General features: G+C 42.4%; 1 protein-coding gene across 3 annotated transcripts; it reads left to right on the top strand.

Moving 5' to 3' along the window:
• Positions 1-52291: 52291 nt before the first annotated feature.
• bnc1 (basonuclin zinc finger protein 1) lies at positions 52292-117298 on the top strand. Of its 3 annotated transcripts, none has more exons than XM_067971601.1 (5): positions 52292-52402; positions 91750-91852; positions 96184-96419; positions 106163-108099; positions 115607-117298. In XM_067971601.1, the coding sequence occupies exons 1-5, from the start codon at positions 52394-52396 to the stop codon at positions 116271-116273; spliced, it is 2952 nt and encodes a 983-aa protein (XP_067827702.1). In that variant the 5' UTR covers positions 52292-52393; the 3' UTR covers positions 116274-117298. The 3 variants fall into 3 exon arrangements, with proteins under 3 accessions (XP_067827702.1, XP_067827704.1, XP_067827703.1); XM_067971603.1 differs by having other exon boundaries at positions 106163-107765; positions 115607-115736; XM_067971602.1 differs by having other exon boundaries at positions 106163-107942; positions 115607-115736.
• The last annotated feature ends 2437 nt before the right edge of the window (positions 117299-119735 follow it).

Below are 119735 nucleotides of genomic sequence, written 5' to 3'. Positions count from 1 at the left end.
ATTGCCCATCCCTAATTGCCTTTGAGAAGGTGGTCATGAGCCACCATCTTGAACCGCTGCAGTCCGTGTGGTGAAGGTTCTCCCACAGTGCTGTTAGGAAGGGAGTTCCAGGATTTTGACTCAGCGACGATGAAGGAACAGCGATATATTTCCAAGTCAGGATGGTGTGTGACTTGGAGGGGAACGTGCAGGTGGTGTTGTTCCCATGTGCCTGCTGCCCTTGTCCTTCTAGATGGTAGAGGTCGTGAGTTTGAGAGGTGCTGTCGAAGAAGCCTTGGTGAGTTGCTGCAATGCATCCTGTAGATGGTACACACTGCAGCTATGTGCGTCGGTGGTGAAGGGAGTGAATGTTTAGGGTGGCGGATGGGGTACCAATCAAGCGGGCTGCTTTGTCCTGGATGGTGTCGCGCTTCTTGAGTGTTGTTGGAGCTGCACTCATCCAGGCAAGTGGGGGGTATTCCATCACACTCCTCACTTGTGCCTTGTAGATGGTGGAAAAGCTCTGGGGAGTCAGGATGTTGATGGTGGGGGATTCGGCGATGGTAATGCCATTGAATGTCAAGGGGTGGTGGTTAGACTCTCTCTTGTTGGAGATGGTCATTACCTGCCACTTGTCTGCGGCGAAAGTTACTTGCCACTTATCAGCCCAAGCCTGGATGTTGTCCAGGTCTTGCTGCATGCGGGCTCGGACTGCTTCATTATCTGAGGGGTTGCGAATGGAACGCAATCATCAGTGAACATGCCCAAATCTGACCTTATGATAGAGGGAAGGTCATTGATGAAGCAGCTGAAGATGGTTGGGCCAAAGAAATGCCCTGAGGAACTCCTGCAGCAATGTCCTGGGGCTGAGATGATTGACCTCCAACAACCACTACCATCTTCCTTTGTGCTAGGTATGACTCCAGCCACTGGAGAGTTTTCCCCCTGATTCCCATTGACTTCAATTTTACTAGGGCTCCTTGGTGCCACACTCGATCAAATACTGCCTTGATGTCAAGGGCAGTCACTCTCACCTCACCTCTGGAATTCAGCTCTTTTATCGATGTTTGGACCAAGGCTGTAATGAGGTCTGGAGTCGAGTGGTCCTGGCGGAACCCAAACTGAACATCGGTGAGCAGGTTATTGGTGAGTAAGTGCCATTTGATAGCACTGTCGACGACACCTTCCATCACTTTGCTGATGATTGAGAGTAGACTGATGGGGCGGTAATTGGCCGGATTGGATTTGTCCAGCTTTTTGTGGACACGACATACCTGGGCAATTTTCCACATTGTCGGGTAGATGCCAGTGTTGTAGCTGTTCTGGAACAGTTTTGACTAGAGGCGCGGCTGGTTCTGGAGCACAAGTCTTCAGCACTACAGCTGGGATGTTGTCGGGGCCCATAGCCTCTGCTGTATCCAGTGCACTCAGCTGTTTCTTAATATCACATGGAGTGAATCGAATTGGCTGAAGACTGACATCTGTGATAGTGGGGATACCGGGAGGAGGCCAAGATGGATCATCCACTCGGCACTTCTGGCTAAAGATGGTTGCAAATGCTTCAGCCCCTTAACTTTTGCACTCATGTGCTGGTCTCCGCCATCATTGAGAATGGGGATGTTTGCAGAGCCTCCTCCTCCCGTTAGTTGTTTAATTGTCCACCACCATTCACGACTGGATGTGGCAGGACTGCAGAGCTTTGATCTGATCCGTTGGTTGTGGAATCACTTAGCTCTGTTTATAGCATGTTGCTTCTGTTGTTTAGCATGCATGTAGTCCTGTGTTGTAGCTTCACCAGGTTGGCACCTCAATTTTAGGTATGCCTGGTACTGCTCCTGGCATGCTCTTCTACACTCCTCATTGAACCAGGGTTGGTCCCTGGTAGAGTGAGGAATATGCTGGACCATGAGGTTATAGATTGTGCTGGAATACAATTCTGCTGCTGCTGATAGCCCACAGCGCCTCATGGATGCCCAGTTTTGAGCTGCTAGATCTGTTCTGAATCCATCCCATTTAGCACAGTGGTAGTGCCACACAACACGTTGGATGGTGTCCTCAGTGTGAAGACAGGACTTTGTCTCCACAAGGACTGTGCGGTGGCCACTCCTTCCAATACTATCATGGATAGATGCATCTGCGATAGGTAGATTGGTGAGGTCGAGGTCAAGTAGGTTTTTCTCTCGTGTTGGTTCGCTCACCACCTGCTGCAGGCCCAGTCTGGCAGCAATGTCCTTCAGGACTCGGCCAGCTCGCTCAGCATTGGTGCTACCGACCCACTGTTGGTGATGGACATTGAAGTCCCCCACCCAGAGTACAATCTGTACCCTTGCCATCCTCAGCGCTTCCTCCAAGTGGTGCTCAACATGGAGGAGGACTGATTCATCAGCTGAGGGAGGGCAGTAGGTGGTAATCAGCAGGAGGTTTCCTTGCCCATGTTTGACCTGATGCCATGAGATTTCATGGGGTCCAGATTCAATGTTGAGGACTCCCAGGGCCACTCCCTTCTGACTGTACGTCACTGTACCGCCACCTCTGGTGGGTCTGTCCTGCCGGTGGGCCAGGACATACCCAGGGATGGTAATGGAAGAGTCTGGGACGATGGCTGGAAGGTATGATTCTGTGAGTGTGGCTATGTCAGGCTGTTGCTTGACTAGTCTATGGGACAGCTCTCCCAGTTTTGGCGCAAGTCCCCAGATGTTAGTGAGGAGAACTTTGCAGGGTCAGCTGGGCCTGGTTTGCCCTTGTCGTGTCCGGTGCCTAGTGGTCCAATGCCGGGTGGTCCGTCGGTTTTATTCTTATTATGACTTTTTGTTGATTTAGGTGATGGTGCTGTTGAAAGTTAGGAGGAGGTGATTGGGATTTTTCTTGTTGGAAATGGTAATTACCTGGTAATTATGTGGCACAAATATTACCTGCCACTTTGCAGCCTGAGCCTGGATGTTGTCCAGGTCCTGCTGTAGACTGGCATGGGCTGCTTCATTATTGGAATACTTATGAATAGAAGTGAACACTGTGGAATCGTCAGCAAACAGCCCCACTGCTGATCTTATGACAGAGTGAAGGTCATTGTTGAAGCAGCTGAATATAGTTGGGCTGAAGATGCTTCCCTGAGGAACTCTTGTCGCGATGCCCTGGGGCAGCGAAGATTGGCCTCCGACAACTATGACCATCTTCTGTTGTGTCAGTGTTATAAATTCAGGTCTGCCATAGATACCTTTTGACAGTTCAGTGGTGGTTGGTCCCGTAAGTCATCTGAGTGCCTTACTTGTATGGGAGTTGACTCATACTATATCTATATCTACTTGTACACTAGGGAAATAAACAAAAACTTCACCTTGTAATGTGGACTCGATATTCAACAATAACTTGCATTTATATAGTGCCTTTAACATAGTAAAACATCTCAAAGCATTTCACAAGAACGTTATCAAACAAAATTTGACACCGAGCCACATAAGGAGATAGGAGGACAGGTGACCAAAAGCTTGGTCAAAGAGGTAGGTTTTAAGCAGCATCTTAAAGGAGGAGAGAGAGGTGGAGAGGTAGAAAGGTTTAGGGAGAGAATTCCAGAGTTTAGGGCCTACACGGTTGAAAGCACAGCCACCAATGGTGGGGCGATGAAAATCGAGGACGTGTAAGAGGCCAGAATTGGAGGAGCGCAGAGATCTCGGAGGGATGTAGGGCTGGAGGAGGTTACAGAGATAGGGTGAGGTGAGGCCATGGAGTGATTCATGTCTTTTGCTTATGTGCTTCGTCAATTTCTCTAAAGGCAGACCGAATGAACACTTGGTGAGCCTGGGTTGATACTAATTGTTAAGTTACTTTATTTCACACCACATCTGTTATGATCAGATTCACTTGTTTCAATCAATGTCACTTGTCTTTGCATAATAATACTAAATGATGAACATGCTGCATTTTCCATATCAGTATCTTAACTTAAAATAACTTCTCTGTATTCTGTCCTTTAGCCCAAAGCAGAATCTCCTCTCCCTGCAGTATCCTGACTTTTCTTCTGTCAACCTGACTCCAATGTCAGCTTTTAGTCAAACTGATCACCCCACCTATGAGTGGAATCCACCAACCTAATATGTCAGTGACCCCCACTGAGTTCAAATGAATAGAGATGCTATGCAGCAATGTGTCTGAGCAATCACTAAAATGTCCAACTATCTTTCATTGCCTACAGAGCACTGGTTCAGACATCCTGTCTGAGCGCTAATCTAAATCTTCCAGCCCTGCTATCCTCTGAAATTAACCCCTTGAGATCTAAGTTTAGCTCAACAGAAGCATTTTTAACATATATTAACGCCCCCTGTGGTGGCATAGTTAGAAATCCAGAAATGTGGTAATCAGGTATGACTCAAACCACTTTAGAGTTTTCCCTTTGACCCTCATTGACCTCAGTTTTGTTAGGGCCCCTAGATACCATTCTCTTTCGAATGCTGCCTTGATGTCAAAGGCAGCTACTTTTGGCCTCTTCTCCAGTGTTCAGCTCTTGCATCCATATCTGGATCAGGTCTGGCAGAACCCGAACTAAGCATTGGTGAGCAGATTATCGGTGAGGAGATGTCGCGTGATGGCAATATTGATGATTCCTTCCGTCACTTCACTGATGCTTGGGAAGAGGTTGATAGAGTAGTAATTGGCCAAGTTAGATTCATCTTTTTTTTGTCAAAAAGACATTGGGCCGGATTTTCCTGTGAGCAGCGAACATACGACACCCACTGCTCATTAGACTTGCACTTGCCCGTAGTCTTTTGCATGGCAAGTTTCTCTCCTCGGGCGCTCAACCAACGCGACCCCCACTCCCGGGCATCTGGGACCTGTGTGAATGGGGCAAGCAACTGTGTATCCCCATTACCAATCAGATTGAAGAATCGTTAATGAGCCACGCAGAGTCAGAACCAGGAAGTGCAAGTTAGAATAATGAATTCAATGTCAAATCAGGAACAGAAAGCAAAATAAAGAGAGGGTAAGAAATATTGAATTAAGAGACAGAGATAAAAGAGACAGAAAGAAAAAGTTAAAAAAAAAAGTTTTAAATTTTTTTTTTAAATGTCCAACAACAATTAAAATCTGAAGGAATAAGACTCCACACTTGTAAAAGTTTTCAGTGCCAGAGAGGTTGTTTGGCAGTCATTAAGACTCACCATGCCGTTAAAAGGTGCTCAGACTTGAAATGACTTGACGTACCTTTTTTTGGCGAGATTAGTTCGTTTCCATCAGGTCAGTGCAGGAACTTCATTTGAACAGGGAGCCAGCCAGCGAGATGTTGTTCTTGCGAAGCTGATGGAGGAGCAGGGCATCTGGTAGGGCAACTTGTGGATTTCTGCGTTTAACTGCGCGTGTCCGGTCGCTGGAAGTTGTTCTACTGTTTACACTGAAATAATGGTGAGCCCTGTTAGCCTCACCATTATTTTCACAGAAAAATCCGGCCCAATGTCTAGTAAGTACCAATGTCATGGTTGCACTAGAATAGCTTGGATAGGGGAGTGGCTAGCTCTGGTGAACAGGTCTTCAGCACTACAGCCAGGATGTTGTCTGAAGCCCATAGTCTCTTCTGTATCCAGTGCACTCAGCTGCATCTTAATGTCATGTGGAGTGAACCAAATTGGCTGGACACTGGCATCAATGATGGTGGGGATCTCGAGAGCAAGCAAAAGAGACATTTCCACCCAGCACTTTTGGTAGAAGATGCTTGCAAAGATTTGAGCCTTGTCTTTTGCATTCACGTGCTATGCTGCACTGTGGGCAAGGATGGGGATGTTCATAGGGCCTCCTCCTCCCATTAGTTGCCTAGTTGCCTGGTTGTCCGCCACCATTCTCGACTGGATGTGGCAGGGCAAGTGAGCTTTGTTGTGATCCACTGATTGTGGGACCACTTAGCTCTATCTATAGCCTGCTGCTTTTGGTGTTTAGCATGCAAGTGTCCCTGTATAGTAGCTTCAACAGGTTGGTATCTCATTCAAATGTGTACCTGTTGCTGCTCCTGTCATGCCCTTCTACAATTCCCATTGAACCAGATTGGTCTGTTGCTTGATGGTGATGAAAAAGTGAGAGATGTGCTGGGCCATGAATTCATAGATTGCAGTAGTATACGTTTCTGCTGCTAATGGCCCACAGCTCTTCGTGGATGCCTATTTTGGGTGGCTGGATCTGTCCCACTCAGGACACTACACAACGGAGGATGCCCTCACTGTAGAGACAAAATTTTTTCTTCATAAGGACTGTGCATGACCCCTTCATCTAGTGCTATCATGGACAGACGTGTCTGCAGCAGGTAAGTTGGTGAGTCAAGTAGGTTACTCCTTCATGTTGGTTCTCTCACCACCTGAGAAGTCCAGTTTGGCAGTTACGTCCTTCAAAAGTCTGCCAGTGGTGGTACAATCGAGCCACTCTTTGGTGGATGTTGAAGGCCCCACTTAAAGAACACCTAGACTAAGTAGAAGAGCATAGTTACAAAGGAGCTACAGAGTTAATTCATTTCATGGACTTGTCTGGCACTAGTTGATTTAAATGTAACAAATATGTACCCAATGGTTTTTATGCAGAATTATACAGGTTTGGAGTGTCATCCATATATGAGTTGTTTTCTGTTTAGTGAAGCTGACCACAGTGTGCATTTTCAATGCTGTTGATTATCTTTTTGCCTCAGCTGAAACTCCACTGTTTTGTTTCATGAGTTATAAAATGCAACCCTGGTTTAGGATCCTGGGACATATCTACAAACCTGTGCACAAAACCCTACACCTGAGCCATTAACATCTAACATAAAGTGTAACAGCCAAAAATGATCAGATTTTTTTTTCTTAAGGACTGGACAAAGTTTATAGAGAGGCAGTGACCTAAACTGAAGCAGGCCACTCTCCTTTGAAACTCTGCTAACTTCAAACAGTATTGTGCATTGCATACAGTTAACTCCCGACAGCATTGTGTATTGCTTACACAGTTAACTACAGACAACATTGTGTATTGCTTCTGACAAAAGGTCTTCAACCTCAAACGTTAACTCTGTTTCTTTCTCTACAGATGCTGCCTCACTTGCTGGGCTTCTCCATCATTTTCTGTTTTTATTACTGTGTATTGCTTACACAGTTAACTCCAGACAGCACTGTGTATTGCTTATACCATTAACTCCAGACAGCATTCATTGTGTATTGCTAACACAGTTAACTCCAAGCAGAATTGTGCATTGCTTACACAGAACCTTAAGACCACAACAAAGGAATTTCTCTATAACAGTGTTTCATTTTAAATTCACAATTGTCCGATCTAAGAATTCACTTTAAAAAATGTGTGGAAATGTTTAGTGATATAATGCAGTTTGGAGCTCTGCTCACAATACCCTTGGGACAAATTGACCCATTGCAAAATAGTCACCAAACGATGATGTGCTAGATTTATTTCCCTCTGTAAAATCACTTATTGGAGGGCGAAGGCTTCACTACAGATAACTGTTTTAAAAATGAAATCCTTTGGGGTCGATGGTGGAAGGACAGGTTTTAAGAATGTTATCACATGGCCGCATCAGTTGTATTCGAAAAAAATCCAACCTTTATGCATTTTGAACTGAGCGTGCAATCTATGCTGCCTTCGTTTCTGTTTGTGATATAAAAATATGTAACAAATCTGACAGCATTAGTTTGTGTGCTTTTAACCACATTGCCCAGTCTCATTATTATGAACTGGTGAGGTCTGACAAAGTACTCATTTTTAAATCCAGATTTGATTTCCTTAACATGCCGCCCGCCCTTCAATGTTTTGCGGGGATGAAGGGAACAAATGTCATAGTGAGAGGCTTGTCTTTGTTCTCATCCTTGTTTTCAAATCCCTCCATGGCCTCGCACCTCCCTATCTCTGTAACTCCTCCAGCCCTACAACCCTCCAAGACCTCTGCGCTCCTCCAATTCTGGCCTCTTGCACACCCCTGATTTTCATCGCTCTACCATTGGCGGCCGTGCCTTCAGCTGTCTGGGCCCTAAGCTCTTGAATTCCCTCCCTAAACCTCTCCACCTCTTTACCTCTCTCTCCACCTTTAAAACACTCCTTAAAACCTACCTCTTTGACCAAGCTTTTGGTCACCTGTCCTAATATCTTCTTGTGTGTCTCAGTATCAAATTTTGTCTGATTACGCTCCTGACTAGTGCGTTGGCACATCTTACTACTGTAAAGGCGCTATATAAATGCAAGTTGTTGTTGTTACCAAATTTAACTATAGTTTTTTATCGTATGCAGTTTTATTTACCTTATACGACATGTCGGTGTTGCAGAATAATTGGTGTTCATGTTCCCTTTAACAAAATAACATCATTGTCGCACCAGGCTACTTTACCAGTGTTTACTTATATTAAAATAAAACAGACTTTAAATACCCAGCAGTCATGAAAATTCATATATTTCCTGGGATGTGTCACATTAATTTTTATATGCCATGTACAAAAATAAAATAGAAGTAACACTTCACATTTTGCTTTTTTTCCTGCTTGGAACAAAATAACAACTGAATAAGTGAATATTGAATTTTGAAGGAAACACAAATGTTTGTTTTTGTATAGGGAATTTTTAAAAAGTTGAGATTTTGAAGCGTGCCACATAAAATCTGTACAGGGGTCCTGGGATCTGAGGTCTGCATGAGGTACAGATTGACCATGCTACGTTTGTTGTATTTTACAGACTTAATTTGGAGCGGATGGCTTGCCTTAAGCTATCTTATTAGCAACATATAACTGTAATATGCAGAAACCTGAGTACTAGTAATTTTATATCTCCAGTTTGGTAGGGTTGGTCGTATTAATAGCCAAATACTAAAGTACATACTTTATAGCAAGTTCTAAATGCAAGACTTGTCTGAAACCTGATGTCATACTCCTTGATCAGTTTGACTGCTGACTGATTATAAGCTTGGCTTTTGTACCCCTCTACTACAGAGTGTGTAGCCTTCCTGCATCGTTGTAACAGCCAGGTGTGTACACAAAGATTTGCCTTAGACAGACTAGATCAGGCTATAATGAGGTCATTATACATCAGCTTTCTTGGAACTATTTAAAAAGGCTTCGGAGGGAGGGAGGGAGTGCATAGGGGAAATGTCTTTAAGGCAGAAAAATATATTTGGAAAATCAAAGACAGCATTTTAACTTTAAACTTTTCGAGCACTATTTTGTCGTGGAAAGAAGCAATTGTACAGCGAGTAACACACGGTGAATGCAAACACATTTTTTGCACAGTTCAGTAATGAATGACAGTGTTATGGTTTGTTTGTCAGAATGGAATGGATGGCTGGGGTCCCCCAGCTGCTGTATAGTTTAACCAGCCTTGACTTGCATTGTGGTGACACGCATCTGCTGACTCGAAGGATCGGCGTGTTAAGCTTCAGGCTGACTGGTGGGCCATGCTTAAAAGACTTTTGGCATGTGCTGGTGCCTGCATTTTTCACCCTTGACTGAAAGCATATGCTCTACACAATTGAGACAGTGTTAGTGTGTCGGTCCTCCGCAGTTTCCTACACATCTGGCAGTGCTTGGCCCTGCTTCCAGGTGAATCATTTCTCCTGGGAGGGTGACTTGTAGCTCTGTGGCATCTGCAGGGAATGGCGTGAGTGGCAGGAAGTGTCTGAGTCCCTCTGAGGGCGATTTTTGTCTACACATGCTTTTCCAATTTCATCAGACATTTGCAGTACATTCTAAGTGACACGGTTTAATCAGCCATAAGCCAGCTAGAGGGCGATTGATAGAAATCGCCTCTGACCCTTAAAGCTTCATGTCATGGGCACAAAAAGGCAATTAGGAGTCCAGATCAAGTTTTGCTTCAGCAGCTTAAAACTGCGGCAAGGAGTAGATATTAACTGGCAAAAGTTGGCCAAATAATTAAAGAATCAAGCAATTTGTTTTCTATCTTGCTCTTAGTCAACGATTTCATGAAAAGCAAATATGCACTTTGTGAATTGCTGCAGAAGGCTTAAAGTGATTAAGTAACTCGACACAAAGTTGAATAGGTACAAATGGTAATGGTTCCTTACAGCAAAGGTCTACAGCTTCAAAGAACCACACCATTAGCCTGTATGAGGCGATTTTAATCCCGATGTTAGCTTCTATACAAATATATGAAAGTTGATTTGCGTAGAATTTAGAGCCAAAAATGTCAATCTTTACTCAGTGAATTAGGTGCCGATAGACTGTCTACTTTTTCGGGGGAGGAAGCTGCACTTTGCAGCGAAAGTTAGCGATAATAAATGACAGCAGAAGGTGTTCATGAATAGCTTCTTCTATGAAGCTTTATTTTTAATTGACTTTGGTTACAGCTGTGAATAGTTCTGTGCTTGTTGGCACCAGTACTGACAGTTATAGGTCATTTTAACTAGGACTTGGAGTAAATATCGTGTGGTTTCACTGTAGGTCTCGCGTCTGCATTTACACTTGTGCAGGTCTTGGACCTTAGAACTCACTCCCAGCCAAGCAGCAGTGTCATGTCAGCACATAGCCATCAGCTCGTGCCTGGAGATGGGGGATGAAGTTGAAGGGATCTAGATGGTGCACATCCAGGCCAGGTGGATAAAGCTCTGCATCCTGAGTATTTGGGGTTCCAGGTGAAATTCATTTAATTTTGCTGATCTTAACCCAGCTCCCGATGCACACATGGTTACCGCACAAAAATCTCCCAATAATTTGCCAATCTCATCCGGGAGATGTTCTTAACCAGACAAAGCAGGCCCTTGCAGATAGGAGCAGAACGCAGAGATCATACTTGGTCACTGGAATGTATTCGCTAGGCCACTGTTAAATCTGTTGGCCTTAGTCTCACAACTCAGCATTCGTTTTGAGCTCTTAAGCAATGGTGTAGCCACTCCCATCCTTGAAGGGATAAGAACCCTCTAATTATATATCTCAACTTGGTTTTACTTTCCTCTAATTTGCAAATTAAAAGTTAAGCATAAGAGAACTTTTCTGCTTCCTGATGACTTCGCCCCAACACGTGCTCAAAGTGATGTCTTTGTTTGGCACCCATTTATGTTTAAATATAAGTTGAATATGATGCCTTATTGGCCAGTTGTTATAATGGAATGCCAAATCATGCCAAATTTCACTGAACAGAATTGGTGTCACATCACTGATGTCCAATACTTCAGTTCTTCTGAGATCCACTGCTGTAATCCAGGAGTAGTGTGTGGAAATACTGGCCTCGATTTTAACTCTTTCCTCCCCCCACCTTGGTGGAAACCAGGGTGGGGGGGACAATTAAAATGAGGACAGCGACTTGGTCCCTCTGATCCCTCTGCCTTCCCGCCGTGTCTTGATGTTAACCTGCTCTTCTGAGCAGGCGAGCGGGACACTCGCAGGAAGGAAGCAGGCTCCTTTCTTGAATATGTAGATCGGGGCCCGATCTCGTCATCGCACCCCGATTTTAGTTGAAGGCCTGAATGGGGGAGCAGTGACAGCGGCTAGACCAGACACGGAGCAAATATCATGTGGTTCCAATGTGGGTCTGGTGCCAGGCCCAAGCGGGTAAGTTTTAATATTTAATTTTAGGTTTCCTTGTGAGCCAGGAGGATCAGGAATGGCTCCTCCAGGCCTCATAGAGAAGCCTTGGGCCTCCCTTTCCCAGGGCTGTTTCCCCACCCCACCCCCTTACAAATCAACTGACTGCGGCCTCCTGACCCCAAATTCACGCTTCTGCCCACCAGCTATGTTGAGGATCTGACTGGTTTCGGGCAGGGCTCCACATCCCCAGACTGCCCGGGTTTGGTGCCCGCTTTTGGGCTCAGGTGCACCATAAGCACCTCCCTCCCATTAAAATCAGGACCACTGAGTCTGAAATATGACATTGGTGTAGTTTTGAATCCTAGATTTCAGATAGGTTGCCAAATAGGTCATCTGCATTTCACTTTGGAGTTGATTTGACCACTTACATACAATGTAACGAGGGAATGAGATGCCCAGAAACCAGCATATTAAATCAAAAATTGACTCCATTGTCATTTACACCATGTCAACTTAATTGGAAAACTAAAGGGATTTTAAAGAAATTAAGTATTTCTGAAGTGCCTTAGGACATTTTATTACGATAAGGCGCTATATAAATGCATGCTGTTGAATTCATCTAAGTAACTTCATTGCCTACATTTCAAAGTAATTCATTGTCTGTATCTGTGAAAATCATGGTTTGAGAGAGATGTTTTTATTCCAATATATCACTGGTGTTAAGGGCTACCATAAATGCTCCTCCATTTGGTCTTGCAGGAGGTGCAGTTAATCCTGCCGGTCTTCCTTTACCCATTCAAATGGCTCACTGTCTCCTCCAAGACTGAAAATAGTGGGTTCAAGCCCTACTTCTGGACTTCGGCACATAATCTAGGCTGGCACTTTAGTCTAGCACTGAGGGAGCGCTGCACTGCTGCCTGAGATGTTAAACTAAGACCTCGTTTGCCTGTACAGACTGAAATAAAGATCTCGTGTCACTTTTTCGAAGAACAGGGAGTTCTCCCGATGTTCTGACTGACATTCACCACTCAACTAACACCACCAAAATAGACTAACTGGTCATTTTCTCATTGCTGTTTGTGGGACTTTGCTGTGTCCAAATTGGGTTCACCAATGTAACATCATTGCCTTTATTCCAAAGTAATGTTTGGGATGTGTGGAGGGCACGAAAAGCCCTATTTAAATGCAAGTTTCCTACACCTGGAGCGTTTTGCTGTTGCATTGTTTAATTTAAAGCCAAACAAGAAGCAGCAAAGTTACTTGAATGTCAGTTTAGACTAGAATTTGAATTCCCAGTATTTTGGATTGGGACTTTAATGCTGTACTGCTGGAAGAATTGGGCAGTCTGAACATAAAAACACATAATTGCTTTAAAATACCTTAAGTTTTTCAATTAAATTGTTTTGTTATACATAAAAACTTGGACAAGAAGGTTTGCTACATGTGGGAGTCCATTAATAGTGAACATATATTTCTAGTGGAGTTCATTTAGTGGTGACAGCTGGTGACTTTGAGGAGCTGTAGATCATATGATTTTAACATATATTACAAAACGGTTGTATTTTTTCCGAGTGGCAAAGGAATATATTTTTCAGGTGTAATATTGCACATGTGTGTCGTAAGGAAAGGGAGAATAATTTTAACAATTAACATTTATTGTTAAACTGCATATGGTCCTCCATGATGATCTGATTACCTATTAAATTGCTTTAAAAGTCGATTAATTCTTCACCTATCTTAAAAAATCGTGACATTACAGAACGTTAACCTGCACAGACCCTGGCTGCTTTTGTTAATAGTTTAATAAACATGCATTTATGATGTAATTGTTCTTTGACAGACTGCCTGTGTATTGGTTACCGCCCCAAAGGGAGAGAGATTGTCTCCTCCTGAATTTACAGCCGCGTTTGCGCTTAAAAAAAAGTGAAAATTTTAGGCTAAAAAAAATTCAAACGATCTGATAATCTGAATGAAATGACTGTGAATTAAGAGTAGACTGTATAGCCTTCATTTAAATCTGAACATAATACATCTTTAGAGTCGGGATAAATGAAATTACACAGTCAAAATCAAAACGGAGATGCATATCGTACCGGGGATTCAATGATGTGTGAAATTGACGTGCCACTGAAATTTACAACGGGTCCTCGCTTCGTGAATGGACTAATAAAGCTGTTGACAAAATGAAACTGAATAATTCATTATATCACTAAAGACAGAGCTCTTTAACTTCTAGAATGTGTGTCTGTTTTTTTTAAAAATGAACCAGTAACAATGTAATGTTTGTTTAATGTTTGGCTACTTTGAGCAGCTACCTTTTTTGTTGCCTCCGTGTGAAAGTATTCTGCTGCAAACAAAGGGTTAAGCACTTTGAAAAATCCGGTAGCTGTCTAAAAGGAGTGTTGAGCAAGAGGTTTCAGACAAGGCTCCCCATGTTTCTATGATCCACTTCTTCCCCCCTTTCCCGTACCTTTTTAGATAAACATCAGTGTATAAATCTGAATGGCACACTGTATCCAGATGCATACATTTAACCTTTTAAGCACTTGATAAATATTTTATGACTTTGAAAATGCAAACATGTTTTCTCATTCCAAACTCCCTAATAGTGAATATTAGGGGGATGCACTTAACAATTCTCAATAAACCACTTCAATGTTAATTGTAGTGCAGAAACTTTACCGTAGTCCTCAGTTAAAATTAATTCTCAGTATTTCAACGTGTTTAACTACGTGCATATTTTAAGTTTTTTGGAAGGGTTTTTTTTGCAGTAATGAGCGTAATAAAACCGGAGAAGTTAGTACTACAGTGCTATTAGAATCCCTTCTTTTCGCCCCCTTCATTAGGACGCTGTTGATGGGAGCTGTCACTTGGCAGCTGAAAAGCCCATAGCTCACAGACAATCCACCTGGTTTGGCAGAAGCCTGAGCTGGGCTCCCAGCGCACAGAGCTTGCTCCAGCCCTTTGATGTAAGAATGGAGGCTTGACAAACCCTGTGACAGGTTTGTCCAGGGGGCTTATAGAGTAACATCAGAGAACATGAAAGTGGGTTACGATAATTAATCATCAATCACAAAAAATAAACTTGATCCATTGCCCACATCAGCTTATGTGCAAGTAATAATTTTAGATCAGTGCAAAAATTATTGCTGTTGTACATGGTAAGGACTTAACGAGTGATGTATTCTATATTTTGTTAGAATGTAAGAGTGTTTTGAGATTTTTTTTTCGTCTCAAAGGTTTCCTTGCATCTCTGATGGATGGGATAATCAAAAAAATGGCATGTTTGAAAAATGTTTCAATAGCTACAAGTTGAAAGACACTGGATTAGACAAGGGAAAGACAACCAAATAGCAAGCAGCTCTCTAACTGTTCTCTTTACAGATTTTTTTTTTATTATTCCCTCTTTCTGTTAAACCGATGGCTGAAATTCTAACGTGCGGTACAAGTAACGATTCCTGTCACTATCCTGCACTTAATTTAGCTGCAAATAGCTGCATGCAATAAAAAATTAATAGGAGTTGCAAATAAAACATGTGACCTGCCATTAAGAGAATCTACACCCCAGTAGTAAGTCATTACTATCAGTATTTTACTCACTCTGCTTTCTGTTTAATTGCCAAGAATGCCTCTCGCCTGTTTCTTATTTCCCTGTGATGAGAGCATTTTAAGGTCGCTTATTTTGGTCACTTGACTTGCCAGGATTCCCCTCTTCCAAGAATTGTAAGTAAAGTATTTGATCGGGCTCTTTTTTTTTATTCCTGTAAAGCCCATGACACTATGGCATCCATTTGTGCATGCATTTCACTGCATGGTGTGTCTCATTATGTAAGTTCAGATACGAGTATGTGTGTACAGACTTTGAATTATCTGAGCTCTCTGTAGAGTGCTCCTAGTTCCTTGTAAAAACATTCCTTGTGACCTCTCTGTAGTATTTAAATAAGCAGAACATAAACGGGTGGATTTTATACAGAATTTGAATCTGCAGCCAAATTCCAGGGCAGAATTCTTATGCAAAAAAAATTGTGCCTCACATGACCTAAATAAGTGAGTCGATAGAAAAACACAAAACTTTTGAGAAACATTCACAATAATTGAATGAAAATAAGTTGAATATAGTGAAATAAATAAATCTACTAAAAAAAATAGTTTTCCTCTTTTGAAAGAAAGCTCCAGACTTCAATGAAACTTGTATCTGATGCCGAGAACACACTCGTGTTTGATTCTCAGCATCAATGGATATTTATCATTTCAACCTGGCAGTATCAAAGTGGGTGTCGTTCTTAATTGGTAGCAGTCGTTAACTTTAAAAAGATTAACGTGTTGTCATCAGGGACTGAAGCCTGCTCTTAGTTTGAATTATGACCAGGAATTTCCTAGTAGCTGGTCCCGCTCCGCCACTATAACTTCGCCGGAATTGCGGCGGAAATCACGTTTACGCTTGTAAAGGGGTTTCCACCTGGTTAAGTTACTGCGAAGAGGGAGCAGCTCCGAGGAAATTCGCGACCTATGCTAATTTGAATTGAAATCTTGAAAAAAATAATGTGTCGTTTTAAGCCAGCTTGATTCAAACTACTGGATAATATGATTTTTTAAAGCAAATACTGATTTAACAGGAGTGGACTAATATTGTCCTTATTTGTTGAAAGAGGTGTTAAATGCCCTTTTTCGTTGTCGTTTATGACCCACTAACAAAATGGCAGGAACCTGCTGTTTTGAAACAAATGATTTTGTTGAATGTAATTTAATTACTGGCAATGAAAACCCAGCCAACAATGACTCTTGTAGTAATGCTCCTTTAGCACTTCTCAAGCAGTTAATGAGCCATTTAACTGTAATAAATGGAATCATTCAGTAGTCCAACTGTGGAGTGTGTAATTTTTTTTGCGAAATATCTGAGCAGCAAATTCAAAAAGCTTGGTTTTCCTTTGAAGTACCCTATGTGCTGGTGAACTGTGTTTTGTACAAATGGCAATGTGTTTTGGGTGCCCCTCAAATGTGCTATGGAGGCAGCATAGGTGGCAATATTCATGAAGAACGCACACACCTTGATCTCCAAGCCTGCTCACTACCCAGTATTCAGGGAATGCTGCATCACCAGAGACTTGCCAGCCTTCGCATGAGATATTGAACCAAGACTTGTCTGTCTGTGCAGGGGATTCAGGTAGACATCAAAGATGCCGTGACGTTATTTGAAGAAGGGCAGAGAAGTCTCCAAAGCCAATATGACTCAAACAGCTATCGCCACAAAAAGCTAGATTAACTGGTCATTCATCCTGTTGCTTTTGTACTTACCACAAATACGCCGCAAAATGGTTATCACATTGGCCTACTGCGCTTCAAATCAATCACTGTGTTTCAGAGTAATTTATAATTTGTGAAGCACTTTGATACATATGTGGAAGACGAGATAAGGCCCTGTAAAAATCCAAGTTTTCAAGCTGAGTTCCTGGCAGGAGGGCAGAATAAAGAGCATAAAGGTAAAGCAAAGTAAAATGGTAAAGTAGCAGTACAATGCATAAATGAACAGCTGTAAAAGACAAATGCAAAGAAACAATGTATTGCTACAGAGAAATGTTTATAAGAATGCAGCGAGAAGTGAGACTAGCAAAGTTACGCAAAAAGCTTTAAATATGCCAAGATTGCAAGAAGGGAATTCTGAGCGCCAAATCCTCCTGTGTCAGTCCACACTGCTCTTACATTTAAAAGGATAGTATCCGACTAAAAACAAGGACATATAAGGTAGCCAAACTTAGTGGGAGGATAGAAGATTGGGAATTCTTCAAAAGACAGCAAAAAGTAACTAAAGGATTGATTAAGAAAGGGAAGTTAGATTATGAAAAGAAATTAGCAAAAAATATAAAAACAGATAGCAAGAGTTTCTATAGTTATATAAAAAGAAAAAGGGTGGCTAAGGCAAACATAGGTCCCTTAGAGGATGAGACCGGGAAATTAATGGTGGGAAACATGGAGATGGCAAAAATGCTGAACAAATATTTTGTTTCAGTCTTTACAGTAGAGGACACTAAGAATATCCCAACACTGGACAAACAGGGGACTCTCGGGGGGGAGGAGCTAAATACGATTAAAATCACTCAGGAGATGGTACTCAGTAAAATAATGGGACTCAAGGCGGATAAATCCCCTGGACCTGATGGCTTCCATCCTAGGGTCTTGAGGGAAGTGGCAGTAGGGATTGTGGATGCTTTGGTGATAGTTTTCCAAAATTCCCTGGACTCAGGAGAGATCCCGGCAGATTGGAAAACTGCTAATGTAACACCGTTATTTAAAAAGGGTAGTAGGCAGAAGGCTGGAAATTATAGGCCAGTTAGCTTAACATCTGTGGTGGGTAAAATTTTGGAGTCTATTATTAAGGAGACAGTAACGGAACATTTAGATAAGCATAATTTAATAGGACAAAGTCAGCATGGCTTTATGAAGGGGAAGTCATGTCTGACAAATTTGCTTGAGTTCTTCGAGGATATAACGTATAGGGTGGATAAAGGGGAACCAGTGGACGTAGTGTATTTAGACTTCCAGAAGGCATTCGACAAGGTGCCACATAAAAGATTATTACTTAAGATAAAAAATCACGGGATTGGGGGTAATATTCTGGCATGGGTGGAGGATTGGTTATCGAACAGGAAGCAGAGAGTTGGGATAAATGGTTCATTTTCGGACTGGCAACCAGTAACCAGTGGTGTTCCACAGGGGTCGGTGCTGGGTCCCCAACTCTTTACAATCTATATTAACGATTTGGAGGAGGGGACCGAGTGCAACATATCAAAATTTGCAGATGATACAAAGATGGGAGGGAAAGTAGAGAGTGAGGAGGACATAAAAAACCTGCAAGGGGATATAGACAGGCTGGGTGAGTGGGCGGAGATTTGGCAGATGCAATATAATATTGGAAAATGTGAGGTTATGCACTTTGGCAGGAAAAATCAGAGAGCAAGTTATTTTCTTAATGGCGAGAGACTGGAAAGTACTGCAGTACAAAGGGATCTGGGGGTCCTAGTGCAAGAAAATCAAAAAGTTGGTATGCAGGTGCAGCAGGTGATCAAGAAAGCCAACGGAATGTTGGCTTTTATTGCTAGGGGGATAGAATATAAAAACAAGGAGGTATTGCTGCAGTTATATAAGGTATTGGTGAGACCGCACCTGGAATACTGCATACAGTTTTGGTCTCCATACTTAAGAAAAGACATACTTGCTCTCGAGGCAGTACAAAGAAGGTTCACTCGGTTAATCCCGGGGATGAGGGGGCGGACATATGAGGAGAGGTTGAGTAGATTGGGACTCTACTCATTGGAGTTCAGAAGAATGAGAGGCGATCTTATTGAAACATATAAGATTGTGAAGGGTCTTGATCGGGTGGATGCGGTAAGGATGTTCCCAAAGATGGGTGAAACTAGAACTGGGGGGCATAATCTTAGAATAAGGGGCTGCTCTTTCAAAACTGAGATGAGGAGAAACTTCTTCACTCAGAGGGTGGTAGGTCTGTGGAATTTGCTGCCCCAGGAAGCTGTGGAAGCTACATCATTAGATAGATTTAAAACAGAAATAGACAGTTTCCTAGAAGTAAAGGGAATTAGGGGTTATGGGGAGCGGGCAGGAAATTGGACATGAAGCTGAGTTCGGATCGGTCAATGCCCTGTGGGTGGCGGAGAGGGCCCAGGGGCTATGTGGCCGGGTCCTGCTCCGACTTCTTGTGTTCTTTAGATTTGTGGTTGGGATCAGATCAGCCATGATCTTATTGAATGGCGGAGCAGGCTCGAGGGGCCGATTGGCCTACTCCTGCTCCAATTTCTTATGTTCTTATGTTCTTTCACATTACTTAAGGGACCAGAGTTGAACATGTAGTGGATTTTGTGATCAGATGCCCTCAATGAATAATAAGAGATATCTGGGGAAGGGGCTGTGAAGAGCTTGGAACTGCAAATATTGGGGAGTTGAGAAAACAGGTCATTACTCACAAAGATGGGGATCTGTGAGTGACCAGCAGGATAAGAAGATATGTGGCATAATAGCACACTGTGACAATCTCAGTAATTTAGGCCACGGACTTAATAGGAGCAGTTATTCTGAATCCTTCTGTAACATAAAAGCATCTTCTCTAAGATTTAGTTTTTATATTGGCTTTTTTAATTGTGCCAGGGTACATATGGGATTAAAAACCAGCTTCACTCACACAAATCATGTTCGGGCTTTACTCAAAACAATGTTGCAACTATTGTTCAGTTCGTCTCGGAGCAGTTTATTTGAGGGAGGAGCCAAGCTATATAATTCAAGTACAAACATGCTGAGTGATTTCTCCAGTTCTGTGTCTAATTGGCAGTTTTTTGAATTGAACAGACAGTTATTTAAATTCGTGAAGCTCCAGTTATTGTTTGAGGGATTTTTCAGTCTGTCTCTTCTCAAATCGATGAGTTTTATCTCGAGCCTTCGAAGATGTACTTTGCATGAAGAGAGGCAGCTGATTCCTGTAGTTAAGGGAAGAAGAATCAGTACATTACAAATATAGCCATAGTTTAAGTATGAAGTTGCAAGCTATTCATTCTATTTATGAGGAGCTAGTAAAGCATAACTATTAATGGAAATATGTTTATTTTTTGCTTTTTCTTAAGATAAGGATGATCCTGTGGAGGCTCGGGATAGGCCCAGTAGCTAAAGTTATCTAAAGAAGGGCTTCCCTGTTAGTTATCCTGGGTGCACTATAATGGTTTACTTGGGTATCAGAGCAGTAGAAAATGCCCAAGGAGTTTTATCCATGACAGGAGTCTAAAATACAGAAGTCAAAAATTTTTAGGGAAATATAGATAAAAGAACTGGAAAACATAATAGAAGATTTTACTGCCTTCTCCTGCTACTATGAAGGATGTGGGTTTAAAACTCCAAAAAGCAATCATTATTGGCTCCAGTTTACTTGGAGAATGATTACAGACAACAATGAAGAATGCGTTCAAAAATTTCATGGATGCGCTGTGTTCTGTGCTGACACAGATCAGTGGGCATCACAAGAGCATGCCATACATTTGCATTTGTGGAGCAGCCAGTTGCCATTAATGCCAATGGCAGTTCTGTGCCATCACTTAGCCATGCATGTGTAATAGTAGACTCTGTCTCTGAAAGCAGAGAGTCGTAGTGACTTCAGTACAACTCCTCGCACAGATGCAAGTACATCAGGATTAGTCGCATATGCAGGAAGTGGATCCTTTGTATAGCGTGCAGTTGGACAGTTGACTTTGCAGCCCCTCCATCGATGGTATTTCTTTGAGCGAGTGTGTAGTCAGGAACACATCTAATAAGGCCTGTCAGCACGCTACGTGTAGAAGTTCATGGTAAACGTACCTATTAAACACATTAAACACATGTACCACATGCATTGAAACACAAAATAACATTTATAATTCATTTATCTTTCAGTCTATGTTAGGGTCTAAAACTAATAGAACATCTGCAGTTTTCTGCACATATGCAGGTAAAGCAGATAATTAATATTTTCTATTTACAAGGACAGAATTACTGTCCGTTAGAATCATTGAATGGTTACAGCACAGAAGGAGGCCATTTGGCCCGTTAAGCCCATGCCGACTCTTTGCAAGAGCAATCCAGCAAGTCCCACTCCCCTGCCCTTTCCCTGTAGCCCTGCAAATTTTTTCCCTTCAAGTATTTATCCAATTCCCTTTTGAAAACCACGATTGAATCTGCCTCCACCAACCCCTCAAGCAGTGCATTCCAGATCAAAACCACTCGCTGTGTAAAAAAGTTTTTCTTCATGTCGCCTTTGGTTCTTTTGCCAATCACTGTAAATCTATGTCCTCTGGTTCTTGACCCTTCTGCCAATGGGAACAGTTTTTCTCCATCTACTCTGTCTAGACCCTTCATGATTTTAAATACCTCTATCAAATCTCCTCTCAACCTTCTCTGCTCTAAGGAGAACAACCTCAGCTTCTCCAGTCTATCCACGTGACTGAAGTCCTTCATCCCTGGAACCATTCTAGTAAATCTTTTCTGCACCCTCTCTAAGGCCTTCACATCCTTTCTAAAGTGCAGTGCCCAGAATTGAACACAATACTCCAGTTGTGGCCGAACCAATGTTTTATAAAGGTTCATCATAACTTCCTTGCTTTTGTACTCTATGCCTCTGTTTATAAAGCCCAATATCCCGTATGCTTTTTTAACTGCTTTCTCAACCTGCCCTGCCACTTTCAACGATTTGTGTACATATATCCCCAGGTCTCTCTGTTCCTGCACCCCCTTTAGAATTGTACCATTTAGTTTATATTGCCTCTCCTCATTCTTCCTACCAAAATGTATCACTTTGCACTTCTCTGCATTAAATTTCATCTGTCACGTGTCCGCCCATTCCACCAGCCTGTCTGTGTCCTCTTGAAGTCTATCACTAACCTCCTCACTGTTCACTATACTTCCAAGTTTTGTGTCATCTGCAAATTTGGAAATTGTGCCCTGTACACCCAAGTCCAAGTCATTAATATATATCAAGAAAAGCAGTACCGACCCCTGGGGAACACCACTGTATCCCTCCCTCCAGACCAAAAAACAACCGTTCACCACTACTCTCTGTTTCCTGTCACTTAGTCAGTTTTGTATCCATGCTGCCATTGCCCCTTTTATTCCACGTAGAGCTCACTGGAAGAATTGAGCAACACATTCTTCACACACTTGTCTCCTACTTGGAATAAATTTTTTGTTGGTGTTTCATTAGTGTTCCATAGTTTGCATAATGTTCATCATCTATGTTAATAGTCTATTCCTCTTAGTTCAAAATTGCTTAATTCAAATTATCTGATAATTCAATTTTTTTAAGCACTAAAACCCCAGTTTGCTGTGTAATTTACATTGGTCAATTTAAATTATTGGAATATTCAGATTTTTTAGTGCAAAAAATGGCTTTGAATTATCAGGAGTGGATTATATTTACATTGAATTATCAGGAGTAAACTGTATTTACTTCTGTCATTGTTGGGGAAATGCTTCAAAATCATACATTTTTGTTAAGTTTGCTAATGCTACGTCTGACCTGGGGAATGTGTTTTCCTATTTTCTCCCACCCTGTGTAATGCTGCATGTGTTTTTTCTGCTTTTTTTTCTCTCTCACCTTTTAGTTAATTTTCATAAATCCATTTTTGGATAGGAATAATCCAGAGATCTCCCTGAATTACACCCTCTGTTCACATATGCTACTTTTTCGCGAAAGTAATGAACAGAAGATAGTGTAACCTTGGATGGCACGATGTTGGCTGTTTAAATTTTGTGAGGGACTAGGAGTTTGGTTCATTTTCTCTTCCACCCCAGTTGAGTGCATGGTAGTTGTTAACTTGTACAAAACAGTCCAATCTTTTTAACCATTAATTGGGGGAGGGGGAGGAGAAACAATGTTGTGACCTTTCTAATTTCCTCTTTATTTTACTCAACAGGATCTGGTGGTAAAGAATAACCAGGAGGTAGGTATCAGAGGAATGCTCAGTGTATTGCAGTTTTGATCTTAAATAAGCCGACGAGTGTCAGCTTTGTTCAATGGCCGCACTCTCCCCTTCAAAACTGAAGGTCATGGGTTCAAGCCCATACCAGGACGTGAGTACATAAGGAGTGCTACACTGTCGGATGTGCCATCTATCGGATGAGATGTTAAACAGGTGGATGTAAAGGATCCACTGGCACTTTTTCAGGAGTTCTGTTTGTCTGGTCAACATCCATCCCTCAACCAACACCACCAAAACAGATTACCTAGTCATTGCTGTTTGTGGGACCTTGCTGTGCACAAATTGGCTGCTGTGTTTGCTTACAAATCACTTCAAAAATAATTAATTGGCTGTGAAGTGCTTTGGGATGTCCTGAAAGGCGCTGTAAAAATGCAATTTCTATTTCTTTATTTCAGTACGAGTAAATAGTAAATAATGATGAAAAATTAGGCAGAAACTTGCAATATTAGTTCTCTATCTTTCGAAGCTAAGGGCTTGAGATTACGGTGTGAGAATATTAGGGAATAAATGTTTAAAGCATTCATGCACAATTCCTTTGCTTGCAAATGTTAGCACAGGTGTTAGCCTGTTTTATTTTAAATGCCTCCATTGAAGTAGTGGACAAAAGAATCGCATACAGATGCGTTAAGCTTTGGTAAGATAATATTTGCACAGCACAGTTTCAAGACCTAAGGTCCCACGTGCCATAACCTAAAAATGACACTGTGCGAATATCGGCGTACAAAACCCTAACATTCATACGAAATGCCTTTGTTCGCTATTTTTAAGGAAGCGCTAATCTGCTTAAAGTAAAATGGCAGACAGGCAAAATAATTTTGTAAGATCATAAGAGCTCGAATGATAATATTGGACAGGGTTATTTCTAGGCTAATGTCATTCTTTTTTTTAAAAAAAATCATTTGCATAGATATTTACCTGCTTTTAACACCAGAGTACTGGAAGACTATATAGTAGATATCCATGTCAGCTGGAGTTACAGTATTATGTGCATGCAATTTTAACACAAATTGGAAACTGCAGGGGGAATTTTAATGCCCCACTCCACGATGGGGAGGGTTTAAATTGGTAAATATGTGAAACACGACCAACCTGCCACAAACGCACCAACTTCCAGTTTAACCATGGCAGGTTTGGGGGAAAGTCCAAGTAATCCACTATGGAGAGGCGGGTCAGTGATTTTAATATTTAAATGAAGCTCCAGTCCTCAGATTTTGGGAGACATTTAAATTTAATGGCTGCGGGCTGGGTTTTCCAGGAGGAGCAGGACTGCTTCCTCCCGGCTCCTCAAGCAAATATTCTGCCTCTTCCCAACTGCCCCCTGCCCCCCTGCAATCGGCCGACTGTCAGCTTCTCAATCTGGCTGGCTGCCAAGCAGGAAACAGAGTGAAAGAATACTAAACGGGTTCTGCCATTAAATCCGGCAGGACCTCCGCATTTCCGGGTTTCCTGGCTGCAGATACGTGCCCTACCCATAAATATCAGGGCCTATGAGTTTAATGCAGGGGTGTCCAGATGATGGCCATGGGTCATATGCAGCTTGCAACCCCTGGTAATCTTGCTCATGAGCCGAGACGACTTCCATTTCCTTTTATTTATGGTTCGATAGTTTGTCCTGTTTTGAATTTGGTGGGAGTCGAGGAACATTCTTGGTGCTGCTACCTCATTTGTGGATAGTTACTTTACCTGAATACCCAGATCTGTTAGTATCGACTAGATATATAGGTAGATTAATGGCAGCATTGCTTTTAAGGATCCATGATAAGCACCAAAATGGCCCACAAAAGCTTGGACATTCCAGGTTCAACATGAATATATCACGTGTGCATTGCTGCTTTTAAATCGCACTGTTGTTACGATCTAGAATTTAGTGCCTGAAAGAGTGGTTGAAGCAGATTTAGTCGTAACTTTCAAAAGGGAATTGGATAGATACTTGAAAAGGAAAAATTTGCAGGGCTATGGGGAAAGAGCAGGGGAGTGGAACTAATTGGATAGCTCTTTCAAAGAGCCAGCACAGGCACGAAAGGCCAAATGGCCTCCTTCTGTGCTCTATAATAAGATTCCAAATGGGCTATAGTTCAATGAAAAAATTTCTGTTCTCAATGTATGAAATTAAATTGATTCCAATTTCTTGCTCCTATTTTCTCCCCTTTCCCCTTAATTTTACCTAAATTATTTCCTGTCTCTTATTACATTCACTCGTGCCATAATTCTCTGACTGACATTAAGAACAGGTGACCCGATTCCATCCCTCCACATGTGCCACTTTTCAACCGATTGCATCTCGTAATTTTTAGCTTGACCACTTCACTCTCCAATTTTCCTCCTCTCCCTCTGGGGAAATGCCTTGCTTCAGTTCACCTATCCCCAGCTGAGACTGGGTGCTGGTTGATTCGAGCAATTGTGGTATGCAAAGTGCCACTGTCTCAATCCTCTACTGTCTGATGAGCAATTTAAGAGTATTATGTTTGAAAGTATAGGAGAAAAATGCTTGCAGGCAGCCTCCCTTCAATAATACATAGCTCGACGCGTTAGCATTCCTTTTAAGATGACAGCAGACGACTGTAAGGTGATATTGATGAGCTATTTTTCCCCGGGGTGAAACATGCAGCCTCTGAAGAGAATTGTGACCAACACAGACAGGAACTGAGACAGACTTTGTTCTTTAGCTGTGTCATATTGGCAGGACTGCTCTCGAATAAAACCTCCTACTAACTGTCACATACAATCGGCCACATTCCTGAGCAATGACACACAATTTAATGCCTAACGGAATAGATCAGAAATGCCCATATTTAGTTTTTTTTCTTTATACTGCAATGAAAATACATTTAATTTTGTTCTGCAGTCGATCTGTACTGGCTAGATTTCTGTTGCCAATAGCAGCCCGTACTTGTAGCAGCATTGTATAATAGGTCCGTATTTCATCAACTAATTGTTTCTGCCAACAACTTTTCTTTTTAATATCAGAGACAGATTGTTCTGCATTACCATCATGTTTAAGTTGCTCACCTTACCCATGAGATCTTTGGGTTTGAATCTTAGTAAATATACACACTGACTATTTAGGACATTTGAGGACACTTGAGTTCTACTTGTTCTCAGTCGGCTTGCTGTTTTGGCTTGTGAATTTATATCTATGTTTCTTCTATCTGTCAATCACCACAAGCGATGAGGTTCAGCAGCCATTAAAAGAGAATAAAATAAGTTGATAAACATAAACAAACAAAATAGTGGTATAAATTATGCATGGTTAGCAACCTACTTTGTTTCAAAGTTGTACCTGATATATTTTGTGTTTATATTCATGGTCTAGGATATAAATAATTTTTTAAACTAAGAGCAGATCAGGAAATAGGAATAACAGTGAGTTAACTTTTATGGCTAAGGTGATGCAATGCGTGAATATCAGATGGTGACGCCCTGCCTAGGCTGCGCTTTGCGTTTCCCGGCCACTAGCTAAGGGCTGGTTGGCAGGAGAGACTGGTTCGGGTGGACCTTGGGTTATAAATACATTGAAATACAGCAAAAATTACACACGCAAGAAAATGGATGTCAAACTCAAAGGTAAGCCTAAAATGGCCTCCCATTACATTTAGAAACCTAACGCTAACTGTTATAGATTTAGGTGCTTTCAATGGAACTTTGGAAAGAGTGTGCTCAGTCCGTCATAGAAGATGTGAGGGTAGATTTTTCTTTGTCTCCGGCAGGCCCAGTACAGCTGAGTTACATTGGGCCTGTGGGGAAGCAGCTACCTGCGATTTTCCTGCTTTGGGTCTTTTTGCATGGATCGGGTGCACTCCAGGGACAGGCCTGCCCCTTGGCTGGGCCTTGGGCCTAAAAAGTTGGTGAGGAAATTTGAGACTTCTGCAGCTATGGCCCTGGCCAGAAACGCTGGGCTTTTTGGAGAGCTGCAGCAAGAAAGCCCAGAGGTCTTAAGGTTGTCCACAGTAGTGTGTTTGGTGGTGGTGGTGGGGGGTGGATATAAGGAAGATTTGTTACTTGCCTGCAAAATCCATGACCAGTCCATAGGAGTCCTGCAGAAAGCCATTGCTGCTGCTTTCCTCAGGCACCCCTAAACCCAAAGATCATAACTCCATCAAAATGAGGCAGGAGGCCACTTATTATAATAGAAAAGCTGGGCCGGCGAATACTATAGGCATAGGCCCAGTTTCATCACCAGGGAAAGCCACAGGAAAGTCTGGAGCAACATGGGATTGCTGGGGGAGGGCCGGAGACCTGATGTAAGGTGTCTTTGCACCTTTTTCCTCTTCATTGTGCCGGGGGAATGCTGACTTCCTTGGCGTAGTTTGCTCTGTGATGCCTTAAAGTAGCAAAAACAAAACGGTTTTGATGCAAGGGCTGTCTTTAATTGGTTAGTTCAGCTCTCCTTCCTTCCTTCGGTATGGTAGCTAGCAGAACGTTTGTTTAGTGTACAGTTTGTATATCCAGGTGGGTGAAGGGACTGTTATACAGTGAATATGTTCTCTTGCGCCAGTACGTGCAAAAAAAAATCAATGTAACTCATTTAATTGTTTTCAATGCTGGTGAGTGTGAGGCCATCCATTTTGGACCAAAAAAGGATAGATCCAAGTATTTTTTAAATGGTGAAAAGCTGGGAACATTGGAGGTCCAAAGAGATTTAGATCACTAGAATGTCGTGATCAGGTGCAAAAAATAATCAAAAAGGCTAATGGAATGTTAGCCTTTATAACTAGAGGGCTAGAATATAAAGGGGAGGAAGTTTTGCTACAGCGATTCAAAGCCCTGGTTAGACCATATCTGGTGTACTGTGTACAGTTCTGGGCATCGCACCTTAGAAAGGATATATTGGCCTTGGAAGGAGTTCAGTGCAGATTTACCAGAATGTTACCAGGGCTCTAAGGGTTAGATTATGAGGAGCGATTACATAAACTAGGCTTGTATTCCCTGGAATATGGAAGATTAAGGGGTGATTTGATTGAGGTTTTTAGGATTTTGAAAGGAATTGTTGGCTAGATAGTGAGAAACTTTTTCTGCTGGTGTGGGAATCTAAGACAAGGGGACATAACCTTAAAAATAGAGCTAGGCTATTCAGGAGGGAAATTAGGAAACACTTCTTCACGCAAAGGGTGCCAGAAGTGTGGCGCACTCTCCAACAAAAAGCAGTAGATGCTAACTCAATTAATAATTTTAAATCTGAGATCGATAGATTCTTGCTAGTCAAGCATATTAAGGGAGATGGAGCCAAGGCGAGTGGATGGAGTTAGGATACAGATCAGCCATGATCTCATTAAGTGGCGGAACAGGCTAGAGGGGCTGAATGGCATACACCTATTCCTATGTTCCTATGAATAGTGGTACAAATCCTGTGGAAATATTATAAAGCACGTAAAGGTTAAGGTTTTTCTCTGTATATGTTTGCCCTTCAGTGACTGCAAACTTTACTTTTAAAATGAACCCATTATATCTGTTCAATCCTGGAAAAAGAGGAGAATACAATTTGTAAGTTATACACATTTGACTAATATAAAATTCTTTCCTCATTCCTTCATTGGCTTTCCTAAGTGCAGGATGTAGAAGTTGTATTTCTGCAGAGTACAATATGGATGCATGCATCATTGTGAATAGCAGGCCGGGACAATGGTAGAGCCTATAAGGACCTTGTAGTGATTTATTAAAAATGAGCCAATACTGACTTATACTCATTGACAAGTTTTAGAAAATGATGCATTCCATCCAAAAACTGTATTGGTCACTAACCACCCAGCATGTCAATGCAGGAGACTAGACTAGGATGTGTCCGCACTTCTCATGTCGAACACTTATTGTTGTTTCAATTGTTATTGGAGGAATTAATGGTGGACATTCCAGCGTAAATATTAAAATCAGTTTTTTTTCTGTAATTAGTTGTTGATAAATATGGAGGGAGTTAATTGTAATAATGCAAATTACTTTTTAAGGTGCTTTTTAATTTTAACTGAACTGAAAGCATACATATGGAATCGTAGCGTACATATGGAATGATAGCAGCACTGTGGGAGAACCTTCACCACGGACTGCAGCGGTTCAAGAAGGCGGCTCACCACCACCTTCTCAAGGGCAATTAAGGATGGGCAATAAATGCCGGCCTCGTCAGCAAAGCCCACATCCCATGAACGAATTTTTAAAAAAGCTAACTGTATGGAATGATAAGAAGCATACATGTCCTAGCAAAAGTTGCACTGTGAACAAACACTAATGATTAGTTCTATGATTCCCATTCAGCCCTTGACAGACCAGTGTAACATACTGAGATGTCGTACTTCATTTTTATTCCTTCTGAAGTTGGAGTGTCATCTCTCGGTGAAAGATTCCAGAACCATCTCCACCTCTAGGGCTGTTAAGCCAGTCCTAGTGTCCTGACCTCTAACCTGAGCTGGTTGGCTTGCCAGGGTATATGTCAGTGCTGTTTATGCTGCAGGAGACTGATGACATCCAGGTGGTTTCCTTTCAGTACTGTGTTATTGACCAGCTATGTCTGACCTCTGATCTAACTGTGTAGTGCCTTGGTACTGCTCCTCACAGTTATGTGTGCACTCATTATTTGACTCTCAAACATGCCAGCAGTGATTCTCCAAAGGGTTTTTTTTCCATTTAGGAAACAAAACGGGTGTTCTCCACCCTACATTTCTTTTCTAAAATTTATATTTTGCAATAAATTGTTGAATACATTAGGAACAAATATTATGAAGATCTGATAAAGATTATCCCCCTTATAGTCGTCTTTAAAAAAACGTAAACCTTTTGAAATTGTATGTTTTTCATTTTGACGGGAAGGTGCTTTTGTAGTGCTTGGATTGTGCATACTTTTTAAACAGGAAATTACACTTTTAAGATTTCGAATAGGTCAGAAAGATAAACAAGACAAGAGGTTAAGTCTGAAAAAGACTTTTGCCCCAGCTCTACGAGGGAATCGAAGAAAAATGTGTTCACTCTTTTAACATGTAAGCTGTCAATTCCTATTAAAAGATGTAAATTTTGACAGATTGATAGTTCAAATATTACAACAGAAATAACACCCATTATGAATTTGTTGTATCAGAAAGGAGCTGTGGTACAGACATAAAGTCAGTTTTTAAAAATAAAACATAGGGACATCAGTGTCTGATGCCCGCCTCCCACATTTAATGTCAAGACACTAAACAATCCAATCCAACAAATTACAAGTTGAGACAGGAAAACTGGCAATTGGTTAATAATTAACAGTTCAGTTATGAACATTTTTTTTTAAAATGTAATGTTTTGTTAAGGAGAAAATTGTGCATTTTTTTTCACACTATTGGGGGTGGGGGCAGCACAGTCATGCAGAGATCATCCCCAATCCCTTCAGGGGTCTTTTTGCTTTGCTTGGGTCCCCTTTTCGGTACAGCTGGAGACCAGTGGTGGTGTGTGCTCTAGGGGGTGTTGTGGGGTTTATAGGAGGAGACCTGATGGATAGGGTCCCAAGAAGAGGGTCCAGACTCTCTTGATATTTGCCCAGTTCTAGGTGGAGTCCGTACATCATGCGTCACGAGCACCTGTCCCACGGGTGTCTAATCCACCTGCCTGTGTTGAGGGGAGTAGGGTTTTGCCATCTCCGTCATCCTGACAAAACATAGCTCAGTACCAGTGTTGTTGATGTCAATCACTTTCAATGGAAGGCGAATGGGACCTTCTTGATCTATATGGTTGAGTACTGGAGCCATACAGAGCATTTATCCAGTGAGCAATCGGTAGACTCCACACCTACATGTAAGTAGTTACTGCTGTTAGAAATTTTGGTTTCTAAGATCGTTATTGAAATAAATTGGTCGCTAATGGCTGTTTACTCCTTCATTGCAATGGAAGGTGGTTCCAAACCATCAATCTCCACCCCCAGATGTGTTTTAGGCAGCGTTCGCTTCATTGTTTTATGCTGGGAAGCAGTACGTCACAATAGTAACCTATTTCCTTCCTTCCCACCGATTGTTTTTTACATTTTAGTTTTATACTCTGGTATGGAACATCTGATCTTTTAATGGTCAGGGTAGTGGCATCAGTGTAAAATGGCCATGCATGTGCCAACATGGACTGCTAATCAATATTCATCCTTTTTGACTTCAAAATGCTCAGGAGTTCTCCATTAGGCTGAATTTATTCTGGCATTTTTGTCTCGTCGCAAAGTAGTTTGAGGTGCATATCCTAGCAGAAATTGCAGACTGTCAAGCACACTCAAGGTCCAGGAGGCTGTCTCACACCAGCTTGAGATCTCAAAGTGTGCAGTTTAACTGCAGCCTCAGAGATCATTACAATGTATAAGTCCCTAACCAGGCATAACATTGGAAAAAAGGGATCATTGCCTTCACCTCCTTGCTCTGTAGTGAGGCCCTTTTTTTCAGTTTCGCACAATGAGACATTCATTCCTGCTGACCTTCCACCGAATCGTCCCTCCTGCATTAGGTGATTGGTGACCTTCCACCGAACCGCCCCTCCCCCTGTATTGGGTAATTGGTGACCTTCCACCGAACCGCCCCTCCCCCTGTATTGGGTAATTGGTGACCTTCCACACAGAACCGCCCCTCCCCCTGTATTGGGTAATTGGTGACCTTCCACAGAACCGCCCCTCCCCCTGTATTGGGTAATTGGTGACTTTCCACCGAACCGCCCCTCCCCCTGTATTGGGTAATTGGTGACCTTCCACCGAACCGCCCCTCCCCCTGTATTGGGTAATTGGTGACCTTCCACACAGAACCGCCCCTCCCCCTGTATTGGGTAATTGGTGACTTTCCACCGAACCGCCCCTCCCCCTGTATTGGGTAATTGGTGACCTTCCACAGAACCGCCCCTCCCCCTGTATTGGGTAATTGGTGACTTTCCACCGAACCGCCCCTCCCCCTGTATTGGGTAATTGGTGACCTTCCACAGAACCGCCCCTCCCCCTGTATTGGGTAATTGGTGAGCTGCCACACAGAACCGCCCCTCCCCCTGTATTGGGTAATTGACCTTCCACAGTACCGCCCCTCCCCCTGTATTGGGTAATTGACCTTCCACAGAACCGCCCCTCCCCCAGTGTTGGGTAATTGGTGACTTTCCACAGAACCGCCCCCTCCTGTTGTATTGGACAGTTATTACTTTCCAGAGTGAAGAACCAAATTGCCAGTACAAGTAACACACTTAAAACAATCTTTTTAAAGGGAGATTGGAATCTGTGTATGTCTGATCTCAGTATAGAGTTCCACAAATCTCTGCACCATAGGCTAACTGGTAACAATTTTTCACATATAAATTACTCAACTCCTTGTGGCCTTACTGCCTTGTGGATACAGTGTACACTTATTGCAGTCATTTAATTCAAATTATATGATTCATTTTTTAGCATTAAATTCCCACTTGGTTGTGTTATACACATAGTTTAATTCAAAATTTTAGTGCAGAATATGACTTTGAATTATGAGGAGTAGACTATTGAAATATCACAAAACTCATATCTGCTCCGAAGTCAAGTCAGTCGGACAGATCCTTTAACCATCGAGCAGACCAAAGTTGCTTGATTTTTATCTGCTCCAATCACCACCAACTGGATTTTGTAGCTGCATTATGTGCTTGATTAAGGTTTGAGTATCAGATTATTTTGGGGCACATGGTTTGAAAAACCTATTTCCAAAGCACTTTAAATAGATGTCTTTAACCAAAAGGGACAAACAGAGCAATGATTTGAATTACATGGCGCCATGAAAATATTGACCCAGAATTTGCTGGGAAAATATCTGCCAGTTTAATGTGTTAAGTGTGTAAATAACCCAGCCATATGTGGCAAGGAAGAGATATCCCCTGAGCGGCGAATCGTCACATATTGCTGGATGATTTGCACTGCTCCGCCGTTAGCCTCGCAAAATCGGCCGCTCGCCCTCACCCTCCCCGTGTGTTTCAAGAAATTGTTGCATTTGCGCAGTTAAAGCAAATTAAACTCGCCGCAGAAAGTTAGGGCTGGTACTTAATGACATAAGGATCCTCTTAACATTGAGATTTATGTTCCTGCAATGCCACTCAACCTCTCCAGCTCAGAAAGGGAGCAATTGAAACTGTGGACTCTCATTCCTACAGGTAGCAAATTGTTCCTGGAGGTTTTTATTCTTTTACTTTCTGCCTCTCTTATTTTTCTCTCTCTTTTAATCCAATCTTTCTTTCCCACTCTTTCTCTTTCTATATCTAATTTGACTTTAATTTCCTTCTGTTGTTCCTCGGTTTCTTTCTCTATCCTTATATCTCATTGGTTAAGGAGATACAATGTTGGACCCTTTGTTCACCAAGGTCCCAGATGCCCCGATGACCTCTATGCTGCTCTAGTTGGAATTATCAACTCGCATTTCCAGCAATTTGCGGTGCAAAAAAATCTTTGGGCTGAAGGGTGAGAGATGCAGGCTGCGAGATGCCCCACTCCAGCAAAATCTGGGCCTTTATGTACCGATGTTGCAATGAAAATTATGCATATCTGTTCAGCTTTCTCCTTCATGAGACATAACAACAGTGTTGTTTTGCAAATTACATGAATTTTGATTTCAAGTGAAAATAATTGTTCCTTTTTGTCATTTCCATTACCTGTTTGTCGTGAAATTGCTGTGCTGACTTGCATTTCGAAAAATTTGAACACACTTTCTAAGTCTTAATTTCTAATCCAGTATATTTTTTGCAGAAGATTTTCTCTGGAGCCACATGTGAGCTCTTCAAGATTATTTGCTTTTTTGGTCAAATTTTGGGTAGTTATTTGAAAGAAAAAAATCCTTATTTAGATTGTACATTAAAATATTAGATCATGAGTGTTGAAGAGATTTGGCTGTACAATGTGCCAGATTTGGTGAGAAATTGAGCTTGGATAGTTTGTCAGATTGGAGCTTAATGCTTAAGTTATAACTTAAAAAAGAAAGTGCTGTTCATGGGCCAACAGGTGCACATTGAGGTATTGAAATAAAGATTTTGATCTACAGTCACTGAGCTCCCAAACTCTCCTGCACTGTGCTTGGAGGGGCTAATTATTTCCCTGAAGGAAGGAGGGAGAAAAAAATCAAACAGGAAGTCTGCACTGGGCTGCACTCGCGCACCCTTAGTGGCACCATTGAAAGCAGTTGCCTTTTATGACACTGGAGGATCAAGGCTTGTGTGGGTCAAAGGGGCTTATGTCCATCTAAAAAGGCACGCGCCCTCTCAAAATTGAAAATTCCGACAGAAAATAATGTCATACTTACTAGATCCTCCTTTAGAAAACAGTTCAAACTGCATCCAAAGGCTTAAATTTGAAGCGTCTAAGTACAGCGTATTTCGACTTGTTCTTTATAAAACTAGCAATTTAACGTTTTTGTTCATTCACATGGGACTAGGTGCAGCTGAAAGTAGATGTAGAACAACCAGGCTCAATAATCCAAAATTACTTGGGACTTGAGCACATTGAATGATCCAGCTTTAAGGGAAATGCTTAAATCCCAAAATGAAAATGCTTCAGCAAAAAGATTTGAAGAGCAGTTCATCCTCTGAAATGCAGAGATATTCCTCGACTGCTATGAATAAAGGATTATATCTAATCTGCACCTCAGACTATTGCATTTAAGGTCCTCACAAGAATTTGTAATCATTCGGCAGATGGTTGTGTTTGGCATTCCCACTTCTACCAAGTGCTGGCGATAGGAATGAGATGTTGATGCCTTTTTATAGCCTTCTGTACCGATATTGGAATATTTACTAGAAAATGGCTACAGGAATTGAGTTATAAGATCGCTTGTTGATTATCGTGGCAGGTCACCAGCAGTCTCAGGGTAGCAATGTTAAGTTGCTTCTTGATGAATATCATATCTGAAAGCAAGAGATTAATGTGCCCAGGCCTAATTATTAAGAGGCTATCTCTCCAGACATGGAACGGTATGTCAGATGCATCTGTTGTATCTCCAAGTGCTGGACTGATGTGACAGAACTATTAGAGAGATGGCTTTTTGACTCCAGGAAAAGGTATGCTTTTCAAAACTATGTGCCCTCACTTACAATCCGACCTAATGAACTGTGATGTTACAGGATGGGTGTTCACAGATGTTATGAATCTGTGGCTTATATCTAAAAAGGCTTAAAAAAAAGCAAACTCACCAAACTTGTAGTTCTAAAATTGCTTCTTATTTTCAAATAAGATTATATGTTTCATTCTGTTGGAGATTTTGTTGTTTTACACAGTATTATCATGGGGTTTAGTTTTTATATTCAGTTTGATTGTGATTGAGTGTGCTTTTTTTGATTCGAGCTTTTAATAATGTTCTTAATCAACTCTCTCCCTCCATTGAAATAAGTATGTGGATGGAAAGAGTAAAAGCAGTAGTTTTGGACAATGAACTCCCAGCCTTCATACTTGGTCTTGGTATGTGAAGCCATCATTATGTCCAGCAAGCCTGACTATGTTGTGGTAAAGGCCAATGTATTTTATGCCGCGCAATTCTTAAAGAATCAATTGTTTAACTATGCAATCGGCCTATACAAATGTACCCTAGTGGACAAGAAATAAAGTATACTGTTTCTTGGAAAAATAAGTTTTTCAATAATTTTAAACACGACAATTGTGTTTTTAAAAATTAATGTCTGAACCTGCCTCCATGTCTCATAATTCACTCCACAGCTGTAAGTAAACTGGTGCAAATGTGTCCATTATTATGTGTGTTATCAGATTGTACTAAAAGCATTATAATTTACTAATGTACTAATCAATATCGTAATTCTGTTAGTAATAAGGTAAAAGCATCATGAGCTGGTATTTCCGTACCAATGGGTCAGATCAGTCATCAACTTGCCCTATGATCTGGGGGAGCACTGGTCAGAAAATAGATCGAAACGCTGATCTCTCAAAGATAAAGCATTTTTCTTTCCCTTCTTTTTGCTAAAAAATTCAATCTTTAGATTTGTTTGCAATTTAAATTTTCCAAATCAAAGTGCTACTTTTGTCATCTACAACGTTTACACATCCAGATTGACGGAGGTCATTTAAGGTTCCACGAGACACTCAGACTATTTCAAAGTACAGAGACAGTTGCACGTGAGTTGGGTAACACACAAAGGCAGAGGTGGCATCAATATTTCATTGGTGGCCAAAGGGCAAATGGGAGTGTATAAGGCAGAGTTACAGTGTGCTGTTCACTGGATGCAAGCAGCGGGAGACAGCTTGGAGTATTTAAAGCTGTCTGGATCGATAGTGGGGAGCTAGTGAGTCTATTTGGGGTCAATTTTCGGATGGCCTAGCGGGTGCGTTCATGGCGGGGGGGTTCCTAAAATTGGGGAATCCCGGAGCGGGTCCGGAGCCCAGCTCCAACCCGCCCACTTCCGGGTTCCCCAATGACTCGAATCAGTGCGCATGCAGCCCCCGCATTTGGGACTCCCACCGGCAATTAAAGCCGGTGGGATGACAGTTTAGATAGTTAGGGATGTACTTCATTGGGAAGAGATTTTAGCAGGGATGTGATTTTTGGACTCTCCTCAGCGTGTTTCCCATGCTGTGGGAAACACTCCCTGTTGTTGCAGATGTGTTTCAGTCAGCAGCCATTGGGAGATTGCTGCGGATTCCCTGACAGTTGGGGGGAATACCTCATTCATTGCAGCAGGGCACTCTGTCACCTCAGACAAAGTTTTGCCTGCCACACCGTTATCTCCACACTCAAAATTATTACATCATACCCTGAACTCTGTTGTCCAAACAAATTTACCTACTTTTGCGGACCCCCTCACACTCACACCGTCAGAGTGGGGGTGGGGGGGCGGTTCCATAGCTGCATTCATCACTCCATTGGAGGACGAGCAACATCACCAGCCTCGCCAGGCACGCAGTCCACCTCCGCCACGTGGAGCCTCACAACACAGTGCTGTGCAACAGGCACCTGCAGAAAGTAGTCGTGCAACTACACATCCACCCACTGTAGGGTGACGCAATGGGTGGCATCAAGGGTGTTCATGGAGAACCTCATGAAAGGGCCTCATTGCACAAGCCAGTCAAGAATGGCCAAGACGTGGCAGTAGTGGTGACTATATAATATGTAATGTGAGTTGATCAGAAATCAAATAAAAGTAAAAACCATGACAAACCCTCAAACACCCTTGTGCATCCCCTTCATGCTCACAACACGTTTGCCTTACGCTTCCTACTACACATATGTGATGCATGCCCTGTGGCTGCAGCACAGGTAGTGGCAGGAGGGGTGAGACTGACCGTGAAAGAGATGCATGAGAGGGTGAGTGTGAGACAGAGCCATGAGGTTGTATGAGGATTGGGTTGAGTGGTAGTGGTGGGATGAATACTGGGGAGGTGAGGAAGTGCAGGTAAGATGAGGATAAGGGTTCAATGGGTGTGAGGCGTGACGTGATAGATTAGTGTTGGCAGTGCAGAAGGAGAAGTGGGGTGGGGGTGGTGATGTGGCAGACGGAGTGTAGGGGAATGAGTAAGTGTACTCACTTCGGCTGACCTGGTTAAGTCATTGAAGCACCTCCTGCACTGTATGCAGGTGCGTGATATGTTGGTGGTGCTGGTGACCACCATTGCCACCTTGAGCCAGGCCTTCGTGGTGGCAGAGGCAGGCCGCTTGCTCCCGCCCGCCGGATGGAAGATCTCCCTCCTCCTCTCCCCATCCCCATGGAGTGAGGCATCATTTAACCTGGGAGCAGCCTTCCCCCTGGCCTGCTCCATGCTGTAATTTTGCCTATTTTCTGCAGCATCAGTCAATGGAGCACTGCCGCTTTAAATAGGGCTCCTCCAGCTGACAGCCTATGATGCGGGTGCGCAGTCCGCCCACTGCGCAGCTTTCCAGTGCGAAACCCGGAAGCCAAGGTAAGTGGCTTCAATTAACTTACGATCGCGTGGGGAACCCACCGATTTCACAGGGCGGGTTACCCACGCGCCCAGTCGACCCCTCCCCCACCACTGCCAACCCGCCACCCTCCTAATATCGGGCCCCATGTCTCTGTCGGTGTCCGTAAATTTCAACCTTCCTAACTCAGGGTTGGAAGGGGGTTGTGAGGCCGGGATGGTTACTTTTATTGTTGGCTGCTGGCGAGGCTGCATTTATTGCCCATCCCTAGTTGCGTTGAGAAGGTGTTGGTAGGCCATCTTCTTGAACCGCTGGAGTCCTTGTGCTGATGGTGCTGCCATGATGGTGTTGGATGGAGTGAGTGCACTGGAAGGCAGTCCACACATTTGAGTGATTTTTTTTTTTCCCCCTCTGATCCAGGTGGAGCTCAGTTTGGCACATGTCTCACTGTATGGTCATGGTGTGGGGTCGGGGTTGTCCAGCTGTGCTGTAGTTGGGGAATGCCAGCACAATCTGAAGTGCAAAAGCTCAACAACAGATCCTATCTGCAAGAACAATGGGCAGCTGAGTGTGCAGTTAAGGCAGTAGCATTGACAGAGATGGCTGTTATCCTATTCAATATCACACCTGGTTAAAATACCACAGAGTACAAAGTATATGAGTATCATGGGGAAGACCTCATAACATACAGGGTAGCCACATTCAGTGCACGTTAAATTATTTTACTCCACCATTTTCCCCTCTGTTGTGTGTACCTTTTTAATGAGGCATGGCAACAGCAGCAAGTTTAGGTAATGGCAATGATTCTGGTGTAACAAATGTCAGATTAGGTAGTGCTTCAATCATTAGGTATATCTATGTGTAATGATTTTAATGGGTGGAAGATTGGTGTAATGGGTCAGTATGTGTGATTTGGTATCAGAAAGACAAGCGAATGACGTTTCTCTCCTTGCTGTGTTTGGCAACCATTTCAGTTAAGTGAATTTACTGGATTCTTCTCCAATCTCCAGTTCATCCCATTCCTCTCTCCATGTATGATGGAAGGTGCAAAAGGGCAAAATGCCATGTTGCTATCCTCTTATTGGGATAGCTGAATTATGCAGCTCATTAATGACCACGCTGAGCTTGACTTGAAATTACAGAGTAGTTAAGATTAATTGATTCTGCCACTCAGTAATGACCTGAATTGCTGTTTCTATAACACTTAGACGCTGCTTAAACCCATGTTGAAAACTGGGAACCTCTATCCACACCAGACAGTTTCATTGCATGTAGAATTGCTTTTCTAGGTGAGAATAGGCCATCATCAAAATTACCAGCACTTGGAAACTTGCCCTCTCTGAATTTATCAAGCCCTTAGGCTTTGGTTTCCATTGAATTACATTAGTTGGAGGAGATTGTCCTGTTCTTGCTCCCGGATGTATTGGATCGCTTGAATGCAGCAGATAGAGCAAAGTTTTTTTTTATTCGTTCATGGGATGTGGGTGATGCTGGTAAGACCAGCATTTATTGCCCATCCCTAATTGCCCTTGAGAAGGTGGTGGTGAGGTGCCTTCTTGAACCGCTGCAGTTCGTGTGGTGAAGGTTCTCCCACAGTGCTGTTAGGTAGGGAGTTCCAGAATTTTGACACGGCGACGATGAAGGAACGGTGATATATTTCCAAGTCGGGATGGTGTGTGACTTGGAGGGGAACATGCAGGTGGTGTTGTTCCCATGTGCCTGCTGCTCTTGTCCTTCTAGATGGTAGAGGTCGTGGGTTTGGGAGGTGCTGTCGAAGAAGCCTTGGTGAGTTGCTGCATTGCATGCTATAGTTGGTACACACTGCAGCTACGGTGTGCCGGTGATGAAGGGAGTGAATGTTTAGGGCGGTGGATGGGGTGCCAATCAAGCAGGCTGCTTTTTTCTGGATGGTGTCGACCTTTTTGAGTGTTGTTGGAGCTGCACTCATCCAGGCAAGTGGAGAGTATTCCAACACACTCCTGACTTGTGCCTTGTAGATGGTGGAAAGGCTTTGGGGAGTCAGGAGGTGAGTAACTCGCTGCAGAATACCCAGCCTCTGACCTGCTCTTGTAGCCACTGTATTTATGTGGCTGGTCCAGTTAAGTTTCTGGTCAGTGGTGACCTCCAGGATGTTGATGGTAGGGGATTCGGGGGTGATGGTAATGCCATTGAATGTCAAGGGGATGCAGTTAGACTCTCTCTGTGGTGGTCATTGCCTGGCACTTGCTGGCGCGAATGTTACTTGACACTTATCAGTCCAAGCCTGGATGTTGTCCAGGTCTTGCTGCATGCGGGCACGGACTGCTTCATTATCTGAGGGGTTGCAAATGGAACTGAACACTGTGCAGTCATCAGCGAATGTCCCCATTTCTGACTTTATGATGGAGGGAAGGTCATTGATGAAGCAGCTGAAGATGTTTGGGCCTAGGACACTGCCCTGAGGAACTCCTGCAGCTTTGTCCTGTGGCTGAGATGATTGGCCTCCAACAACTTCCTTTGTGCTAGGTGTGACTCCAGCCACTGGAGAGTTTTCCCCCTGATTCCCATTGACTTCAATTTTACGAGGGCTCCTTGGTGCCACACTCGGTCAAATGCCGCCTTGATGTCAAGAGCAGTCACTCTCACCTCACCTCCGGAATTCAGCTCTTTTGTCCATGTTTGGACCAAGGCTGTAATGAGGTCTGGAGCTGAGTGGTCCTGGCGGAACCCAAACTGAGCATCGGTGAACAGGTTATTGGTGAGTAAATGCCGCTTGATAGCACTGTCAACTACGCATTCCATCACTTTGCTGGTGATTGAGAGTAGACTGATGGGGCGGTAATTGGCTGGATTGGATTTGTCCTGCTTTTTGTGGACAGGACATACCTGGGCAATTTTCTACATTGTTGGGTAGATGCCAGTGTTGTAGCTGTACTGTAACAGTTTGGCTAGAGGCGCGGCTAGTTCTGGAGCACAAGTCTTCAACACTACAGCCGGGATGTTGTCGGGGCCCATAGCCTTTGCTGTATCCAGTGCACTCAGCCGTTTCTTGATATCATGTGGAGTGAATCGAATTGGCTGAAGAGTGACTTCTATAATGGTGGGGATATAGGGAGGAGGCTGAGATGGATTATCCACTCGGCTCTTCTGGCTAAAGATGGTTGCAAACGCTTGAGCCTTGTCGTTTGCACGCACATGCTGGACTCTGCCATCATTGAGGATGGGGATGTTTACAGAGCCGCCTCCTCCCGTTAGTTGTTTAATTGTCCGCCACCATTCACGACTGGATGTGGCAGGACTGCAGAGCTTTGATCTGATCCGTTGGTTGTGGGATCGCTTAGCTCTGTCTATAGCATGTTGCTTCTGCTGTTTAGCATGCATGTAGTCCTGAGTTGTAGTTTCACCAGGTTGGCACCTCATTTTTAGGTATGCCTGGTGCTGCTCCTGGCATGCTCTTCTACACTCCTCGTTGAACCAGGGTTGATCCCCTGGCTTGTTGGTCATGGCAGAGTGAGGAATATGCCGGGCCATGAGGTTACAGATTATGCTGGAATTCAATTCTGCTGCTGCTGATGGCCCACAGCGCCTCATGGATGCCCAGGTTTGAGCTGCTAGGTCTGTTCTGAATCTATCCCATTTAGCACGGTGATAGTGCCACACAACACGTTGAATGGTGTCCTCAGTGTGAAGAAGGGACTTCGTCTCCACAAGGACTGTGCAGTGGTCATTCCTTCCAATACTGTCATGGACAGTTGCATCTGCGACAAGTAGATTGGTGAGGACGAGGTCAAGTATGTTTTTCCCTCATGTTGGTGCGCCTGCCGCAGGCCCAGTCTCGCAGCTATGTCCTTCAGGACTCGGCGAGCTTGGTCAGTAGTGGTGATGGACATTGAAGTTCCCCACCCAGAGTACATTGTGTGCCCTTGCTGCCCTCAGTGCTTCCTCCAAGTGGTGCTCAACATGGAGGAGGACTGATTCATTAGCTGAGGGAGGGCGGTAAGTGGTAATCAGCAGAAGGTTTCCTTGCCCATGTTTGACCTGATGCCATGAGATTTCATGGGGTCCGGAGTCAATGTTGAGAACTCCCAGAGCCACTCCCTCCTGACTGTATATCACTGTACCGCCACCTCTGGTGGGCCTGTCCTGCCGGTGGGATAGGGCATACCCAGAGATGGTAATGGAAGAGTCTGGGACATTGGCTGAAAGGTATGATTCTGTGAGTATGGCTATGTCAGGCTGTTGCTTGACTAGTCTGTGGGACAGCTCTCCCAATTTTGGCACAAGTCCCCAGATGTTAGTGAGGAGGACTTTGCAGGGTCGACTGGGCTTGGTTTGCCTTTGTTGTGTCCGGTGCCTAGTGGTCCGATGCCGGGTGGTCCGTCCGGTTTTACTCTTCTTGTGACTTTCTGTGGTGAGATTGTACAACTGAGTGGCTTGCTAGACCATTTCAGAGGGTGATTAAGAATCAACCACATTGCTGTGGGTCTTGAGTCACATATAGGCCAGACTGGGTAAGGACGCTGAGGTTTCCTTCCCTAAAGGACATTAGTGAACCAGATGGGTTTTTATGACAATCCAGTAATTTCATGGCCACCATTACTGCTTCTAGTTTTTTTTATTCCAGATTTTATTTAATTCATAGAATCATAGAATCATAGAAGTTACAACATGGAAACAGGCCCTTTGGCCCAACATGTCCATGTCGCCCAGTTTATACCACTAAGCTAGTCCCAATTGCCTGCACTTGGCCCATATCCCTCTATACCCATCTTACCCATGTAACTGTCCAAATGCTTTTTAAAAGACAAAATTGTACCCGCCTCTACTACTGCCTCTGGCAGCTCGTTCCAGACACTCACCACCCTTTGAGTGAAAAAATTGCCCCTTTGGACCCTTTTGTATCTCTCCCCTCTCACCTTAAATCTATGCCCCCTCATTATAGACTCCCCTACCTTTGGGAAAAGATTTTGACTATCGACCTTATCTATGCCCCTCATTATTTTATAGACTTCTATAAGATCACCCCTTAACCTCCGACTCTCCAGGGAAAAAAGTCCCAGTCTGTCTAACCTCTCCCTGTAAGTCAAACCATCAAGTCCCGGTAGCATCCTAGTAAATCTTTTCTGCACTCTTTCTAGTTTAATAATATCCTTTCTATAATAGGGTGACCAGAACTGTACACAGTACTCCAAGTGTGGCCTCACCAATGCCTTGTACAACTTCAACAAGACATCCCAACTCCTGCATTCAATGTTCTGACCAATGAAACCAAGCATGCTGAATGCCTTCTTCACCACCCTATCCACCTGTGACTCCACTTTCAAGGAGCTATGAATCTGTACTCCCAGATCTCTTTGTTATTTAAATTCCCCAGCTGCCATGGTGGGATTTGAACATATGACTCCAGATTATTAGTCCAGGCCTCTAATCCAGTAACATAACGAATATGCTATTTTACCCTATGGAGCCGGGTGCAGAGGATCCCGTGGCACTAAGGGACCAGCCCAATTCTCTGTTCATTTGGATTAACGAACTGAGCCAGGCGGGCTCCCTTATGGGCGTGTGATCTTCTCCATTCCACTTTCCTCTGTGCATTGCACACAGGCAGGAAAATAGGAACATCTACCTTACGTCAATGGTGACAGGATCGCTGAGACTGCAAAAAACAGGATGAACAATCATTAAGTTCTTATTACAACCCATCTGTAACATGCATTTACAATGTGCAGTAAAAGTTAAAATAGTGGGATTTATTTATCTTGTGATCCTTGGGCTGGTGTTTGTGTACCTTTATTTTGAAAAAAGAATGCCTCCTTTTGTTGTACGAGTGGGATTCTGTAGGTAAAGTTGGATGTGCTGTATGAGTATCTAATCCCTTCTCCCCCACCTCCCCTCCCTTTTACGCACTACAGCCATGCACCCTTGACCCCAGCTTTTCAGATGTTTTGTTTCACAGTAGGAGGAATGACTGGGAATGCACTGTGCTCAGTGGCCTGTCCTCCTGTTCTGTTTCATTTTCTGTGCTTTTATGGAGAAATAAAAATCTACATTGGGAACGAGGTATGATGGAACATCCTTGCCCACATTGATTGAGCTCCAGTCTAAATATTTTCTTTTCTGATTGGCACCTCGAAGGGCACTGTAGATGTTCTGTTCTTTGTCAGGAAGGAGCAAGTGTCAAATTTGGACCCGAGGTATCAATAACTAACCAATTTCATCTTCCTTCTCTTTCTCCACCCCCCCTCCCCCCACCCACCGCCTGATTCTGAACTTCTTTGGGAATGTGGACCTGTTTTTGTATTTGCACGTGGCGCAAATATAACTTGAGCTTTGCATCTGAGTGGAAGTTGGCCCCATGGTTTCTGACGTTTTTGACAAGGAATAACAAACATCGCACCAGCTTTCTGAATCAAATGTTTTTTTCTGTTCCATAATATAAGCTCTGATGAAATCCTTTTGTTTCGTGTTAGGGGCTTGTTATTATTATTATAGCGCAGTTTATTATTGCAGCATAGTTTATGATTTCCTGTGTTGTACCACATCAGGTGAGTTAGCTGTCCCTCTTGCGTGCAGATCGCTCATTTTACTTGTACAATATAATATGCCCCAGAACCTCGCACGCCAAAAAAACAGAACATGATCAGAATTATTAAACTTAAACACGGTGCACCTTGGAGTTTTTCTTTTTTAAGGCTTGTTCTGCTGTACTCATTACCCTTGACTGTAGTACATGCCCCTTGAGGTGCTGTCAAAATGAAAGGCATTGATTTTTTTTTTTGCAGACAACTTCATGACCAAATGAACTAGCTGCTGTATCTTAGATGCACTTCTTTGAATCAGCATGTTCAGCTCATGTTCTGTTCCTTGCCTTTTAAAAACACAGCAAAAGCAACTCAGTCAATATCGCTTGTGGCCTGGATTATAGTGACCTCCAAAACCCGAGGTACTCTGCTAGTTACAGATACCATGTGGTATCTCGGTCTGTGTTTCAGCAGATTCCCATCCCACTGATAATAGTGTTGCTGATTTCTTCCTTGTATTGCTATCCTTTGGCTCAACTAGAAATTGATCTGTTGCCCAGCATGCAGTTAATTATATTGACTTTATCACAGCTGGGCTTTTCTAGAGCCTGTAGGTGCAGTGTGGAGAGTCTTGCAGCCGAACCTCACTCTGTTTTAACTCTCTTACTACCAAACTAGAATAGATCTAAACAAACCCAGCATATAACTGCAAACCATGGCACATTATTTAGCAGTGTGTTTTTGAATGGAAATGTATTACAAATAAATTTTAAATATGTAGAGAGTGGAATCAACAGGAATAAATTTTGAATGGAAATGTATTACAAATAAATTTTAAATATGTAGAGAGTGGAATCAACAGGAATAAATTCTCTTATATGGTTTCACTAATGGAGCAGGCCTGTTTATAAACTATGAATACTAATTCAGTACAGTTCTGTTCGGATAATATTGCCAGAATATTTCCTTTTTTGTGTTACGTCAGAGCTGGGCTTTTTGTGAGGTTTTTTTTGTCCCCGAGAAGAGTGAAGATATTTGCATTGGTTTGTTTACTGTCTTAATGCACTAAAAAAAAGTAAACTTGGCAGATCTGCAGCCCCTAGAAGTCCACACGAAGAATGGGTTTTCTAATAAATGCAAGGCATTAGGAAGCACTTAGCCTGCAGCTACCGGCTTGAGTTTGGGTTTCAGCCAGGCAGCAGGCCCTGTCACACTGACTGGCTGGAAGTTCAGTTCTGCTCAGAGCTCCTGTCCCAGTGGTTAAGGTTTAAATCGTTGGACAGCGCAGGCAGCAGCAACTCGCACCAAGTGGCATTTGACTGTGGGATCAATGCAGCCAAGTCTAATTCTGTCCACACCAGCCGTCCACACTTCCAACAGGGATCGCTAGATAGCAGTCAGGAACAGCAACCCTGGACAATTCATCCTGCCTTAAACCCAGGGGCAGTCAGGCCAACTGAAGCCCTCTAGAGTTACCTCTTGAGTTATCAGCCATTACTCAGTGGTAGCACTCTCGCCTCTGAGTCAGAAGGTCGTGGGTTCAAATCCCACTCCAGAGACTTGAGTGCAAAGTCTAGGCTGACACTCCAGTGCAGTACTGAGGGAGTGCTGCACTGTCGGAGGTGCCGTCTTTCCGATGAGATGTTAAATAGAGGCCCCGTCTGCCCTCTCAGGAGGATGTAAAAGATGCCATGGCACTATTTCGAAGAAGAGCAGGGGAGTTCTCCCTGGTGTCCTGGCCAATATTTATCCCTCAACTAGCATCACTAAAACACAGATTATTTGGTCATTATCACATTGCTGTTTGTGGGACCTTGCTGTCTGCAAATTGGCCGCCACGTTTCCTACATTCTAACAGCACCTACACTTCAAAAGTACTGAATTGGCTGTTGGGACGTCCTTAGGCCATAAAAGGGGAGAGGGATAAATCTGGTGCCTACAGGCCGGTCAGTCTAATGTCAGTGGTGGGAAAACTACTAGAGACCATTGTCAAGGACAAAATTAATTCTCACTTGGAGAAGCATGAGTTAATAAAGGACAGCCAGCACGGATTTGTTAAAGGCAAATTGTGTCTGACTAACCTGATTGAGTTTTTTGATGAAGTAACAGAGAAGGTTGACTAAGGTAGCGCAGTTGATGTTTTGTATATATGGACTTTCAAAAGGCATTTGATAATGTACCACATGACAAACTTATTAGGAAAATTAGAAGCACATGGGATTAAAGAAACGATGGTAATTTGGGTATGTAATTGGCTACGGGATAGGCAGAGAGTAGAGGTGAACTGGAGAGAAGTATGCACTGGGGTTCCCCCCCAGGGTTGGTATTGGGACCATTGCTCTTGATGTTATACATAAATGACCTGGACTTGAGTATAGGGAGTACAATTTCAAAGTTTGAGGATGATACAAAACTTGGCAACATGGTAAACAGTGAGGAGGATAATAGCAGACTTCAGGAGGACAGAGACAGACTGGTAAAATGGGCAGACACATGACCGATGCAATTTAATGCGGATAAGTGTGAAGTGATGTACTTTGGGAGGAACACCATGGAGAGGCAGTATAATCTAAATAGTACTATTTTGAGGTGGGTGCAAGAGCCAAGGGACCTGGGGGTGCATATTCACAAATCAATGAAGGTGGCAGGGTGAGTTGATAAAGCAATTAAGAAAGTGTATGGGATAATTGGCTTTGTAAATTGGAAACAATTTTACAACACCAAGTTATAGTCCAGCAATTTTATTTTAAATTCACAAGCTTTCGGAGATTTTCTCCTTCCTCAGGCAAATGTTTCAAGATCTCCTTGAAGCCTACGCATTTATACATATTGAACAATAATACATGGTGTTTACAGACTGCCCCTGCAACTGCCCGTTGCCAAGGCAATCACCGTGTTCAGACAGAGAGGTGTTACCTGCAGAACCTCCGAATACACATTCAACAAAAAAACAAACAGGGAAAAAAAACAGAGAAAAAAAAAAACAACAAAAAACACACATTTGGGGCATTGAATGCAAAAACAAGGCAATCATGCTAAACCTTTGCAAATCACAGGTTAGGTCCCAGCTGGAGTATTGTGCACAATTCTGGGCACCACACTTTAGAAAGGATGTCAAGGCCTTGGAGCGGGTACGGAGGAGGTTTACCAGGATGATACCAGGGATGAGGGACTTCAGTTATGTGAAGAGATTGGAGAAGCTGGGATAGTTTCCTCCAACTCCCGTGTTTGAATGCCTCCAATAATGTTTCTGCCCTGCCGCAGAACTGAAACTGCCCTTATCAAAGTCACAAATTACATTCTATGTGAATGTGACCGTGGTAAACTATCCCTCCTCATCCTTCTCGACCTGTCTGCAGCCTTTGACATGGTTGACCACACCATCCTCCTCCAATGCCTCTGCCGTCCAGCTGGGTGGGACTGCGCTCGCCTGGTTCCATTCCTATCTATCCAGTCATAGCCAGAGAATCACTTGGAATGGCTTCTCTTCCCCCTCCTGCACCATTACCTTTGGAGTTCCTGAGGATCTATCCTTGGCCTCCTCCTATTTCTCATCTACATGCTGCCCTTGGCGACATAATCCAAAAGCACAATGTCAGGTTACGCATGTACGCTGATAACACCCAGCTCTACCTCACCACCAACTCCCTCAACCCCTTCACTGTCTCCAGTTTGTCACACTGCTCATTCAATATCCAGTACTGGATGAGCAAAAATGTTCTCCAACTAAGTATTGGGAAGACCGAAGCCATTGTCTTCAGTTCCCGCCACAAACTTTGTTCCCTTGCCATTGACTCATTCCCTCTCCCTGGCCACAGTCTGAGGCTGAATCAGACTGTTTGCAACCTTGGCATCCTATTTGATCCTGAGATGAGCTTCCAACCACATATCCACCCCATCACCAAGACTGCCTACTTCCACCTCCATAACCGCCCATCTCCACCTCTGCCTCAACTCAACTGCTGCTGAAACCATCAACCATAACTTTGTTACCTCTAAATTTGATTTTCTAATGCACTTCTGGCCGGCCTCCCATCTTGCACCCTCCGTAAAATTGAACTCATCCAAAACTCGGCAGCCTGTTTCCTAACTCACGCCAAGTCCTGTTCACCCATCACCCCTGTGCTCGCTGACCTACATTGGCTCCCTGTCCAGCAACGCCTCGATTTCAAAATTCTCATCCTTGTTTTCAAATCCTTCCATGATCTCTCCCCTCCTGTTCTCTGTGACCTCCTCCAGCTCTACAACCCGCAAAGATCTCTGCGCCCCTCCATTTCTGGTCTTTTGTGCATCCCCCATTTTAATCGCTCCACCATTGGCAGCGCGCCTTCAGCTGCTTAAGCCCTGCACTCTGCAATTCCCTCCCTAAACCTCTCTGCCTCTCTTACCTCTCTCTCCTCCTTTAAGACACTTTAAGAAGCCTACCTCTTTAACAGGTCACCTGTCCTAATATTTCCTTATGTGACTCGATGTCAAATTTTGCTTGATAATGTTCCCGTGAAATGCCTTGGGATATTTTATTACATTAAAGTTGATATGTAACTGAAAGTTTTTGTTGCTAAAATGGAGCTGTATTTTACCTGACCCTTTAAGGGCTGCTGCTTCTTGTGGCAGAATAGTCTGAATATATACATCCAGCAGCCAGTTAGAGATTATTTGCTTCAGGATGTGCCTGTAGGATGGCAGCTGCTTGTAAATCCCTGACTTCTGCACTTGAGAGGCCAGGTTATCAAAATCAGAAAAGCAAACGGGAAATTACTGGCTTTCCCTTTTTTTATATATACGTCTGATGCTTGAAGTGTGGCAAACATGCAGTTGATGCAGAGATATTTGAATCATCGACAGCTACAGGTGAGGTGCCTGAAGATTGGAGGGTAGCAAATGTTGTGCCTTTGTTTAAGAAGGGCGGCAGGGAAAAGCCTGGGAACTACAGACCGGTGAGCCTGACATCTGTAGTGGGTAAGTTGTTAGAGGGTTTTCTGAGAGACAGGATCTACAGGCATTTGGAAAGGCAGGGACTGATTAGGAACAGTCAGCATGGTTTTGTGAGAGGAAAACCATGTCTCACGAATTTGATTGAGTTTTTTGAAGGGGTAACCAAGAAGGTAGATGAGGGCTGCGCAGTAGACGTGGTCTACATGGACTTTAGCAAAGCCTTTGACAAGGTACCGCATGGTAGGTTGTTACATAAGGTTAAATCTCACGGGATCCAAGGTGAGGTAGCCAATTGGATACAAAATTGGATTGACGACAGAAGACAGAGGGTGGTTGTAGAGGGTTGTTTTTCAAACTGGAGGCCTGTGACCAGCGTTGTACCTCAGGGATCGGTGCTGGGTCCGCTGTTATTTGTTATTTATATTAATGATGTGGATGAGAATTTAGGAGGCATGGTTAGTAAGTTTGCAGATGACACCAAGATTGGTGGCATTGTGGACAGTGAAGGTGGTTATCTAGGATTGCAACGGGATCTTGATAAATTGGGCCAGTGGGCCGATGAATGGCAGATGGAGTTTAATTTAGATAAATGTGAGGTGATGCATTTTGGTAGATCGAATCGGGCCAGGACCTACTCTGTTAATGGTAGGGCGTTGGGGAGAGTTATAGAACAAAGAGATCTAGGAGTACAGGTTCATAGCTCCTTGAAAGTGGAGTCACAGGTGGATAGGGTGGTGGAGAAGGCATTCAGCATGCTTGGTTTCATTGGTCAGAACATTGAATACAGGAGTTGGGATGTCTTGTTGAAGTTGTACAAGACATTAGTAAGGCCACACTTGGAATACTGTGTACAGTTCTGGTCACCCTATTATAGAAAGGATATTATTAAACTAGAAAGAGTGCAGAAACGATTTACTAGGATGCTACCGGGACTTGATGGTTTGACTTATAGGGAGAGGTTAGACAGACTGGGGCTTTTTTCCCTGGAGAGTAGGAGGTTTAGGGGTGATCTTATAGAAGTCTATAAAATAATGAGGGGCATAGATAAGGTAGTCAAAATCTTTTCCCAAAGGTAGGGGAGTCTATAACAAGGGGGCATAGATTTAAGGTGAGAGGGGAGAGATACAAAAGGGTCCAGAGGGGCAATTTTTTCACTCAAAGGGTGGTGAGTGTCTGGAACGAGCTGCCAGAGGCAGTAGTGGAGGCGGGTACAATTTTGTCTTTTAAAAAGCATTTGGACAGTTACATGGGTAAGATGGGTATAGAGGGATATGGGCCAAGTGCAGGCAATTGGGACTAGCTTAGTGGTATAAACTGGGCGACATGGACATGTTGGGCCGAAGGGCCTGTTTCCATGTTGTAAACTTCTATGATTCTATGATGCAAAACTAATAGATATTGATTTAGTTGTCAGCCATGTCTCCGTGGTGGCACTCTCGCCTCTGCGTCAGAAGGTTGCGGGTTCAAGTCTCACTCCAGATACTTGAGCACATAGTCTATGCTGACACTTCAGTGCAGTACTGAGGGAGGGAGGGAGGTGACGTCTTTTCGATGAGGCGTTAAACTGAGGCCCTGTCTGCCCCCCCAGGTGGATGTAAAAGATCCCATGACACTATTTCGAAGAAGAGCAGGGGAGTTCTCCCCGGTGTCCCGGCCAATATTTATCCCTCAACCAACACCACTAAAATACAGATTATCTGGTCATTATCACATTGCTGTTTGTGGGACCTTGCTGTGCGCAAATTGGCTGCCACGTTTCCTACATTCCAACAGTGACTACACTTCAAAAGTACTTCATTGGTTGTGAAGCGTTTTGGGACATCCTGAGGCCGTGATAGGCGCTATATAAATGCAAGTCCTTTCCTTTCTTTCTTCCTTCGTGATCCAGTTGAATTTTTAAAAAAGTTGTTTCGAGCGATGGCTGTCCACCCACCGAGAACAGCCAGAGTGAGGTGACTGCTAGGCAGCTCCTAACGACTGCCTTTAAATACAGGAGGTTAATTCACCAGACAATAGAAAAGTGCTGCCATTCTGAAACTTCAAATGAAGGGTGAGTAAGCATTACTGCCTTGCCATTGCCGTTTCACCCGTTCTGCTAAGAGATTAGATCTATAAAGGACGGCAGTCTGCAAACAAAACATGTAGGGTAGTCTCCTGCTTAGTGTGTGCTCTCTTCACTGTTTGCACATGATCTTCTCAAAACAGAGTTACGCTAACACACCCCATAGTAAGTGACTGCTTTGCTATTCGATACATTAGACTTAACCTGTATGTATTTGCATGGTGCTCTCAGATCTTTTCTGGCACTTACAAATAGGTCAGATAGGCTGCAGTTGTTTAGGTCGGTGTTAAGCAGGCTTTCTGTGTGGAACTACCATTGCATGTACATGCAATTGGTTTGACAATGCTTGTTAAAGCATTCACCTGCACTACACATGGCCTGTAAATATTTTACGATCAGCATTAAGTGTATCATAGGAACTCATCAGTCTGTGGGATACATTGCTTTTATTCCTGGCACATAATTGCATGATAAATGAGGTTCTGCATACAGTCGTCTTGCCAGTTTTTCCTCTTGCATTCCTATAATAAAAAAAGTCCAAAGACTGAAACTTATCACGATGCCTTTCTTCTGAAATATTAAACTAATAAATGAAAAATGCAACATTTACAAAGTTCTTTTAAAATAGGCAGTGTGGATGTAAACCAGAGAGAGTCGGTATCTGTTACAGTGAGCTGTTTTTTTTTCCCTGAAAAAGAAAGCAGAAAATAGCTGCATTGATATGTCATTCTAGCAGACAGGGCTGAGGTACAATCTGTTCTGACTGCATTTGGTGGGATGTCGAAGCAGCCAAGAGCCTCTGCCATTCTTTTTGATCAAATCTCTGTGAAAGATAAGTGTCATGCCCTATGACTCAAGGGGCATGCTCAGAACACACCAGGCCGGGGTAGTGAGGTGAGAGTTTGCTTTGGAGGTGAGCAGGCGATTCAGCCTCCGAACTCCAGAGAACACCAAGTGGGAGGATCTCATTCCACTCCCCTGTGCAGTGTCAGAGCACAACCAGAACTGAGCTTCAGACACCATAAAGACACGTTGCTGGCTACTTGTACAGGCAGGCAGGACTGATGCAAATCTTTTTAAATCGGCGAGGAATGGCAAACTGCATGGTAGCTGTGGAGATTGATCATTGCTGACAATGTCCGACGTAAGTAATTTGCTTTGACTCTCACGGTAAACTGCCTGTACAGCATCAGTGAGCAATGAAAGTTTATGCCTGAAGTGCTCTTTATCTTTCGAAAGAACTTCATGTAAATTTGATCCAGTTGATTCTTATATAAGACAACTTGTTACAGAATCTTTGTTTCTTGATGTTGTTGATTCTTTAACATTAGCTAACTAGATATAATTACCTGATGTGTGTGTGTGTGTGGAGAAATAGCTTATAAGGGAACAATACTTCAATTGAAATGCAGTGAAAAAATGTCATCGATAATAACTGACCTATTCTGAAATGCATTCAGTTGCGATATCTCGGTTACTAGTTTGTACTCAATCAAGGCGTTCTTTAGGCTGTAACCATCTGTCTTCCCGATGAAGCCGAGTTAACTATGTGTCCTGTCTTTATTTTTTTGCAAAGTGTGCAGGAGACCCTTCGGGCAAGATGTGTTTCTTTGTGTGTGTGTGTGTGTGTGTTTTTCTCGCAGTTTGCCGGAGCAGTCGGCTTCATTAGTTTCATGATAGCGCATCAGAATGTGCTTGGTGCTGTTAACTCCTTAAGCTTGTCCTGCAGCATAGCGCGCTGTTCTGGTTTGGATGAGCTTGTAAGGATTTGTCAGCCAGATGTGACAAGATCATCAAGAGGCTGGGAAGAGGGGATCTGATATTAATCAGCACATAGCTCCCAGCTAAACTTTCTGATGTGCTGTGTAGTAACATGTTTTTCTCATTTAGTACTCTTCTTTGTGACCACAGCACTGCCACAGTGTGATTGCCTGTTACTGAGTGTTTGCTTTTAAAGGTCTATAGTGGCAGGAGCAAGCCAACTATCCGAGATGCAGGTGACAACTTGCTGTTTTGCACATTGCCTCTTCTGCAGTGAGTTTATAAGAAGCACAATGGCTCGATAGTATAAAGTTATTTCAGTTTTCTATTATACGCTTTGAACATTGTTTCCCTGCATATGATAGTTTTCACCTTTTTAATTTTTTTGCTAGCGACCCTGGGCTAAGGTTCCACGTCAGAATCCTAACCAAAAACTCTACATTCCCAGTAAAATGCACTAGATTAAGTAGACCTTAGGTCCACACTTAGCTGCCATTACACACCTCAATTATTGGATTCTGAGAGATTAACTCCCTTTTAGCTTGCAGGTGAAGTTTTAGTTAAGTTGAAAAGCTGTTAATTGCTTTTTTTGGTAAAAATTTGCCAGGCTGAGCTAGAAGAGTTAAAGCTTTTTTATGCACAACTATGAATCGCCATCTGTTCAGTCAAAACAGATGCATCTGTTCTACCTGCAGGTCTAATTTAGTTTAATATGCATAGTTTTACGGCCTACTTAAATAAATGGCTATGCCAAAATGTGCTATTACTGATGTGAATTTATTTCTGAAAGTTTGGAAGTAAGAAGCCCTGTGGCTGCATGTTATTAGATGATATTGTCCATTTTATGCCCAGGCATTTTTGCAAAAAAATATGGTGAGAGTTGTTCTCACTTAATCCCTTTCGATACGTTGTACAATGTATTTCTGCAGGCTTCCATAGCGGTTACTGGTATCTCACGACTGCAAGCTTGTCAATTAGCATGATAGAAAATTATGAAGCTGGAGCAGTCGATTTGAATACAACTGTGCATAGGCTGCACGAAAGTGGATTGAATAGCAAGAGATTACAAGCATGGGAATTTCTAGCACATTAAATCTCAAGATAGACCTGCAAACCAAATAGCAAAAAGTAGTCAGTACCACCTGGATACAGTTTTACATAGACAGATAACTTGCTTAAAGTCCCAAAATATTGATGCCAGGTTCAATATTAAATGGAAATGAGATCCGGATTTTTGTTTTGTTCAAATCCTAATCTAAAAATGCGTCCTGATAATATACGTAATAATAAAAGGGTGCACAAATCAGATGTTTCCTGAGATGAATTTGATTTCTCCCCCCCCCCCCCTCTGATTTATCATATGTGCCAAAATGTATTAACCACTAAATGTCTAAATATCAAAGACTAACACACAAGCTGATGATTGAGGTGGGCCATGGACTGCAGTTTGAACCATGATCAAAGTTACTTTAAACAGACTGTGGGGTTTACCAAAGAATAAAATATTTTGTGTAGTTTTAATAAATATTTGTGAATGAAAAGCAATAGTGAGGTTTACACAGTTGCATTTAAAATTGAAATTCCGACACACAAAATTGTAAAATAAAGAAATCTTGAGTAAATATATTAAAAACTCATAAAAAGCATGCTGCATATTATTTGGAGCCGGTTGTGTTTTTCTGTACCATTTGCAATTTGAACAATATTTGTAAAGATGTGAGAAACCATTTAGACACTGAGACAGTCGCAGGTAGGCACAGTGTCTTGAGGTGGGGAGGCATATACTATGATTTTTAGTCATTTTAAAATCTAAGATTCTGGGTCAGTACTTTCAGTCCTCCTCCCTGAATGACCATCTACATTTTAATTTCTGTATTTTTTTTAGCCAATGCAATAAAAAAAATGAGAAGTAAAGTTATTTTATATTCGTAGAGCTATAGAAACATAGTTCATATGGCCAAACATGTATCCCAAACTTATGGGTACTGTATTTATTATGGTTAGAGACAGAATTTTCTTTTTAAGATTAACTTGCAGTTTGGACATGACTCCCAATCATTGTTTCAAAATGTACATTTACAGGTATCTTTGCCCTGTCCGTTTGACTGCTCCTGTTCCTGTTACACACAATGGTCTTTCTGTGTGAAATAGTCTTACTGACTGTTCTTGCCTGTGACCTACAGTAACTTGGCAGTGTTCCCCCAGCCGCTACTTACTGTGGTTTAAAACATCTTGCAAGATAAAATTTGATGTATATGTTTGAGGGAAGGTTACGTTTCTTTGTTTTACAAATTGCTGCTTTAACTTTTATTATCCGGGGGACCTTGCTTCAGTATAATCAGCTGCAATAGTTGTCAAATGTATCCACGTGAAATCTTCTGTTTTGCATCTGGGGCCAAGACTTTTGAGAGTGGCCCAATAATTGGATTACATTTTACATGGAAGAATATGACCTAGATAGGATTGTATTTAAATAGTGTACAGGTCTTTCACCCTCAGAAATGTACTGTGGTCTACAGAAATGCAAGTAGTAGTTGTAGTGGCTGTGGACATTTTTCAGGGTGCCTTGGGAGGAATGTTCCCTTCCTTCCTAACTCTACATGTACCCTTACTGGTTCCAACAGACCTTTTCTTTGTGACTTTGTACTTAAGGTGATGGCTGTTTGCGAATGGAACAGCTTTGACTGCAGTGTTAGCATCAAGTGTAGACATAGCAGGGTCAGATGCAGGGTGAAGCTCCTGTCTGCTCCATGAATGTGCCTGAACCACAGCACTCAGAAGTTCACTCCTTACTGTGCCCGTGCGACATTTTTTCCATTTTGTTCACCAGCTGCTCTGTGGCCTCTAATTCAGTGTCACTTTTAGGGCTGTGATCTACAATGACCGAGATCACCCAAGCTCACTTTACATAGGATCTCGTAGCCTTCTAGACCCAGGACATTGGCGCAATCAGTCTGGACTGGGGTTTAAGCTAGAACACAGCGGTGTAAGGCACGTATCTAGCCCACTGCACTGCTTTTTAATATACAAAAAGGGCCATTATAGCGTGATTTGCCCACATTGGAAGCAGACGTGGAATATATGCAGTCTCTGATTTTACAGAACTCATTACATGTGGATTAAGTAATGTCAAGTTTGTGGCTTATGCTTTTTGTATGATTTTTCCCAAACTGTGGGATTAAAGCTTCAGTGTTTATGAAGTTTACCTTAAACACTTTGTTTTCTGCCATTGTACAAATCTTTATAGCAATGCATATTTCGAGGCTATGGCAATATGAAGTAAAGGGTTTAATCAGCAATTCAGCAAAGACGTTTATCGTTAATGTAAATGAGTGATCGATCTCAGTAGTGACATACAAGAAAAGCAAGCTTGGACCAAGCTTTGATGAAGTCCTCAAATCCAGTTCTTCCTCCCCTCCCAATGCTACTTTTCTTTAATGTGAGGTCATTGCTGCACTACCTGACATTTGAGGCTGGCATCAAAATCGTCCACAATTCGTGCAAAACTACTGATGTTTTTAAGCCCTGTGTGCCCAGAATTATAATAGGTTCATAGCCCAATTTCTTTAACTTGAAAATCTACTTGAAAATCTATTGCACAAAATAAAATGCCCATTCTAGGCTCACTAATCTTCCTTGTTTGTGCTGTGAGGTAACAATGGCTACAAGTGAATGGCTGCACTCTTAGGCAATGGATGTCAAGTCGCTAAAGAATCCTTTGAGTAGTTTGCCAGCCAAGGAAAAGGTTTATTCAAGTTGTTATCATGTGTTTACAAAGCTAGATTTTAAAAAAATACACCACTGACTGACCGACTTGACTGTATTGCGTTCTGTTCAGCAGTCACTGAATTTGTATATCTGCAAATGTCTGTTTCACATCCCAGCACTGATGTTTTGTTAATTTTATTTGTGCAGGCAAGTTCTAGGTTTATTTACAAAACCATAAATGCCTAAGTAGATCAACCAGAATTAATAAATTATTAGCTAATTTCACTAAAAACTGTTGGTATTATAAGCTGTAATCTGAATTTTTGATTTTAGAGCATATTTAAATGCCAAATTGAATAAATGTTTACTATGTATGCAGTTGAAACCCATTACATGCACTTAAGTTTTTCTCATGAGAACTATCTTGTTCTGAAAGCACATAAATACATTAATCAATGTTATGGGATGTGACGCTTTAATTGGTGTAAAATGTGTTTGTAATATTGGCTGGGATGTGGCTGCACTTCCAATAATGTTATGCATCTCCAGGTTTTAACTGTGTAGGATAAATATTTTGAAGTTTCCTTTGCATTGGCTCTGTAGATATATCAGGGGGTGGGTGGATTCTCCCTTTTGCTGTGGCATTCCTCAGACACAGTGAAAAGGTTACATCAGGTCTCGTCCCCACTGCGCTGCCATGCATTCCCTGGGGCTCACTTATTTTGAAGTCGGTGGGTCTGTCCCTGTAGTAGGCACAGGCCCAGCGTGACAAAGTTAACGAGGCGGGAATGGGCATTCCAGGGTCTCCCGCCTCATTTTTGCTGCTTGTTGGTCGCGCCTGCACGAGGGCAACCTGAAGAATTCCGGTACAAGAGCCTGTGTCTGGACACCTGCAGACCGGGGCTAGGCTGACAAGCGTAGGGACATTAAAAACATTGAGTTTTTTTTCAATTTCTTTTGAACACTTTCATTTATTGGAGATATGGGAAAATGTTGTTTGGGCGAGGCAGGTGGTCATGTGATAAAACCTCCATGAATACATCCAATCAGAGTGGATAACCTTATGCAAGGCCCAGCCAGGAGGGGGGTCTGCATTGGGAACTTGCCAGAGCTAGAAAATCGCATGATTCTCCATTATGTGCAGGCGCCTACGGAGGGAAAACGGCTCCATTGTGTTAAATCTCACTTCCACCCTAGGATCAAGTGTAGGCTTGTGTTTAAATCCAGTTAGTTTGTATCTAGCTGGGTGTCTGACACGTGGAAACCTATTAATCTCTAAGCCACACTACTGTGAAATCAACGGCAAGTAGAGTTTCTGTTTGCCTGATACAAAGTGCACACACACTGCTGTAGGGACACACCCCATTTACCTTATACCAGAGAATTTTAGGAATGGCTTGGCAAGAGCCAAGGCACAGTAACTCCCAAGTGTGTCATGCATCTTGCCAGCACAGAACATTGCGCTTCCCACTGTTTCTGTCTAGCCAGAATCACCGTACACATTAGAAAATTGGTTTGTGAAGTTATCTGCAGCTGAGCGTGAAGAATCCCAACCCCCCTCCAGTGACAGGGTTACCCCTCCAAGATCCCATCAACGAGTTAGGCTGGCTGGCCAAGCATCAAGAGTGGCCTGGAGTACCTCAGAGCTGCCTGGCTCAGGTATGTGATTACTGAGGCTGGGCAGAAGATGGATTCGATACAAATCCCCCCCATTGTCAGGCGTAACATCATGGAGTCAACTCAACCCTAAAGAGGCCCCACTTACTGCTACCGTTTAGGCTTTTATCCGTACGAATGGCTTGACCGTTTCTGTAGCAGACTACATCTCTTACGAACTGAAACATGAGACTTTTGCTCTCTTCCATACTGAGCTAGAGCAGCCTAGGTCTAGCAACTAAGATCAATGAAGTAATCTACTAGATTACTTCATTGAGAAAACATGGGATCCCCACAATGTCTCCTGTCAACTGTAATGGCAAATATTCACAATGCCAGACCACTATGTACAGGTCAAACAACCAAGACTGACTTACAAATAATAACAAGTCACAGAAACAAAAGCATAGGCAAGATACTTTGCAGTATAATCAGTGATTTACATTACATATAACTGTTGGCTGTTTAAAAGAGTTGACTAAGTTTGCCGAGCCCCCTCTTGCGAAGTCTTCGTGTTATGTAGGTAGACGCTGTTTTTGGAGCTCTACTCACCCTCCATAAATGTAACCGTAACAATGAACAGAAACTCATGAGCATTAAAACATTCTTGGGTTATATGGATGGTGATGGAGTGGAGGTTGGGTCTTGTTTGAAATCATAAAACACTCTAGATTTTTAATATTTCTTTATGGGACTTTGTGTCTGGCTTGTATATTGATTACTTTTAAATTGTTTACAATATGACCAGGAGCAACCAATCCAGATGATATACAGACATTATCCGAACTAGGGCTCTCACATTCTATGGCTCATTGTTGTGTAAATTGGGCATCTTTGAGTTCCTTTTCTTCCCTGATGTCTTTAGTTACATTTAAGGAAATCATCCATGGCCACAGACTAGATATGGACGTGGAAGCTTCCTCACTTTATTGTTCACAAGTTGCTACCACATTCAGCGCAGCTGCAATGTCCATTTGAGCAGGCAATTAGTAAGATTGAGGGCTAACAGGTATCCATTAGGTGGTAATCCATATTATTTCCAATGTGTACCTCACAATCACCCGGTTGCCCGCTGTCCCAGATTACTTCACGCATATGATCATCTTTTGGGTCACAGGGAGTGTGGGCTTATCTGTGGAAATATGGCTTTGCATTGCATCTGAGGAAATATATCTGGAGTGTGCCTGAATCCAAATGAGGATACTTTCTCCTTTTGAAATTTGAGCAATTTCTTTGAAGAAAACCAGCAACCAAAATGTTAACAGTCTTAACAGCTTAGAAAACAAATGAGTTAATGGCTCGTAACAGTCGCGTTTCCTTTTCTGCATAACAGTCCTATTATAACAACTAATAATAATTGGAAGTTACATTTTCGTCTGCTCTGTCACACGAAAAGGAATGGAAGTAACAGGTCCCTTAGATCAAAGTACGTTCTCCAGCTGTGAGTCAGACCAAGTGTCTGAGTAACCATTTCAGTTTCCAATGAAGTGTTTAGAGTCCATTTTAGAACTGGGGAACTGCCAGTTTTAAGTGTGTGTGAGATACATACACTGTGTGTGTGCATATATCTTTATACTATACATACACTGTGTGCGCGCGCATATATCTTTATACTATACATACACTGTGTGTGTGCATATATCTTTATACTATACATACACTGTGTGTGTGCATATATCTTTATACTATACATACACTGTGTGTGTGCATATATCCATATAATATACATACATTGTGTGAGTCCATATATAATATACATACATGTACGATATCCATATACACATAGATGATATACATGCCCAACAGGGCAAGAATTTTGTTTTCATTAAACGTGCCTCTCCCCTCAAGGAGGGTAGTCACTAGTTGGTTAATGCCTTTAGTAAGAAGAATAGATTAATCATTGCAACAGATTGTTGATACTGCTGAATGCTATGTTCAGTACCAAGGTGTAAAACAGTAAAATTATTTGATTTGTTTTATATTGAACATTTTCTAAATCAAACTCCTATTGTCCCTTCCACACTTACAGTTTGGTTTGCCAGTATAGCTTTTTGATTGAAATTCACGTAAAGCACTTTTTAAATTCCACTAGGTTATTAGGAATGGTCTTTTGTTTTGGAAACAAATTGTTGGGATTATTACTTATGGGTGTGGGCGAGTATTGTTTGGAATGCTTCAGAAGTGTGTCTTTGATGGTGAAAACTTTATACTGTAAATACTTAAGTGTACCATAAATGAAGACTTCTCATGTGCCGACACTTATTAATATGAGCAATTTAGGTAATCCATCATTCTAAAGGTTTTAAAGTCTCACTTTAAATAGCCACAAGGAATTTTTATTCATACTCCATACTATTGCCTTTTAATAGACTCAACTGTGTCTTGTAAGTGGTTTGGAAAAAATCAGCAACCAATCCTTCAAGTGCTTAATGGCCTTTAAAATATGTATGTTTCCTAGCTGATGACTACTGGTGCATTTTTTCCCCCTTAAATCGCTGATGCTGAAAACATTGAAATAAAATTACAGAATTAACTGGAACTGTAGATCATTTCTCGAATTCTGAATACAGCAAAAATTTCACTATTTGGAGTTCAGAAAGCAGTAAAGTGGTGAAATTTTCAATAATGGTGATGCTCAAATTATTCATTATGAGCAACAACAACTACTTGCATTTATATAGCACCTTTAAAATTGATAAAACGCCCCAAGGCACTCATAGAATATGCAGGCATTCCATGCTAAAATGCAGTTTATAAAATGATTACTTTTAAAATGCTTAAATTATGATCTTGCACTGTATTATCAAAAATGGGACTTTTTTTTTTAAAAAGCAGCGTTTTTCTCCATATTAAGAAAAACTGGCATTTAATTTCCATCAGATCAACGAAGGGAAAAGTCTTCATTCTTTTATGTTTTCCCCCTTAGATAACTGCAGCTAGTTCCATTGTTCCACAGCTGGTGTGTAAAAACCCTGGATTTTCATCCCCCAATGTGCAAAACATCAAGCCCATCCCAGAGTCCAGTCATCAGGATCTAATCCCATATCCAGACCCTCCAATTTTATCCAGCAGCATATTTTTAATAAAATATTCTCAACAGTCCACTAACACAGTTGTGACCTTTTTAACCCTCTCCTCCCTTTCTCCTAGGTGTGCAAAGAAAAACATAGTTTGGGATCAGGGACAAACTGTAATCAGCTGAACAAAAGCAAAAATAGCTGACCTATTTGATTAAAATTTACCCGAAAAGAGACAATAAGTAAAATAATATCAAACGTCAAATTGGCAGTGAGGAAGGAAGTGAGTAGGAACTGAATAGTGAAAGAAAATAAATAGACGGCAGAGAAAAATACCAGTCTGGCCTGCGTCCTATCTTCCACAGCAACCAGTCCCGCAGAACCTGAGTGCTCACTGGCAGACTGCTCTTTCCCACTTATTGGATGTGGTCCTGTCATCTAAAGCAACACAGGACGTCAAAAGGTTTCACATGGGATTCTGTTTTTCTGGCCTATGTGACAATGAATCGCCACCACACCTTATATACTCCTTGCTCAATATTTTAGCAGTGGGTCTTTGTCATGGACATTCCAGATCCTCTGCTTGTGAAATTCTTTCCTTCCTTCCTTATACAACTGTAAATGAAAGCAAGTATCACCTTGAAAATGAAAACAGAAAATGCAATGAGTAATAATCCTAAACCAATGCCATTTTTTCATAAAATAGGTGCACATTTAGAATCATAGAATCATAGAAGTTTACAACATGGAAACAGGCCCTTCGGCCCAACATGTCCATGTCGCCCAGTTTATACCACTAAGCTAGTCCCAATTGCCTGCACTTGGCCCATATCCCTCTATACCCATCTTACCCATGTAACTGTCATTTCTAATTATGATATATTTATTAACCTGACAGGTTATCTGTTAATCTTGTAGGACTATAGTTGAATCATCACTTAGTAGAAGTGGTCAAAACTTATTTGTAGTCTGATACAAGCTTATGTTTGAGTCACCGCATCTTAACTGCATGCATTTAGAAAAGAAAACTTGTACAAGATTTGTTTTGAAAGTACAATCAGAAGTTGGAACCACAGTTCTCAGTATGAGTTGCTATTCTTTGTTTCACACAGTGGTGCTTTAGGTTGTCATGATTGAAATTGGCTTGAGAAATACAGTAGACATTAAAAATGTTACCACATGTTCTCAGTTGATTTCTACACTGCTGCACTAATTTTCTTTCTGGAGACTTCCACACCAGAATAGAATCAACAATGACGTATTGGTCTTCCAGATTTGGAAAGGGTTTTAAGAAGAATCTCTGGGGAGAGAGGCTGGGCTGGACTGGACTTCTCAGAGCTGGGGTTCCCTTCAATCACTGATCCTTGTGTTCACACTTCTGCATTTGATTTTCTGCAGACTTCTTGCAGCAACCCCATGGAGCTACACAAAGTACAAACTTTGCCACAAGTTCGCGTTAACTGCTTGGCATGCCCATACTTCAATATATAGCTTATTAGGAATAGGTTTGATCAAAATAGCCTTGTACAGTATTTACAACACTTTTGGGAAAATCATTAAATATTAAAGCTGCACATACCTAAATATGGTTGACAGTTCTTTAAATGCTGCATGGTTTTCTGTTTATTTTGTGAGGAATCCTAATTAATGGCCACAATATAATAAGTGCTCGCTGCAGATTGTCAATCCACAGTATCCTAACTTTCTGGCCTCTGTGTTATGTACCCTCCTCGTGAATACTCCCATCCTTAACAGATCCTTCTATTGTGTTGTAGGAGTATTTTTCTATCATCCAGAGCACATTGGAAGCTATCAGTTCATTCCAGTAAATGCACCATTAATTCTGCTGTTATTGCAGATTAAAACTCACTGCTCTGAATTTGCAGGATAACTGACTTCCCAGAAAACAACTTGTAGTTTCAATGACGTTTTGCAGAGTCTCTGTGTATCTGCAGATTGTCCCGTTTCCTGTTCCTAAAAGAGTCTTGTGTTCCCAAACTTCCAGGAACGGTTGTGCAATACAGCTCATTTTCCTGGCTAACGAAGAGTCTGTAAACCACAGTTCTTGTATAAAAATGAAGAAAAGTCCCATTTAAGTGAAGTTATGGGATAAATTTTAAACCCCCAAGAACAGGTGGATTGGGGGCGTGTGGGAGGTTAAATTAACAGCTTTTTGGGGTGAGACCGTATACAGGCTCCAACTCGCCCACTTCTGGGTTTAACCCAGGCAGGTTTGTATGCATGTGGACAACTGACACCAGGAAGTCCCACCCCCACTTAAAGCCGGCTGGCCTATACTTAAAAGGGCAATGTAACTGATTGAGATACTTGAGGTACTTAATATTTTGTGTGTTGGAAAATTAAAATGAATTTAACCTTACCTGTTCGGGTTTCCCGTTGCTTCCAATTCATGTCAGGTGAAAGGAAAGGAGATGAGTGTCTTTATTGCACTGCTTGTGGGCCCAGAGGAGCAGGAGTGCTTCATCCAGGCTCAACAAGCTCACCTGGCCGACAGGACCCCCGCCATTTGCTGCCTACGCCCCAGATGGTGGGACCCCCCCTCCATGGAGGGCCCATACCCACCTTCGGTTCTCCACCCGACCTCCAGTAACCTCTGATCTCCTCCCCGGCCCCCCCGACCCATGATCCCTCCCTCTGATTCCTGGTTGCAGCCTGCTACCGCAGGCCTTCCTGCCGGACAGCAAGCCATCCTGTCAATCAGGCTGGCTGCTGGACACGAGACTTAGAAGTAAAATTATTTTTTTTTATTCGTTCATGGGATGTGGGTGTCGCTGGCAAGGCCAGCATTCATTGCCCATCTCTAATTTCCCTTGAGAAGGTGGTGTTGAACCGCTGCCTTGAACCGCTGCAGTCCGTGTGGTGACGGTTCTTCCACAGTGCTGTTAGGACGGGAGTTCCAGGATCTTGACCCAGCGACGATGAAGGAACGGCGATATATTTCCAAGTCAGGATGGTGTATGACTTGGAGGGGAACGTGCAGGTGGTGTTGTTCCCATGTGCCTGCTGCCCTTGTCCTTCTAGGTGGTAGAGGTCGCGGGTTTGGGAGGTGCTGTCGAAGAAGCCTTGGCGAGTTGCTGCAATGCATCCTGTGGATGGTACACACTGCAGCCACTGTGCGCCGGTGGTGAAGGGAGTGAATGTTTAGGGTGGTGGATAGGGTGCCAATCAAGCGGGCTGCTTTGTCCTGAATGGTGTCGAGCTTCTTGAGTGTTGTTGGAGCTGCACTCATTCAGGCAAGTGGAGAGAATTCCATCACACTCCTGACTTGTGCCTTGTAGATGGTGGAAAGGCTTTGGGGAGACAGGAGGTGAGTCACTCGCCACAGAATACCCAGCCTCTGACCTGCTCTTGTAGCCACAGTATTTATATGGCTGGTTCAGTTAAGTTTCTGGTCAATGGTGACCCCCAGGATGTTGATGGTGGTAATGACGTTGAATGTCAAGGGAAGGTGGTTGGACTCTCTCTTGTTGGAGATGGTCATTGCCTGGTGCTTGTTTGGCACGAATGTTACTTGCCACTTATCAGCCCAAGCCTGGATGTTGTCCAGGTCTTGCTGCATGCGGGCATGGACTGCTTCATTATCTGAGGGGATGCAAATGGAACTGAACATTCTGCAATCATCAGCGAACATCCCCATTTCTGACCTTATGAAGGAAGGAAGGTCATTGATAAAGCAGCTGAAGATGGTTGGGGCTAGGGCACTGCCCTGAGGAACTCCTGCAGCAATGTCCTGGGGCTGAGATGATTGGCCTCCAACAACCACAACCATCTTCCTTTGTGCTAGATATGACTCCAACCATTGGAGAGTTTTCCCCCTGATTCCCATTGACTTCAATTTTACTAGGGCTCCTTGATGCCTCACTTGTCAAATGCTGCCTTGATGTCAAGGGCTGTCACTCCCACCTCTGGAATTCAGCTCTTTTGTCCATGTTTGGATGAAGGCTGTAATGAGGTCTGGAGCCCAGTGGTCCTGGTGGAACCCAAACTGAGCATCAGTGAGCAGGTTATTGGTGAGTAAGTGCTGCTTCATAGCACTGTTGACGACACCTTCCATCACTTTGCTGATGATTGAGAGTAGACTGATGGGGCGGTAATTGGCTGGATTGGATTTGTCCTGCTTTTTGTGGACAGGACATACCTGGTCAATTTTCCACATTGTTGGGTAGATGCCAGTGTTGTAGCTGTACTGGAACCGCTTGGCTAGAGGCGTGGCTTGTTCTGGAACACAAATCTTCAGCACTACAGCCGGGATGTTGTCGGGGCCCATAGCCTTTGTTGTATTCAGTGCACTCAGCCGTTTCTTGATATCACGTGGAGTGAATCGAATTGGCTGAAGACTGGCATCTGTGACGGTGGGGATATCGGAAGGAGGCCGAGATGGATTATCCACTTGACACTTCTGGCTGAAGATGGTTGCAAACTTTTCAGCCTTGTCTTTTGCACTCATGTGCCGGACTCTGCCATCATTGAGGATGGGGATGTTTACAGAGCCTCTGCCTCCCATTAGTTGTTTAATTGTCCACCACCATTCATGACTGGATGTGGCAGGACTGCAGAGCTTCGAACTGATCCGTTGGTTGTGGAATCGCTTAGCTCTGTCTATAGCATATTGCTTCTGATGTTTAACTGCATGTAGTCCTGTATTGTAGCTTCACCAGTTTGGCACCTCATTTTTAGTTACGCCTGGTGCTGCTCCTGGCATGCTCTTCTACACTCCTCATTGAACCAAGGTTGATCCCCTGGCTTATTGGTAATGGTAGAGTGAGGAATATGCCAGGCCATGAGGTTACAAATTGTCCTGGAATATAATTCTGCTGCTGCTGATGGCCCACAGTGCCTCATGGATGCCCAGTTTTGAGCTGTTAGATCTGATCTGAATCTATCCCAATTAGCACGGTGGTAGTGCCACTCAACATGTTGGATGGTGTCCTTAGTGTGAAGGCGAGACTTCATCTCCACAAGGACTGTGCGGTGGTCACTCCTACCAATACTGTCGTGGACAGTTGCATCTGCGACAGGTAGATTGGTGAGGTCGAGGTCAAGTAGGTTTTTCCCTCGTATTGGTTCTCTCACCACCTGCCGCTGGCCCAGTCTAGCAGCTGTGACCTTCAGGACTCAGCCAGCTTAGTCAGTAGTGCTTCTACCAAGCCACTCTTGGTGATGGACATTGAAGTCCCCCATCCAGAGTATATTCTGTGCCATTGCTACCCTCAGTGCTTCCTCCAAGTGGTGCTCAACATGGAGGAGGACTGATTTATCAGCTGAGGGAGGGCGTTAGGTGGTAATCAGCAGGAGATTTCCTTGCCCATGTTTGACCTGATGCCATGAGATTTCATGGGGTCTGGAGTCTATTTTGAGGTCTCCCAGGGTCACTCCCTCCTGACTGTATACCACTGTTCCGCCACCTCTGGTGGATCTGTCCTGCCGGTGGGACAGGACATACCCAGGAGTGGTGATGGAAGAGTCTGGGACATTGGCTGAAAGGAATGATTCTGTGAGTATGGCTATGTCAGGCTGTTGCTTGACGAGTCTGTGGGACAGCTCTCCCAATTTTGGCGCAAGTCCCCAGATGTTAGTGAGGAGGACCTCGCAGGGTCGACTGGGCTTGGTTTGCCTTTGTCATATCTGGTGCCTAGTGGTCCGATGCCGGGTGGTCCGTCCAGTTTTATTCTTGTTGTGACTTTTTGTAGTGGGATTGTACAACTGAGTGGTTTGCTTGGATCCAAAATTGGCTCAGTTGCAGGAAGCAAAGGGTAATGGTCGATGGCTGTTTTTGTGACCGGGAGGCTGTTTCCAGTGGGGTTCCGCAGGGCTCAGTTCTAGGTTCCTTGCTTTTTGTGATTTATATTCATGATTTGGACTTAAATGTAGGGGGCATGATTAAGAAGTTTGCAGGTGATACAAAAATTGGCTGTGTGGTTGATAGTGAGGAGAAAAGCTGTAGACTGCAGGAAGATATCAGTGGACTGGTCAGGTGGGCAGAAAAGTGGCAAATGGAATTCAATCCGGAGAAGTGTGAGGTAATGCATTTGGGGAGGGCAAACAAGGCAAGGGAATACACAATAAATGGGTGGATAATGAATGTTGTAGAGGAAGTGAGGGACCTTGGAGTGCATGTCCGCAGATCCCTGAAGGTGGCAGGACAGGTAGTTAAGGTGGTTAAGAAGACATATGGAATACTTTCCTTTATTAGCCGAAGCATAGAATATAAGAGCAGGGAGGTTATGCTGGAACTGTGTAAAACACCGGTTAGACCACAGCTTGTGTACTGTGTACAGTTCTGGTCACCACATTACAGGAAGGATGTAATTGCATTAGAGAGGGTACAGAGGAGATTTACGAGGATCTGGAGAATTTTAGCTATGAGGAAAGATTGGATAGGCTGAAGTTGTTATCTTTGGAACAGAGGAGGCTGGTTTAACTGAAGTATATAAAATTATGAGGGGCCTAGATAGAGTAGATAGGAAGGACTTACTTCCCTCAGCTGAGAGGTCAATAACCATGGTGCATAGATTTAAAGTGATTGGTGGAAGGATTAGAGGGGAGCTGAGGAAAATTTTTTTCACCCAGAGGGTAGTTGGGGTCTGGAACTCACTGCCCGAATGGGTGGTAGAGGCAGGAGCCCTCAACTCATTTAAAAAGTACCTGGATGTGCACCTGAAATGCTGTGATCTACAAGGCTACGGACCAAGTGCTGGAAAGTGAGATTAGGTTGGGTGGCTCATTTTTGGCCGGCGCAGACATGATGGGCCGAATGGCCTCCTTCTGTGCCGTAAATTTTCTATGATTCTATTCTATATGGGGATAAGTCCTGATCTCAGCACAGTGGAGATATAGAGAAAGGAACGATGTTTCGTCAGCCACATTAGGAACTACCAGAGAAGAAAGGAGCACTGACTGTTGCAATATTGATTAAAATAGAGCAAGGCACGAAAGGTTGTAGCAGAATGAGAGAGGTTGAAGGCTAGAGGTGAGTAAAGGATAATTAACTCATTCTTGTCTTCTCAGGAGCACAAGCGTGGTGTTAAAAGGGCTGGCTAAATATGGATGTGACATTCAACTCTTAGATGGACTTGAGCTTTATGGAGAGTCAGAAGTCAAGGGGAAAGTGTTTGCCATGAAAGAAGAAACTGAATTCCTTGGAAGCATCTTTAGGAATGGAGGAAATATTGGCATTCCAGTTGAGGTCACAGGAAATAGTGAGACTAAGCACCCCAGTAGAAGAAGTGGGAGCTAAAGATGGATTAGCAATGGCAAGAGGTGGTAGCAGTTGCTTGTAAGTCATGAAGAGACTTTGTGGAGTTGAAAGAAACAAGAATTTTTAGTCCCATTGACGAGCATGGAGAAGATCAAGATGTAGTAATTCAGCCATTGCAATGCAGAGTGAGTGGCAGTTGTGGTCACTGAAGGTATGCAATCTGGACGTGCCAACCATCAGCTTTTTTAGCTGACTGTCAGTGTCTCACTCCCCTCTCCATCTCAGCTTTCAGCATTTCGGAAGAAAAATCAGCTTTTTTCCACCGGGATTGGAGGTTATCAATATGAACCGTCGAAGTTGTTGGATGGCATGTCTGAAAAGCTCTAGGCACCAATCAATTAGACATTACTTTCTCCAACTGTCACTTGTGCATGAATTTGAGGCAGAAAAGTTGTAAGATGAGCTGATGGTTTGAGAGTCATAGCTACAGGGTATATTTGTCCCCAAAGAAGTCGTGTATAAAACATGCTGCTAAAATGTATTTTTTAAAAACTTATTTCTCTCAAAAGGTTTTTCAGGGACATACTTGGCTATTGTTTTGTGTCTCATTTTGATCAAAAATGGTTGCAGCTGCTTTTTTTTTGATGTAAGGATATTCCCTGATGTGCATGGCTTTATTTGAACATTCCTGTCACTGCAATTGTGGAATTGTCGTGTTTGAGATAAAGTGGGAAGTGGGTCGGAGTAGTTGTAAGTTTCACTTAATTTTTTTAATATAAATGACAGCGATTCCCATATTCAATATATTACCATAGTGTACTGTGTGATGCAGACCATTGACGTGTGTGTGTGAGAGATACAGTACCTGGTTATGATCTGTAATTTTCAGAGCCATTCACATTTGCATGGTGGAGGTCCAATTGTTATTGTGCATTAAACAAAGAGAGAGCCTACACTATCCATATTAAAGCAGCCAACGCCCTTATGAGGCATGATATTAATAATCAAAAAGAGTTCAATAGGTTGTAAACCCCAGATCAGAGGCTGTGTGTCAGGCCAACCTGAAAGCACAACATTCAGATCCAGTGCCTGGTCCTGCATTTCAGTCATTTTTTCTATTGATGGCCGTGTGTAACGATTTTTATTTCTGTTACAAGAAAATAAACCTTCGTAACTGTTTCAAAAGCCTAAAAATGACAGTGTTCATTTGATAATTCTCCAGCGAGTGTTAACACTTTTATTTTAACTTTACCCTGTGAAGTTGTATTGAAGTCTGTACAACCATCTTTTATTTTCTTACTTAAAGTATCTGTAACCCTTCCAGGAGAAATTATTTTTGGCTTGAAAGGTGAAGTTACAGTTGGTTCCAAAATGTCAGAAACTGCACCAAATGGCGTATCCACATCAAAGCCTTTTGTGGAGATGCATTACCCCAGCGCCCTGTCGAAGATAAATCTCATACCTTCAGCGCTGCCACCCGCTTGGACAATGTCCAAATTCACCACTGCTGCAAACTTTAGTATTTTTCCCCCTGTTATACAAGTGTTACAAATGTTGCGTATTCCTTCAACTTCTTGTCTTCATGACTAATAAGGGCTATATTCAGGATTTTTTTTTTGAGTTGTCAGCTCTTTCTGGGGCTGTATCAGCTTTTGGAAGCTTTTGCTACTTTTCTAGGTTGGAATATGTCGAAATGTGAAGGAAGTTGATGAATGCTGAGTGCAATCATAAGCAAAAGAATGGATCGAGTTGGTTGGATGATGTGGGGAGGTGTCATTGTTTCATATAACACTAAAACCACTCGGTTCCCATGTTTTGCATAAATTCACTTGTTTGCTTCATCTGTTTTGCATAACTGCACGAACGTTCAAGAATTTGAACTTTATATTAAAGCCTTTGATCCAGTGGTTTATGCCTTCCATAAGTTATCACTAGACATTTTTGTGATGCATTTACATTGTCAATAATATATAAACTGGTGCCAAAGTCAATTGTGTCATAGACGTGATAAATCTGACAGCATTCCACCCTTCTTATCTTTCAAAACTCCTTTTGAATCCTTATACTGTATAAACTGATGTGTTCAAGCAATTACATGTCATTTTTAACACAGATCCAACATCTTACTAGATATGTGGGATCTTAGTCATGCATTGGTAATCGGTTTAGGTCTCAGTAAAGAAAAGGGGATCGTTTTCTGCCTGATTGTAATTTCTAGGCCAATTTTAGGGCGTGTGGATAATGGCTTTTTGGGTGACTTGCATACCAGTTTGCATTTTTTGGCACAGGTTTAATGTGGTAAATTTTTTATGCCGATGGATGAATAATTTCAATGCAGCCACTTTTGAGGTGGCAGCTCCAATTAGCACCGTAGCATTTTCCGAATAGTTATATGGTGCACGCATCTGAACTCTTAAGTCCTGCTCGTGACCTGCTTTGCATTGGAATGGAGAGTAACTGCTATAGGTGCCATGCGGACATCGGCTCACCAACCTTTGGTCAAGGAGCGCCATCCCAAGCAGTAACTTGCTTGAAGTCTGCAGGATGATCTCCAGGATTTTAGTCAAGCATCATGGTGGGTGTCACAGCCTAGAGGGAATCCCCTAATGTAAGCAGCAAGCTGCCAAAACTGGTTACAAGTCCCTTTTTGCCAATCTTTCCTGGCCCTCATGCTTATCTTTCAGCAATCTTGTTTTTGCATAATGCTAACACGCATGCTTATTTTACTACTCTTTCTCTGCTCTGTTCTTCCTGCTAGCTTTGGATTTCTTTTTCTCCAAAATGGATGTACATGTTTTCCTTTAGGACATTTTAAACTGACCTTATTTTTGTAATGAGCAGTACTTTTGCTGGAAATGGGTGAAAACACAGAGCACTACCAGGAGCTGGTACTCCGATTCGGGAGAGACAAGCAGTGGGGACAGAAGCTGGGAGAACCTCTCGTTTGTCTATCAGATTATAGATTGGGCAGAATAGTTGGCGCCCAAAACTGGAAATAGATTATACGCAGTGTTACTGAAGCATATTGGACATGCAAGCTTTCTGCCAGGGCATATCCAGGCCGCAATGCTTTCGAACAGTGGGGACAAACTGGACTGCTGATGGTTGCAATAAGCTTGTAGACTATTATGACTGCATCCATCATAAAGTAATATATGCTGGTGACGTGCATCAGTGGACTGAGAACAAAGGACTTTCTGAATTTATATTTGAGACTTTTACAGACTGATTGCGATGAGGGGATGATTTATGCTTTCCAGCTACTTTTGCTAGCCAATAGGCGCCTAGTCCAAGTTCATGTTCGATTTAATGTTGCCAGATAAAATGGATATAAATGTCACAGAAACATAACTTGTGGAAATCACTTGCCCAGCAGGAGTTTCAGGGTAGGAAGAACAGGATGATCTTCCCAGGAGAAGGAGGAAAAAGTAGAACCAATTTACAAGGCCCCCGTGAAACCTCTGTTGGAGCGAGAGGCAGTGCCTGAGGTGCTCTAGGCTTGGTTGACAACTCCTGAAATATGTAAGGAACTGTCATGTTAATGGATATTTCACTGTCATATATACAGTGATGCCAGATACCCTGAATGTGCTGATGCCAAATGTTGCAATGAGTTCCCTTCCACTGATTGTGCAGTCGAGAACCAGTCCATGTCTGTAGACACCAAACAGAACCCAATTTAAAAGTGAGCCAAATTTATCTAGTCAGAGTAAAAGGGCAGCTTGCCAAAAAACACCTCGCAGCCTTAGAGTCCTCACAAGACTGAAAAGAATTTTAATAGAAGACAAAGTTCTGAAAAAGATTACATTTATTTTCTTTACATTAGATGATTTTCCCCCCCATCTTACCTGAAGGTGATGCCTCACACTGGTTTACAGTTCCTCGAGTGGCATCTCAACTAAGTGCTCATTTTTCATTTGTGAGCCTAGATAGTAAGCCTAGACTGTTTAACCAGGAGGACATAACAACCAACCCTAATCCTGTCCTCAGCTTTTATTGTTATTCTTTCATGATGATATAGATGTCCAAATGTGTGGACTTTCCTGCTGGGATAGTGATCCAGAGAGAATTTTTCTTCCTTTCTAAGTCTTGAGACATGTGTAAATTGTGGTGACACCCTGATAAAGGGCAGTTAACTCAGCACACTCCAGAGACCGAGCCTGGAACCTTCCTGGTCTACATGGCTCAATACCACATCACACCCAACTCCGTAACCCACTGAGCTTTGGATGAGTGCAGAAATGTTTATTTTTTTAGGTAAGATATGTTTAATATGTTTTTTTCATCTTTAATACTTGGTAATTGATAGTAACTCTATACTGTCGAGCTGCATGTGGAAAGTTTAGAACTGAAAAGCCTGCTCAAGTTGTGGGGCACTTCGGACCCAGTTAGGCTGTCTTTAGGCTATCTGCCTTCATATCTGAAGATAGGGAGCTATTTTGCCCCAACCATTTGTCCTTGCAATTGTTTTCTGTAGTTCTATGTATAGAATTTTACAGCACAGAAGGAGGCAATTTGGCCCATAACACCAATGCTAGCTCTTTAAAATTGTAAACAATTTTACAACACCAAGTTATAGTCCAGCAATTTTATTTTAAATTCACAAGCTTTCGGAGGCTACCTCCTTCCTCAGGTGAACGATGTGGATAAAAGACCTATCTACTTCATCCCATTCCCCTGCGCTTTCCATGTCCCCTTTTCAATTTTTATTCATCAAAAAATGAATGACTGTCCTTTTAAAAGATATTATGGAATCTGTTTCCACCACTGTATCTGGTCGGGCAATCCATGTCCTAACATCAGTGTAACAAACAGAAATTCTCTCAATCTCTCCCTTTGTTCTTTGCTAATAATCTTGATTCAGTTGAGTTGGAACGGCAGTGGTCTTGCCTATTAGTTGTCGCATTGTTTGGGAATACTGCCCTTGCCTTTCTGTGGGTAAGTCACTGTTGCTGATTTGCTTTCTCCTCCTGGAACATAGGAACAGGAGTAGGCCATTCAGCCCCTTGAGCCTGTTCTGCCATTCAATCAGCTCATGGTTGATCCGTACCTCAATTCTATTTGGTCCGTATCCTTTGAGACCCTTGCCTAACAAAAATCTATCGATCTCAAACTTGAAAGTTTCAATTGACCCAACCTCCACAGCCTTTTGGGGCAGAGAGTTCCAGATTTCCACTACCCTTTGGTAAAAATGCTTCCTGATTTCACACCTAAATGGCCTAGTTCTAATTTTAAGAGTGGGAGGGGGTGGGGGATGGATGAAACTGCATTTTGTACCTCCAGTTCCAGGTGGAGGCCAAAAATCGCTTGCTTGTTATTTGGATGTTTGGATGATATCTGTTGCTTCAGTCACATGGTAGTCGTGGGGGGTGCGGCTGCGCACACTATTGAAATCCATGCTAACCTGTCCAATGCAGAGGCCTTCACTCTCCAGTGAGCAGGCTCAGGAGGGTTTGTACTGAGTCTTCTGGAATTATGAGGCTGCTCGTGGTCCTTGTGGTTTCCTAGACCAGCATGCAGACCGTGTGGACTTGACCAAAATATATGTTGGAAGATGCTCTTCATTCCCTCCAACATTTGAAGGTGAAATTTATGGAGCCGTGTGGGATGCAATATGTAAAATGTATGATCCTGAGTTGGTTCTTGTTCATTTTCCTGCAGTTGAGGGGGTGTCTCCATACCCTTCACAATTTGTCCTTCATTAACTGACAGCCTGGACCTCATTCCCAAGCTTCCTTCAGGTTTTCTGCTAGGAAGTGAGGTGGAATTAGCTTCTGGCCAGCCTTGTCTCCTTTGCCTGGTCCTGCTTTGGCTGGCTGTTTGCTTTGCTTGGGGTGCCTGATAGGTCTGAGGGGTACAAATTGGCAATGCCTGCATATGCCAAAGGTCTCTGGTTATATTTGTTCACTCAGGGTGTGACAACTCTATTTCCCATGGAATTGCATCATAACCAAGATTGTATGTGTCTGGTCCAGTCATGCTGATGGTTTATTACATCAAATAGCTGGTTTCCACTCCAAATGTGCGTCTCATAGAATGAGTTCACTGAGATCAGTTCAGGTTACCTGTTTTTTGAGTTGGCTGCTAGATCTGAACAAGTGTTATGTTCATCCCATTAATTTTCTCCTCCTAGATGTGTAGCTGGCTCCTCGCCACTTTTCCCTCCTAACTTTTTAGTTTTCAGTTTTAGGTTTGTTGGTTGGGTTAGTTTCCCAATTGAGTTGGTTCTTTGCCAGTGAGAAGGTCCTTAGAGATATGATCCCAAAGATGTAGGTTCTAGTTCGAAACAGTATCCTCTCTGTCTGGAAGTTATGCACATACACTACAAAGGCTTTGGTGTTGTTGGGGTCTGTGGATATGGGGGTTAGTTTTCAGTGGGCTCTCTCCAGTGACAGATCCACTCAATTGCAGCGTGAGAAGGGATATAAGGATCCTCCTAGATGAAAGTTGTTGGCTTGCTTTCCCCCAGGCCTGCAAGGGGTTGCCAAAAATCTTCATATTACTTGTGGCATCTCTTGTTGTCTAGGTCTTCTATTTTAGCAGTCATCTTCCAATCCTTTTTTACCAAATGTTTGTAATTGGTTTTGATACAATTATCCAGGCACCACACCAGATAAGTGAAACTGCAAGTTTGCCGACTTCCTCATTCACATTCTGGACGGCAACTAGAAATTTTTCGAAGTGCAGTGTGATCTGCCTTGGGAGGGAGGGGACGGTACCTTCTGGCTGCAGTTTACTTTTTTTAAGGACATCTTTGCAATTTCTTCTGGCATCGCTTGAGATGCTTTGTGTGATCCAGCGGGGTCTTAGTTTCCCGTCATTTTTAGTTCTGTGGGGAAATATTGTGCCGAAATCAACACTGGAGGCATCTGATAGGCATCTGATGGTCAAGTCATGACATCAACAGCTGTGCTGGGAAACAAAGGATATACTGGACAGGGATGTAAAAGAGGATCAATATCGCCTAGAAGTAGTGAAGTGACCATGAAATCAGACCTGAAGGGTTAGAAAGGAACTATCAAAACATTTATGGAAACTGGGAAGGAGGGGGATTGAAACACATCTAATACCTGCTAAAATGAAATAGAGGGAGAACCTGACAGTAATGGCCGTCAGTGAAACTCAGATGACATTAACTACAGTTGCTCCAATACCAGCAAAGGGTTTGATGAAGTGGTGGAGGCCAGCAGTAGGGCCTTTAAATTGTTTCATCACCACAGAGCATGTTGGTAGTGTTTTCATGGAGTACAGAGGGAGGCGGATGTGGTGGTCAACAATCTTTTGAGAAATTGGAGTACTTGTGGGATTGTAAAGCACCAAGCCAACTGCAGGGATTCTGTGAACACTGGAAAGAATGTGGGCAATGTGTTGATTTAGAGACTTAAAAACAGGAAAACTTTGTTACTGCACAGCCCTGTTTCAGTGTCGGTCTGTTTTTACTACGGAGCAGTTCTGACTGTCCAACAAGGAACCAGATTACACTGGATATGTAGACCGCTTTATAAGTGCTGTGTACTTTTAAACTCTGCAATAACCATTATGAAGAACTGGTACTGATGCATGTATCTCAAACTTAAGTTACAAAAGTAACAGATTTAAGATAATTGGCAAAAAATCCAGGGGGGAAATTAGGAGAATTATTTTCACCCAGTGAGTTTTTATGATCTAGAATGCCTAACTGAAAGGGTTGTGGAAGCAGATTCAGTAGTAACTGGATAAATACTTGAAAAGCAGAAATTTACAGGGCTATTGGGGAAAGAACAGGGGAGTGGGACTAATTGGATAGCTCTTTCAAAGAGCTGCCACAGGTATGACTGACCAAATGGCCTACTTCTATGTGGTTTAATTCTATGATTCTGTAAGTAATGCACTTAATTTTATAATCACACACCTGTAGAATTAAACAATAAATTCAGTTTACAATAAATGAACCAGCTTTAATATAACTGAATAAATCTATCTGGTTTTCTTATTTCTCATCCTGATCAAGTCGCAATGATTTTCAGTTCCACAGTCTGAACTGGTTTAGACTTAGCTGGTCGCTCTGATTTAATCAAGTTTGATTTCATTGTTACGTTGGTTATGTGTAGTTCCTGCATCAACATCACTTGATAAATCCTGAATACCTAGTTCATTTGAATAAGGTTTCTCTGATTCCAACGTAGCTCTGAGCCTCTCTGGTCACAGCTAAGCCTTGGATACAACATGGAATAACACAGTTGCTCTCATTACTAACTTGAACTGGCTGCCAGTTATTGCAAGGATAGAGGATTTTGGTATGTTGATCATGATAAAATTTCTACCTCATCTGGATTCTCTTTGTTAGAGTTGCTAAGTTTAAGGAGTCTGCCCTTAATGGATAAATTGTCATGGATGCAATGGCCCATCAGAATTTGCGCTGCGAATCACCGGTTCTCCAGGAGTATACTTCAATACACTAAGATCATAAGAATTAGGAGCAGGAGTAGGCCATATGGCTCCTCGAGCCTGCTCCGCCATCCAATCAGGTCATGGCTGATCTTCAACCTCAACTCCACTTTCTTGCCCGATCTCCATATCCCTTGATTCCCCTAAAGTCCAAAAATCTATCTATCTCAGCCTTGAATATACTCGACGACTCAGCTTCCACAGCCCTCTGGGGTAAAGAATTCCAAATATTCACAACCCTCTGAGTGAAGAAATTCTTCATCTCAGTCTTAAATGGCCGACCCCTTATCCTGCGACCATGCCCTCTAGTTCTAGACTCTCCAGCCAGGGGAAACAACCTCTTGGCCTCTACCCTGTCAAGCCCCCTCAGAATCTTATGTTTCAATGAGATCACCTCTTATTCTTCTAAACTCCAGAGAGTATAGGCCCATTCTACTCAACCTCTCCTCATAGGACAACCCTCTCATCCCAGGAATTATAAGAACATAAGAAGCTCTTGTATGAATCTTGACCATAGTCACTATCCTTCTTAATGATCTTGACTGTACTGTTACTCCAGCAAGACCAATTGATTTGGTGTGTGACAGGCTGGAAGTTGTGTGCCTAAAATTTCACAAAGTAACAGAATTACAAGCTATCAGAATTGTCCATTAAACAAGAGCACCTCTTGTTTACCATTTCCAGAGAATTTGTGGGTAGCTTTTCCTCCAATTGTTAATTTAGTGGAAAGTCAGTGTAAGTATAAACTGGGGAAAGCAGTTTTTATATGCAATGACTTTTTTGCTTACTTAAGAGAACGGAGGAAAATATGCCCTCCTTGCTTGAAGGACTGATTTAGTTCTGGCATTTTTCAGAGGGCAGACTTGACTTGCATTTCTCAACACAAATTTCTGTCTTCCTATATGCAGACTGTGAAGCATTGCAGCTGGACTGCCTTTGAAAACTTAAACCTTGATCACCTCTGTAATCTATAATTTCCTTGAGTTACGACTGCATTTGCTCTGGGCGTTCCAGAATCTGCATCCTCAGCAGTGTCCGATATGATACGACCGAGTTCTGCACATATCCAGTTATTTCATCATCATTGGAACTCTGACCATTTTTACTAGATGCTCACGACAAGGCACCAGTTGTATATAGTGCATGGAGATCTGCAATAGTCATGGTAACATCTGTATTCTTGGACAATCATTGAGTGATTTCTTAAATCTAATTACCACGGGCTTGAGATTGCATTTATTGCCCATCCCTAGTTGCCCTAAGAAGGCCACTTCAGAGGGCAATTAAGGGTCAACCACGTTGGTGTCGGACTGGAGTAGCATGGTGGGATCTGAACTCTCATTCTCTGGATTATTAGTCCAGTAACATAACCACTGCACTATTGTGCCCGTGTGAATTTTTGCTGGACTCAGACTAATGGACTGTTTATATCAAGTTGGGCACACTTCTCTGATTTACTGTTGCAACTCGCAGATTTTTTTTTGACCTTGGGTGCAGGGGGCAAAATTCCTTTCATTTTTTTTCAGTATTCCTGATCCACTAACAAAAGTGCAGAAGGTGTGAATTTGTAATATGTGATTTCTATGAAGAAGATTTTGTTAGTGATAATGAAGAATTAGCAACTAATCATGAGGCCTCTGTGGTAATGACCCTCTCATACTTAAACAGTTAACAAGCCACTTAACTATTAGAAGTGCCAAAGTTTATTCATCCAGCTGTGACGCGCATAATTGTGAACAGACAAGGCAGATCGTCAGTAGAATAAAATCCCGATTTACCCACAAGACACTGCATTTGCTCCTATGGGCCTCTATTGGCAGACATCTTTTTTCCTCCCCTAGAATGCTTTGAAAAAATGTCAATTTTTAACACTGGTTGCAGTTTCTATATAATCAACCTGTTTTGATCTACTTTATTTATTGAATTTTAATATTTTAAGTTGCATAATTCATTGTGATCTAAAATTCCATGCGGTAGATTCTCCTCTTCACTGCCTGGGCGGTAATCTGCGATCGATGGAATGAAAATCAAACGAAAGTCGACTATATTTTATATATTTAGTGATGGTTACTTTAGGATAGTGGCACGATTGTAGGTAAGGAGACAACTGGCTTCCAAATACTCCTGAAGCTTAATGCTTATCCTTAGGAACATTCTCAACTGCCATTGTCCTGCTTGGTATCTGGCTGATCTCGCTGCTGACTCACATGTTCTGCTGGAACCTCCCAGCACTTGTGTGGGAAGGTGTCATAATGTGAAGGTCAGACTTTAAAGTATTGACTATCTTCAAATTGTCATGAGTCCTGTGACTAGAATTTGTGTGAAACCGAATGTTACTTGGCTGAGGTACTAGAAATGTATTATTGAGTATTCTGTGCAGTGATTAGCCTTTTCTTTTATTCTGTATAATTTTGGACGGTAAAGTATATTTTTAAAAATCAGTTACAGCACCTAATGCAGTGGAAAAGCGCAAGTATAAAACTTCATGAAAAGTCCAGCTAATTTCCTTTACCTTTTTTAAGTTCTCATTAATTTACTGTGCTTAATTGACCTCTTCTATTGGCTCACCATACTTAGTATCACGTATTTAGTATCAGGGTAGATATCTCAATGGATGAAATTTCAGGGTTTGTTTTAACACGTTATTAAAGCAACTTGAACGAAAAACCGCAGCGTCAATGACAATCCAAAGATTTGGTAAACCTGTCACTTTGCTCGCGAATGCAATCGTTATCGTATACGTATGTCACAATGTGTGTGTCACCAATAAGGTCCCAGACTCTCCAATTGAATAAGTTGCATTCAGTTTTAGGCGTCCAGATTTGGAAATCTTAGATACCAGGGACACATCACAACAAATGTAATCAGCAGGCTGAGTGAGGCGCAGTAAATTGAGAAGCTGCTGGACTGAAGTAATTTTTTGTTCCCACTGAACATGTAATTGTCAAAAAAAGCATGTCCAGAAAACGTTTAAAAATTAACTTAAATGGTGCGAGGCCTGTCACTTAAAGCCACAGCACAGAGTATTGGAGCAGCTGTGGAGTGGAAGGCAAAGCTCAGAATGCCTAGTGAGAAAATGTAATTAGTCCTCTAAAGTGCTGCAAAATGCAACAATTAAAGTGTCAGAAATCACAGCTTTCAAGGGGATATTCCATCAGGCTCCTCCTTTTCCTCGCTCCGGAAAAAAATCTCTCCTGCAGGGCTCCAATGCCCCTTCAGACATAAAGAAATCCAGCACTCCTGGTTGGTTAGTTTTCAAAGTTGAACAGATGAGCCATGAATTTACTAACTGGCTTAATTAATAGTTCTTGTTCTAGTTCTCGTTTAGTTTTGATTTTTCTCCTCCTCCCTTAGAATATGGGCCGTGACCCATTTCAGACCAACACAATGGATCAATGAGCTGTTATTATACCCCTGGCTATACCTGTATCCATACACTCTACTCCTCTTAATCCAAAGTTACTTCATTCAAATTATCTGAGAATTCAATTTTTTTTAACATCAAGTCCCCACTTTACTGTGTTATGAATATGTTGGGACTCGCACCAAGTCCCATTCACCTATCACCCCTGCGCTCGCTGACCTACATTGGCTCCCGGTCCGAGAACGCCTCGATTTTAAAATTCTCATCCTTGTTTTCAAATCACTCCATGGCCTCACCCCACCCTCTGTACCCTCCTCCAGCCCTACAAACCTCCATGATCTCTTCGCTCCTCCAATTCTTGCCTCTTGCGCATCCCTGATTTTAATCGCTCCACCATTGACAGCCGTGCTTTCAGCTGCCTAGGCCCTAACCTCTGGAATTTGCTCCCGAAACCACTTTGCTTCTCTACCTCTCTCCTCCTTTAAGACGCTCCTTAAGACCTATCTCTTTGACCGAGCTTTCACCTGTCCTAATATCTCGTAATGTGGCTCAATGTCAAATTTTGTTAAACACACCTGTGAAGCGCCTCGGGACGTTTTACTACGTTAAAGGTGCTATTTAAATGCAAGAAGTTGTTGTTTAATTCAAATTATTGGATCATTCGCATTTTGCTTATTGCAAAAAAAATGACCTTGAATTATTAGGAGTAGATTGTACTTTGAAAGTAGACTGTTCATCTCAGGAATGCTGGTTGTGAGCTGGAAGAAAATACTTCTCAATTTGACTCTGCAGCAGGAGAATGGTTTCCAAACCTCACTTAATGACCTAAACCAGCACATAAAGGCTTTCCCCCTCCCTTTTGGCCGAAGTTTGTTAATCATCGGAGAAGCACTAAACGTGGATTTAAGGAAAGAAAGAAAGACTTGTATTTATATAGTGACTTTCACAACCGCCAGATGTCCCAAAGCGCTTTACAAGCAATGAAGTACTTTTGAAGTGTAGCCACTGTTGTAATGTAGGAAACACGGCAGCCAATTTGCTCTCAGCAAGATCCCACAAACCGCAATGTGGTAATGACCACATCGTCTGTTTTAGTGAAGTTGGTTGAGGGATACATGTTGGCAAGGACACTGGGGAGAAGTCCCTGCTCTTTTTCGAAATAGTGCCATGGGATCTTTTATGTCCACCTGCGAGTGCAGATAGGGCCTCAGTTTAATGTCCCATCCAAAAACATGGCACCTCTGACAGTGCAGCACTCCCTCAGTACTGAACTGGACTGTCAGCCTACATTTTGTGCTCAGTTCCCTGAAGTTGGACTTGAACCCACAGGTGAGGTGAGAGTGCTGCCAACTGAGCTACGGCTGGCACTAATTTATTTAAGTCCCTAAGACTCATTGCTTTCAGAGGCAGTCGTTTATGTAGTGCTGTGGGAATTGAAGCTGTCCATAACTACTTCACCCAACCATGTGTGTATTGGAGAAAGTGACTGATCGGTAGGGTCCATGTGTTGTAATATCTGCCATTGGGAAGCAGGCCCATGAAAGTCTATATTCTGAGAGAATTCAGGAGAGGCAGGCAACCAATGGCAGTGAAGAGCTCTCCGCTTATGCTGTCGGACCTTTCAGGCACCCACAAGGAGCAGCAGTTTTGCTGTGCACTGCTTCAAGGAGAAGGCAGCTGAATCTCTGTATTGCCACTCGCCTCACTACATACACTTTAGCAGCAACAGTTCTTCCAAATTGCTGGCTTTCCCAAGGTACCAGGGCATTATTGACAGTCATGTTCCCATTAATCTCATCACATATCTAAATAGGAAGAGTCTATTGTTCCATTAATGTGGCGATGGTACACAGCTCAGTACATGGCTCTCACAGGGGAGGAGTGATGCCTTTGTTCTGAGGAAATCAAACATGACAGTTTGTTGAAGGAGAGCGGTGAACAGCTGACTCTTGGGAAATATGTTGCAACAATCGCTGCTGATGCCTTGACGCAACCCCTATACCTCAACAGCCAGAAAAAGTGCAGCCAGGCACTCGGGTGAGTTAGGGCCCTTACTGAGCCGATATGGGGTGTTAAAACAACACTTTAGATGCTCGGACTGGGCAGAGGGGTCTTACATTGTGACCCAGCAACGGCCTGCAAAATTGTAGATATATACTACGTGCTGTCCAATATCCCTCCACGATCTTGGCACTCCTCCAATTCTGGCCTCATGCGCGTCCCCAATTTCCTTCGCCCCACTATTGGCGGCTGTGCCTTCAGCTCTAAGCTCTTGAATTCCCTCCCTAAACCTCTCTACCTCTAAGTCGCTCCTTAAAATCTACCTCTTTGGCCTGTCCTAATCTACCTCTTTGACTTGTCCCTCTGTGTCTCTGTGTCAATTTTTTTCGAATAATTCTTCTCGAAAGCACCATGGGACATTTTACTAGGTTAAAGGTGCTGTAAAAATGCGAGTTGTTCTTGTTTACGGTGAAACTCACCATAAATTTGGGTAAGGAACAACCAAAAACTATAGGCGACCAGAAACACACTGGTGTTTGGTAAACACTAGCAGTAGTCCAGCCAATATAGTCAGAGAGTTAGGTACATGAGGTGCTGAAAGCCCAGTTCATAGAATCATCGAATCTTACAGCACAAGAGGAGGCCATTCGGCCCATCGTGCCTGTGCCAGCTCTTTGAAAGAACTATCCAATTAGTCCCACTCCCCAGCTCTTCCCCATAGCCCTCCAAATTTTTCCTTTTCAAGTATGTATCCAGTTCCCTTTTGAAAGTTACTATTGAATCTGCTTCCACCGCCCTTTCAGGCAGCACATTCCGGATCATAACACGCTGTGTAAAAAAAAAAAATTGTCCTCATCTCCCTTCTGCTTCTTTTGCCAATTAGCTTATAGTTCTGCATCTATATGTGTTTAATGTGCTGTTACTATGTTTGCCTTTTAAGAAACAACAGCAACTTGCATTTATATCACGTCTTTAATGTAGTAAAACGTCCCAAGGCGCTTCACAGGAGCGTTATCAAACAAAATTTGACACCGAGCCGCATAAGGACGTATTAGGACAGATGACCAAAAGCTTGGTCAAAGAGAGAGGTTTTAAAGGAGGAGGGAGAGGCAGAGAGGTTTAGGGAGGGAATTCCAGAGCTTAGGGCCTAGGCAGCTGAAGGCACGGCCACCATTGGTGAATCGATTAAAATCGGGGATGTGCAAGAGGCCAGAATTGGAGGAGCGCAGAGACCTCGGAGGCTTGTTGGGCAGAGGAGGTTACAGAGATAGGGAGGAGCAAAGCCATGGAAAGATTTGAAAGCAAGGAATTTTAAGATCAAACTTTGCAGGACCAGGAGCCACTGTAGGTTGGTGCGCACAGGGGTGATGGGTGAACAGGACTTGGTGCGAGTTAGGATAGGGGCAGCAGAGTTTTGGATGAGCTCAAGTTTACAGAGGGTGGTAAATGGGAGGCCAGATGTGTCTCTATTCGCTGCACAATTTGCTGTCCATGGATGCTTCCTCTTCAACATTTCATGATTCGTGCACTCTCCACAGATTAATCAGTGCATACTTCTCCAGGTGTTATTTTCCCAGCTGAATTTATCTCCGTTATCGACGGAAGCTGGAAGATGGGAAGCCGGCCAGGAGAAGTCTAGAAGTAACAAGGGCATGGATGAGGGTTTCAGCAGCAGAGGAGCTGAGGCGGTGGCAGAAATGGGCAATGTTACGGAGGTGGAAGTAGGCGATGGAGTGGATATGTGGTCAGAAGCTCATCTCAGGATCAAATAGGACACCAAGGTTGTGAACGGTCTGATTCAGCCTCAGACAGCGGCCAATGAGAGAGATGGAGTCAGTAACTAGGGAACGGAGTTTGTGACGGGGGCTGAAGATAATGGCTTCAGACTTCCCAATATTTAGTTGGAGGAAATTTCTGCTCATCCAGTATTGGATGTCGGACAAACAATGTGGCAAATCAGAGTCAGTGGATGGGTCGAGGGAGGTGGTGATGAGGTAGAGCTGGGTTTGGTTAGCGTTGCATGTGGAACCTGACGTGTTTTTGGATGATGTCGCCGAGGGACAGTATGTGGATGAGAAATAGGAGGGGGCCAAGGATAGATCCTTGGGTGACTCCAGAAGTAATGGTGTAGGAGCGGGAGGAGAAGCCAATGCAGGTGATTCTGTGGCTACGAAGGAAATAGTAAGGGGTATTATAATCAAATATGAAAAGTAAAAGAACAGTCTGAGGATGGGACCACTCAGGGATGAAGGAGGAGGTCGAATTGTGGAGAATTAAGGAATGACAGAGATATTAAATATTTTGCATTCATTTTTACAAATAATAGTGGAAGTGAGAACATAAGTGTACTAGAGAAGGATATGGAACAATTGTTAGAGATAACAATAGAAAAGGAATTGCTTCTGAAAAAATGAGCAGAACTCGAAGTGGATAAGTCAACGGGATCTGATGGCTGCATCCTGGGCTGTTGAAAGATGTCAAGGAGAAGATAGCAGAGGCTCTGGCTGCAATTTTTCATTCCTCAATTATGCTAATTGTTCCATTGAACTGGAGAATAGCCGAGATCTCCACTGCAGACACCAAGGGTTTGCCATATGCTCAATAACGGAAAGCAGCAGTGCTCCATGTGAGAGAAGGCAGTGCATGTCTTGGTGATGGATTGCCCCACACTTGCTAGACTACCTTTCACTGTTCTGTACAAAGAGTCAAGTCATTTCTCTGTGTGGTTCTGGTGCATTTTCAACCTCTATTTAGAAGCAGGGCCACTAAAGTCTATATCCCCATACAAATCAGATGAGGCACTCACCATGCTAGGCCTCAGCCTTGCAGCAGCTAGCCCCTTATCAACCACCATTAATACCCCTTCCTTACCAGTGCTTGGTGATTCATCAAGGCATTTTTCTTAAACATCACTATCTACTTATCATCAGTGTGTTTCCAGAGACAGTGCTTCAGTGGATGGTACTTTCTGGGTTTGGCTGGAGAATGAGGTAAATAAATACAATTATGCACTCAAATAACATTGTGCAAATCATAAAATATCTGAATGACCCCACGATTTCTGTGCTGCCCTCTAGTCTCCACAGACCCCCTACATTTCAACTCCCTATCGGACAAATCAACCGTAGTGTGCTTGGAGAATGCCAGTGGCTTGCGGTCTTTGGGCAACTGCCTGTTCCCCAATTACTTGCAAGTTTTGCTTTTAAACGGAAGGGCAGTAGGGATTGGACACAATGCTTTGGCCATGGAAATTGCTTCCTGTTGTACATATTCTCTGCCATAATGGCGTGCATAATTTAACTGAAATTATACATCCCATAGGTTTGGGAAGCAAGCTGGAGCGTGGGATTCAACTTGGTGACTTGTGGAGAAAAACACACCAGTTCACACTTGATGGGCTGAATGGCCTGTTTCGGTGCTGAGGCGTTCTATGATTCTATAACTGGCATAAAGCTGCGATTTTGATTTCTAATACCTAACGTGCTACATTCTTGTCAATATTCAGTACAACCTTTTTTAAATACACCAATTACACATTTACAACTTCCAGTACGTGCATTTATGTCCTGTGCTGCTAAATTATTGTAATATTTATGCTTTACCATTTTGTTCTTCATGATATCCTGGAGTTTTGTTCTCCCCTCCAGCCAGTGATTGATGCAGGGCTCACAGTAGCCGTCACGAGCTGCCGTCCCTCAGATATGTGGGGGTGAAGCTCCCCCACCAACAATGTTCTTGGGTCACCCCATTGCTGGGTTTACCGAGAATTGCGGGGCCTAGTTGGTAAAACATTTTTTGTCTGTTGACGTTGAGACTTTTATTTTAGTACAGCCGTGCACTCCACAACTAAATTAACTAAACTAATAGTTTCCCTGGAAGATGCCTTAATTTCCATAAAGTCAGCCAGAAATTATTAAGAATAAAACAGTTCAAATTTATAAACTAGATTTTTGACCCCTGTATAGCAGTATGTCTGTAAATGTGAATATTTGGTCAGCTGCAGTACATAGCAAGGTCACTTTTAATTGTATTACAAAGGAGAATCAGTCCTGCTTAATGCTACTCTCGTATAATCATGTATAGTGTATTATTTTTGTTGGAGGAGAGATAGTTTATTAAAGGAGAGGGGTTACATGGCATTGGACTGTCTGAATAGTACATTTTCCTTGATTCTGCTCGGCCTAGGTATTTTTTTTTAAGTGTAGTGATCAAAGCACCTTCTACTTTGCATGAAAACCCTTGACTGCGTATCCAGCTGTAGAACTGAGCATAATTAGCAGAGATTGGCTCATTTAAAAGCCGCACTGTGACCCAGGAGCTGCTTGTGAAGCCATGGAAAATAGCACTCTTAATACAAAGTAACATGGTAACAATTTCATTGTGCTCCATGACTGACTACCACAGGGGCAGGAATCAGCACGTAATAAGCCTTGGTTTGCCTTATTGTAAGTGTACTTGTCATTGGCAGCAGTGTTCTTGAGCATTCCTTCTCAACAGAGTAAATGAGATAAAACAGCACTGCGCACTTGGGAAGAAAAAAAAACGGACAGCAGTTGCTAATCTTGCCAAACAGAGATACCAAGGGATTATACTTTTGTAATCGCGCAGAATCCTCCTTACCAGTAAATCACATCAGAGTGGAACAGTGAAAAGTTCTGCAGCTGCAAAACACAACGGGCGCAGCTGACTGAAGCTTCAACTGTTGTGGAGGAGGACGGCAGCTTTGGGGGAAAGAAATAACTGCACAGAAAATAATAGTTCAGACCATTTGAAAACAGATGTTTTGTGTTGGTTTTGTTTTGGCATCTGGGAAAGCGAGCCAGTAATTTTCATTTATTGTAAATCAGTGATAATACCAATTTTACATTTTGTTACAAATTCCAGTCTTGAGTGTGTGTGTGTTTATGTAAATATTTTTGTGGGTATGTACATTTTCATATAATATAAAACTTTACAGCACCAAAGGATGCCATTCAGCCCATTACACCTATGGTGGCTCTCTGAAAGAGCTATCCACCATTTCTGGTTGGACGTTTTATGTCCCAATAACTGTGTGTGTGTGTGTGTGTGTGTGTGTGTAAAAAAAAAATATTAAATTTCCTAAGCTCCCCCTTATTCTATTCATTCATCTCTTAAATTTCTGCCCTTTTGTTACTGAACCAGTAGAATCTTGAAATAATACAGCACAGAAGGAGGCCATTCTGTTTTGATAGAATAGATAGAGAGAAACTGTTTCCACTGGCAGGAGGGTCGGTAACCACAGAGTTAAGATAATTGGCAAAAAAGCTAGGGGAGAGATGAGGAAAATTTTTTTACTCATCGAGTTGTTATGATCTGGAATGCTCTACCTGAAAGGGCAGTGAAAGCAAATTCAGTAGTAAGTTTCAAAAGGGAATTGGATTTCTACTTAAAAAGAAAAAAAATTGCAGGGTTATGGGGAAAGAGCAGGGGAGTGGGACTAATTGGTAGCTCTTTCAGAAGCCAGTACAGGCATGATGGGCTGAATGGCCTCCTGTGCTCTACGATTCTACTGGAAATAGTTTTTCCTGATTTATCTTGTCGAAATTCTTCATAATTTTGAACACCTCTGTCACATCTCCTCTTAACCAGTGAAAAGAGTCCCAGTTTCCAGTCTCCCCTTCCAACTAAAGCCTCTCATCTCTGGTAACATTTTAACAAATCTCTTTTGAACTCTCTTCATTGTCTTGACATGTTGCAAATGGAGGGCATCCAAAACTGGACACAATATTCTAATTGCGACCTAACCAATGATTTGTATAGGCCTCGCATTATTTCTGCTTTTGTTCTCTTATGTCTGTATTTATAAAACCAAAGATCCCATATGCTTTTTTGACAGCTTTATCACCTTGTCCTGCCAAAAGATTTGTGTATCTGAACTCCCTAAGTCTCTCTTCTATTTCTTTTAAGTTTTAGTATATACTGAGAGAGAAAGAACTTGCATTTATATACCATGTTTCAAACCAATTAATTATTTTTGAAGTGCAGTCACTGTTATGTAGTTAAACATGGCAGCCATTTTGCACACAGCATGTCCCATAAACAGCAAGTACGATAAATAACCTGTAGATCTATTCTGTTGATTGAGGGAGGAACATTGACTATGGAACAGGCACACAGGGCCTCAGTTTAACCTCTCATTTGATATACGGCACCTCCAACAGTGCAGCACTCCCTCAATACTGCATTGAAGTGTTAGCCTGTATTATGTGCTCAAATGCTGGAGTGGAGATTGAACCCACAATTTTCTTACTCTAAGGCAAGAGAGCTATATTTTATTTTCAAAGGAGTGTAGATCTCTGACATTAGACTTTTATTATCCCATCAATGATGCTACCTATTTAGCAGTTAATAAACTGTAACCCACTTAAGGTGAATCCCTCGTACATGGGAATTACTCATGTAGTCATTTTTAGTCAGCAAAGGGATTCAAAACACAGCACCTTTTAGGTCATCGGGTCTAAAATATTAATTGATTATTGGTTACAGGAGGAGTAAAACTGTTTCTAACAACAAAATCAAACCCTCCAAGGTCATTTGTAGTGCAGGCCTTCCTCTACTTTAGCAAAGTTTTAAGATAGCCATACCAAGTGAATGCACACAAATGTGACTATATATCATACCAATTGTGGTACTATTAATGCCACCAATTTTATGCAGCCGTGACATGGAACTGGCTGCCTAAAAGTACAAAGTGTGACTTTACTTAAGTACACACTGTCCTGGCATCATAAACCATCTAGAAGCCCAAAATGGAGCTCAACTCCAGCCATTGTGAAAATCCTGTTCCCTGACCCCGCACAGCACTGCTACTACCCTTGCACCAGTCTGGCTTTTCAATCGCTGCGTTTGACTATACTTTGAGTTGCCAAATTGGCACTAGCTGCTGATAAATTTGTTTTAGCTCTGCACTGTGTCCTTGTCCTGTAAAAGCTGCATGGAAATGCTGGAGGTCCAGCATTTGGACTTGGAAGTGCTGGAAGTCCTTTCACCTGTGACCCTTAATAATTGTCGGAGAATTATTTTTGAGGTCTCTTTTCGGATTAGATCCAAAGTTCGTGCCAGAAGGAGAGTGTTCACCCAGTTCAAGAGCTGTTTTGTTCGTTTCTATGAACTAGGAACATAAAAGTATTGATTTTTCACGTGCACTTTACGGAGGAAATATTGTTCCCACAGCAGTGAAAGTAAGTCCAGAGGGAATGAATCTTCCACAATTCGAAAGCTATAGAGCAACAACTGAGAATCATGTTTGGCTATGAATCCCACATAATTAAAACTGATAATGTGTCATATTTAATTATAAGTGGCCCACGTAGTATTTGACAGCTGGTTTACATTATATTAGATTAAAAGCTGGTGTGTATGTATTTATTTATTGCTACAAATAAAAAGAAATGGTATTATTGGAGGGGTTTCTATCTTGATGAGCTGTTTTACAGTGTGTACTGCTTTGTGAAGTGATATTCTCCTTAAGAATCGCATCTGTTTCAAATTTCATCGAGACATAACCAGAAAATCTGCAGTTAGAGTTAAACATGGGAACTTAAGTAAACTTTTTTTTCCCAGTAAAGGTACAACTTGGTATTTCAGAGATATTGCAGGAATTTATCGGGATATTAACTTCTTGTTAATTACTAATGTTGTCACCGGTTTTAACATGTAGGTATTTATGAAGCCGAGCTTTTGCAGATGAACCAATCTATCTAGCAATTTCTGGAGCTAGATCATTGTGTTTCTAATCTGCAGTCATGTGTACATGAATGAACCAGTCACCCCAGAAATCCTAACCTTGGAATCATTTTCTCTGTTGTATAATTTTACATTTTATCCATTCAGTTAAAACATATCCCATTGCTTTGACATTGTAAGAGCAACACTTACACAGTTTCAGCAAATAAAACAATTGAGGAAATGAAGCTGAAAACCAAGTGCAGTGTCAGTTTATATAACTGCAGTGAAATCTCCAGTCTTCAGATACCCCAGCGCACACTTACTGGTGTATAACACACACTTGAATCAAATACACTTGTCCCAAGTGATCGGTTTTCATTTGGCCTCCTTTATTTTTCTTCACAGAACAGAAGGACCTTCAGTGGGGAAAATAATAGCTGAAAGCAGCCTCATTAGCCTACAAGGCACAAATGGCAAATTGATGCACAAATCTCCATGTTACAGACATTAATTAATAGATTATTCAAATACTGTAAAAGATCCATTCACTTTCTTTGTTGTTTGTAATGAGATAAATATGAGCACAAAACTGCTGTGTCCAATGTCGGCTTCATTGCCAGAAAACAATAAGATGGTGGGTTGTTTTTGAATATCTACCAATCAGTATGTAGTTTGGAAGTAACAACAAAGGAACTCTCTGTGGAATGGGATTATGTTAATTGGAGTAGTTTCATTTTATGCCTCGTAAAGAAAGACAGAAAGAACTTACATTTATATAGTGCCTTTCATCACCCTGGGATGTTCCAAAGCTCTTCACAGCCAATGAAGTACTTTTAAAGTGTAGCCACTATTGTAATATAGTAATAATGGGAATTAGCCACTTTTAGATGCCCAATTTTACACCACTTTATTCTTTCAAATGAAAATCCGGTGTCTTGCCTTGGTAGGAAAGTTGGTGTCAGAGGGTTTCAGTAATACAGCTTTAGCAGGAGTCACTTTTGATTAAGAATTGCAATGGTGCAAAATTGCAGTGGTTATCTTCAGAAAGTTTCACACTTAAACACTAAACTTACTTTAATATTTTGTGTGTTTATTGAAGGGGAAACACTTTCCTAAAATGCATTGTGAAGAAATGCATTGATTTTATCCCTAAATAATACATGTAGAGCCCATAAACAAGCAGTTGGAAGATAATTGGACCAAGTGCCAAAATACAAACTTCACTCTCAGGTTCAAATACAATGTTGTTTCCAACATTTTTGCTACATAAAACCTGGAATGTTTCCTTGTAGTGGGAGACTAGATGTGTGCTCAGTATTCCCTTGTGCCATAACCAAAGTGCTGTAGCCACTTGTACAAGATGACTGATGAGTTCCACAATCTGCATCAAACAGTATTATTTTTCTAATGGTAATTCTAAATTCAAGGTCACCAGTTGCCAATCTGAATAATCTAGTGAGTTTTAATTAAGATTTTAATGAAGATTCACCAGTGGTTAAATAAGTAAATTTTACATTGTTTACGTTTAATGCTTAAAACATGTTAAAATGCATTTTATGTGTTTGTTATACATGTGGTGGAGTTTATGTTGCGTTAATGGATGATTAACACCCAACGTGAATTATGCTTCATTCTTTATCTATTTTCAGGCCATTCGCTGCACACTGGTGAACTGTAACTGTGAGTGCTTTCAGGCAGGAAAGATCAACGTACGTCAATGTGACCAGTGTAAACATGGATGGGTGGTACATGGTAAGGACTAATGGAGATGTTGATACTGAGAACTCTTTTGTTTTCCAATTATAGAAATGATTTGGACATAGACATAAGAATAACATCAAAAAATGCTGTTGCCAAATTAGAGGGTATGGCAAACTGTGAGGAAGCTTGCAAGACACTGCAGAAAGATATAAACAGCTAACTAACTGAGCCGATAGATGTTAAATGCAGTTCAGTTCAATGAATAGAAATGTGAGTTGGTTCATTTTGAGGGAAAAAGAACAGTGAAAAGAAGTATACTATATACTTTTAACAGATTGGAGGGACAGAGAGACCTAGGGGTGCAGATACGTAGATCTTTAATGGTAGGAGTTCAGGTAGGTAAGAGGCACATTGAACATAAAAGCGCCAAAGTTAATGTTGAAGTTGTATTAACATTGGTTATGCTACAGTTGCAGAATTGCATCTTGTTCTCGGCACCCCACTAAAGAAAGGATATTGGAGGCTTAGAAAGGATACTGTGAAGGTTCACTAGGATGATACCAGATATGCGAGATTATAGTTATGAAGAAAGGATAAGAAAATTGGAACTTTTTTTCAGAGAAGGTTGGGGGATGGGAGATTTTCAAAGTTATGAAAGGTAAATAGTGAAAAATTGCTTCCATTGGTTGGCAAATCTGTAACGAGAAAACTTGGACTTGGGATCATCACTGGAAGAATAAAAGGGGTATTAGAATAAGTTTTTTTTTTTATCCAGAGGGATATGAGAAGATGAAATGCTTTACCACAAATCGATATTGAGATAGATACGGTGACATTGTTTGAAAGGGAATTGAATAAAGAAAAGAAAGAAGAAGGAAGGGTGGAAAAGGCCAGGAAATGGGATTGGAGTAGACAGCTCCAGTTGAGGACAGGGACAGGTGCGACCACTTGAATGCTCTATATTCTATGATTACTGTGCAGAAAATTAAATTATGTCAACTGGTATAAGCAACTTTTTACATGAATGGTTATGAATGCAGAACACAGGATAAAAAAAAACACTGCATGTTATAGATTCCAGCAACAGCAAGAGCTGGACCAAGTTGAACAGAAATTGTTCTGTTTTTAATCTGTACATGAAATGGGAACGGAAAAATGGCACAGAGGAGCCAAAAGAGACACTTGAGTCCACAGCGATTAAGAAGGAAACATGTCGTCTAATAGCCATTTAAATTTAGATAAATAATGTAAATAAGTGTAGTTATGCAGAACATGCAAATAAATTATTACCAAGGTTCGGCACAGGCACGATTATCTGAATCCTTCTCCACTTAACAGAATTTTGGAGAGAGTCACATCCTTCTTGTGGAACGTCAGTCACAGTGAAACATCATGCTGACCTTCCGAGAACTCAAAAGCAGCATCTCAGGTTGCTGTAATTCTACTAACAGTTTGCCTTTGAGTGAGAAGGGATTGCTCACTGATATTTGAGTGGCCTGAATTTGTTTAGCCAGTGTTCTCCTGTAGTAGGCCCAGTGAGTGTGGTGGCGATGATGTGTTGACGACTCCTTGTATGGTGCTATCCAAAGATGGCCGCGTGCAGGATCCTCCCACAGGTTTGACGGACTCCCGTGGCTCCAGTTAAAGATTTGTCGGTGGATCCTTTGTTTTTGGGGCCTCGCCAGATGTTTACTCATCATCATTACATTCATCATCGTCAGACATCCTCACGGCCTCCTGCAAGAAGATGATAATTTCCTGGTGAAATTCTGAGAGAATAAATGCAAAATCCAAATTTTATTTACTTAAAGCACAGCAAACAGTTGTGAGCACAGGACATTAGGTGCAAGACTTTACTATAATCTGTCATAAAATTATTTGATATACATATCTTATTTATGCATAACTTCAAATATCATTTTCCAGAATCAGATTACTGTGGGAATATCCTAGTTTTGTGGATGAGGAAGCTAAACTGTAGATTTATCTTTTTTTTTCCCTGCCCTATATGGGGTGAAGTGTACGGCTGTAATTATTTGATGTGCTGTTTTAAGTTTAGAACTATGTTTGAAGCAATTATTCATTTCAAATTATCAATATATTTCCTGCAGTCTTTTGTATTTCTCAAAGCTTAGCAACATAGGAACAGGAGGAGGCCGTTCAGCCCCTCGAGCCTGTTTCGCCATTCAGTGAGAATCATGACTGATCTGTATCCTAACTCCATTTACCCGCCTAGGCTCCATATCCCTTAATACCTTTGGCAAAAACCTATCGACCTACGATTTAAAAGTATTAATTGAGTTAGCATCTACTGATGTTTGCAGGAGTAAGTTCCACACTTCTACCACCCTTAACGTGAAGAAGTGTTTAACTTCTCTCCTGGATTGCCTGGCTCAGATTTTAAGCTAATGGACCCTTGTCCTAGACTCCCCCAACAGAAAAAGTTTATTTCTATCTGGCCTTTCAAAATCCAAAAACCTCAATCAAATCACCCTTTAACCATCAATATTCCAGGGAATACTAGTCTAGTTAATGTAATCTCTCCTCATAATTCAACCCTTGAAGTCCTGGTAACATTCTGGTGAATCTGCACTGCAATCCTTCCAAGGCCAGTATATCCTTTCTAAAGTGTGGTGTGCAGAACTGTACACAGTATACCAGATGTGGTCTAACCAGGGCGTTGCATAGCTGTAGCAAAACTTCCTATTCTAGCCCTCTAGATATAAAGGCTAACATTCCATTAGCCTTTTTGATTATTTTTTGTACCTGACCACTACCTGATCAGCTTTGATTCATTTTTTTTTAAGAGGACTCCGGCCTTCTGATTCCTTCCTACTGTGCAATGCTGTATGTTGAAAAGGTATTACCGTTTGTGTATTGCTTTACCAAAATTTCCATGAAAAGTGGTGATTTTGGACCTTTCCTTTGTCACCATTTTCAGCCAGAGAGCAATAAGTCACATTAATTTGCATAAATCAAATGGCTCATTTTTGTTATGTAGGGTGGTGAATTTTAATAACTTCAAGTAACATTCCATTATTGCAGGTAGGCTGGAATATTCAGCTTTAATGGATTGATATAAATGTCTGCATACTGTTTTACCAAAGGAAGGACATACTTGCCTTAGAGGTGGTGCAACAAAGGTTCACTAGATTAATTCCTGGGATGAGAGGGTTGTCCTATGAAGAGAGGTTGAGTAGAATGGGCCTTTACCCTCTGGAGTTTAGAAGAATGAGAGGTGACCTTGTTGAAACATATAAGATTCTGAGGGGGCTCGACAGGGTCGATGCTGAGAGATTGTTTCCCCTGGCTAGTGAGTCTAGAACTAGGGGACATAGTCACAGGATAAGAGGTTGGCCATTCAAGACAGAGATGAGGAGAAATTTCTTCTCGCAGAGGGTTGTGAATCTTTGGAATTCTCTACCCCAGAGGGCTGTGGATGTTGAGTCATTGAATATATTCAAGGCTGAGGTCGATAGATTTTTGGACTCTAGGGGAATCAAGGGATATGGGGATCGAGCGGGAAGGTGGAGTTGAGATCGAAGATCAGCCATGATCTGATTGAATGGCAGAGCAGGCTCGAGGGGCTGTATGGCCTACTCCTGCTCCTATTTCATATGTCTGCCCAAAACTGTCCAACACTCCTTTAAACCTGGCACCAAAAGGTTGAATTCCTGCGGGGATTCTCCCGATTGTCCTCCATAACTTTGGTGGAGGATCCGCAGGCGCCCCAGAAAGAGCATATGAATGGCACTTCTGTCATTTCTCCAGGGTTTCCACAGATCTTCTGGTTATGATGAACAATTGGAAGAACCCGCATGGAAATTCAACCCCTGAATATCTACCCATAAAGTGAAGATTATTTATCTTCCCAAAAACATTTTGGCAAGTGCTCCTTCAGTGCAAATAGAAATACTGACTACATAGATAATGATCTGGCTATTAAAAGTCTTTAAAATCATGAGGTCAAATTCTGATGGAGCATTGTGTTCAATTTATTGTAAGTCCCTTTACATAAAATTTACAACGCAGAAACAGGCCATTCGTCCCAGCTGGTCTATGCCGTGTTTATGCTCCACACGAGCCTCCTCCCACCCCTCTTTATCAGCATAGCTTTCTATTCCTTTCTCCCTCATGTATTTACCTAGCTGCCTCTTAAATGCATCTATACTATTCGCTTCAACACTCCATGTGGTAGCAAGTTCTACATTCTTAACTACTCTCTGGGTAAAGAAGTTACTCCTGAGTTCCTTATTAGATTTAAACCTGTAAAATGATGCATGACAAAAGTTTACGACTACATGTTTCAAAATCATAGATATTTTTTCTTGCTTTTTGTGATTCTTCCCATAATATACCAAGATTTGCTTTTCTACTTGCAGCCTTGGACAAACTACGAGTGAATCACCTATATCAACAGAGTCAGGTGGAGATAGTCCAGTCTAACGTTGTGTTTGACATTAGTAGTCTAATGCTCTATGGTACCCAGGCTATTCCAATCCGCCTCAAAATCCTGCTGGATCGTCTGTTTAGCGTGCTCAAGCAAGAAGAAGTACTCCAGATCTTGCATTCTTTGGGATGGACACTCCAGGATTACATCCGTGGTTACATTCTGCAGGTAACACAGCACTCACACCTGGACTTCATATTTCAGAGAGTTGGACCCATTTGAGAGAGATCTTTGGTGTAGGAAAACGTCACGTGTTTAACACTGGGAATGTGAAACAACTGCTTTCCACGTTTTGACACTTACTGTCATCTGCAATCAGTAATTAGCAGGCATTATTTTCTCATTGTAATATAACAATGGAAAGATGTAAAATTGAAGGGCAAGTTTCCTGCCCTCCCCACCCCAGTTTAACGCACGCTGACTTTGACTATTACGTAAAATAGTTTCTAATATGATTTAATTTCCTCTTAATGAATCAGCAGTAAGTTTAATTCAGAAGCTATAGTATTATTTAGTGAAGGAGCAATTAATAGAAAAAATAACTGCTGCCTACTTTATTAAGGTACCTTATTCTTAGCATATATATATGCTACAGGTCTATGTTCGAAAATGATCTACAGGTAAAAGCGGAGAGTTATTGTACCCTCATTTTTTAATTTTGGAAATTAATGATTCTATTAGTTAATTGGGTTGGTAGTAAGTGGTGTCTAATTCAATTGAATAGTTAACCCATTCAGTGAAAGTTGGTCCACTTTGTAATATCTGTTTGAGTTAAGTCCTGAGAATGCCTGTCACTTGAGATTGCTTTCAAATAAGTTCAGCTGGACTGCCAGATGGAATTAAGGCAAAGTACTGCATCTTCGGGCTGGGGAGGGATGTGTGAGAGGGAGTAAAGAGAATGTTATATGTTTCGCACAAAAAACTGCGATGTTGGTCGATTGTGGAATGCTCCGTGACACAGGATGGTGCTAGGAAGTTTTACAACAGTTTGCAAATCAGTTGAAATTAATGATGAGTAACTGTTCTACTATAACGGTGTACAGTAGTGTCGAGGTTCTGTTATTGTACTAGTAATCCAGAGGCCTGGATAAATAATCCAGAGAATGTAAATTCAAATCCCACCATAGCAGTTTGAGAATTTGAATATAGTTTTAAAGATCTGGAAATAAAAAACTGCTATCAGTAAAAGTGGTCATGCAGCTGTCAGATTGTCGTAAAACCCAACTGGTTCACTAATGTTCTTTAGCGCTGCAGCGGTTCAAGAACAAGGCCCACCACCTCAGGACAGCTAGCGATGTGCAATAAATGCTGGCTTTGCCAGCAATGCCACATCCCAAGAATGAAACTGGGAGATTCTGTATGGATTAATTCACTGACACGTTGCTGGGACAGGAAAAATGCGAATATTCTAGTTCCATGACTTGTGTTTCATTGTAAATTTATGTAAACCAATCTAAATCTGAGAATTTTTGTATGCAATGGAGGATTCTTAAAGGAGAAAAGCAATTTGCCAAACCTTTTCCTGCTTGTGTTTCCAAATGTAAGAGATAATGACATAAACTATGTTGAAATGCTCACTGCAGTGAAAATTATATATGGTTTCTTCTGGCTTTTCTCCCTTCCAAAACAGAAACATTTTCCTTAAAGTCTCATACTCCCAAAATCCAATGAAATCAACATTCTTTTAAACTCAATATTCCTCCTCATTTGTTTATCCTTCAAATACCATCAGAAGACCCACCATCCACCTGAGAAACAATAACCAGGATAGTTCCCCTCTCATGAATCTTAGGATCTCACATAACATCAGAGCATATATTTTCCCATAGTCTCTTACTGCCTAAAAGTTCAGGCCACAGAACTCTTCCCAATTCTTTTGTCTTCTGTCAGCAGCAGTGATGTCGTACCCGTTACTTGTTTAGTTGGAAAAGTTCTCGAAAAAGTCACCAAGGCCATTGTGCAAAGCCCAGTGTGCAAAGTCAACTCATAAATATCAATTAACTTTGCTCCCTGTGCAGGGAGCGAGATGAAGGGGGGCCTCAGAGTATCACGAGCAGACAGTGCTACTGCTCAAAATTAATGGGATGCAGCCACGTAAAGGTAAGTGGCCGCATATGGTGATTAAAAAGCCTTAAAAATGCTTCAAGCAAGTTTTCAGCCTTTGCAAAGACTGTATAAAAGGGAAGAAGTGATTGCCAAGAACTAAAGGACAGAAAACCTAATGTGGAGGCATGAAGCAAGTCTGTGGCAAAGCGTGTTTTTAAATATTTATTCATTCTCTGGATGTGGGCGTCGCTGGCAAGACTGGCATTTATCTCTCGTCCCTAATTGCCGTGTGTAGCAGTTTGAGTGGCTTGCCACTTCAGAGGACAGTTAAGACTCAACCACATTGGTGTGGCGCTGGACCTGGTAAGGATGGCAGATTTCCTTCTGTAAAGGGCATTAATGAACAGTTAGGTTTTTTTTCCCCCCAATCCCCTGTTTGATTGCTAGTCAAGTGGACATACTAATACATGAGGTGGGAGTGAAGAGGGTTGTCCTGTTGAAACTCTAGCTCTGTCATAGCATCTCGTGCATACCAATACCTCGGCAAGGAACACAAGTGATGATGCAACGTACAATTAAAAACGTTATCGCGCACATCAAGGTACTGAAATACAAACCTGCTTACCGACCAACATGTAGGATGGGTTTCAGATTGGGTGCATTGCAGTGCTCTGTGGTCCTTTGTACCTTGGGAAATGCAGCAATGCAGTGATATTGGGCTGCTGTGCAATGTTATTCATTGGGGAAGTAAGTGTAAGTGACAGTCATATTGACCAATGCAACAGAGTGGAAGGAATGTAACACTGCATCTAATTGTGTTCTACATAACTTAGGAGTGTTTGATGCAGATACTTGGGGCCCAAAATTCCAAGGTCCCTGCGCCACCTCCTGCAACTATGAGACTGCCCCCATCATTAATTGCAGAAACAAGGTCATTAGCACACTCTGAGCAGGCACATCAGCACCTGCCCTGATGGGTTTTATGGCGCTCCAACAAAACAGCAGGGGCCCGCAAAGGACCTCATAGGAAAAGAGTTGGAAAAGTCTTAACCTCCCAAAGCAGCTATCCGCCTATCTCTGCAAGGTAGTCCATCCCCCCTGGGAATTTGTGGGGTTCTGTTGGACCTATCAGGTGATGGACCAGGCAGAACCCAAGGTCTAACTCCCTACTGTAATTTCCCAACCTCTTCTCCATTGGGCAGAATCCTGTCAGTACTGGAATCCACCCCATTTTCTGGTTCTCCGCCAGCAGTTATGCCACAGTCCCTGTGGCCCCAGTATCTGAAAAGGGAAAATAGGAAGTGATCCATTTCCATTGCTCATTTTGACTGCAAATAATCAGCAAAAGGGGAAAAAAATAGAACTAGGGAATTCTTTTGGTGAGGATACTCCCTTTACCCCATAAAATTCTTTATCATGCAAGGATTTGTCTTTGGGTTGGCATTGGTTAAGAACTTAACATTCCCAGATAGCTGTCGGGAAGCAACATATAAAAGCCTTGGATTCAGTCTCCATTTCAGAAGGATCATAATGAATATCTACATCAAGATGCTCTAATACACTCCTTATGCTCTTCCCCCATTCTAGTTGCTGGCATAATCCTTTGGGAGGAGGGTGTCTTCAGGGCAGAATTATTTGATGGTTGTGGCATTGTAATAGTATGAGTTTTAGATGATCCCTTGTTGCTAACATTTAAGGTCCCAACCAATTCTCGGGCTTGAAGCTTCTTTTTTCTGTTTTCACTCCTCCGGTATGGTGTACCATAGATTTGAATTTAAAATGGTTTCAGTAAGTTTTCAAGCTCTGGCCAGAAACACACATTTTACAGAATCCCAGAGGGAATTCTCCTCATTGGTTTTGCCAATGAAGTACAGATGACTTGCAGGGTAAGAACCCTGTACCTCTCCAAGAAGGAGTCCAGGAATTTGAATGTCTGGGGCAGGGGGGCATACGTCCAAGGTCGTTTACCAATAAGGATTGCTACATATCAGATGGACTCGGTAATGTTCATCCACCAACACAAGACAACTGACTGAACCTGTTGCCAGGACAGTCCAAATTCCTGTAAATGTTAACATAGTTCTGCTGCTGGTTAGCATTTTACAGACTGCAAAAGTGCTTCAGTATGTGCTGTTCTATTAGACACAGGTGCTCACCCAGATACATCTTTAAATGAAGAACGTGACTGCTTATATTCAAGAATGAGAGGATTCTCACTCGTTCTCTGTACCAAGCCTTCAAACAGCTCTTTGATCTTGTCTTCCTGAAGGAGGGAATGATCCTGAATATTCTTGACAATCGCTGATTAAATGAGACAATATTGCCTTCACTGATGAAAGCTTGTTTCCCTGATTTGTTGGACATCTTGACCTCCAAGTATTCCTTCCAAACTGGCACCACCATCTTAGACCCCTACTTAAGTTTGGCACAGCTGCTCCCAACGATGGAATGGTTCCTGTCCTGAGACAAAAAAAACTGTTGTATGGAGATATCCTACTTTCATTGGTGAATAGACTCATGACATACAAATATATTGCCTACTTGAAAGGCAATATAATAAGTAGAACAGTATAGTGCCAACATAATCCATATATGGCCATAAATTGTGGCATTCCAGTAAACTTCCTTTTATGGGATGGTTATTTCATCAAAAGCTCGAAACTAGCTCCAGTCGATATAATTTAGAGGCATTTGCAGCCTTTACATTCCTTGGAGATCAAATGCAGATTTCACTGCATAAACTTGTGTCTACAAATTTGTGTACTTTCAGATAGTTGATACTTTATTTGGTGATGAACTTCAAATAACCTCATCACTAAGCAATATATTTCAATACTAGCTGATCTTGCATGGCATTGCTCGCAGAGTCTAAGAGCGTGACAAAGAAAATGTGATTTGGTGGGGGGAAGTGTTCTCGGAATCAAGTGTGACACTTAAAAGAACTGCACGTTGTATGCAAGATGGTTTGTGGAATTAATATTTTTGTAATGAATTGGCAGTTTGACAAGTATCAGGTAAAGTGAAAGTTCATCCCACTTTGGCTATTATATATGCCGACATCCCAAAGAGACCTAAAGTCCATTTGTACGATGATCTTTTGAGTGACGTTCACACCCCTATTATTGTCCGAATGATAATCCAGGGAAGAAACTCTCTTCGCATCTATCTTTTTAAGATAAGCTTTAGCTTCACATTGGAGTTCTCCCATTTTACTATGATGACAATAATAACAGACATGAATAATGAGAAAAAAATACCTAACGTTGGTATGGTTTTCTTAATTTTTCACATTATAGTTTATATTGAAGTTTGCTCCGAAGTATTTGGACATTACTATTTGATAATCTTTCCCTTAGCTGTGGAAGCATAGCTGATACTGCAGATTGCCTGCATCAAAAAGTGATTGGTTTTTGGGAAGGGATTTCATGCAGTATGAGATACCAAGATGGGAGGGAATGCAAAGTGCAGGAAAACAGGCTGAGCAAATACAGAAGGACCTGGGTAGATTGGGGAGCTGGGCTGAAAGTGGTAAATATCACTCAATGAGGACAAGTGCAAAGTCACGAGATTAGGAAACGATAATAACCAGAGATAATGTGAGCTAAATGGTGTTATTCTGCGGGACACAATACTAGAGAGGGACTTGGAGGCAGGGGTGTACTTGTGGATAGAGTAGTGAAGCCACCAACACAGTGTGTGGTAATAGTAGAGGGAAACACAGCTATTCTGTAGCAGCAGAATAATACATTGCGCTCCTATAATGATCAAATCACCTGAATCACCATGAGCAGTGCCACAGGAGATCTGCTAATATATTAAAATGATGCATCTAATACTCACAGAATCGACATTCCAGATGTCACACAGATGCAAAACAATCCTAAGCTGGTTGCTTCTGACCTGTGGCCTGAAACTGACAAGAATATTTCAATTTGCAAAGGTTCCTGACCAGAGAACAATTACATTTTGACCTAAGCCCGTAGCAGCAATTTGACTTCACAAATAGTATGTCTGTGTTTGGTGAACTTTCTGCCTATCGTCCCACTTGCTTAATTATAGGCAAACTTAGGCCAATTTCTTCCAAAACCTGCATCAAAAGAGAAAGAAAGCTAGAGACTTGGATGCAGAGGAACATTCCTACCAACAAAAAATATCTTATTAATAGAGTCCAGAAAATATGTAGCCTATGACTTAAAAGAAAAATTGCAATCACCTTTTTTTTAAGAAAGGGCAAAGAAAATCCAAACATTTAATCCTGAATCCTGACTTAAAGCTTGAAGAGCAATTCAACTCCGATTAACATCACCCACCATAGTTCACTCCACAAACAATTAAACTCTGATTGATCCGCAGCTCTGTTTACTTGATAATTATACTTCATGGTTTTCCAAGGGGCAATTCCACTTTAGCATCAGAATAATATATTATCTGCAATACTGCAGGAGATCTGCCAATATATTAAAAATGTTGCATCTAATGCTCACAGCTGTTCCAGATGTCACACAAATGTAAAACAATCATAAACTGCTGGTTGCTTGTGACCTGTGGCCTGAAACTGGCGAGAATATTCCAGTTTGCAGAGTAAAAAGCAGGAATGATAAACACAAATCACGACAAATGGAAAAATGGACAATCAACCAATAAAAGAATATAAAAGGTTAACTAACCAAATAGCTCAAAATATACTATTTAAAAATTCTTTCATTGACATCTTGAGCTCTCACCATCTGAGAAACTGGAAATAAGGTTTGTAATAGAGACACAAAATTTAAAAAATTACACAAAAATGATTAAACTTATCGATGGAATAGTATTTTCTGTACTTAATACGTCCAGGATGGTTTTCCATCAGAGGCCTGCGGTTTCTGAGAAGCCTAGGGTTGATTTCATGTTCTTTTCAGAGCAATCAATCTGACAACTCCAACTCTGAGCAAGCATTTGTTCTTACAGATCCTTTGTACACCGCAGTCTGAGTCTGTACCCTGAAGAAAAAATTCCCAGCATTTACACTGTGACTCTCTACACAAAGTGTACGCACCACTCAAAATCTCGCTTTGCCCCCCATTTTTGTGTTTTGCATCCGCCTCCCCCCACCGATACTTCACTTTTGGTTGCTGCTCACATTGTTATCACACCATGCGAAAAGGGGACGATGGATGTTCCTTTGGGAGTTGTGAACAAGCTCATAATTGAGATTAAGAGATGTTTGAGGGCCCACCAAATGCTGGTGCAACAACCTCTGAGCCATTATGGCCACATCCAGCTCTACCCCAGCACCTATGTTTATGGACCCTTGCACCTGTACAAGGTCATGTCAGAGAAGATCTGTCTTCACTGCCTTTGCTTCACAGTAGAGGCTGACATAGAGGTGTGACATCTGCCACGCAATGACCTGGAGAGAATCTCTGGATCAGGAGTGGCTTTTCCCATAGAAGTCACGTTTACCACAAGCTTTCATGCTGTCATATCCTCCCAAACCATCCCAGGAGATATCTGCCACATAAGGCAGCCTGTAGTACATGCAAGTATCAAGGAAGTGACAACCGCAATGGTTACAGGGGAAGGGATAACACCTCCATCATTTTCCTATGGAATGGAGGCACCAGGAACCAGGGCGTACAGCTTTCACCAGGTATCAGGGTTCTACATGCTACCCATGTGGACATTCAGGTTCTTGACCTTTATAAACTGAAAGGGTTTGCATTCAGTCACAGTTGAATTGAGATCTGACCACAGAAATCCTCATTATGTACATCCAGGAAGCAACCATTCAAGAGCGCCCATGTTATTTGAAGGAGAAGAAACAGTGGATGGGTGGCTCTTGAGAACTGAACTACCCTCTGCATCTATGGCTCCGGATCGCACTGAGAAATACCCAGCAGTAGAGGAGCACGGCAGCCTGGGTGCCTCAGCATCTGTTTCCTCCCTCATGCCTGACACCATGCGCTTGGTGAAAAATGTGCCAAGCAGCTGCGACACAATGAAACAACATGTGCAAAAGGGCAATGACTGTGTGCGTAATACTTGAAAGGGTAACCCCAGAAGCTCCTGTGGTTTCTAAATTAGATCTGTGCTGTGGTTGACTGGCACCATGAGAAATGTGTGCAGAAATGAGGAGCATTTCTTTGCCCCGTCCTGATACCAGCCAAGTTCCTCCTTTTGCAGGTAGACATGAAGGACCTATATGGCTTCACTGGTTCAGTTGGTGACTAGCCTTCATGCAACTGATGCCTGTGACCTTCAGCTCCAGGCAGGACTACCCTCCTGTGGCAGCATTTCCAATTCAAAAGCCTCCCTGACTGCCAAAACAAGACATGCAAGGGAGTGAAGGAGCTGAAATTGCTTCAAATTCCCCCCAAAAGCTCTCTTTTGAGACCTGAGGAAGGGTATTTAGAAACTAATGACTGCAGCTCTAGCTCCCTCCCTTCTGCCACAGCCTCCTCATAAAGGGCGGAGGGGAAATCAGCAGCCAAATGTGAAGAACAAACCCGATCCCTAAGCAACGCCCGTTACACACAGTCTATGAACAACATGAAATCCTACAACCAGACCAGTTACCAGGCCACCTTGCTGTAGTGGAACCCAACCTCGCTCTCCTTCCCCAGCTGCTGAAACTCTCCAGAACACCTTTTATTACCACTAGATTTAATGTCTTCAGCACTCTCTGCCAGTTTCCAAAGTTCCATCTTGCGCAAATTCCAACTCATCCATAACATCACCACCTATCTTGTACAGTCTCACTTCCTGTCGTCTCTGCCTTATTTGTCCTCCATTAGCTCCAATGCATCAATTTCAAAATCCTCATCCTTATTTACTGATCCCTTCATGGCCTCACCCCATCTCACCTCAGCAGTCTTCTCTGACCCTATGTCTAAGTTTGCAACTTCCACTCTTCTGAGGCTGGTCTTCTGTGTTTTTCTCCACCCTCCACCCACCCTGCACTCTCAAATTCTCTTCCTAAACCCCTCCGACTTGCTACGTCTCTCTGGCTTCAAAAGCCTCCTCAAAACCTGTGACCAGGCTATAAATACAAATTGGGTTTGTAGTTTATATGAGTACATGTTAAGAGAGGAAAAATTATAACCATTGTAATGTGGGTGGGGTTGCTCTGTTAAGTCATCTTACCTCATGATTTTAAGTATATCCTGTCATTCTATAAATGTTCATTTACTTGAACAAGAGTTCAGTATTACACCTGAGAGTTAATGCCCTTTTCAGTCTAGTGGTGGAGCATCCTTTTTACTCTTGAAATGGTAAGTTATCCAAAAAAAAGTGTGTTTTCCCTTTTTTTTCCATTTTTGCTATCTCAAACTATTCATCTTGTTTCAGCCGGGAGGGACAGTTTAAAAACTGTCTCCATGTCTTGCCACATGAGGAGATAAAATGAGGCGTAACTCCAGTGGGATAAGTATGAGTTGATTTTGCTTTTGTCTTGCTCCAACTTGTTTCTACACATTGTTCCATCTAATGGCTTGGGTGAAAACTGACAAAACACATCCAACTAAAGCAGGAAAGCTTGACTGACTGGGGACTTGAGACCTTGGGATTAGTAGTCGATTGATGAACTGCTTGAGAACTGTAGGAAATGTTTGCTTAAAAAATGATCCATGGTTTGTTACAGTTGATATGATGGGGGCAATTTTCTGAGTCCGTGCTGATGACAGGAACCCTCACCCACTGCCAGCACATATTAGAAAATCCTGGGCTACGTGCGCCCTTAAATAGCCGCGGATCCCCACCACCAGTGTGCGCTTGGAGAATTAACACATGGAAAAACATTAAACCACATTTAGAGACTTTAATAATGAAGTAAATCACACTAAGCTATAATAGAGTTTTAATCCATACTAATTCTTGTGTTATAGGATGCCTCAGGAAAGGTACTTGATCGGTGGAGCATAATGACTTATGAGGAAGAAATGGTCTCTCTGCACCAATTCCTTCGTTTTGGAGAGACTAAATCTATCGTAGAACTCATGGCGATTCAGGAGAAGGAGGGACATGCTGTTGTGGTCCCACCTACCAAAAGTAACTCCGATATCAGAGCATTTATAGAGAGCAACAATCAAACACGCAACCCTGGACTATCCACTCACTTGGAAAAAGTAAACCCGAACAGTATTCATCACTTTGAGAACATCGTGAACAATCTGGCTTTTATGTTACCATTCCAGTTTTTTAATCCTATCCCAATGCCTCTATTGGGGGCATCTCCCAATGGTTTCCTTCTTGATCAATCTCAAGATAGACCACGAGAAACCAAGCAAGAAATTCCAATTCCTATCAGTAAGAGTTATCTTTTAAGTACTGCTCCTGATTCATTTCAGAGTGTTGAAGAAAACAGCAGGAATTCCCAAGATAATGCTAACCTGGAGCTGAAGAATGACTCCACCAATGAGTCCAGCACTGTGGCATCCCCTTCACTTAGTGTAACGCCAAACCATGAGATTGAACAAGCACACGTGCCCTCTCACACCAGAATCAAATCCATGGAAAAACCTGGCTGCCTAACGACCAAGGGGCGCGTTTACTGCAGTGCATGTGAGAAGACCTTTTATGACAAAGGCACATTAAAGATTCATTACAACGCTGTTCATCTGAAAATTAAACACAGGTGCACCGTTGAAGGTTGTAATATGGTTTTCAGTTCTCTGCGCAGCCGCAATCGTCACAGTTCCAACCCCAATCCCAGGCTTCACATGCCAGCCATGAAAAACAATCGTGACAAAGACCTGAGAAGTTTCTCTTCACCAACAGTTATCCAGCTCAATGACAAAAGGCTTGATATCAGTAACTGTCCTGGCACAGACACCCGGTCTCTCACAGGATTTGATAATCCCCGTGCAGAATCAAACGTTCAGAATAATGCTCAGATTAACGTTTCCAATGCCGGGCATAGTGCGGTGTTTCAAAACCTGAAGACGGTGCAGCCGGTTCTCCCATTCTATCGGAGCCTTGTGACACCAGCTGAACTAACCATTCCTCAAGGTCCGCTCCCTTCTTTGCCTGTTGTAGCTCCTTCGATCCCAGAGCAGCTCACAGCAAGGGAACTGTCAACAGAACCTGTACCAAAAAAGAAATCTCGTAAATCCAGCATGCCTGTCAAAATCGAGAAAGAAACCATGGAAGAACTAGAGGACACTGAAGGTGGAGTGTCTGACTGTGATGTGCCTTCACAGCTTAGAAGTGACGATGAGTTTAATAATATAAAATATGATTTAGAAAAAACTGAAAGTGGTACAAGTTATTTGTCTGATACAGAAGAACAGAGCCTCAAAGGGCAGCAACAAGACTTGATGACTGCTAGTACCCAAGCAGATACTGCTGGGAAATCAGAGAATGGCCCACACCACTTGGAGAATGGAGATGCTTATGCGAAGGCAAAAACTGTAATTATTTCATCCCTTGGGGACGAGCAAAGGCAGACTGAACCAGACAATGGCAAGAACTTGGTATCTAAATCAGAAGGTTGGTTACAGGAGGAGCGCCCCACAAACAATTATAAAGAAATGCAGTACAGGCTTATCAATGGAGGCTTTGGCAGTGCGTTACTGCACCAGAGGGCTGATTCACCATGCTTCGACAGTCCAGCGGTGAACGGCTGCACATGTCCGCAGCCAGTTGCAGATAAGGGGGATAATCAGGGTACTTCTAATCCTAACTATTGCTATGTCTGCAAGAAGGTGTTTAAAAGTTCTTACAGTGTTAAATTGCATTACAAAAATGTGCATTTAAAGGAGATGCACATGTGCACAGTTGGAGGTTGTAACGCAGCTTTCCCTTCAAGGCGCAGTAGGGACAGGTCAGTGAAAAGTTGCTTCTTGAGTTCCGACGAAAGGTCATTGACCTGAAATGTTAACTCTTGTTTCTTTCTCCACAGATGCTGCCTGACTTGCTGAGTATTTCCAGCATTTTCTGTTTTTATTTCAGATTTCCAGCATCCGCAGTATTTTGCTTTTGAAAAGTTGCTTCTTGTCTTGTTTTTAAAAACTGAACGACGTTGGTTCAATAATGTTCTGATTCACTTAACCTCGCGTTCTCAAATTGGTCCTCGCATTTGCATGTTTTGAAAACCTTTTGCCTGGATTTTCCTTGGCAAGCTGCACTTGTGTCTGGCGCAGGTACAGAAAGCAGAGTTGTGTCTGAGACGGTGCTGTTGGAATTTTGGCTGTCACACCTGCATCGGCTGTAGGGAGCCAGAACTGCAGCTGTGCGGTGAGGAGGAGCTGGGAACAAACAAAATAAGGGGGAGAGATGGGCCCTTCAAGTGGCTTACCTGCAATTTTGCCTTATAATTGTTATATTAAAACAAAAATCACAAAATTGCTTTCAGATGTAAAATAAAAGGCTTTGCACAGTATCTACTTCAAAAAAAATAATAATAAGGTTGGGACAGAGTTTCAGCTATCAATGGAAACTTTTTTTTTAAAAACCCTGATATTTGCAGGAGGGCTTCTCTGCTGATTTTGTGAGTTTAGTCAGTGAGTAGTTGAAGCCAGGCAATCCAGGAAGATGTCCAGCCCAATCCCCTGAGTTAGCTAATGTCAGCCAGGTGGTGGTAAAAGCATTAGAGTTGGCCTCAGTGCTCCTGGTCTCAGGAGGGAGACACACAGCTCCTGCTGGAAAGTGCGCATGTATGGACATCAGTCTAGGCCAGGTTGTGTTGAAATACCTTTCCCGGTCGAATAGCCTACTGAAACTCACCACATTGACTCATAGAGGAAGAATGGCCACTGGGACGAGGTACTGGAGAGCTCCTGGTGCCCAGGGGACAGTGCCCTGGCAAGAATCCATGCCAGAGTAGGAAAACCGGGTTGGGAGTGGGGAGAGGACAGCTGGCACTTCTCAGCCTGGTGACCTCTGGTCTCTAGGATGTTCTCTGCGTCTGTCACTTATTTACAAAGTCCACAGGGGTTGATCCAAGTTTGCAAATCACAATTGAAATGTCATTTTAACATTTTTCTGGAAAGTGGGGACATGCTTAGGCTCTGGAGGAGGAGGTTAGGCCAGCTGTGTCTTACTGTCAGTTTGGAAGTAATGCTGTTTTTTTACCTGTTGGATGCAGTATTAACATTGGCCTAAATTAACAGATGCCCCCCTTCTACTTCCCAACCCACCAAATATCCTTTCTGTCCTGTAGGTGGGCACAATTATTGAGCAGCTTCCCCAAGTGGCCTTTCTGCATATACAAACCTGGGCAAATAAATGTTGGGCTATTCAATTGTGCAAAGGCATCACAGCCAATCCTGATCTAATCCGAATCTGTTTTGTGTGTCTCTCACTCACTCACTTACTCGACAACAACTTGCATTTATATATCACCTTTAACATAGAAAAACATCCCAAGGTGTATCCACAGAGGCGTAATCTTACAAAAATGAATACCAAGCCAAAGGAGGTATTAGGAAAGGTCAAAGAGATTTTAAGGATTGGAAGCTCAACTCGGGGTCAAATAGGGCACAGGGTATGCAAGAAGTGCTGGTCCAACCTAAGACAGTGGCCGGGAAGAGGGATAGAATTAGTGGCAAGGGTGTGGAGTTTGTGGCAGGGGCTGAAGACAATAGCTTCCCAATGTTTAACTGGAGCAAATTTTGGATATTGGACAAGCAGTCGGTCAGCATAGAGACAGTGGAGGGGTTAAGACAGACGGTGTAGAGGTAAGGCTGGATGTCATCAGCAATATGTGGAAGCTGACCCTATGTCTTCAGATTACGTCGCCAGGAGGCAGCATATAGATGATGAGGAGGAGGGAGCCAAGGATAAATCCTTGGGGTCTCCAGAGGAAATGGTGCAAGTGCAGGAAGAGAAGCCATCGATGGAGTTGCTCTGGCTATGATTTGATAGGTAAGATTGGAACCAAGCAAGGGCAGTCCCACTGAGTGGACAACGGGGGAGAGGCGTTGGAGCAGGATGTGGTGGTCGACCGTGTTAAAGGCTGTAGAGAGGGCGAGGAGGGAAAATGCACCACAGAGAATGTAATTTATGACTCATTAGGGCTGTTTCAGTGCTGTAACAGCGGCAGAAACCTGATGGGAGAGATTCAAACATGTAGTTGTGGGAAAGATGGGCATTCATTTGGGAGACGACAACACGTTTAAGGACTTTGGAGAGGAAAGGAAGGTAAGAAATGGGGTGGTAATTTGCAAGGTTGAAGAGTTCGAGTGTGGGGTTTTGAGAAGGGGGTTGATGACAATTGTTTTGAAAGGGAGAGGGAACCATTTACAATGTCAGCTAGCATGAGAGCCAGGAAGGGAAGTTGGATGGTCAGCAGTTTGGTGGGAATGGGGTTAAGGGAGCAGGAGATGGGTCTTGCAGAAAAGATAAGCTTGGAGAGGACATAAGTCTTGAAGTAAGATAAACTAGAGAAGGACCCTGGGGAGAGGGTGGGTAAGGTGGGGAAGCAGCTGAATGGATGACCTCAACCCTCGTGACAAAGAAGCCCATGAGTTTGTCGCATTTATTATTGGAGTTGAGGATTAAGGGGGCAGGGAGAGGGGATTAAGGAGATGGCTGGTAGTGTAGCTTGTCTGTGCCAGGGGTTGCCTTTGCATTCCAGGATGATCCTAGAGAAGTGAGCTGTTTGGACAGAACAGAGCAAGATCTAATAGCGCTTGAAGTGGTTTGGCTAGATCTGCTGATGGATGGCTAAATCAGTTATACACCAGATTCACTCAAGTCTGCATGCGTTGAGGGAGTGAAGAGGAGGGCCATACCAGAGGGAGCAATCAGGATGGAATCGAGTAAAGGTTTTACTGGGGGCAAGGGCATCAAAGGTGAAGGTGAGGGAGTGGATCAACAGTTGCGGAAGTATTGTGGCAAATGAAAGGCCAAAGGCTAGGCTGTTGGGAGTTTGAAAGTGAGGTGTAATTAACGAGGGAGAGAGTTTTTTTTCCAGGGGAGGATGCAGAAGGAAGGTTGGAAGGAGTTAGGGGGATGTGGGTGGTGAGAGATACAAGCAAGTGGTCAGAAATGGTCATGCCAGTGATCGAGATCATGGGAGTAGAGAGGCCACGGCGATGGCAAGGTCAATGGAGTGGCCATGACTATGGACAAGAGTTTATATAGAGGGAGAGATTGTGGGAGGACAGGAGGGCAGTGAATTCAGAGGAGAGAGAGCAAGGTGAATTAAGATGGAGATTGAAATCATCAAGGCTGGAGTTTATTTTTATTTGTTCATGGGATGTGGGCGTCGCTAGGGAGGCCAGCATTTATTGCCCATCCTTAATTGCCCTTGAGAAGGTGGTGGTGAGTCGCTCAGTGCAGAGGCTGATGGAGGAAAGGAGGGAGCATATCTTCGTGAGGAGCTTGGGATTGGGCTCGTGGGTCAATAAAGAATGAAGATTCTGAAGGAGAGGCAATGGGGTGGGAAAAGGATACGGTACCATAGTGGTTACATTACTGGACTAATAATCCAGAGAACGTGAGTTGAAATCTCACCATGTTAGTTTGAGAACTTGAATTTGAATTCAGTTTTTTTTTAAAAGTTGAAAATAAAAAGCTAGTATCAGTAAAAGTGACCATGAAGCTGTCAGATTGTCATAAAAACTCAATTGGTTCACTAATGTCCTTTAAGGAAGGAACCTGTCATGCTTGTCCGATCCGGCCGATATGTGACTCCAGTCCCACACCAACTGCCCTCTGAAGTGGCCTAGCAAGTCAGTCAGTTATATAAAATTACTACCAGTGGTTCAAGAAGAAGGCCCACCACCATAAACTTCCCAAGCGTAACTAGGGATGGACAATAAATACAGGCCTTGCCAGTGATGCCTAAATCCTGAGAACGATGTGAGGTGGGCAAAGGAGGAATAGGTGCAAGAGCAGTAGAAGGATAGACCAAGGTGTGATTTGGTTATATGGGCCGCACCACTACCATAGAGTTTGGGCAGGAGAGGTGGTGGAGCCAAGCAGGGAGGCTTCAGTAAGGGATAAGGCGTGTATACCTATGAGCCAAGTTTCAGTCAAAATCATGATGTCAATGCAATCATCCAGAAAAACGTCATGACGGCAAGGCCGTATTTGCAAGTGAACGGACATTCTGGAGGGAATTGCAGAGAAGGGCAGTGATCGTTGATCTGCTGGCAAGAGTCCGAGGAGGCAGTGGTGGGTGGAATGAGCAGGACGGGAAGGAGGTGGACAAGAATTGCACCCATTGGCCACACTGGACTGCAAGGTTGGCAAGAGAGGAGGATGGGATAATTGGGGTTGCTCCAACTAAAGTCTGAGTATCTCTCTCTCCATCTGTCTCTCTCACTTTCTCTCTCCTTTCATGTACATAAACACACGCGTATGCATATCCTGTCAGGGGTCAGTACAGCAGGACCTCTGGCTCATAATTTATTTCTCTCTCCTTCCCAATTTTTTTTTAGCCGGGGCTGAGGCCAATTTTAATGACCCCGCTGCCACTCTTTAGCACACAGGGCTGAAATTGGTTAATTCAGCACTCACTAGAGACTTAGGGGGTGGGTTGGAGGGGACGGGTGGGAGTTGAAAGTAGTTGGGTTTTTTTGGGTTGCAACCGCAAAATTTTCGGACTTTGCATTCCCAGTGGGAAGCCTGAACTTTTCCGCGCTGACGTTAAACCCAGAAATAAAGCCGGGTTGCGGTCGCGACCCAAAAAACAACTATTTTCAACTCCCACCTGCCCCCAACCCACCCGTTCATGGGGTTTAAAATCACCCCCTTAATATTCGATCTTCTGTATATGTCATGTACATCCTGTCTATCATATTCATGGATCACTTCCTGTGTCGTACTTGGGCGTCATGCCTGTATTTGGCATGTTCCTGTCTCGCACATAATTTATTCCACCTCAGTTCAGATTTCTTCCATCTGATTGGCTGATCTACAGATTTATTAATTTACATTCAAATTAATTACATCTAATTCAGTCATATGTAACTTTTTTTTAAAACAAAGGACAAACAAACCAATCAAATTGCACAAAGCAGTTTATTTAAACTTGAGCTAGCTGACTACACACAGAAAAAATATAATTTATAATGTATAAAAACATAATACATTTGCAAAAAAAAATGAGACTTTACGCATAACATTGTGTAACTCCTGTCAGACATGTGTCTCACCTTAGCCCCCTGAGGGCTGGCCTCTACTGGGGCCCATCCTAACCTCCTACAACATGTTTCCTGCCCACATTTACCGGCCATGTCCATTCCCACCTTTCCATCTGCCAACAGCCTGGTTCTTGCCCGTGAGGTTTATGGGCCATTAGCCCAGGTCATGGCCTGAAGCTGGTTTTTAGTATGATTTGCAGCTGTGTATTCAGTAAGCAAAATAGAGCATTAGCACAAAAGAGCCTTAAAAACTGCCTACAGACTGGGATCCAGGCTAATGGTCGAAACGAGGCAGGGTCGGTCATGCCACCTCATCCCTCAAACCCTCAACTGCCCATTGCTCCCGGCCACCAGAACTCCCACCCCAATGCTCCCTGAACCCAGGGACCTCCCACATGCTACCAGACCTCACCAGCAGATAATCACAGGACCACCCACCCCTCCATTTCTGACATCAGCGCACCACATCCCATTATTCCTGCAGCAGTGGAAGGAGTACAATGATGTGGAGATGCCGGTGATGGACTGGGGTGGACAAATGTAAGGACTTGCACAACACCAGGTTATAGTCCAACAGTTTTATTTTAAATCACAAGCTTTCGGAGCTTACCTCCTTCGTCAAGCTCCGAAAGCTTGTGATTTAAAATAAAACTGTTGGACTATAACTTGGTGTTGTGCAAGTCGTTGCAGGAATACAAAACCTTCCTCCACCCAATGCCGACAGATATTGTTACCACACCTCATAACTCTCCTCCCCAGGACCACTAAACCCTAGGATTCCCCTTCCTAGTTCCTGGATACCTCAAGATTCCCACAGTGCTCCAGACTCTAGCACACCCTAACATCTGCCACATTATAGTTCACTCTATGCCCCATCCAGTGTTGACGGGCCCCAGTACCTCCCTCAGTGCTCTCAGACCCTGCGATCACCTTCCTATAGTATTGCGATACCCCAGGCCTCCCTTTCATCACCCACCCTTACCAAACTGTGGCACCTTCCCCCCACTACCAGCAGATCCCAGGGATCACCCAATAAATCAAATCTCATATTCCATCCCGTAGTGCTACCCAATGCCAGATTATTCTTCTGCAGTGCTGTCATTCCCTAGAAACCTTCCCCACTATTAGCAATACCCAGTAACCCATCTCCCACCGTTGCAATAAACCCCACAATCCCTATTTCTTGCTGTCTGCTCATCGGCTGGTATATTTGTCTACATTACAACAGTGACTGCACTTCAAAAGTAATCCTTTGGCTGAAAAGTGCTTTGGGACATTCTGAGGATGTGATATGGTGCTATATAAATGCAAGTTTTTTTTCACTGCTTCGAAATCCATTCACTTACTTTAAATACATTGTCTATCATCTTCCGGTGTATCCTGGACTTTTAAAAAAAAAAGAGATAAAAGTTAAGTTCCAAGGAAAAGGAACATATAATAATCTAGACCATTTACAGTTTTTATGGATAAATGGATAGTCACAGAATTCAGTCCCCAATACACCAATTCAAAATATCCGATTACCATGTAATAAAAAACATATTTAATTTTGGCTGCTGAACTATAGCCTGAAACTGATGATCACTTTCCAATCTACAAAGTTCCCTAACAAAACAACAATTAAACTCTGATTGACCTAAACCTCTGTTTACTTAGCAACACTTTAGACTAAACACACATTGTTATCTCAACGGAATAATATATTGTATATTATAGTACCTGTCCTTATAAAATATCAGATCATCCAAGTTACTATGAGCAGTGCCAGGGGAGACCCACTATGTATAAAAACATCTGGCATGCATCTGTGTCCATTACACTTCAGATGTCACTGTCACATTTCTGCGTCATTTTCTTTTAAAAAAGGAAGCCCGTCTGACCTCTATTGTCCTGAAGAAGGCACAGTAAATATGCATTGTGTCCTTTTGAGGGACAGGTTAAGTTGCACACGGCAGCAGGACTGTACACTTTGCGTTGTATGGTATAATGTATTTATAAAACAGCACATCCTGCGACTTGTGAGAAGTATCACAGGAGATCCACTAGTTAAAATAAAACCTTTTAACTAAACTAAAGAGAAATCCATGTGTAAAAGATACTGTATAGCATCAATAAGACAGTTTAGCAGAATGTTAGAAAAGGTAGATTTGGTGTATCGCAGAACAGAATCAGTTGCATTTTAATCCAGTGCTAGCAAATTGGCTCATTTATTTGATATCTGTTTTTCCTCATCTTTAGACATAGTGCGAACATCAATCTTCATCACAAACTTCTGACCAAAGGCTCAAATGAGACCCAAAACAACTTCTTCAACACCAGCCCTACAACAAAGGAACTTTGTGAAGGTGTTCTGGTAAGAACTCACATGGGACAGACTCCAGTAATATTGAAAGGCAAGAGCAAAAACGAACATTTTGTGTTTTCTCTGAGCAACACTCAAGAACAGTCCAGCGATGCCCAAGCAGGAGATGGTTTTTATGATGGGACTGTGTTGGATCTTAGCACTACATCCAGTGTGAAGTCCGGAAGCAGTATCCATTCATGGGATTCAGATGCTGGGAGTGAAGAAGGGGTTCCTGTGAATGGTGACGAAGCTTTTGAGCAGTCCGCTTTAATGGTGAAAGACAAGTTATACCAGCTAGCTGCTGCGGTCGAGGAGCCTGTTGACTGTTTGATACAATCCCCTTCTGCTAACTCACCAATCATGTGCAACATCTGCCAGAAGATGTACAGTAATAAAGGGACCTTCAGGGCTCATTACAAAACTGTACACCTCCGTCAGCTACACAAGTGCAAGGTGCCTGGTTGCAACACCATGTTCTCATCTGTTCGGAGTCGAAATCGGCACAGTCAGAACCCTAATTTGCACAAAGACATGTTCTGCAGCTCCAATGAAAGCCACTGAACTTCTCCTGCACGTCTTAAGACAATAGATGTCAAATGTCCTATTGATTTATCTATCTGGCATTCGTTACAGCGATAGATGGAGAATCTCGGACCCTTTCAAGAAACTGCCAAGACTTTTTGTATTGTGTGGTGATATTGACACGTTTTGCTACCTTCTGTGGTCCTCAAAAATAATGGAATGCGGCCAAATGTTTCCAACATTCCTGTTTTATAGGTGAAGAAGATAGGAATCAAGTGGACCTCATCGTCCCCTAAACCTCATTTTATGAATTAGAATTTTTTTATAGCATGAAAGGCTCTTTGTTGCAATTTTTTGATTATCTGGATCAAAAGGCACTTTTGATATTTGCTTTTGGCTCTCACTCTATTTGATTAAAGATGGCTTTTCATGTGCACTTATGCCACCTTTTTCACATTCCAGCTTCCAGACTAAAAAATATCTTTACGTATGGATTGGCAAACGAGGCACAAAAACACATCCAGATGCAACCCAAATATTTTACTTTTCTAACTACCTGAATCTTCAGCAATTCTGATTCCAAGTCGCTTCCATAGTGCTGTTGTCAAGAACTTTTCCTGAAATCCTGTTACTGTGAATGTAACTCCCAATACACACAAACAAAAAACTATCATTTAATTGAGCTCCTTTTGTTGGATAATGTGTCCTCAGTCTGAATAACATGTGTTTAGGCAAAGTGAAGGTTCAGAGAGAACTGAATTGAAACATTTTTTTCAGGTTGTGGCAAAGCTTTGTGGGGTATATTGAAATTAAGAATGTAATGTGTTTTGCTGGTTGTTTTCTTGGTGCTTTTAAGTTATTCCATATCATTGTGAATGTCCAACCTTTTTGCTTTTGTGATATGCAAAGTTATTTGGTATTTGGGTATCCTACTGCTCACGAGAAACCTAAAAATCACAGCTTGCCAAAGATGTACCAATGTGATAATCTGTAAATAAATGCATCGACAAGTAATATTGCTGGCGACAAATTCTGCTTACAATAAAAAAAAATTTCTTTGTTAATTCCAAGTATTACTTCGTAAGATTAAATGACTTATGATTTAAAAATGTGCTGTGTTTCTATCTGAACATATGTGAATGTGTTGCATCCGATTAGTTAAAAAAGGAAACCTAAACTTAATTGTAACTGCTGAGTTGAAAGGGCACTTTCTCTGACAGTTTCTTTCTGGCTCTGTAATAATGCTAGTGCTGAAAAAATTATATGAATGCCACAATGTATGAGAGCGGTAACATTCTCACCTCCTGAGTCAGAAAGTTGTTGGTTCAAGTCCCCACTCCAGAGACTTGAGCACAAAAATCTAGGCTGACGCTCCAGTACAGTACTGAGGGGGTGCTGCACTGTCGGAGGTGCCGCCTTTCAGATGAGATGTTAAACCGATGCCCCGTCTGCCCTCTCAGGTGGACGTAAAAGATCCTACGGCACTAAAAAAAAGAGCAGGGGAGTTCTCCCCGGTGTCTTGGCCAATATTTATCCCTCAACCAAAATCACAGTGCCACAACTGACTGACAAGTGACCTCTCAATCACTCCTCCAGTTATAGTTAAGGTTGCATCCCTGTTAGAACTCACTGCCTCCTTTCGTTAATAGCAATAATAAAAGATTTTTTAAAAGTGGAAAACTCCTCACTGTAAATAAAACTTTCACAGTGGCTTAAGACCCTAGTCTCCATTCTTGCTAACGTTTGTATACACTGCACTATTCTGATTCTAAAGTTTCACTTCTAATTTGAAAGTATGTCCCAGTTTTCTTTTTCCTTGGGATTGCAATCATGCAATTTGGCAGGAGAGTAGAAAGAAAGTGATATTTCGAACACTGAAAAAAAAACAAGCATTTCTTCTGAAATTAGCTGTTTTTTTAATTTAAGAAATAATCTACACAGCTGTTTGAGATTGTTCAAAATCACATTACGTCATTATTACACCCATAACTTGAAGACGTTGATTAAGTTAATTTGTTTACATTGGCAAGAAACACTTTTTAAATGTGAAAAGTTTCTATATTTTCTTCATTTTTAAAAAAAACTGTGATTAATAGTTAAACTTTTACTTAAACATGGACACCAGAACGTCCTTTAAAATTAGTTTTTGTACCAAAGCCTTTTATGTAAATCTTATTGCTTTATGAACTCCAAATATGCTCTTTAGGATTGTAACTGAAATTACACCTAAGAAATATCACTTGTTTCAGATTTTACAGAAACACATCAGTGTCTGACCATCTTGTTATCTTCTCAGAAATAAATCACAAGCCGAAGTTGGTATAAGGTCCTGAATGGAACTATAAAGTTCAATATTGTATTTACCAGAGTTTAATAACTCCCAATTTTTTATACTCTGATCTTACAGGCAAATATCCCATCCTTTTCTCTGGTCAGTTGTAATTAATGTAAATTTATCCAATATTTTCCATCTCTGATATAATGGAATGTTTCTACACATTGGGGTTTTTAACCCCAGTAGAGAATAAACAAATGCCTAAACCATTTCTACAGATAATTTATTAAAAAGTTACTCTTCACTTCTCCTTCTGTATCTTTTACTTATAATGTGAAACTGTATTTAAATTAAACATTGGGAAGACCAAAGCCATTGTCTTCAGCCCCCACCACAAACTCCCTTCCCTAACCATTGACTCCATCCCTCTCCCTGGCCACTGTCTGAGGCTGAACCAGACCGTTCACAACCTTGGCGTCCTATTTGACCCTGAGCTGAGCTTCCGACCCCATATCCTTTCCATCACCAAGACTTTTGTAATATTGCCCATCTCCGCCCCTGCCTCAACCCATCTGCCGCTGAAACCATCATCCATGCTTTTGTTACCTCCAGACTCTACCATTCCAATGCTCTGCTGGCCAGCCTTCCATCTTCCACAAACCTGAACTCATCCACAACTCTGCTGCCTGTATCCTAACTAGCACCAAAGCCCGTTCACCCATTACCCCTGTGCTCGCTGACCTACATTGGCTCCCGGTCTACCAATGCTTCGATTTTATAATTCTCATCGTTGTGTTCAAATTCCTTCATGGCCTCGTCCCTTCTTATCTCTGTAACCTCCTCCAGCCCTACAACTCTCCGAGAAGTCTGCGTTCTTCCAACTCTGTCCTTTTGTGTATTCCCCACTTCCTTCACACTGCTATTGGCGGCCATGGCCTCAGCCGTCAAGGCCCTAAGCTCTGGAATTCCCTCCCCAAACCTCTATGCGTCTCCACCTCTCCTCCTTTAAGACTCTCCTTAAAACCTACTTCTTTGACCAAGCTTTTGGTCACCTGTCCTAATGTCTCCTTCTTTGGCTCAGTGTCAGTTTTTGTCTGATTACGCTCCTGTGAAGCGCCTTGGGATGTTTTACTACGTTATATAAATGCAAGTTGTTATCGTATTTTGATATTTGTCTCATGTACTTTATTTGCTATACTAAGCTATTAAATGTATACTGTAAAACT

Source organism: Heptranchias perlo, chromosome 34 (assembly GCF_035084215.1).
Source record: "Heptranchias perlo isolate sHepPer1 chromosome 34, sHepPer1.hap1, whole genome shotgun sequence".
In the NCBI taxonomy this organism is placed as follows: Eukaryota; Metazoa; Chordata; class Chondrichthyes; order Hexanchiformes; family Hexanchidae; genus Heptranchias; species Heptranchias perlo.
The sequence above is the reverse complement of the archived record's forward strand: the minus strand, read 5'-3'. Positions and strand labels throughout refer to the sequence as shown.

Coding starts and splice junctions, on each gene's coding strand:
- bnc1 (XM_067971601.1), top strand. Junction 91,853..96,183: donor ACATGGATGGGTGGTACATG/GTAAGGACTAAT, acceptor TTCTACTTGCAG/CCTTGGACAAACTACGAGTG. Junction 108,100..115,606: donor TCAAGGCGCAGTAGGGACAG/GTCAGTGAAAAG, acceptor CCTCATCTTTAG/ACATAGTGCGAACATCAATC.